General features: G+C 46.5%; 6 protein-coding genes, 3 long non-coding RNA genes and 7 other non-coding genes across 16 annotated transcripts; 7 read left to right on the plus strand and 9 right to left on the minus strand.

Moving 5' to 3' along the window:
* Window positions 1-8,634: 8,634 nt before the first annotated feature.
* Window positions 8,635-9,831, minus strand: LOC138990978 (uncharacterized). Its single transcript, XR_011466995.1, has 2 exons — window positions 8,931-9,831; window positions 8,635-8,896 (listed from the first exon to the last, which is right to left on the minus strand). It is a non-coding gene; the product is annotated as an uncharacterized lncRNA (long non-coding RNA).
* A 105-nt stretch (window positions 9,832-9,936) lies between these two features.
* Window positions 9,937-37,958, plus strand: OSBP (oxysterol binding protein). The gene is made up of 14 exons (XM_070383272.1): window positions 9,937-10,518; window positions 14,998-15,206; window positions 17,366-17,616; window positions 22,583-22,778; window positions 23,250-23,352; window positions 23,658-23,712; window positions 23,894-24,025; window positions 28,324-28,569; window positions 28,837-28,957; window positions 33,824-33,927; window positions 34,958-35,053; window positions 35,775-35,956; window positions 36,794-37,014; window positions 37,101-37,958. The coding sequence occupies exons 1-14, from the start codon at window positions 10,151-10,153 to the stop codon at window positions 37,241-37,243; spliced, it is 2,427 nt and encodes an 808-aa protein (XP_070239373.1). The 5' UTR covers window positions 9,937-10,150; the 3' UTR covers window positions 37,244-37,958.
* Window positions 37,959-45,122: 7,164 nt separating this feature from the next.
* TRNAF-GAA (transfer RNA phenylalanine (anticodon GAA)) lies at window positions 45,123-45,195 on the plus strand. The gene has a single exon. It is a non-coding gene; the product is annotated as a tRNA-Phe (tRNA).
* A 472-nt stretch (window positions 45,196-45,667) lies between these two features.
* LOC138990929 (uncharacterized) lies at window positions 45,668-53,952 on the plus strand. Its single transcript, XR_011466962.1, has 3 exons — window positions 45,668-45,936; window positions 49,506-52,682; window positions 53,515-53,952. It is a non-coding gene; the product is annotated as an uncharacterized lncRNA (long non-coding RNA).
* Window positions 49,709-49,781, plus strand: TRNAK-UUU (transfer RNA lysine (anticodon UUU)). Its single transcript has one exon. It is a non-coding gene; the product is annotated as a tRNA-Lys (tRNA).
* Window positions 50,525-50,597, plus strand: TRNAF-GAA (transfer RNA phenylalanine (anticodon GAA)). The gene has a single exon. It is a non-coding gene; the product is annotated as a tRNA-Phe (tRNA).
* On the minus strand, window positions 51,440-51,512 carry TRNAK-UUU (transfer RNA lysine (anticodon UUU)). The gene has a single exon. It is a non-coding gene; the product is annotated as a tRNA-Lys (tRNA).
* Window positions 53,953-57,037: 3,085 nt separating the features above from the next.
* On the plus strand, window positions 57,038-68,372 carry LOC138990930 (uncharacterized). Its single transcript, XR_011466963.1, has 4 exons — window positions 57,038-57,385; window positions 57,686-57,841; window positions 58,013-58,132; window positions 67,957-68,372. It is a non-coding gene; the product is annotated as an uncharacterized lncRNA (long non-coding RNA).
* TRNAL-UAA (transfer RNA leucine (anticodon UAA)) lies at window positions 57,750-57,832 on the minus strand. The gene has a single exon. It is a non-coding gene; the product is annotated as a tRNA-Leu (tRNA).
* On the minus strand, window positions 58,188-58,273 carry TRNAR-UCU (transfer RNA arginine (anticodon UCU)). Its single transcript is given in 2 exon segments — window positions 58,188-58,223; window positions 58,237-58,273. It is a non-coding gene; the product is annotated as a tRNA-Arg (tRNA).
* Window positions 58,552-58,624, plus strand: TRNAV-UAC (transfer RNA valine (anticodon UAC)). The gene has a single exon. It is a non-coding gene; the product is annotated as a tRNA-Val (tRNA).
* Window positions 64,792-65,727, minus strand: LOC102267340 (olfactory receptor 4D9-like). The gene has a single exon (XM_014481372.2). It carries the CDS (start codon window positions 65,725-65,727, stop codon window positions 64,792-64,794), a length of 936 nt encoding a protein of 311 aa, XP_014336858.2.
* Window positions 68,373-77,993: 9,621 nt separating the features above from the next.
* Window positions 77,994-78,929, minus strand: LOC102267068 (olfactory receptor 4D9). Its single transcript, XM_005905547.2, has one exon. It carries the CDS (start codon window positions 78,927-78,929, stop codon window positions 77,994-77,996), a length of 936 nt encoding a protein of 311 aa, XP_005905609.2.
* A 12,446-nt stretch (window positions 78,930-91,375) lies between these two features.
* Window positions 91,376-92,311, minus strand: LOC102269303 (olfactory receptor 4D11-like). The gene has a single exon (XM_070383129.1). It carries the CDS (start codon window positions 92,309-92,311, stop codon window positions 91,376-91,378), a length of 936 nt encoding a protein of 311 aa, XP_070239230.1.
* Window positions 92,312-104,797: 12,486 nt separating this feature from the next.
* LOC102269026 (olfactory receptor 4D11) lies at window positions 104,798-105,736 on the minus strand. The gene has a single exon (XM_005905552.2). It carries the CDS (start codon window positions 105,734-105,736, stop codon window positions 104,798-104,800), a length of 939 nt encoding a protein of 312 aa, XP_005905614.2.
* A 16,475-nt stretch (window positions 105,737-122,211) lies between these two features.
* On the minus strand, window positions 122,212-123,147 carry LOC102266788 (olfactory receptor 4D11). Its single transcript, XM_005905546.2, has one exon. It carries the CDS (start codon window positions 123,145-123,147, stop codon window positions 122,212-122,214), a length of 936 nt encoding a protein of 311 aa, XP_005905608.2.
* Between the last annotated feature and the right edge of the window lie 9,850 nt (window positions 123,148-132,997).

The following is a 132,997-nucleotide window of genomic DNA, read 5'->3' on the forward strand; positions in this document are numbered from 1 at the left end:
TAAACAAACTAGAATTTCTGCTTCATTTGGTTGGGGGACACAATGTTGTCCTTTGAAATCACGAATTACTTTTTTTCCAGTAAGAATTTTTTGTTTTGATTATAAAAAAGGTAAAACTGGGAAACCCAATACCTGGACTGATCACACTGATAAAATCTGCATATGAAACTATTATTTGGCAACAGTTGGGAGAGCAAGCCAGTGACAATGTGGAGAATGATGGAAAAAAAAAAGCATGAAAGTTACCCAAGTATGTTTAAAGCTAAATCCACACAAAAACATGCACAGTAATGTTTATAGGAGCTTTACTCACAATAGAAAAACTTGGAAACAACCAAGTTGTTCTTCAGTAGGTGAAAAGATCAACTGTGGCCCATCCAGGCAATGGACTATTAGTCAGTGCTGAAAAGAGATCATCTATCAAGCCATGATGGGCTTCCCTGGTGGCTCAGTTAGTAAAGAATCTGCCTGCAATGCAGGAGACCCAGGTTTGATCCCTGGGTCAGGAAGATTCCCTGGAGAAGGAAATGGCAACCCACTCCAGCATTCTAGCCTGGGAAATCCCATGGACAGAGGAACCTGGCAGGCTACAGTCCATGGGGTCACAAGAGGTCAACACAACTTAGGGACTAAACCACCATCAAGCCTTGAGTAAAACTCTGCAGGATCCATAAGACAGGAAAAGTTCTGTTTTCACTCCAATCCCAGATAAAGGCAATGCCAAAGAATGTTGCAACTACCATACAATTGTGCTCATTTCACGTGCTAGTAAGGTTATGTTTAAAATCCTTCATGCTAAGCTTCATCAGTACTTGAATCAAGAGCTTCCAGATATACAAGCTGGGTTTAGAAAAGGCAAAGGAAAATAGAGATCAAATTGCAACATTCATTGGATCATGGAAAAAGCAGGGGAATTCCTGAAAAACATCTGCTTCATTTACTATGCTAAAGCCTTTGACTGTGTGAACTGCAACAAACTGGAAAATTCTTAAAGAGATGGGACTACCAGACCACTTTACTTGTATCCTGAAAAGCCTGTACTCGGGTCAAGAAGAAACAAAACCAGACATGAAACAACTGACCGGCTCAAAACTTGGAAAGGATCATGGAAGGCTGTGTGTTGTCACCCTGCTTATTTAACTTCTATGCAAAGTATATCATGCAAAATGCCCGGCTGGATGAATCCCAAGGTGGAATCAAGACTGCTGGGAGAAATACCAATAACCAAAGATATGCAGATGATACCACTCTAATGGCAGAAAGTGAAGAGGAACTAAAGAGCCTCTTGATGAAGGTGAAAGAGAGTGGAAAAGCTGACTTAAAGCTCAACATTTAAAAAACTAAGGTCATGGCATCTGGTCCCATCACTTTACGGCACATAGAAGGGGGGAAAATGGAAGCAGTGGCAGATTTTTTTTTCTTGGCTCCAAAATCACTGTGGACGGTGACTGCAGCCATGAATATGAAGACGCTTGCTCCTTGGAAGGAAAGCTATGACAAACCCAGGCAGCATATTACAAAGCAGAGACATCACTTTGCTGACAGTCTGTCTAGTCAAAGCTATGGTTTTTCCAGTACTCATGTACGGATGTGAGAGGTGGTCCATAAAGAAGGCTGAAGAATTGATGCTTTCTAACTGTGGTGCTGAAGAACACTCTTGAGAGTCTAACTGTGGTGCTGAAGAACACTCTTGGGAGTCTCTTGGACTGCAAGAAGAAGGTTAGGACCAGTTAATCCTAAACCAGTCGAATCAGTCAAACCAGTTGATTTCCAAGGAAATCAACCTTGAATATTCACTGGAAGGACTAATGCTGAAGCAGAAGCTCTAATACTTTGGCCACCTGATGCAAAGAGCTGACTCATTGGAAAAGACCCTGATGACGGGAAAGACTGAGGGCAAAAGGAAAAGGGGGTGGCAGAGGATGAGATGGTTAGATAGCATCACCAACTCAACGGACATGAATTTGAGCAAACTCTTGGAGATAGTGGAGGACAGAGGAGTCTGGCTTGCTGCAGGCCATAGGGTTGCAGCAAAGAGTCGGACACGACTTAGCAACTAAGAAACAGCAACAAAGCATCAAGCCATGAAAAGACATGGAAGAACCGTAAATGGATGTAACTAAGTGAAAAAGGCCAATCTGAAAAGGCTGCATATTATGTGACTCCAACTATATGACGTTCTGAGAAAAGGCAAAACCGCGGAGACAGTAGGAAGATCACTGGTCACCAGGGCTCCAGCAGGAAGGAGGGAGGGATGAACACGCACAGAGGATTTTGAGAGCAGGGAAACTGTTCTGTATGAAGAGGCAGGTTTGTTTGACTCGGCCGCACCCCAGGGCACGTGGGCTCTTAGTTCCCCCGCCCAGGCTACAGCCTGTGCCCCTTGCCTTCAAAGCATGGAGTGTTACCCACTGGGTCGCCAACAAAGTCCCAAAACTATGGTGTATGAAACTATAATGGTGTATACATGTCGGTACATACTTGTAAGACTCACGGAATGTACAGTATCAAGAGTGAAGTCTAGGGATTTCCCGGGTGGTCCAGTGGTTAAGTCTCAGGGCTCTCACTCCCAGGGAGCCAAGATCCTACAAACAATGCAGTGAGGCAAAAAAAAAAATTTAAAAACGGGGTCACTGTCCTAACCCCGGGGCTTCCTAGGCAGTGCTAGTGGTAAAGAACCCGCCCGCCAAAGTAGGAGACAAGAGACACGGGTTCCATCCCTGGGTGGCGAAGATCTCCTAGAGGAGGGCGCGGCAACTCGCTCCAGTACTCTAGATTGGAGAATCCGGTGGACAGAGGGGCCTTGTGTGTCACAGTCCATCCGGTTGCAGAGCGTCGCACACGACTGAAGTGACACAGCACGCACGCTGCGCACCTTTAGTTGCTTCCCTTTGCTCCTGAAATGAAGCCCACGCTCCTCAGGAGGCCCTGCAGGCCTTTCGCACCTGCCTTCTCCACCTCTAACCCCTGTGCCTCAGGTACTGCCTCTCTTTTCTTTCTTCACAGAAGAAAGACTATCCCCATCCTTTCATTTCTAAGTCCTCTCCAGCCCCCAGGTGCTTCAAGAGAGTTTATCCCTGTTTGGGACAGGTTGCACCTGCTGTTCTTTCCCAGCGCCCTGGTGGTCCTCCAGGTTACTTCAGGTATATTGTTACCGTCCATATTTTCTCTGTGCAAGTGTGTGCTTGTGCACGCAGTCACGGCCGACTCTTTGCGACCCCATGGACTGTAGCCCGCCAGGCTGCTCTGTCTGGGCAATTTTCCAGGCCAGGAGTACTGGAGCGGCTTGCCATTTCCTCCTCTGGGGGTCTTCTTGACCCAGGATGTAGCCCGCATCTCTTGCATCTCCTGCATTGGCAGGCAGATTCTTGACCACGGCACGACTTGGGAAGCCCATGCAGATACTGCATATACTATATATATTCATTTGTATGCTTCTGGTTTAATACCAGAGCGTATCCATACATTCATTACTCTGCCCCCAACACTTGACGAAAGCCTGGGGATTATACGGGAGATGCCCAATTCATATTTGTGAAATGATGAACCTGCTGGGCTTGAGACGGAGCAGGACTCTATTGCCTCCCCTCCAGCATGCCTTTCGCCTGTGGAAAACCTTAGTCAAAGAATATGTTTAATCAGAGAAGTGAAAGATGTGAAAACAAAGGGAAACAGTCAAAGGAGACTAAAGAATAACAATGTCATTGAGCAAAGTCAAGGACTTTAGTTCTTTCTCAAGGGCTACAGATAATATTCAAAGCCATATCCTGTGAGCTGTCTTATCGATACTGAAACACCAGTTGGAAACTGAAACACCAAGTTAACTACACGATGATCAGATTGTACCCAGGACGTGAGCAGCCACAGCTCCGAAAACTGGCCTCAAAAAGTGTAGGAACAAACGGAACGGAACGGACGATTAACTGTACCTAAAACAACAAAGATGATGCTGCTCAGACCACCGATGAGCAATCTGAAGAGGACTGTTCGAGCTGACTGTGCTGTTTCTGCATGTAGCACGCCCGGCCCCCTGCTCTGTCTATAACAGCTCTCACTCCCTGCTTGTAGGGGCGGAGGCTGGAGAATCAGCCTCTGGACAGATGTCCACCGCCCTCCCTGCACCCCTGGTCACTGGCATCTGAAATAAAGCAAACTTCCCTTTCCACCAACCTGGCCTATTTATTGGCTTTTGTTCGGCAAGCAGCCAAACCGCTCACCCACTCGGTAACAGGCTCTGGGCTGTCATGAGGAAACCAGAGATGAAAGAGATGCAGGTCACACACTGGGGGAACTCACCCCGAGGAGGGGTGGCATGGTAGGAACACAGCTACAAAGCAAGACAGTGAGCATGACAAGGAATCCCGAGTCCCGAGGAAGCGGTGGTCTTCTGGGCAGACTCTGTGGAGGGAGGGAAAGGAGAGCGCAAAGGTGGTGCAGACACAGGGATCAGCTTGGAGCATGGAGTGCATCAAGGCAAGAGAGGTGGAGAGGCTAGAAAGGAAGGGACACCAGCTGGTCAAAGGCGTCTCTTGGCAGGCAAAGAAGTGTGGGTGGTGCTCTGGAAGCGTTGGTGGGCAACAACATTAACTCAACTCAGCCTTTTAAAACCTTTAAGGAAATGTTTTCAGATACACAACAGAAGTAGGAATAGTAGTACAATACACACCTGTGTACTTCTCACCAACATTCAACAATTAACTTTGTGTGCGTGTGCCAAGTTCCTGCAGTCGTGTCCAACTCTTTGCGACCCTGTGAACTGTAGCCCGCCAGGCTCCTCTGCGCCTGGGATTTCCCAGGCAAGCATACTGCAATGGGTTGCCGTGCTCTCCTCTGGGGGATTGAACCCACTTCTCCTGGGGCTCCTGCATTGCAGGTGGATTCTTTTCTGCTGATCCATTGGGGAAGCCCAACCTGTGTCTACTTGCCTTTATAAAGGAAACCAACCCTGAATATTCATTGGAAGGACTGATGCTGAAGCTGAAACTCCCAATACTTTGGCCACCTGATGCAAAGAAGAAAAGATCCTGGTGCTGGGAAAGATTGAAAGCCAAAGGAGAAGGAGGTGGCAGAGGATGAGATGGTTAGATAGCATTACTGACTCACTGGACGTGAATCTAGGCAAATTCTGGGAGATAGCGGAGGACTGAGGAGCCTGGTGTGCTGCAGTCCATGGGGTCTCAAAGAGTCGGGCACGACTTAATGACTGAACAATAACAACAGTCTGCTTTTATATATAGGTATATAGATGTGTTATGCTAAGTTGCTTCAGTCATGTCAGATATACAGGTACATATATGTAAATGTGTTTGTGTGTGTGCATATCAAAGTTTATTACTTTGGGAGGGGGGGCTTTCTTTCCTGTTCTTACCATTTCAGAAGAAATTTACAGATTCTTAACTTTTCTCCAAAATCTGTTTCTTTTCGTTCAGTTTTATTGAGATCTAATTAATACAGAGCACTGTGTAAGTTTAAGGTGTACAGCACAATGATTCAACTTACATACATCATGAAATGATGACTACAATAAGGTTAGTTAACATTTGTCATCTCATAGATACATAAGTAAAGAAATAGAACAATTCTTTTTTCCTGTGATGAGCACTCTTAGGAGTTACTCTCTTAACTTATATGTAAGGTAGAGCAGTATTAATTATATGTGTCACGTACATTACAGTTTCTAGGACTCATCTGTCTTCTAACTGAATGCTTGTAACCACTGGCTACCTTCACCCTAGTCCTCCCCCCGCCGCCACTGCCCCCTGCCACAACTGTGATCTGCTTTTCTATGAATTTGTTCTTCAAGTGTAATTGACCTCAACACTGCTAGTTCCTGTGCAACAAGATGGAGATTTGATACTTCTATAGATTTCAAAATGTTCGCCACAAAATGTCTAGTGACCATCTGTCACAATACAAAGATGTTACATAATTACTCTATTCCCCACACTCTGCACTTCATACCAATGACTAATTTATTTTGCAACTGGAAGCCTGAACCTCTTAACCTCGCGGCTCATTTCTTCCTTCCCCCTCCGGTCTCCCTCTGACAGCCACCTGTTTGTTTTTGTATCTGTCACTCTGTTTCTGTTATGTTTGCTCGTTTTTTTAGATTCCACAGGTAAGTGGTAACGTACTTTCTTTCATGTCTTTCTCCATTTACTTCAGTAAGCAGAATACCCTCTGGGTCCATCCGTGTTGCAAAACCCCATCCTTTTTATGGTTGAGTAATAGTCTATATTTTCTTTATCCATTCATCTCTCAGTGGGCCTCTAGGCTGTTGCCATGTCTTGGCTATCGTAAGCAATGCTGCAGTGAACATGAGGCTGCAGATTTGTTTTTTGAATTAGCGTTTTCGTTTTCTTCAGATAAATATCCAGAAGTGGGACTGCCGGCTCAAATGGGGCTGTTCCACTTTTACTTTTTTGAGGAACTTCCATACTGTTTTCCATGGTGGATGTACCAGTTCACATCCCCACCAACAGTGCACAAGGGTTCCCTTTTCTCCACACCTTTGCCAGCACTCGTTACTTGTTAAATATTTTTTTAATAATAGCCATTCTGACAGTGTGAGGTGATAAAACATGGTGGTTTTTATTTGCCTTTCCCTGATGATTAGGGATCATCAGGGGAAAAGATGATATTGAGCATCTTTTTACATGTCTGGTGGCCATCTGTAAGTCTTTTTGGGAAAATGTCTATTCAGAGCATCTGCTCATTTTTTAATTGGGTTGTTTGGGTTTCTGAAGTTGAGTTGTAGGAGTCCTCTGTATATTTTACATATTAATCTCTTACCAAATATAGTTTGCAAATATCTTCTCCCATTCAGTAAGCTGTCTTTTCATTTGGTTGCCAGTTTTCTTCGCTGTACAAAAGCTTTTAAGTTTGAGTAGGTCCCATTCGCTTATATTTTGTTTCCCTTGCCTGAGGAGACATACCCTCCAAAATATTGCTAAGACTTATGTTAGAGAGCATACTGCCTAAGCTTCCCTTTAGAAGTTTTATGGTTTCAGGCCCTACATTCAAGTCTTTGATCCGTTTTGAACTTCTTTTGTAACATGGTATGAGAGTTTGTAGTGGTAAGTCCAGTTTGATTCTTTAGCAGGTAGTTTAGACATGTTCCCCAAAACCATTTATTGAAGAGGGTGACATTTCTCCAGAGTCTAAACATGCTTTCATTCATAGCCATCATACAGTATTACATTGAACAAATGTAATAACTGCCTAACATCATCTAATACTAGTCCATTTTCAAATTTGCCCAGTTATCCTCCGATGTCTACAAGAACAGTTTTTTTGTTTTTGTTTTGTTTCAGAATCAAAATAAAGTCAAGCATTTGTTGGGGAAGTCTCTTTTAAAAACATTTTTTTTAAAATTTACAACAATCACCACATGACTGTTACCACATCATTTTTCCTTAATCTTTCTATCTTATCTTCTGTAAAACCAGTTGTCTTATAGACTGTCTCACATTCTTGATTTATTCAATTGTCTCCTTGGGGGGTGTTGTTTAACTGATTCCTCCAGCCTCTGTAAACTGAAGGATAGATCTAAAGGCTTGACTGGACTTGGGATCAAGAAAACTTTGGCAAGAAAACTTAATTAAGTGGAGCTGTATACCTCATGCTGCAGCACACAAGTTCAGTTCAATTTAGTTGCTCAGTCATGCCAACTCTTTGCGACCCCACGGACTGCAGCACACCAGGCCTCCCTGTCCATCACCAACTCCCAGAGTTTACTCAAACTCACGTCCATAGAGTCGGTGAAGCCATCCAACCATCTCATTCTCTGTCGTCCCCTTCTCCTTCTGCCTTCAATCTTTCCCAGCATTGGGGTCTTTTCCAGTGAGTCAGTTTTTCTCATCAGGTGGCCAAAGTATTGGAGTTTCAGCTTCAACATCAGTCCTTCCAATGAACACTCAGGACTGATCTCCTTTAGGATGGACTGGTTGGATCTCCTTGAAGTCCAAGGGACCCTCAAGAGTCTTCTACGACAACACAGTTCAAAAGCATCAATTCTTCGGTGCACAGCTTTCTTTATAGTCCAACTTTCACATCCATACGTGACTACTGGAAAAACCATAGCCTTGACTAGATGGACCTTTGTTGGCAAAGTAATGTCTCTGCTTTTTAATATGCTGTATAGGTTGGTCATAGCTTTTCTTCCAAGGAACAAGCGTCTTTTAAAGCAGCAGATAAGGGATCTCATAAAAAATGTTGGCTGTCCCAGGGTTAATGATAACCCAGTTGGTTAACTGGGTTAAAGTGGGGACAGCCAGATTTTCCTCAGTGTAAAAGTATGTGTTTCTCCTTTGTGGTTGGCAAATAAACAGAGGGATGTATTTAGCAATACAACTTACATTTTGTAGCTGTTTAGTTTATCAAATATGTTCATATATGCATTTAATCAGAACAATATCCCTATAATGTTTTATTCCTTTTTAACAGAAACGAAAACTGAGGCTGGGAATGCTTAAGTAACTTTCCTAGTCAGAGGGCCAGTAATTAGCAAAGGCATGACTCAAGCATAAAGGGGTTCACTTTAGTTGAGTTAAAACAATCCTCTAAGCTACATCTACTGCAGATTTTCAAAGTGCATTTTATCTCCAGAATTCAATAAATGTCTCTTCTCTTAAAAACGTTTTCTAAAAAAGGATATTTTTATTTTCCTGATACCATGAAGCACATTGCCAAGAAAAGGCGATTTGTTTTCCAGCCAGCAGCTATTTCTATTGTCCAGGAAAACTAGCAAAATGTAACAGACGCCAGGTTCCCGCAAAGCTCCATTTGCTAACAAGAGTTCTAAATGTTAAATGAGTTACTTAAGTTGTGACTTTCACAGATGTGTGAACAAAATAAGTGTATCTAAAATATTCTGTGCAAAGTTAAGCGTACACATCTAAAATATTCTGTGCAAAGTTAAGCGTACACACGTGCGCTTATGATGCTAAAACCAACAAGGGCCTTTAGGACTGTTAGAGACGTGTCCAAGTACAAATAAAGTCAGGTCCTGGCAAGTCTACTTACGCCTCACAGCTGGGTCAGCAACTAGTGGGACAAAATCAGGAGAAGCATATGACAGTCTAGAATCAAGAGACAAGGTGTGTGGTACTATGATGAGCAAACCAGGAAAGGGAGTTAGGATGGTGGATTCTGGAGGACACTGGGGAAGCCATTTCTGGGGTCCCCAGGAACTCGGGCCTCCAGCTCGCAGGGAAAAACTCAGGCAAAGGCCGACTACGCAGAAACACTCTAACAAACTGACGATCTTACTCAGAAAGAGCGACTCCAACACTGACACACAGCATCAAAACACGCGTTAGAGAAATCCACGGCCTTTGGCCACTCATAAATTTCCCCGAAGGCGGAAGCAGGTGGGGACGCCCCCAATTGCTCTTCCCGGGTTTTACTGGCTGCCCTGGCCTGCCCCGCCCAATCTCTCAATCGGCCTCTTTCATTGGTCAGAAGTGTCACGCTCCAGCGTTCACAGACAATTCCAGGAACCAATCGCCTCCAATCACCGCCCCGGCTCTTCGCCGCCTTGGGTGTGACATCCACTCCAACCAATAATAAATGAGAGTGAAGATGTGACGCGTAGACTCCGCCCCTTTTCCCTCAACGCGTTCAGTGAATGGTAGTAAAGGTTGAGTAGCTGATATCAACCACCAATCCGTAAGGGCGGAAGAGGGCCGCGGAGACGACTCATGGGAGGAGGTGACGTGGCGGTGACGACTGCACTATGTGAATGAGTGGCAGAAATATTGGCCAATCGACAGCTACACGGGCTGGGCGGTCTGCATTCTCGAGTCCTCCCCGAGCGCCGGAGACTTCGGGAAAGCGCCAATGAGCTTGACCTGAGTCTGATTGGCCTTCACCTGCACCAATCGGCGGCGGGCCTGGCGGAAGCGTCCCTCCTCGGACGCTCACTGGGCGCTGTGGCATGACAGGTCCCAGAGAAATGCCAATGGCCTAGGGGCCCTGCGCAAGTGACACTCGGAGGCACCAATCGACTTTCTTCCTCCCCGTGGCCGGCCTGGCGGGGCGGGGACGCTGCGCGGCGGCGGCTGAGGCGCTCGCCGAGTGGGGCCCTCCAGGCGGCGACGGCGGCTCTCGTAGGCGGTTCCGGTCGTGTATCAGCGGGCGGCGGCGGTTCATGGCGGCGACGGAGCTCAGAGGAGCGCTGGGCCCGGGCCCGGCCACCATGGCGGCCCCGGGCGGCGGCGGCGCCGGTCCCCCCGGGGTGGGAGGTGGAGGCGCCGGCGGCCGCGGAGACTCCGGGCCGGGCTCCGGGCTCGTGCCGGGCGCGGCGGCCTCGGTGGCGGCGAGCGGCCCGGGCCCTGGGGCCGGAGCCGTGGCGGCGGCGGGCCCGGCTCCCGCGCCGCCGGCGGGGGGCTCTGGCGGCTCGGGCGCCGGGGGCTCGGGCTCGGCTCGCGAGGGCTGGCTCTTCAAATGGACCAATTACATCAAAGGCTACCAGCGGCGGTGGTTCGTGCTGAGCAACGGGCTCCTCAGCTACTACAGGTAACTGCTTCCGGGGCGCGTCCCCCCGCCGGCCGCCACACAAGCCCACCCTCGCGAGAGTGGGCGCGCCGGGACGTACGGCGCCGCCCGCGTGCCCCGCCCTCGGTGCCCCCCGGCCCCCGGCCCCGCCAGTTGTCCCGGGAGCATCAATTCTCCTCTTGAGTTGTGTCCCCAGCCGCGCCTCGGTGCAGTGAGGAGTCCGCAGGGAGGGCGCCGGTGTCGGTGCTTAGGGGGCAGAACCCGGGCACCGCTCCCGGGGAGCTTGCTGTCAAGAGTCCCGAGGCTTGGTTTTCTGTGCCCCGGCTCCAGAATTCAGGGTTATCAGCGGCCCTTGACGTTCCCGCCGTTGCTCCCTCCACGTTCAGGCACAAGGACGCCACGCACAGGGTGGCCTCGGGGTCTGTTCCCGGGCCTTATCTCCTCCAGATTCGCCTCAGCTCTCGCCTTTGCACAGCCCACCACGGAGACGCGCCCTCCAGGGTTTCTGGTAGTTGCGTCCGCCCCCGCGCCCTCCCGAGGGGAGATCATTAAGTGTTCCAGCCGGGATTGCTGGGGGCCAGCCCGTTAGTTCGGTCCAAGTTTCCTCAAAAGAAGAGTCCACGTCTTTTGTTTGACTCCTGTTAGCAGCGCTTGTGTTGGGACGTTTAATACACGCTTGTGGTGACTCACAGTCTTGTCATAACATAGCATGCTTTTGGCTACGAGCATTACTATAGATAGATAGGTTGGGATACTGGATCTGGGGACAAGACAAACATTTCCTGAGTGCTAGACAGTTTGGACAGGTGTGTTATGTCCAGTATTTGACTCCCAACGGCAACCTGGAAGTTAGGAGATCTCCCACCTTACCAGTGAGGAAACGGAGACAGCGTGGGCAGCTTTCCCAAGGTCTTGAGTCAGGATTTGAAACTAGTTCTTTTCATACCAGCACAGCCTAAAACCCAGGTTAGTGTTACGTGAATCAGTCAGATAAAGAGAGAACTACTTGTCTACAGCAAGTTTATAGATAAGACACTCTGTGTGTGTTATACAAAATGTATAGAAGTCTTTAAGGAAGATTTTGTTTAATATAGTGGAAAATCTAAGTGAAATCTTTTTATAAAGACCATTCTATTTGAGACCCGAAAGATTGTTGTTAAGACTGTATTTCTTGCCCTCTGCCAGGAGTCGCTTTGCCACTGGGACAGTTTGGGTGAAGGAATCTCTTTTCCCTCAACTTCATTGTCTTGACTCTTAAAGAATCTTGAAAGGAATTGAAGACTGGAGTTGGAGGTTGTGGAAGTAGGAGCACATTCTTACCTGGTCTCTAACACGGTAGAAAACGCCTTAGTGCAGCCTCACTGCTTAAGTGACATTAATCGTGAACGTTTATGTGTATCATTTGAATTATTCAGAATTGATTTTCGTTTTTAATTTTCCGTTTTAATTATTCGTCCGGGACTATCAGTTTAAGGTTAAATCACAAATCTAAAGTTTTCGTTTGTTCCAGAGTTTTTCCCCTGCTCAAGTTCATATTTTCCTGTTACATTGACCATCATTGTAATGTTAACTGATTCATATCCTAGCCTGGCTTATAAGTCAGTATTAACACTGATTCCCCATTTTTTAATAGTTGTGTATCAGCTGAGAGCCTTAATGTGTGGTCATTTTTCCTCATGCAAGTTTTTAATCAGATCCACTTTCCAGCCCAGTTTTGTCTTTAATCAGTACCTGTCTTGGTCAATATTGATCTTGGTTGGACAGTAATAACGTATATGTTGTTATCTCTTAAGTACTTGTAACCACTTTTAATTTCTCTCCTACAAGAGCTAGTGGTACCTGTCTGACTACAGCTAGAACGCCTTCCCAAACATACCAAACCATGTATTGGGAAATATGCCACGGGCCTGTCCTTGCCAGCCAAGACCGTTCCACCCACAAACCAACCAAGGAACAGCATTCGGAATTATCAAGTCTACACGCTACCCTCAAAATCACATTGAAGTCCTTTCTATCAACCAGTTGGTATTCTTCCAAACTGGTTCTTTGGATCCCCATGTTCTTAGGGTTCATTTAGCCAAGTCATCTTGGCTCCTGCTTTTTATGCCTCCAAAACCGTCTCCTGTATATGCCTTTTACAAAATAACGGTTTTGTTTTTAACCAAGTGCTTCCTAAACCCATCTTCTGATGAACTGTCCTAATAGGTTTTGGCAAACCTTCTTTTTACCTATCCTGTTCTTCGTTATATACAAAGTTACACAGCTGTCCTGTTACTTAAAACCATATGTAGAATCCCAGCTCTCCCAGACACATAGTGACAAGCCCGTAGTATTAGTTTTCTTGGCTAGCTTCTAGAGATGGAGCTACTATTTTGGCTGGCCTTTTCCGGGAAGAACACCACCTAATACTGTGGTGCCTGAAGAACTCCTCTTGCACCCTGAAAAGCATGTCTTTTGAAATACTTATGCACTAATCGTTTATAAGCAGAGGGATATCTGCTCGAGCCCAAGAGCTCTAGAGTCAAGCCTGCCCAAACTTCCAGAGTCCTTTGGTATTTTTACAAGTACTGTAGACTGTATGATTCAGGAAACTTTTTTAGTTGATGGACATGACCTGAGCAGAGGAGATTCCTAGGAAGCGGCCTGTGGAAAAGCTCAGCGCATTGTGAGGGATGTGGCAGAAGGTCCGAGTTGCACCTTTGGAGTAGAAAGTGAGGGTGAGCATAATGTAACTGCAGCGCGGGGTGGGGGAGGGGACGAGGAGTCGAAAGAGCAGGGGTCACGTAACAGCATGGCAGGTGCGGGAGGTGGAAAATGGCCTGGTTTATTGAGACGCCGGCCCTCCCCACCGGCGATCCCAGGCTTCTAGTCTGTGCATCTGAGGAGGAAAAACCAGTTTCATGTGACAAACCGAACAATAGCCAAGCTGTCTTCCTAAGCACAGCAAACAGGCTTTCTCAAGCCTACCCCAGTCTTGGTTTCTAGAGATGGAGCGAGTGTCATCGTTTCCGGCATGCAGGAATTTGGGATGTGCCAGGTGTGTTTGGCCGCTTGGCACTCGTGAAAGAGAGACGGCCCTGTTTTGCACGCTGGCAGTTGGCAAAGGACTTTGACCTCTTTCTGTTCCAAGTTGGTCAGGGAAAACTGCAGTCTCAACATACAGGTCCCCTGGGCAGGTCGGCGGGTGGCTGGGAAATGAGTGCAGGTCGCCCTGTACACTCGGCTGCGCTGGCAGCTCTGTTTCATGCCAAGTCTCTTGTAGCTTGTTGTCACCAAGCAGGGCTGTAAGGTTCAAGAGTTAGCCTATTAATAGAGCTGTCAGTCAGTAGCAATGAAGAAAATTTTTACACCCAGTCCTCTGAGAAGAGATTTGCTGAATTTCTCCTAGCTATTAATAGGGTGGCTTAGGAGTTCCCACCAATAGAGATCAGTGGACCTTAGGAAAGAATATATTCCTGAAAGATTATACCACCCCGTGCTCTTTTAATGAATATTCTTTCTTCACTGCCACGGAGAGCTAGTGACTCCTCTTTCATATCATTTAAGCTGTAGTCAGTATTTAACGGCTTCCCTGGTGGCTCAGTGGTAAAGAATCTGCCTGCCAGTGTGGGAGATGCGGTTTGATCCCTGGGTTGGGATGATCCTCTGGAGAAGGGAATGGTAACCCACTCCAGTATTCTCACCTGGGGGATCATCCTGTGGACAGAAGAGCCTGGCGGCCTACAGCCCATGTGGTCGCAGAGAGTCAGATACCACTTAGCAGCTAAGCACACATGGAATATTTAATACTCTAAACATCTAAGTGTGCCTTACATGTCTGCAAGATGGTTTTAAGAGTGATATGACAGTTCTCACTGGGGCTGAGTTATAGTGGACTGGGGGAGTGGATTGTTCAATATTTGTAAAATGGAGTTATTCTTTAACTTTTTTTTTTTTGCCACACCACGTGGCATGTGGGATGTAACCCGTGCCCCCTGCCCTGGGAACACAGCGTCTTAACCGTTGGCCCGCCAGAGAACTCCTTCTTTCTCTTAGAGAATGAGATTATTATACAGAATTTGGTTGCATGAATTTATAAAGCACCCTTTGATAATTGTATCTTGCTAAATGAAAGGTAGCTCCTGACTGCAAAGGGGCCTGAGAGGACTCTTGGGGGTGATGGAAGTGTTCTCCATCTTGACTGTGGAGGTGGTTGCACAATTGCTTACATTTGTCCAAACTCACTAAATTGTACACTTAAAATTGCTGGGTTAATGCTGTCTGTAGTTCGCCTTCAGTGAAGCCTGTTTTCCCAAAGCTCAGGGTGAGGGGGAGAGCGGAGCAGTAAACTCCAACTCAGAACTCGCTCAGGCTCAGAAGGGGAGTCCCTGCTGATTGGCTTTCTAATTGGAGGGAGCCGTGCGAGGGGCGTATTGGAACTTGCTGCCTGCTGAGACTGCGGCATGTCTGAAAGGCTGGGACGCGGTTGCGTCCGCTCAGCTGTCTGGCTCGCTCTTGCAGGTCCAAGGCAGAGATGCGGCACACCTGCCGCGGCACCATCAACCTCGCCACGGCCAACATCACGGTGGAGGACTCCTGCAACTTCATCATCTCCAACGGGGGCGCGCAGACCTACCACCTGAAGGCGAGCTCGGAGGTGGAGCGGCAGCGCTGGGTCACGGCCCTGGAGCTGGCCAAGGCCAAGGCGGTGAAGATGCTGGCTGAGTCAGGTGGGGCGAGCCCCTGGGGACGCTCCGCTCCCCCGCACTCGCAGCTCTCCTTTGCCCCCACTGTCGTCTAATTACCAGCTGTCCGTTGGCTGCCCGGCAGGCAGAACCTCTCCTGGAGGGCTGGTTTTCAGCCGGGCAGTTCAGCCCCTCAGGGGACGTCTGGTGATGTCTGGAGACGGCTTGTTACCACTGAGGGGGGCAGTGTTCCTGACACGTGGGAGCAGAGGCCAGGGCTGCTGCTGAAGCTCCCACCAGTGTTCAGGAGAGCCCCCCGGCCACCCCTCCAGAGGCAGCTGGCCCCAAATGTCAGAGCGGTTGAGATTGGGAAACTCTTGTCTTAGAAGCATGGCAGTTAGCTTTTGCCTTTTAATGCTCACTGACTGCCTTAAAATCTTGAGAAAGGATGATTTATTGATAAATCAGTTTTTATTTATTGATTTTATTGATAAGCCAGATCAATTCATCAAAACCGATGAACTCACAGGTTGGCTCTGTCCTTACTGTTTCCTTTTCTCCTGACATCTTCTTACTTAACTGGTTGTTTACTTGAATTGAAACCAGCAATCTCCGTAGACTGCCAAAGCATGATGTGTGAACCCCCTGGCAGTGGGCAGAGACCCCTGATGGAGGGGTTGCTCTCACGGGTTGGGGCAGAGTAGCTCCAGCCGTCCCTCATCCCTGCCTGACACCTGGGTCGGGCGGCCGGAGCTGTTTCATGCCTGAGACACATGGGAAAAAATTACTTGTGATATTTTCTGTGAAAAATCTTTATTTTGGTACCATAGTGTCACTAAAAAGCACAGTCTGCTTATGTTTTGGTTTTTCTTAAAGGAAAGTGGTAGTTTAATCATACTGAGCTTGTTTGCTTAGAGCTGACCGTGCTGCTCACCTGCTGACTTCTGTTCATCTCTTGTTCTTATCTCTTGTGGTTCCCCATGCTGTTTAATGTCTCTTAAGCAATGAAAGCCAAGTTTCCTGCTTTATAAATCTCTGCGTCACAGGTTATTTTCTGACTCTGGCCCTGCCCCTCTGTCTAGCAGATATAGACAGGGCAGGTCTTTCCTCGTTTGTTTTGTTTTGATTTTAGTGCCGATTTTAGCTCCCCCAGAGGAAGTGACGTGGCTAGAAAAGAACTGTGCAGTTACGCAGCGTTAAGGACAAACCTGCCAGTGAGAGGCAGGCACAGCCTCTCTGTGACTTGTTATTCAGGAGGCGTTTAACAGAAGGCCTTGCACGGCTTTCCGTGCAGCGGTGGCTTCAGTGTCGGATGAATTCATCGTGAGGTTCCTGAGTCCTCCTGTAGGAAAGAGGAATTCATGTGCCCTTTGAGGATGTGAGTGTGGTTCACAGACGGCTGGGCTGCGACTCAGCCCAGGACATACAGGGGCCTGCCAGTCACCCAACAGATAATTGTGGGTTGGCATTCACAGTCAGATTGACTGTTTTGGGACCCTCACGCTATGGTTAAAGGCTCAATAATTCATTCCCAACCGTCAGAGCCATTTAGCTTCTCCACCCTGACCTCTCGTCACTAGTTCACAGACCTCAGTGTGCATCAGAATCACTCAGGCAGCTTTGCGAAGTACAGATTCCTGGACCTTGCCTCACACCAGCCGGATCAAAGCCTTTCTAGGTGTGGGGCCAGAGACTCCGCACCTTTAGGAAGAACCTCGGGTGGGCCCTGAGAGGGTTGGTGAGGGCGGTCCAAAGGTGCGGGCCTCCAGTTAGAAGGCAAGTAAGTACTAGGGATGGCGTGGACAGCACGTGACTGTGATGAGCTCTGCTGTGCCGTGTGTTTGAAAGTTGCCAAGAGAGCAGATCCTGAAAGTGTCATCGCAGGGAAAAGCCTTCCTTTTGTGTTTGTATGAGGTGACGGAGGTTAGTTACTTTAATCATTTCCCGATAGATGTATATGCTGTGCACCTCAAACTTAAAACAGCATCGTACGTCAGTTACACCTTGATAAAACTAGAAAAGCGGGAGCAGGAGAAACGCCGATTGTTACCTGCCTCCGTGTCCGCCCTAGCGGGGCCGAGGACCGGTGCTGGAGAGCCCCCTGGCGGCGGTGAGCCCGGCTGGTCACGCCGTGGGTGGACCGGGAGAGTTCCGGCTCTCGGCCCTGGGCCTGGAGTCCCATCGCTCCCCTTCTCGCCCCACAGATGAGTCAGGAGACGAAGAGTCCGTTTCCCAGACCGACAAGACGGAGCTGCAGAACACGCTGCGGACCCTGTCCAGCAAGGTGGAGGACCTGAGTACCTGCAACGACCTGATCGCCAAGCATGGCACGGCACTGCAGCGCTCGCTCAGCGAGCTGGAGGCCCTGCGGCTGCCGGCCGAGAGCAGCGAGAAGATCAAGCAGGTCAACGAGCGTGCCACACTCTTCAGGATCACGTCCAACGCCATGATCAACGTGAGCGCCCTGCGGGAAAGGCCACGCCCCCTCCCCACATGCTGGAAGGCTGTAATTGGCCAAGTGTAGACCACAGGTCCTGCCTCCTTGTTCAGGGGATTTGAGTTTCAGTGTCTGTTGCGTGAAACTGAATAGGGTGGATGGATAGAATGACCCTCCGCGCTGCCCTGCTCGAGCCATCAGGAGGGCTTCTACCCCAGCAGGGCCTCTGATGGAAACGCCGAGTCCTTCACCTCTCGGGGTTGCGACTCTTTCTTTGTCTCTCTTTTCCTTTCACTCTTTCTTTGTTTTTCTTTCTTCCTCCCTTCCTCCTTATCTCTTTTTCTTAACTCTATCGGTTGGAACTGAAAGATCTTCATGGGTCCTTTCCACCTTTCTGTTCTTTGAGATTTCCGTTGGAGTCTGACCCCTGCTTTGCTAGTGCATGCTGGCCTGCAGTGTGGTAAGTGGGGGGCTGGGTCAGGTATTACTGAGAACCTTGGAATCTGGGTGAGTCTCACCTTTAGTCTTTGAGAGGTGAGAGAGCTCTAGGTGATAGAGCTTTCCTGGTGGCTCAGCTGGTAAAGAGTCTGCCTGCAATGCAGGAGACACGGGTTTGATCCCTGGGTCCGGAAGATCCCTGGAGAAGGAAATAGCAACCAACTCCAGTATTCTTGCCTGGAGAATCCCATGGACAGGAGCCTGGTGGGCTACAGCCCATGGGATTGCAAATAGTCAGACACAAGTGAGCAACTAATACTTCAGCACACTTTCAGGTGATGAGATGACATAATCAACCTTGGGCACTTTTTTTCAAAAGAAGGGACCAGAGCTTCTGTCCCCTTGTGACTTGTAGCTCGGGTGACTGTCATGGGTCTGTGGGATGCTTCGGCTGCTTGGAGGCAGGGCTCCAGGTAAACCCAAAGCGCCACTGGCCCTGGTGATGTGGGGCAGATATGGGGGGATAGGTATGGAATGAGTACACAGTCTGTAAACAGTGCCTCGCTTCCTCTGCTGGAGACCGACCCTCACCTGGCAGGTTGTGTTAGTCAGCTTCCAGGTAGGAACACGAGAGCATAGTTCTCAAGGCACGTGAGAATCTGTGAGAAAGGACTTACACGGTGGTGCTTTTGTTTCCTGTCTACTTAAATGGGAGGAACTTAACACTTCCTGATAGCTCAGCTGGTAAAGGATCTGCCTGCAATGCAGGAGACCCCGGTTTGATTCCTGGGTCGGGAAGATCCCCTGGAGAAGGGAAAGGCTTCCCACTCCAGTATTCTTGGGCTTCCCGTATGGCTCAGCTGGTAAAGAATCTGCCTGCAATTCAGGAAACCTGGGTTGGGAAGATCCCCTGGAGGAGGGCATTGCAACCCACTCCAGTGTCCTGGCCTGGAGAGCTCCATGGACTCAGCCCACGGGGTGGGAAAGACCTGGACACAACTAAGCTACTTTCACACTGCCTTCAGTAGGGCCAGATTTCTTCCCTGTTGAATAAGTGATGATGAGGCTTCTGTTTAGAACTAGTTTAGTTCGTGCGGCTCTCAGAGATCGAAAGTCTTTTCCTCTGACCAAGGGAAGTTTTACTTTCCTGCATTTAAAACCCCATAATAGAAGCTATTTTTGTGCCCTGTTCTGAAACACTGAACACTCTTGCGTGCTCTGACTCACACAGAGGCGAAGAGGGAAGCTGTTCTGTCCATTTAGGGGTTGGGGGCAGGTCAGCGCCTCCCAGCAGCACCAGTCCGCGTTCCGCGCTCCAGCGCGGGCACCTTTGTCTCTGACGTCCGGTCCTGTGCTCTTTCCAGACTCTTCCACTCTCGGTGCCTGCTTTTCTGGTCCTCCTGTGATCAGGAAAACTCATGAATCATACAGGGCATTTAATCAATAGTACATAAATGTATGTATGAAATAGAACAGCTTAGGAAACAAATGTCTGTTGCCTTTTATCCAAGTCTGCAGAAGGCAATGGCACCCCACTCCAGTACTCTTGCCTGGAAAATCCCATGGACGGAGGAGCCTGGTGGACTGCAGTCCATGGGTTGCGAAGAGTCGGACACGACTGAGCAACTTCATTTTCACTTTTCACTTTGATGCATTGGAGAAGGAAATGGCAACCCACTCCAGTGTTCTTGCCTGGAGAATCCCAGGGATGGGGGAGCCTGGTGGGCTGCTGTCTATGGGGTCGGACAGAGTTGGACACGGCTGAAGTGACTTAGCAGCAGCAGCAGCTCCCATGACAATTTTTTCTCTACTATGATAAATATTTGCTACATAAAACACCTCTTGATTTAAAAATGTCTCATAAAACTGAAACTTTATCTTGAACTTTTTTCTTGAAAATATGCTTGTCTTTGTTCCTGGGGAGAATTCTTTTTCCCTGAGTTCTAGGTATCCAGAGCTTGTGTCCGCTCTCACTCTGTTCTCCAGAGTGCACTGTCTTTGCCCCTTCTGTAGCCGGTCACTGCTGGAAAGGCGTGTTTTCAATCCATGTGTTGTTCCCTAGGGGATAATGGCAAGGCCTGAGAAGTGCTGTGAGCACATCACGTCTCAAAACAGGCAGTGTCAATGCAAAGGAAGAGTGCGTGAGTTTCGCTCAGCTGCCTGCTTGCTTAGGATACAGCTTTTCTTGCTGCCAGAGCAAGTCTCTAAGCAGGCGAGTGAATTTGGCCCTGTGTTAGTGTATCCATTTTCTACTTCAGTGAACACGGTTGAGCACCTTCTGTGTTCTAGGCCCGGTGCTAGAGGATATGGCCATGGTCCCTGCCCTCGGGGAGATTACTCTCTGTTTAGGGGCCGAGAGTTGAGCAGATGATTATGGAGTGTGCTGAGCGCCCCGACAGATGTGGGCACAGGCTGCTGTACTATAATCCTTGGGGGTGTCAAGCTCAGACCGGGAGGATTTGAGAAGGTAACACTTCAACTAAATGCTGGAAGACCTGAGAGAGTCTTCCTGTGAAAAAAAGGCACCCCTGATTCGGGGCCGAGGAGCCCAGTGGCCCCAGTTAACCGTCTCTATAGCTGGGGGTGCCTCCTTCCTCTGTGACTCCAGTTCCTTTTCTGTAAGTGGCGATGGTCCTGCTCTTGGGGTGTGGAAAGGCTTTCATGAGCTCATGGGTGTCGAGAGGTGGGCACAGTGCCCGGCATGCCGTCTCCTCTTGCTGACCAAGTTGTCGCTGGTCTTGGGATGCGGGTGAGGGTGCGCATCCCTGGTGTGCATCGCTGCCCAGCTGCCCAGCGTCTTCGGGGAGCCTCTCCGGTGGAGGAGGGAGCTGAGAGAAGGCTGAAGAGGCGCTCAGGTGGGCGGGGACACTGTGTGTGCAGATCCCACATGGGCTTGGCAAGGGTGGGTTAGGAGGGGATGAGACCGACTTTGGTGCAGGCGTAACTGTAGTCACGATCGCCTTGTTGAGTGATGACTCTGAGCCGGGTCTTGCTGAGAGCTTTCCCTGTTCCTGTTGATCGACGCTGTGAGAGTGCTGCGGTGGTCATTCTTCTTTCACAGATGAGGACGGCGAGGCGCTTCTCGGTTCAGTCAGTTGCTAAAGAGTCCAGTTAGACAGCGGGATGGAGCTGTGACGACCCAGGGTATGTTCTCCGTGCCGCCTCGAGTACGGAGTTTGGAAAGAAGTGTGAAGATCCCAGCAGTATCAAAGAACAGTCCGTGGGCTCTGATCGTTGGACTTGGGGAGGGAGGAAGACTCAGAATCCAGGAAGCCCCTTGCTTCCCTGCCAACGAGAAGCTGCCTAGTCGGAAAGCGAGCCTGCTAATGTTGAGCTTACTTTGAGCTTTCTGGTAGGCAGTTGGGTAGTCTGATCCGCAGTTCCCTGAGCACAAAGCTGGAGTTCCTGACCCCATAGGCCTTAGTCCATAGGTCAGGGTTGAAACCACGGCAGCAGACACTCTATTGACCTTTTAGCTTCCCTTTAACATTGTCTAGACCGTTAAGCTTCCATTGCTTCCTCTCTCCATTCATTTATTAAGCGAGCTTTATGTGTACAAAGCAGCCGAGTTAGGAGCTGGGGATAAGCGTGTGAGTAAGCCATAAATGGTATCTTCAAGTCACTCGCGATCCATCTGGACAGAAAGTCACGATCGGATGCTGTGGATGCTGAGAAATAGAAATATGTGCCAAGTGCTGCAGTAGCAGAGGAGAGCCTGGCTCCTTTGGGCTTGGGGGGCAAGGGGTGTCACGGAGAAGTAACTTTGCCATAGGTCTCAAAGAATAAGGAGCGCTTAGCCAAGTAGAGGAAGGCGGCGGAGGGCATCCTAGGCCGCGCGAACAGCACAGGCCCCGTCCGGCGGAGATCTGGCGGAGATCTGCGTGTCTGAGAAGGGTGCGCGGCCGGGGGCTCCGTGGCGGGGCGGGGCCGCCGGGGCCCTGTGCGTCCGCAGCCAGCCGTCCGGCCTGGGTCTGGAACCCACGCGGAGCCTGGGGCGGGACTGAGCGCGGTCGGGTTTGTGTTCTGTCTCGAGGTCCCATAGGCGTTGGCTTTTTGAGGTCTGTGGTTCTCTTAGGGACCGAGATAGAAACCAAGGAAGTTCCTCGTGTTCCGGGTGATGCGGCTCAGGCTCAGGTGCCGTCGGCGTTGAGTTCCTCCGCGGGCGGCGGCTTGAGTGTGGTCGGGAATGGGTCGAAAGCCACACCCGGCGCCCCATGCCTTCTCTCCGCTCCGGGTCAGCCGGCCTCCTCTCGAGCAGCCCCCAGTCTGGGTTTGCTGCTCAGGAGGCACCCGTGTGGTCCCCGCGACCAGGAGAGTACTAAGCCACCGTGACAGCCACACTGGCGGTTTTCTGTGTCTTTCCTGCGTGGACCTTGGTTGTGTCACGGAGCTGGCTGTCCCCGACACTGCCGTGACAGGGAAGGCCGTTCACTGTGCTTCGCTGGCTCGGGCTCCCAGAGTGAGCTTACTCCGCGGGCGTCCAGAGGTAGGGGGGACTCTGACTGGTCGAGCTGAGGGGACCCACGAGCGCTTTGTCTCCATACAGGCCTGCAGAGATTTCCTCGTGCTGGCCCAGACCCACAGTAAGAAGTGGCAGAAGTCCCTGCAGTACGAGAGGGACCAGCGCATCCGCCTGGAGGAGACCCTGGAGCAGCTGGCAAAGCAGCACAACCACCTGGAGAGGGCCTTCCGGGGGGCCACGGTGCTGCCCGCAGGCGCGCCCGGCGCCGGCCCCGGCAAAGGTGGGGGGCCGGGGGGCTCGGGGGGCGTCCAACCGGCCAGCAGCGCTGGCTCCAGCAAAGGTGGGGGGCTCGGGAGGCTTGGGGTGGGGGGCGTCTGACCGGCCAGCGGCGCCGGCTCCGGCAAAGGTGGGGAGCTCCGGGCGGGGGGCGTCTGACCGGCAGCGGCGCCGGCTCCAGCAAAAGGTGGGGGGCTCGGGGGGGCTTGGGATGGGGGGCGTCTGACCGGCCAGCGGCGCCGGCTCTGGCAAAGGTGGGGGGCTGGGGGGTGGGGGGCGGGGGGGCGTCCGACCGGGCCAGGGGCCTCGCAAGGCGGACAGAGCAGCCCCGGGTCTCACGCGAGCTGGAATTCAGCCCTGTGTGTCTCCTGCTGCCCTTGTTCCCGTGTGTGTGGTTCGTGTTTAGAAGGTCTGCCTGCCAGGTTTCAATAAATGTAGCAAAGTGAACGAACGCGGCTTGTCCCCCTCCCGGCAGATCAGTCCTGCTCTGGCAAAGGAGACCTGAGTGATGAAGACGACGAGAACGAGTTTTTTGATGCCCCTGAGATCATCACTGTGCCCGAGAACTTGGGCCACAAGTGAGTCCGGCTTGACTGCCCTCCCCTGGCCCAGCCATGAAAGGCAGGACGTGTTTCAGTGGGGATATCGTGGTTGTTGCCCAAGGCCTGGACTCTTTGCCCTAAGTACCTGGGAGAGCGTCTGTCTTTACGTGAGCAGCTTCTCCAGAGACGCTTATTCCTACGCACGCTTTTCTACCTGTTGTCTCTTGGCCACTCGTGAATAAGTTTGTGCAGTGTCCTTAGCGTTCTGCTCTGTGAAGACGTGGCGAGGACCACCGTCTAGTTCTGATCTTTATTCTCATCCCCGTTTCCCACCCGTGTAGACGCACCGGCAGCAACATCAGCGGAGCCAGCAGTGACATCAGCCTCGATGAACAGGTACCTCACCTGGGGTGATGAGCAGGGGCGGAGTGAGTGTGTTCCCAGGGTGTGCTTGTAAAGCACGAAGAGGAACAGGAGACACTGACTTTTTGTTTTTTAGCATGGGGGAAGGGAGGTCTAGAAATCCTGGGTTTTCTGTTCTCTGCGGGTCCCTGAATGTCTTTGTGTTTACGCTTAGTACAAGCATCAGCTGGAGGAGACCAAGAAGGAGAAGCGGACGCGGATACCTTACAAGCCGAACTACAGCCTAAACCTGTGGAGCATCATGAAGAACTGCATCGGCAAAGAGCTCTCCAAGATCCCCATGCCGGTGAGGGTCTCACACGCCGGGGCCCCTCAGGCCCGGGGGTGCTGCCGGGACGGCCCTGCCCTCCCGCACGGCCGCCTGCGGCGTGACCCGTGTTATCCGTACCATCATAGACCATCGCCTAGGACCAGGGGCCTCGATTTCGGCTAGGTTCCTGGTATGCTTCCAGATCAGCGAGAATCAGATGCGTTGTTCAGAAGCAGTGATTTATGAGCAGATTCCTAGGCCAGATGTGCTGGGGCCGTGCAGAGATAAATTCAGCATCGTTTCCGTTTTCACGAACCGTGTAGTTCAAGAGACAGGCGCGAAGACAGGTAGAGGACATCGCTTTCTGTGACCGTCTGGTGGGCAGTGCTGCACGCACAGAGGCTTGGGGAGCGCAAAGCAGGGCAGTTGATTCCAGGCAGGAAGCCTGGGCCCATCTCCGGGGGAGGATGTCCCTGCCTCCCATCAGGCCCACTTCTGTCTGTCCAGAGTGCTTTAGAAGGGGATGGGTTTAGGATTGCAAACGTCCTGTCGCCGCTTCCCTGGGAATCCTTTGCTCGCTGCTCCCTGCTCTGAGTGGAGCCCAGCTCCCTCGGGCCTTGCCCTCCCCCCAGGGAAGTGCAGGCAGTGTGCCCACGGGGGGAGCCACCTCAGGTCTGCACCGGCTCCTCCGTTTGCCCCCCGCGGCATCTGCCCATGCTACTCTCTCTGCCTGCACTTCCCTCAGCTCCCACCGCCCTCGCCACTCTGCTGTTACCCTGGCTGGTGCCTGTTCTTCAGGAACTGACTGCAGAGCCCTGCGTCAGCCCCCTTCACTCAGGCGTCCCGTCAGGGCGAGCCGTCTCAGCCCTATGTTCCAGCAAGTGCCCCCGTTTATTTCTGGGCAGTGGGTTTCACTTCCTCTTTCATTCCCCGAGCATTTACTGGCAGCCAAGCTGCCCGGGGCTGATTCAGTTAGGTATAGGTTCAGTTTAACGAGTCCAAAATATGTTGGTTTAGACCACGGGTCAGCGGACGGTGGCCTTGGGGCAAATCTCGCTGCCCTCTGCACAGCTCACAAGCCAGGCATCGTTTTCATATTTGTAAATGGTTGGAAAATGTCAAAAAGAGGCTAATATTTTGTTATCTGAAAATTATATACAGTTTAGATGTCAGTGTCCTGGCGGTTTTATTGGAACACAGTAAACGCTCATTCACGTACCGATTGTCTGTGGCTGCTGTCCTCCTAGAACAGCAGTACTGAGTAGGTGTGACAGAGGCCATATGGCCCTCACAGCCCAAATATTTACAGTCTGGCCTCTCACAGAAAAAGCTGGCCTATAAATATGAGCTTCAGTCACCATCATGCTGGAGTCCAGAAGCAGGTGGTCGGGTTCTGGTCGATGCTCCTGCTGCTGTGACCAGGCTCACCCTGGCCCGTGGCCCTGCCCCGTGCTGCCCCGTGGCCTCAGTTCCTGGGTGCTGGGTGGCTGCTGCAGCCCTGGCCCTCAGGGGGAGAGGAGACGGCACGCCTGCCTTTTCGGGGTGCTTCCTGCAAACTACGCGAACCATCCCCTTCAGTCTCTTTATTTACTCTGAGCTCAGTTACATGGCCTCAGCTAGCTGGAGATCACGACTTCTGTTTTTGGTGGTGTGGCTGATATGAGAACTGGGGATTCCGCTGCCTGTGGACGAAGGGGAGAGTGGAGTGTGGGGGGCTGCAGGTTCTGCCCGCGCGCCGTCCGGAGACAGAGGCTCCTGGCCGCTCAGGGCCTATGGAGCAGTGAGTGGTTCCGCCTCCCGTGGACAGCGCTCTGCCCAGACCATCTTACCAGCCTTCATACCCCTGATGCATAGCAGGGCCTGGCACGTGTATATCATTCAGCAAATGTGAGTCTTGGAAAACAAATAGATTTGTCTGTAAGCGTGTAGGACTTTTGGTAGAAAAAGACTCCTCTGCAGACCAGAAGGGCCGTGAGTAGGCACGGTGCAGAGAAACATAAAAGAATTGGTTCACAGGGTGGGGCGGGGGTCTTGAAAAGAAGCCCCACTTTTTTAGCCCAGCGCCCTAAGGAAGTGGTAGGAAAGGGGGCTGGAAAGGCCAGTCATCGCCGTGGAAGTTCAGTTCCTGCTCAGAGGAGCATCCACGTCCAGGTGGCCCCCGTCCACCTCGGTTCCTGCTGGTGCTGCTGCAGCCTGGCCCTCACCCCTCACCTGCCTGTGCCGAGTCACAGGAGCTGAGCCCCTGGGCGGTTTCTTCCTCGTCTGTGGGCTGTGCCGGCCCCGGATGCCCCGGGCGAGGCCCTAGAAGGCGTCTGGAGTGGGCGGGAGGAGGGAGCCACCCCAGGGTGCTCCCCGCGGCTGCGTCCTCCTGGGCCACGCTCCCGCTGGACGGGCCCAGAGGCCTCAGGTCCTGCACGGGCCCCTGCCTCTGTGTGCAGTGACCCCGTGCGTCCCTTGGTCCCTGCAGCCTGCCGAGGGCTTCCTGCTGCTGTCTCTGGGCTGTCTCTTACGCTGCCCTGCCCTCCATCAACCGTGTCGCTAATGCCCGCTCCCTTCCACTTCAAAGTCTCAGATTTCTCTGTCCCCCGTGAGGCCTCTGAGTGGTAAAAAAGACCAGGAGGGAAAGCCTGCCTGCTCTCGGGGACGCTGTGGGTCCTGGCACAGCTCTCGGGGGCAGAGCCGTGCGTGTGATGAGTGGTGATGACCTGAGGATGTGCCGTCCCCGCCCCACTTTGCCCAAAACGTATGGAAGTGTGACTGCACGTCGGCTGCAGCTCAGCCCCTGAGAGGTTTTGTCTGCGTAGTTAATCAGTGCTCGCTTTTGAAAGACCTGGAGGCTTCACGCTCTGCCCGTCCGCTTTCCCTCCGTGTGCACTTTTCTCATCACACCACTCTCCTCTCCGTGGACAAGGTGGCGCTGGAGTGTGGTACTTGAAGACTTTTAGTTGAGGCATGGTAGATCGTCCTTCCCCATTGGGAAAGTTTCACAGAAAAATGCTTGGTTTATTTTTTGGGAAAAAACAGGCCCTTTTAAAAAACATATAAATGCATAGAAAAAATATGAAACTATTAAGGATAGTTATATTTGGGTGATGGTATTTCAAGTAGATTTTTTTTTCCTTTAAACTTTGTTTCTCTAAGTGTCATAGTGGAAATTACAAGATATTTCGTAATTGGCAGGACAGTAAATATTAGGGTAGTATGTGACTCACAGAGAGTGGCGGGCAGAAGGTTGGATAAAAGTGCAGAAAAAGACAGGAAAAGAGGTGGGAGTCTAGGAAGAAAAGTGTCATTGTTGCTTGTTTCAGTAACCAAAACGGTGCTTTCGGTCAGCTTCATCCAGTACAAAGGGCGTTTTTTTCTTCCTCCTTCTCTTCTCTGGACTCAGCACTTGAGCTGCTGGTTTTCAGGCTTGTTTAGCTGTGCTGCTGACTAAACAGCGTTATGGGCTAACCTGGGAACCTAACCTCTTTTGATAAGAAGTGTTTAAATAGAAAGTCATGATATGTTCCAAACAGTCAACCTAGAAGCTGACTCTTTGGGGTGGGGAGAACAAAGTCTCTTCTGCTCACTTCTCTGCCCCCAGTGGGTTGTGTAGGGCCTGGCACCCATGAATCTGTGGCGTGCGTGGACACCTTCTCCCGAGAGAGGCACACACAGACACATGCTCACTTCATCCTGTAGTCTAGTGTCCTCAAGTTGGCTCTTAAACTTGAAGACAGGAGCACGCAGAGCCCTTTCCCTGCCCCTGGTGTGAGCACTCCCGGTCCAGAAATGCAGCTGTGCAGCCTGAGAGAAGGCAGCACCTGGCCTGATGGGGCACTGAATTGAGTCCAGTGATGGCCAGGTGTGGAGCGGAAGCTGGCCCCTGTAGCGTGCTCCCCGTCAGGACTGCCTGCTCCTGGACTCCGCTAGCTTTCCTCTCCTCCTCAGAAGGGTTACATGCCCAGCCTCCTGTCTGGGTGTCCCTGTGCTCACGTCCTTCCCCTTTCATTGACTCATTTGATGCCTGTTTTATGAGTCTCCCGGGGCCAGGCGTCCGGGGCTCTTGGATATGCAGTGCTGAACAAAAGAGGCATGGTTCCCATCTCAGCTTTCAGCTAGCAAATCAGTGCAGGTGGAGATTGCCCAGTGCCAGACGCAAGCAGCTCACCATGGAGAACAGGCGTTCTTTGGCGTAGAGCGTCCCCATGGAGCAGAGGCTGCTCTCCCCAGGGATCTGCTTTATCGTCTTGACGTCTCAGTGTGTGTCTCCACCTGCGGAGAAAGAAAAGAAGAAATGGTGTGGTGTGGCTGTGCAGGCAAGGCGTTTACATCTGCTCTTTTCCTGACAGGTGAACTTTAACGAGCCCTTGTCCATGCTTCAGCGCCTCACTGAAGACCTGGAGTACCACGAGCTGTTGGACCGGGCCGCCACGTGCGAGAACTCTCTAGAACAGCTCTGTTATGTTGCAGCTTTCACCGTGTCCTCCTACTCCACCACTGTCTTCCGCACCAGCAAGCCGTTCAACCCACTCCTCGGGGAGACCTTTGAGCTGGACCGGTTAGAGGAGAATGGCTACCGATCCCTCTGTGAGCAGGTGAAGGAGCCTCAGGACTGTAGCACGCTTCCTGTTGCAGGAAGGGGGGGTTCGGGGGGTTGCTCCCCAACCTGGGTGTTAGTATTTGCAGAAATTCCAAGCCCCGTCACCCCAGACTGCCTTCCTTTCCTTCAGGACTTCAGCCCTGGAGGCCCCGGTGTTCACCTCCTGCTGTGGGCGTGCGAAGTCCAGCGGGAATCTGGGGCGTGACTAGGCAGCATCTCCTCTCCTGACTGCCTGTTCATTTGCGCTCCCGGTCTCTTCCAGGTGAGCCACCATCCCCCCGCGGCTGCACACCATGCCGAGTCCAGAAACGGCTGGACGCTGCGGCAGGAGATCAAGATTACCAGCAAGTTTCGCGGCAAATACCTCTCCATTATGCCCCTCGGTAAGGCCGGCGCCTGGGTCAGGATTGGTGCTCCGGAAAGGAAAGCCGTTTTGGTGGAACGGAGGAGGTCGCTGGTTCCGGGGTGAATGAGGGCTGAGAGACTCTGTAGGGACACTCAGTCACAGGTTCTCTGTCTTCTTAGCTTACGTCTAATGCGTCTTTATTTGGGGGCTTCCCTGGTGGCTCAGATGGTGAAGAAACCGCCGGCAGCGCAGGGGAAGCAGGTTTGATCCTTGGGCCGGAAGGTCTCCTGGAGAAGGAATGGCGGCCCACTCCAGTGTTCGTGCCGGAGGATCCCATGGGCTGAGAAGTCCATCGGGCCATAGGGAGTCGGACAGGACTGAGCGGCTAACGCTTGGACACTTCCTTTTACTTTTAAGTACTATTTTAGGATATACATTTCAGCTTGCATTTTAAAAATTGTCTTTAAACTGGTGGTGTTGCCTCTCATTCCCTAGCAGGCAGTTTCTCTCCATAGATCAGAACTCCTATGACTGCAAGGTTATATAGGTTTCCTGGTAGCCCCTCCCCCCCTCCACCAGAGGGGTTAGGTATCATTTATGTAACAGCTAAACTCCAGGTAAGGTGAAACTTTGTTTTAAAAGATCTTATTGGATTACAAGTTAATTCTGCACCAAGACCTAAAAGATCCGGCCTGGGAATAGTCCTAGTATGCAGCGTTAGCATGTCTGGACTTCAGTCGGACAGGACTGAGCGCTAACGCTTGACACTTCCTTTTACTTTTAAGTACTATTTTAGGATATACATTTCAGCTTGCATTTTAAAAATTGTCTTTAAACTGGTGGTGTTGCCTCTCATTCCCTAGCAGGCAGTTTCTCTCCATAGATCAGAACTCCTATGACTGCAAGGTTATATAGGTTTCCTGGTAGCCCCTCCCCCCCTCCACCAGAGGGGTTAGGTATCATTTATGTAACAGCTAAACTCCAGGTAAGGTGAAACTTTGTTTTAAAAGATCTTATTGGATTACAAGTTAATTCTGCACCAAGACCTAAAAGATCCGGCCTGGGAATAGGAATCCTAGTATGCCGCGTTAGCATGTCTGGACTTCAGGAGTCGGACAGGACTGAGCGGCTAACGCTTTGACACTTCCTTTTACTTTTAAGTACTATTTTAGGATATACATTTCAGCTTGCATTTTAAAAATTCTGTCTTTAAACTGGTGGTGTTGCCTCTCATTCCCTAGCAGGCAGTTTCTCTCCATAGATCAGAACTCCTATAACTGCAAGGTTATATAGGTTTCCTGGTAGCCCCTCCCCCCCTCCACCAGAGGGGTTAGGTATCATTTATGTAACAGCTAAACTCCAGGTAAGGTGAAACTTTGTTTTAAAAGATCTTATTGGATTACAAGTTAATTCTGCACCAAGACCTAAAAGATCCGGCCTGGGAATAGGAATCCTAGTATGCCGCGTTAGCATGTCTGGACTTCAGGTTATTCAGAAAGTGTAGCAGGCTCTTGAATAACCTGAAGTTCAGCGAGAGGAGCCACGTTTGACCCTGTACGTGTTGAAGAGCGAGTGCTGGTCTGCAGGAAAAGAAACCCAGAGCAGATGGAGAGACCAAGTAGCCTGGAGACGGCTGGCAGTAGGCGCCTGAGCTCGTCTTTCAGGAGGCAGAGCTGCAGGGCTGGGCTGTTGCAGGACAGCTTTCTGCTGGCTCCACCCGCTTTCCCTCAGAAAACACACAGTGTAGCAGGCACAGTGCAAACTGGATGTGAGGAAAAAACCCAAGGATGTTGGAAGTGAAACTGAAGTGTTAACTTTATTGCTTCATGGTTAATATGCAAGAAATTGAACGAAGAGTTGACATAGTGATAGGAACCTGAGTACAGAGTATAAAGAGGGGTTTCCGGACGTTAGCCCCGAGGATGGCTGCACTTAATATTTTTCATCCGTGACTTGGAAGGAGAACTGTGCAGTGTCATTTTCACATGTTCAGGGATGTTCACCTCTCAGAGGGTAAATTGTTAAGCGATAGACGTCACTGGTGAAAGAAGTACAGACAGGGTTATAAACGAGGCCAGACAGAAGTCTGAGTCTTCTTGTAAAGTAGACTGAAAAGGTTAGAGTTCTTGCAATCTGGAAAAAAGAGCGCTTCTAGGAAATGTAATTGATGTTTGCAAAATCATGAAGACTGTGGTAGAGGATAAATACGAGTCTACTCACCCACTCACTTTGGAATTGAGTGGCAGCTTGCAGTTTAAAGAGGTGCACTTAAATAAGACTCTTCCTTCACAGCTTGGAGTTCTCAAGTCTGAGGAGAATCACAGCCTGAGACTGAACGGAGCCAGTGCTCAGCTTGTTGGTCTCTGTGGCAGTGACTGCTGGGCTCCACGTACCTTGAATTTGCTCCAGTGGCACTTGGGTCAAAAAATCCTCCTTTTGTATTTTATCCATTTTTCCAGTTTCTTTTTGCTTAGAGCGATTAATCCATCTATATTTATTGATTAGGTAGGGTTTACATCTGCTGTTTTGGTATTTTGTTTCTGTAGATCTTACGTCTTTTTTGTTCCTCTGTTTGTCCATTACTTCCTTCTTTGTATTAAATAGGATTTTTCCAGTTTACCATTTTAATTCCCTGGTTATTTCTTTTACTGTGGTTTTTAAAGATATTTTTGCTGTGGTTACCCTGGTATTAAAACCTTCTAATAACCTAGTTCAGATTAATACAGCGGAGTTTCTACAGTATAGGAAAACTTTGCCCTTGTATGGCTCCGTTACCTTCTCCCTCCTTCGTGCTTTTATTGTCATACAAACCATTTCTGTACATTGTAATTCCATCAACATTGTTTTATAACTGTTGCTTTACATAATTGTCTTTTAATGGTGGCTCAGATGATGAAGAATTTGCCTGTAATGCAGGAGACCCAGGTTCGATCCCTGGGTTGGGAAGATCCTCTGGAGAAGGGAATAGCTACCCACTCCAGTATTCCTGCCTGGAGAATTCCATGGACAGAGGAGCCTGGCGGGTGACAGTCCATGGGGTTGCAAAGACTCATACACGACTGAGTGACTCAGCACTTACTGGTCTCTTAATTTCTTGAGGTAGATTTAAGTTTCTGTCTCGTGTCTTTTCATTTCAGCCTGAAGGACTTCCTTGAGTGTTTCTTGAAGATGAGATCTGCTAACGATGCATTCTTTTGGCTTTGTTTTCTGGGAATGTCTTGCATTCTCCTGTGTTTGTGAAGGATGGTTTTCTGGACAGGGCCTTCAGCCTCTCGGCTGTGTCCTGCTGCTGCCTCTGCCCCGTGGCTCTTCGGCCGCTCGCTCGCTCGCGCTGCGGCCACTCCTCTGTTCCTTGAGGGCATGGACGATTCTCTCTGACTCTTTCTCATTTGATTATGGTGGGTTTGTACCTGGTTCTCTTTGAGTTGGTCCTGCTTGGCATTCAGTGGACTTCTCGGATGTGTAGATGAGCGTTTTTGTCAAACCTGGGGAATCGGGCCATTATCTCTTCAAGCGCTCCAACTGTTATCGCCACTTCTGGCAGCCGTTGTGGTGAATAATTGCCTCTGATTGTTTTGATACTTGCCCCAGGAAAGAAGCTTTTTGAGGTGAGCTGGTGCTGAATCAGATCCAGTAAAGATCAGCCCTGTGAGTGGGACTTAACAGGGGACTACCAGACAGGTCAGATAATGACAGTACTTTGGAGCTGGGTTCTGGGGGGCTTCATGCCGCTCTACCCGCTCCGGTGTTTGCTGGCCTGCTAGCTGGTCTTCCTGGTTATCATGACGGTGAGGCTGCCGGTTTCCAAGGCTTCTGCTGAGCTGGGGAGAGGGTAGTAGGACAAGTTACAATGCCACACAGCTCATTTTGCTGCTGAGATTCAGCCCTTTTTCTTGAATAAATGCTTCTTGGATTACTGTAAGTCTTTGGTTAATTTCCAGAGTTACAAAGAAGTTGATTCAGATCACTTTTGCTGTCCAGGGGCCCAGCTGAGGCACCTCACTGGCAGACACCTCCAGGGCCCTCACGAGTAACAGAGACACTATCACTTGGGAAATTGCAAGGGTTTAAATGTTGGACAAAGACCAGACAAATTCTTTATTATACGACACAGGCTTACACAGCTAACGAGTGGTGGAGCCAGTGAACCAGTTCTGTCTGATTCTAGAGCCCTTGGTCTACCCACTACTCCTCTTTGTTTTTATTTTTTTACCTATTAAGGCTCAAAGGTAGGGACCCCCTAATGGTCCAGTGGCTGAAGCTCGGCTTTCCAGTGCAGTGGGTACGGCTTCAGTCCTGGTCTGGCAGCTGCGATCCCACGTGCCTCGAGGCCAAAAGACCAGCATGTAAAGCAGAAGCAGTTTTGTAAAAGATGCAGTAAAGACTTTTAAAAAAATGCTAAAGGCTTATTTTTTTTAAAGGCCCATATATGGACCGGTGACTTGCCTAAAGTCACACAGCTAGTGACTCACAATGGGGCTTGTCCTCAGTACTGATCACCAACGTGCTCTTTGCCACAAGGCAGTTTTTTTTTCATGTTGGGATAGATTTGACCTGTTCTTGTTAATTTTGCTGCGAGTATGGCAGGCCCAGTTAGTGAAGACTGGGGTTTGCTCCATTTTTACCTCTGTTGTTGCAGAATACCATTTGTCAGCTAAGTCGCACCAGTTGTCAGTGTTCATCATTGTTAATTATATTTTATTCATATTGAACAAGTTTAAAAATCTAGTGAAAGATTCAGTACTTTCAACATTTGTAAAGATTATAAGTCCTTTCTGATGTACTGTTTTCTTTTTAAAAGTAAGAAATATTGATAGAATAAAATCAACCCATCATTATTTCCAGCCAGCACGGTGCTGCTTTTCTAGCGTTGGGCTTAATGTGTGCCGCGCTCTGCTTCTAGGGAGCATCCACTGTATTTTCCATGCGACTGGGCACCACTACACTTGGAAGAAAGTGACCACAACGGTGCACAACATCATCGTGGGCAAACTGTGGATTGACCAGGTGAGCAAGGGGCCTCTGCGTGCTTCTGAAGCCCAGAAGCGCCCTCGTGTCCATCTCTGCAGGGTTTAGGGCGCGGGACCTGGACCCAGACTGCTGCTCCTGCTCTGTCTGTTACCGAAGGGCTTCTTCTCCGGCAGCAGCCACACTCCCAGCTGCTGACGTGCTGTACCACAAATGACCATCTGTAAATGACCAGGTCACCGCATTCATTCGGTGACTGCTCTCCTAGGACTGGGTTAGGCACCAGGAAGGCTCCAAGAAAGTAGTAAGCTCGGCTCCCAGCCTCCGTCATGTGATTACACATCAGACATTTATTGCCGGGCGGAGCGCAGGGTCTCTGGGGTACCAAGTCAGATGGGGCATTGTCCCTCAAGAGTTATTTTATCATTGGAGACTTTTGACAAATATGTGTAGGATGAAAAGTATTTGACAAAATGACCCACATAAGAGGTGTACTAAGATAATATCTAATTAATTATCAATTTGCTCTTAAGACAACGGTTGCAGTAAACTTAGGAAAAAAGAGGGAATATTGTCCGAGCAGTGGGAGAGGCTTCACAGTAGGTATGGGAATGAAGCTGAGTCTTCAAGAGTGGATTGGGGTTCACAAGATAGAAAGGAGGAGAGAATGAAATGAATAAAATACAGAAAGGCCCACCATGTGTAGTCTTGAGACTGTGAGTAGAATCCTTTGATTTAAGCACAGAGTTCATGAAGACTGAGTGGAGGACTGCTTTGGGAAGGTAGATTATTATGTGAATGTCAGTGTGTGTGCTGAAGGTTGGATTACGCCACCTAACTTGGCACACAGTTGTTTTTTTTTTAAAGTCATTTGGCCTTGATTCCAACCAGGAATACCAAGATGATAAAAGCATTTCACAGCATCTCAAGAATGACTGAGACTTGAATCTTAAGTGTACAAGCTCTAGAACGTAAGACTGAAAAGAACAAAATTATGAGGCGTGGGGCTTAGCATATATCCAAGTCATTCAGTCTTAATAAAACAATCCATGGTTCTTTCTTTTCATAGTCTGGTGAAATTGACATTGTGAATCACAAGACGGGAGACAAGTGCAATCTCAAATTTGTTCCTTATAGCTACTTCTCTCGGGATGTAGCGAGAAAGGTAAGAGAAGTTGGAATTAAAGTGTTTTTCACCGAGTGTATGTCCTGTAGAAAGTCTGTTCCTTTGGAGCTGGCACAGACGGGTGTGTGTGTGTTCAAAAAAAGGAGCGGTAAAGGAGAACCTCAGCAAAAGACAGTTAGAAAGTAAAAGTCAAGAGCAGTGAGAGATTAGAATTGGCCCAGTGGTGAGGGGGCTTTCACTGCCGTGGGCCCAGGTTTGATCCCTGGTCAGGGAACTAAGATCCTGCAAACTGAGCAAAGGTGGCAAACAAACAAACAAACAGACCCACGAGAGACTGAGAATGGGGGGCGCTGCGGCAGGACCAAGGGAAGGGCTGCAGGGAGCAGGCGCGGCAGCGAGGCCCCTGTGAAGTCAAGCCAGGCGTCCGTCACTGCCGCGGCGGAACTGTGCCGGGGATTGTGTTGGGAGAGTGAAGAGGTCCGTCTGTGGTCTCTGATTTCTGAGAAGAACACAACGTAATCCCCAGTATGGTCAGACCCTTCTGCATACATCGTAGGACAAAAACCGCTGTACCACCGAATGGTGACGAAGCTCCCATTCATGACGCTGTTCCTTTGAGCAGTTCAGGCACACGCTCCCGGAGTAAGTCAAGCGGTCCCCGGAGTCTGTGCAGCAGGGTGCGAGCAGCATATGCCCCAGGGCCAGGGCGTCCGGGGCGCGGCCTCTGTGCAGCCCTCCCGAGCCTGCTCTCCACCCCTAGGTGACGGGGGAGGTGACCGATGCATCGGGGAGAGTTCACTTCGCACTGCTGGGCACGTGGGATGAGAAAATGGACTGCTTCAAAGTGCAGCCGGTCCCCGGGGAGAACGGGGGTGACGCCCGGCAGCGCGGCCACGACGCGGAGGAGAGCAGGGTGCTGCTCTGGAAGCGGAACCCTTTACCGTGAGTATCTCGCCGGCCCCTCCCCTGCCCTCCGGCTTCAGTCTGCGCGGACCAGCGCCATGGTGGACGCCTGCAGAGGACCCCAAGGCGGCCCTGTGGGGTGGGGTTGTCGCCTGCTTTGTCCCAGGAGAGTTCAAACGACTCAGACCACACCTGCCAAAAAATAATTTGGTGTCTCCTAAAGGTCCTTTGGTGGACAAGGAAATGGCAACTCAGTCCAGTGTTTTCTTGCCTGGGAAATCCCGTGGACAGGGGAGCCTGGCAGGCTGCAGTCCATGGGGTCACAGAGTCAGACACGACTTGGCAACTGAGCATGCACACACCCAGAGGTCCTTTGGATTGTGATTCAGAAGAATATTTTTCTGTAATTTAGAGCAAAACTGTTCAGAAACGGCCAAGGGATAAAGATGCCTACCACCTGTGGCCTAAAGGCTTATGGCAATATGATGGTTCCTGAGATAATGTCCAGGACGTTGGAAATAATTAAGACGGAGACCGTTTGTCTGCTGTCATCATTTAATATGTTCAGTCCTTAGTGATAGCCAAGGTTATCCCAGAAAGTGGTGAAAAAAAAGCAAAAGGAAACAAGCTTGAGGTTTTATTTAGTAGAATGTTTCAGTCTTCCTAATTTCAACTGAGCATAACCCACACCCAGAAAACAATCCAGCTAGGGGGCCCTGGGAGGGGAGGGGATGGTCCCGCCCGGTCTCAGTTAGGCGCGCCGACAGGCTCTGTGGACACCTGGGGCTGTATCCCTGGGGCGAGCTCAGCTGTGCTCTAGCTCACGGGGCTCTGGGCTCTGGCGTTGCCCGTCCCTTCCTGACCCCTGCCCTGCAGGAAGAACGCGGAGAACATGTACTACTTCTCCGAGCTGGCTCTGACCCTCAACGCCTGGGAGGCCGGCACTGCGCCCACCGACAGCCGGCTGCGGCCCGACCAGAGGCTGATGGAGAACGGGCGCTGGGACGAGGCGAACGCGGAGAAGCAGCGCCTGGAGGAGAAGCAGCGGCTTGCGAGGAAGAGGCGCGAGGCCGAGGCCGTGAGGGCCACGGAGGACGGTAAGGGCGCCCCGCCGCGTGTCCGCGCCCCGGTTGAGGGAGGCGCCCGCGGCCCTGATCCCGCCTCCCCGCCTCCTGCCCGACAGGCGCGGCCCACGACCCCTACAAGGCGCTGTGGTTCGAGCGCAGGAAGGACCCGGTGACCCGGGAGCTGACGCACATCTACCGGGGCGGCTACTGGGAGTGCAAGGAGCGGCAGGACTGGGACTCGTGCCCCGACATCTTCTGAAGGAGCCGCCGGGGAGGAGGAGCCCGCGGACTGCTGCCGGGCCGCCGCCGAGCTCGTCTGTCTTAACCAATCACTTCTTGTTCCGAATCAGTCACCAGAAGCAGACCCCGTTGGTGGTGATTGGCTGGTTGCCTTAGCTGATTGACCCTGAAATCAACATTCTGACCCCCGCGTGCGTGTCGGGGAGGCGCCCCCCACGTCCCCGGAGTCGGGGGGGCCCACTCGCCCCCGCGAGATGCTGGCCCTCACCCCCCGGAGCAGCCACTCAGCCAGGCCCGGGGAGCACGCTGCTGCGGGGCGCCCGGCGCTGTGCAGTGGGAGCTGATCCTAGAGGTTCCCTCAAAAAAGAAACACGCTCAGACTTGGCGACGGACCGTGGTGAGCGCCCTGGTGGAGCCGAGGTGCGGCCCAGGAGACGCCCGGGGTCGCACGACCCGCAAGAGGTTCGTCTGCAGGACCCGCACGCGCAGAGGCCATGCTTGGAAGGAAGTGACTTCGCTCGTTGGCACAGCCCGCTGCTGTTCTCCGCCTTCCCTGACGGCCGGGCGCAGAAGGGTCGCCTTGTCCTCACGGGGAGCTTTACGGACTCGCTCAGGCAGAGAGCTTCGGAGAACCCGGAGCACGAGGCCGCGTGGACACGGCTGGCCGCCGCGCTCTCCCGCCCCCTCACCCCACCGTCCCCGCCGCCTTCTCCTCTGTTCTCCTGGCTGCTCACTCTCTCTTTCTGTCTTTCTGTCTGTCTCCGGGCACAGTACCCGCTTAGGTTTGTGCCCCGAGGGACAAAGCATTACCTGCCCCGTTCTGACAGACTTCAGAATCCGAAGGAAGGCGTTTATCCCGAGTGAGTTTTCACCATCTCTCAGAGCCCACGGACTGAAGCCACTGCTGGAATAATGTGTTAATATCTGTATATTATATATATGTAGAGAAAAGGCCGAATTTTCTGTTTGATTTCCCTCCCTCCCGTTAAGACTCTTGCTCTCGGATCTCACTTGTCTCCCCGGGACTCTCGGTCACCCGGCAGGGTCTGTGTCCGCGGGTCGCATCCTGGGCGCCCACTGCAGTCTCAGCTCCGCTCCCCTCCTCACCCCACTCTGCAGGACAAAGCCCTGCCCCCTTGCCCAGCGTTCTGTCCTCCTCCGGGGACAGAGTGGGTAGATGGGCAGGAGGGGCGTTTCCCGCTGCAGCGCCGCGTAGCTGGTCCTCCTTCCTGGGAACTGGGGCTGGGTAAGAGAACCGCGCCTGGTTGGCCCCGGTTTCCTTCTTTTTTTGTTCCGTGTTTCGTTTCAGTTGTCTTTGAAATCTGACCCCCGTGCCGCCCACCCTTGGTGAGGATCGCAAATCGAGGTGCCTTCCTTGTCTGCTCTTCCTGAGTGTTCTGTTTGTGTTCCCTAACTGCCGAGCCTCAGCCAGCATGGGTCCCTGGGGGGAATCATTCCAGGGGAAGCCGGCCCGCAGGGAAACTGGATTTCTGCCGGGGAACCAGGCCTGCTCCTACCCCGCCCGCCCCCTCCCTGGCGGCTGTCGGGAGCTGCCTCCGGGGACTCGCTTCCCAGCACGAGCGAGGGGTTACGGCAGGTCTGCCGCCTCCAGGGAGGCCCACGAAGCAGCGACCCGCTCCTGGGGTGGGTGCTTCGGCCGGTGGGACCCCCCGGAGACTGAACTCCCTGCTCTGTCGCCCCACCCCTGCCTCCTCCTCCATCTGCACTACGTTCCCAGCCTGATCCTCAGATTCCTGCTCAAGGAAGAAGCTTCGAGTCCTTCAGGTGAAATAGTCACACGGAAGCAAAACAAAACTATATATATTTTCTTTTTTTTTTTTTTTTGCCTTATTGGTTTTTTTTTCCAAGAAAACTACTAAATTAAATAATTTTTAAAAAGTCAGATTGTCTGTCTGATTCACTTCTACTTAGTAGGAGGCAGCGGAAAGAGGTGGAGAACTGGCCTCACGGTGATTTGTTTTTCGGGAGTCAGGGAACTTGATCTTCATGGGAAACTGGGTGAAAAACTCGGCATGGGTTTCCAGATGTTTGAATTTAATTTCACCCGCCCGTATAAATTCTCAGAGTCTTAGCTGATCCATGCAGGGATTCAAATTCTGTGTTTTGAAGAATAAGCAACTGAGAGGTGATTGGAAGACCTTGGAAAGACGTAAGGACGCTGAAAATGCTGGTTTAGGTTTTCTCTGAGAAGTTCAACGGGGGAGAAGCTGGGCACGGTGGGGGTGGGGGTGGGGGGGTGGAGACCTTGGAGGAGGGCACCGCCAATTCTGGCCTGGGGGAGCGGCCCCTGTCTTCAGCCTGTGTTTCTGTGTCCAGGGTCCTGAGACTGGAGCGCTCAACGTTGCCTGACTTCCACTTAAACAATTTTTAAGACGTTCATGTTAGTCGTCAAGCTGAATATGAAGAAAGACGCCCAGAAAATAAACTAATTTACTCAAGGTCACATAGTTGATTGGTTAGTCACACCACTGGAATTCCAAGCAGGGTTTGTTTAACCCTGGAGTTTGCGACCTTTGCAACCTTGTGTTCTGTGAGACACTGGGCTGGAAGGCAGTGGGTAGCTAAGTCATTTCCTCCTCCTGGGCTAAACATCGTGAAGACATGGGTATCTGTCTTTCCAGAAGCTTCTTAATGTGGATAATACTGTGTGGGGAGTCCTACCTGAAGGAAGGAGCGTTCTTGAAGTTCGTCCTCCTGACGCCTTCACTTCTCAAGGCTCTCATGCCCACAAAATCAGTTGCATTGTCAGGGTTAACTTTTTCGAGCCTGGTTCTTGGGAAGGCCACTGATCTGGCACAAGTCATTTGCCCGATTCCCATTATGGGCTGGGTGTGAAGTATCAGCAGTGGTTTTTCTGGCAGCTACAGCATGGTAGTAGACCCCTGACATTTGTGAGGTTGCATCTTGCAATCTTGAATAGCAGGTGGTGTGTAATGTCCTCCAATAAGGGCAGTCGAATGTACCCAAAACATTTCAACATCCTTCTTCATTTTTTTTAACTTACTATTTTGTGTTGGGGTAAAGCTGATGAACGATGTGGTGAAAGTTTCAGGTGAACAGCCGAGGGATTCAGCCATGCACATACGTGTATCCATTCTCCGCCCCGCCCCATCAAATCCCCTCCCATCCAGGCTGCCACATAGCATTCAACAGAGTTCCGTGCGCTGTACAATAGGTCCTGTTGGTTATCCATTTTAAATAAAACACAGCGTGTGTGCATATCCATCCCAAACTCCCTAACTGGCCCTCCCTGCACCGCTCCCCACACAACCCTAAGTTCATTTTCTAAGTCTCTTAGTCTCTGTTTTGTAAGTTCATTTGTATCCTTTCTTTTTAGGTTCCACTTGTAAGGGACGTCATATGATATTGCTTTTCTTTCTTTCTTCACTCAGTGTGAGGCTGTCTAGCTCCATCCTTTCAACATCCTTCCTTCAGTCCTTTAAGGGGCTGCTGTGACATGATGAACTGGGGCAGAGATCCCCCGGAGTCTACCTTCCTCATGATTCACAGTTATATATGACTCAGCAAAATGACACAGTATTGCATCTGTCAGGGAACTCTGCCCAGTCACTCAGTCGTGTCCAACTCTTTGTGACCCCACGGACTGCAGCCCGCCAGACTCCTCTATCCATGGGATTATCCCAGGCAAGCATACTGGAGTGGGTTGCCGTTTCCTTCTCCACAGGGACCTCTGAAGTCCCACAAAAACATTAAACCTCTACATTTCAAGGATCTGCTCTACTTGCAGCAAGACAAATGAAAATCAACTTATAGTCCTAAAAGGAAGTGTAGAAAAATCACTACAACGTATTCACTATAAGGTATATATCTTGTGAAGCTCTTAACATTGTTATAAAAACTTAAGAGTTTGCTTCTAAAGGTTTATAAAGCTTTTGCCCAGTAATATGCCCTGCCCTGTGGGAAGCATTCCCGAAGCCGTCCATGGTTTTCCGTTCCAAAGTTCATAAACGGTGGTTACATTCTCCTCAGGCTTTCCTCCCTACTGTCTTTTCAGGTAAAGTGCTCCTCTTGGGGTTCACCTTGATTCCCCAAGGGAAGCTAACAAGCTGATTAGATGCAGTTTCCTTAAAGGTGAAAACTGGAGATCTCAGATTCTTCTATAAATAGCCTTGTGGAAGTCACACCTGAGTTTGATCAGGTGATTTTAGAAGTTAGTAAAGAACCAGATGTTTGAGCTTCCCTGTTGGCTTAGACGGTACAGAATCTGCCTGCAATGCAGGAGACACCGGTTTAATCCCTGGGTCGGGAAATCGCCTGGAGAAGGGAATGGCAACCTACTCCAGCATTCTTGCCTGGAAAATTCTATGGACAGAGGAACCTGGCAGGCTACAGTCCATGGGGTCGCAGAGTCGGGCACAACTGAGTGACTAACACACACCAAAAAACCAGTTGGCCCTGAGATAGATATGGCTAAGTATGTTTTCATTCATTCATTAAACACTGACTTCCAAGTTGTTACATAATATACATTAGGGATAACGAGCTCAGATAAATGGACAATTACAATCTAGGTTGATAAATGGCACTGTAGAGAGGCAACACGCCTATAGGGAGTAGGGAGGGGGGATAAAGACGTTCACGGAAGCCTTCCGCAACTAGGAGAACGTATCTGAGTTGAGAGTTGCAAGTTAGAGGAAGAGCAAAGTATAAAGTGCTGCATGGACCAAAAATTAAGGACCCAAATCAAGGAAAGCATCCTGAGTTTGGACGGCTATACGAATGGCTGGAGTTTAGGGTCAGGGAGAGGACACTGATTGGGTGATGGACAGAGGTGAATCCCAAGTCATGGAAGTCTTTATATACTTTGGTGTTCAAAGAAGTCTTGGTTTTTGTTTTCAGTGAGGGAGCCAGAGAGAGATCTGGAAGCAGGATCGTGAGTCCCAGTGTGGAAAATGAGTGATACTCAATCAATTGAGAGGCTGGAGAAACTGTGAGAATGAGAGGTGCAGGAATTCCAGGAATATTGAACAGGGATGAGTAGCACTTGAGCATGACTACTGGTGGGGAGCAGAGGGAAGGAGGAAGGAATCTGTGTTTTTCTGGCTCTGGAAACTTGGCTGGAAGGTGGCAGCTAGCTAAACAAGTCTAGAGGAAAGACAGGTTCACTTGGGGCATTCCGAGTTGGAGGAGCCTGTGGAGAGCTTAAGGAAGCAATTTAAAACATGGGCCCAGATTCACTTTGCTGTCCACCTGAAGCAAACACAACATTGGAAATCAACTATATCCCAATAAAAATTAAAGTCATCCAACCAAATGTAATGGCTACATTTTTGTGAAGACTGAGGAATGAGATGCTGAGAGGCTGCACATTGAAATCACCTGGAAGTTAAAAATATATATAATTCTTAGCCCCATCTGCAGAGATTCTTATTCAGTTAGAGCTTGGGCTAGTGCAATTTTATATATATATAATATATGAATGCAAAAGGTCAAAAATTATGAAATGGGAGAAGGTGGGCTAAATCAGCATATTAGGGGATATTATTAAACTATAGATTGCTTCTCAGAGTTTGAGAGGTCTGAGTCAATTCCACTTGTTGACGATGTCTGTATGTTTCAAAATTTTTAAATGCCAAGATGAGATTACAACAATTGAGATTTTGTTGTTCAGTTGCTAAGTCATGTCTGACTCTTTCCGACCCGATGGACTGCAGCACACTAGGCCTCCCTGTCCATCACTATCTCCCAGGAGTTTGCTCAAACTCTGGCCACTGAGTCACTGATGTTATCCAACCATCTCATCTTCTGCACCCCCTTGTCCTTCTGCCCTCAATCTTTCCCAGCATCAGGGTCTTTTCCAAACAGTTGGTTCTTTGCATCAGGTGGCCAAAGTATTGGAGTTTCAGCTTCAGCATCAGTCCTTCCAGTGAAAATTCAGGGTTGATTTCCTTTAAGATAGACTGATTTGATCTCCTAGCAGTCCAAGGGACCCTCAAGAGTCTTCTCCAGCACCACAATTAGAAAGCATCAGTTGTTTGGTGCTCAGCTTTCTTTATGGTCCAACTCTCACATCCATACATGACTACTGGAAAAACCATAATTTGACTACAAGGACCTTTGTTGGCGAAGTGACGTCTCTGCTTTTTAGTACTCTGTCTAGGTTTGTCATAGCTTTTCTTCCAAGGAGCAAGAGACTTCTAATTTCATGGCTGCAATCACCATCTGCAGTGATTTGGGAGCCTAAAAAAATAAAGTCTGTCACTGTTTTCACTTTTACCCCATTTATTTGCTGTAAAGTGATGGGACCAGATGCCATGATCTTAGTTTTTTGAAGACTGAGTTTTAAGCCAGCTTTTTCACTCTCAGCAAGAGGCTCTTTAGTTCCTCTTCATTTTCTGGCATAAAGGTGGAATGATCTGTATATCTGAGGTGGTTATTTCTCCTGGCAATCTTGATTTCAGCTTGTGATTCATCCAGCCTCTCATTTCACACGATGTACTATTCATATAATTTTAAATAAGCAGGGTGACAATATACAGCCTCAACAAAATTGAGGTACACTTTAAATGTTTAGATTTAGCAAATCAATGCTTTTAACATACAGATACCATGATATTAAAAAGTAGAGACATTACTTTGCCAACAAAGGTCTGTCTAGTCACGGCTATGGTTTTTCCAGTGGTCATGTATGGATGTGAGAGTTGGACTGTGAAGAAGGCTGAGCGTCGAAGAATTGATGCTTTTGAACTGTGGTGTTGGAGAAGACTCTTGAGAGTCCCTTGGACTGCAAGGAGATCCAACCAGTCCATTCTGAAGGAGATCAGCCCTGGGATTTCTTTGGAAGGAATGATGCTAAAGCTGAAACTCCAGTACTTTGGCCACCTCATGGGAAGAGCTGACTCATTGGAAAAGACTCTGATGCTGGGAGGGATTGGGGGCAGGAGGAGAAGGGGATGACAGAGGATGAGATGGCTGGATGGCGTCACCGACTCGATGGACGAGAGTTTGAGTGAACTCTGGGAGTTGGTGATGGACAGGGAGGCCTGGCGTGCTGCAATTCATGGGGTCGCAAAGAGTCAGACACGACTGACCAACTGAACCATGACCCTATGTATAATACTTCATCGGGAGGTAATATTGAAAATTTACATTGGAAATCTTTACGAATGGCCTTCCTAACTGTTCTCTTCCATACATGTCTTGAAACCACTTTGACAATATCTGAAAAATTCCACATGTTCGTATCTTTTGGCTTTGTGAAATCTGCCTTCTCACAAGAAAAACAAATACAAAAGGATAGTCATTACAGTATTGTTTTTAATAATGAAAACTGAGGGACAAATTAAAATGTCCATCATTAGGAATTTGATTAAGTGTATGTGTTATATCCACACAACCAATACGGTGTAAGCATTAAAAAGAATGAAATATGTCTACATAGCTAACATGAAAAAAGTCCATGATTTATTTTTACATGAGAAAAACAAATAGCAAGGTAGTTAGAAAAAGAGAAAAGTAAAATTATTACTTTTAGCTTATAAACAGAGGCCTTGCCTGCTGCTAAGTCACTTCAGTCGTGTCCGACTCTGTGTGACCCCATAGACGGCAGCCCACCAGGCTCCCCCATCCCTGGGGTTCTCCAGGCAAGAACACTGGAGTGGGTTGCCATTTCCTTCTCAAATGCATGAGAGTGAAAAATGAAAGTGAAGTCACTCAGTCGTGTCCGACTCCTAGCGACCCCATGGACTGTAGCCCACCAGGCTCCTCCATCCTTGGGATTTTCCAGGCAAGAGTACTGGAGTGGGGTGCCATTGCCTTCTCCGCTACCTCCCGCTAAAAGTATATCCCAATCCTTCTTTTGCTACAATGGAGCAGATATTTAATTACAGATTCGAGGAAGCCACTTTCCGGAAGTTGCCGAAATAGCTCAGTTGGGAGAGCGTTAGACTGAAGATCTAAAGGTCCCTGGTTCAATCCCGGGTTTCGGCAGTGGTTTTAGGCGTCACCACCAACGATATTCCCTGAATACCCCCTATGGTTTGCATCCTCGTCTCCCCCTTCGGTGAGGGGAACCTCATTTGCCCTTGGATCGACAGGAAGCACTGGTCCCTACACCTTTGCTTTTAAGCTGGTCAATATCAAGTCAGTGTCCCTTTCCCTGCCCTTAAGTGTGTGAGGAACCAGCTCTCCCCATGCACCACGGGCCCTTCGCTTTTCTTTAAATTTATTTTTAGTTAGAGGATAATTGCGTTACAGTAGTGTGTTTCTTTCTGCAGTCAGCCGTAGGCAGACATGCCCCTCCCTCGTGAACCCCCCTCACTCCCACCCCACCCATCCCTGGAGGCGTCACAGCACGGATTTGAGCTCCCTGCCTCGGCCGGCCAGTTCCCAGCGGCTCTCTGTTTCATATGTGATAAAGTGTATTTTTCAACGTTACTCTTGGACTCTTCCCTCCCTCTCCTCCCCCGCCTGTTCCCTCTGTCTGCGTCTCCACGGCTGCCCTGCAAAGAGGTTCTTCAATACCATCTTTCTAGAGTCCACACACACGCCTTAACATACATTTGTTTTGTCTCTTCCTGACTTACTTCACTCTGTAAAATAAGCGCCAGGCTCTTCTACTTTATTCTCTTTCTAGTTCATCCTGCCTTCCTGGTTCGGACCACGCTCCGCGAGCTGCGGGAGTTCCAATCTTCCCCGCGCGTCCGGGGGCGGCGGCTCCCGGCTCTGCAGGTGGGTTTTGCGGGCAGGGAGCCGCCACGTGCGGGGTGGGGGGCTGTCCTCGGGGGTGGCCACAGCCTGCGCCCTCTCTCTGCCAAAGAGATCCTCAACTGCAGCTTGGTTTGACGACACAAGGACAGCTTTCGGTGATGGTGGCGGTGGCCGGGTGAGGTGGGGTGAGGGGTTGGAATTCCTTTCTGGTTTATGTCTGCACTAGGGTTACCAAATCAAATACACGGCGCCCAATTGAATTTAAATTTCAGAGAAACAATGACTATTTTTAGTATAAGCATGTCCCAAAGAGCGCATGGGACATAATAATTACATACTCGTTATTTTGCTGAAATTCAAATTTAACTGTAATTTTATTTGCTAATCGCAAATCGCTGTTGTCCATCCCATATCCACACCGCTCAGACTTGGATGCGCCCTCCCACCCCCACCCCGCCCCCACCCCTATCCCGAAGGCGCCTCGGCAAAGATAGTCAGAAACTCTCATCAGCAGGTACTGGATTTCAGAAGAGACTGGTAGTTTCTTGTTCTTAACAACTCGCAGGTTTCAAAAGGCATCAGTTGATTTGTTCTCATCACCACCAGACAAGACCTCGGGTGGGGACCACCAGGGAACACCCCAGGAATAGCCATCTTACCGGGTTCCAGGTTTCCAGTGCTGCCCACATTGGTCTGGGATGGGGGCATCAAGGAAAGGGAGATTTGAAAGCTCTGGACTGAATCTTGAAAACAAACAGAAAACATCGAAAAATTTGTTGAGATAATGAGCCACTTCATTCAAGGCAGTGCAATGGCACACACAAGTAAAAGTGTTAGTTGCTTCAGTCATGTGCAACTCTTTGCAACCCTATGGACTGTAGCCCATCAGGCTCCTCTGTTCATGGGATTCTTCAGGCAAGAACACTGGATTGCCATGCCCTCCTCCAGGGGATCTTCCTGACCCAGGGATCGATCAGGGGCCTCTTACTTCTCGGGCATTGGCTGCAGGTTCTCTGCCACTAGGCACCTGGGAAGCCCCATGGACCACCCTCTCTCAGGCAAGGCTCCATTTTTCGCCAGCTCCCAGGCTGGGACACAGGGAGAGAGGCAGGAGGCCTACACCTCACGTTCTGAAAACTCAAGATGTGATAAAGTCGGCATGGAGGACCTGTGATTTGCTCTCCCCTTTCTGTTAACCTGTGCCAAGAGAGCCACTGAGGAGGAGCTTCATCCCCCAAATCTTTGTGCTTTTGGGTGGAAGGATGCATTTTGATAAGGGACTCTGAAAAAGTCAATGATGATCAAAGAAAGGAAAAAACAACAACAACAACAACAACAGTGGATTAATGTCAGGCAGAACAAAGTTTGCATGATTTATGTCAATGTGTGTAATAGTGGATTTGATGTGTCAATATAGCAGCTCTGGTACATAAATGCCGGGTGAGATGGTGCTATGAAGGTATTCTTTAGATATTATTAACATTTAGATCAGTAGACTCTGAATAAAGCAGTGGAGTACCCTCCATAACGCAGGTGTGCCTCATCTAATTATCTGAAGGTTTAAGAACAAAGATTGGGATTTCCTAATGGAGAAGGAACTCTCCTCAAGACTAACATCGAAAACCTGCCTGAGCCTACAAATGGCTGCCCTGCTGAAGTTGGCCTAGAGACTGCAAAATCAACTCTTACCTGAATTTCCAGCGTGTTGGCCAACCCAGTAGATTTTAAACTTGCCAGCCCCCACAATCCCCTGAGCCAATGAAATCATGGTCTCTCAGTCCTGTGTGACTCTTTGTGACCCCGTGGACTGTAACCTGCCAGGCTCCTCTATCCATGGATTTTCCAAGCAAGAATACTGGAGTGGGTTGTCATTCCTTTCTCCAGGGGAAATTCTCAACCCAGGGATCGAATCTGGGTCTCCTGCATTGCAGGCAGATTCTTTACTGTCTGAGCCACCAGGGAAGCCCTGATAAAATAAGTCGTCTCGATCTATCCACCGGGCTGCTGCTGCTAAGTCGCTTCAGTCGTGTCCAACTCTGTGCGACCCCAGAGACGGCAGCCCACTAGGCGCCTCTGTCCCTGGGATTCTCCAGGCAAGGACACTGGAGTGGGTTGCCATTTCCTTCTCCAATGCATGAAAGTGAAAAGGGAAAGTGAAGTCGCTAGTCGTGCGGACTCTCAGCAACCCCATGGACTGCAGCCTACCAGGCTCCTCCGTCCATGGGATTTTCCAGGCAAGAATACTGGAGTGGGGTGCCATTGCCTTCTCCAGATCCACCGGGATGGCAGGCTTTAAAGTGTTACACACAGGTAAGATGGAAGGATGAGATAGTAGTTATTGCTCCTGAGGAAAAAGTGCTCTGAACAACGTCAACCACCTCGGGACCATGAGGGTGGGCATTATATTCCTAGGAAATGTTGGGCCTTTGCCTTAAAAAGGCAAATTCTTCCCAGTTTCTAGCCTGAAGAATCTCTTCCAGAGGTATTTAGATAGAAACAAGAGGCCCGGGGAAGACAGGTGTTACTTGCCTGCAAGTAACAAGCTTGAAAGCTTGGCACACTCCTACTCGCCTTTCAGGGCACAGTTCTAATTCTCCCCGCACCCCTGTTGGCAGGTCCTTCTCTCGCCTTCTAAGCATTCCTCTGTGTTATCTGAGCACTTCCATCTTCCTGGATTAAAGCATTAATTACACGGCTCCAAAGGTCCCTAGACAGCATATTAGAAAGTGGAGACATTACTTTGCCAACAAAGGTCCCTTCAATCAAAGCTGTGGTTTTTTCAGTAGTCATGTATGGACGGTGAGAGTTGGACTATAAGGAAAGCTAAGCACTGAAGAACTGATGCTTTTGAACTGTGGTGTTGGAGAAGACTCTTGAGAGTCCCTTCGACTGCAAGGAGATCCAACCAGTCCATCCTAAAGGAAATCAGCCCTGAATACTCATTGGAAGGACTGATGCTGAGGCTGAAACTCCAATACTTTGGCCACCTGATGCGAAGAACTGACTCACTGGAAAAGAGCCCGACGCTGGGAAAGATTGAAGGTGGGAGGAGAAGGGGATGACAGAGGATGAGATGGTTGGATGGCATCACCGACTCGATGGACATGATTTTGGGTGGACTCCGGGAGTTGGTGATGGACAGGGAGGCCTGGCGTGCTGCAGTCCATGGGGTCGCAGAGTCGGACACGACTGAGCGACTGAACTGAAATGAATTGAAAGGTCTGCTCCCAGCTCTATAGTGGACCCACAGCGCGGGGGAGGGAACACCAAGGATTGGGTGGTCGCGGCGTGACGAGCCCACAGGACCGAAAGGGCGCCGAAACACGGCGTGTACGAAGCCCAGAGCGTCGCCCTCCGCTAATCCGTCTCGTGGGCCCAGGACGGGGACAGGGAAGTGCCGCGTGGCGCTTCTTGGGCGAGGAAGCGGCCTCAACCCCGCCTCGCGCGCTGAACCGAGGCCTCCGACCCCGCGCGCTCCGGGGTGAGGGCGCCGCGCGGGGTGGGGCCCTGAGGGCTGGCTTCTCCGGCCTCAGGAAGCACGTGTGCCAGGGCTCTCTACAGGAAGGCGCACCTCTCCTGTTTCACTGCAGGAACCTGCCTTCGGCTGCCAGAGAGCCACCTAGTCCCCTCCCCTCCGCCCTCCCCACTTGGCCGCGCCCGGCCGCGGAACCTGCAGACTGGAACTGAGACGCTCGCTGGAGGAAGCCGGAAACGCCCGGAGCGCCTCGCCCACAATCCTCAGCGCCAGCCTTCGTACGGCTTTCACTCATCAGAGTGTGCTTCCGAGTCGTGAGCCCGGATAGCTCAGTCGGTAGAGCATCAGACTTTTAATCTGAGGGTCCAGGGTTCAAGTCCCTGTTCGGGCGCAATTTTGACTTTTTAACAAAAATACCGGGATTTTTGAAAGTGAGACCCAGGTATAGGAGCCTCCGTTTGTTAGCGTCTTTCCTTTGGAAAAGGGAGTGAGATGTGGCGCGTGTACGCTGCGCACCCAGTCGCTTTCGGGGGAACAGCCCCGCAGACCCCGCAAGCCCTGGTTGCGCAGGCCCCGCGAGACGCGCCGTGCGTCGCGGACGCTCTAAAGCCCGGGTTTCCGGGCAGCCGCCGGCGGGCGGCGCGGCCCCGCTGCTGAGGTGGACGGCGCGTCGGGCAGGCCGGGGCTCCCGCATGGCCGCCGCCCTCCGGTCTCACCCAGAGTTTGGAGCGGGGCAGCCCTGCTTGGTTGTGGGTGCTTTGAGGGCAGATTAGTGAGTTCAGTTAAAAGATAGCGTGTTCTGCCACCCTGACGGCGGGGCGGCGCCTGAAGGGACCCGCGTCGGTCGCGCGCTGGGCACTTGGTGGGCGGCTGTCGGTCCTCTCGTTGGCGTCCGGGGGAGAGGCCGGGAAGCGTCAGGGGGCGAGAAAAGGCGGCCTGGGACTCGGCGGGCCGTGACTGTTCTCGGACGACAGGAATGCGGTTTCTTCCTCACTGCTCTGGAAAGCTCCGAGCTAAAAGCGGCGCACTTTGGAAGGTGAGGTTGGCAACTGAAAAAGCAGAGACGAGAGAGGAGTCCTTTTACAATTTTTCTTTAGAATTTTCCTTAACAGGGTTGAAGACGCAGCCAGCGTCGCCGAAATAGCTCAGTTGGGAGAGCGTTAGACTGAAGATCTAAAGGTCCCTGGTTCAATCCCGGGTTTCGGCAGGGCTTTTGCTGAGTGGGTCTGGAGTCCTTTCCTTTCTTTCGTGCCTTTCCAAAGGCAGGCCACCACACACGGTGAAGATGCTAAGAGCTTAAGCCTTTAAAGAAACCTGGACCCGGTCGCACAGTCACTCCACTTACACACTGTTGGATGCTGGGTCGCAGCCGTGTGGCCTGACTCATTTATAATGTGGTCAGCTCAGGTCTACAGGTGGAAGGTCTTGGGTTTGATGCCAGATATAATCACGTTGGGCTTGCAAGTTTTTCTTATCGGAGGCAGACATGAAGACAGTGTTCAAAAACGTTTGTCTCTACAGCAGGACTGGCAAATCAGGGTCCCACCAGTGCATTAGAAGAATGGTCGGGATGGTTCCTGGCTGGAGAGGTAATTTATAAGCACGTGTCACGACCTAAAATATTTCTTGCAATCTCAGTTTTCTCACCTCTCTTCTCATAAACCGTGCGTGAACTGTTACTGCTCAGAGCGAATGTTTGCAAATTTCCTGTCAGGAGCATTACCATCGTTACTCTGACGACAGGGATGCAAATGTCTTGGTTATGTGTTTATTGATGTTTTGAAAATAAACTAATTCTACACACTAGTTTTAAGATAAAAATATCCAAAGACCAAGTATCTATCATACAAAGGCTGTAAAAGACTGAGGTTGGGAGAGAAAGTTACTGGGCACTTTCCTCCCCTTTCACTTTTTCTGCAAAACCCACCCCGGTCTGGCCTGCCTGCTGGGTTGTAAACTCCGGACTGAATCAAGTGTGTTTTGCACAACCTCACCTCAGAGAGTGGTGTGGACGCATTCCAATTTGTTTCACGATTTTAAAATAACCGCCGCCCGAACAGGGACTTGAACCCTGGACCCTCAGATTAAAAGTCTGATGCTCTACCGACTGAGCTATCCGGGCTCCCTAGAATACTTCCTCTCCTAGTCTATCCACAGAAAATAGACCGCGCTGCCGTTCCTATTGGATTAAAATTCTGAGTCTTTTTGTTGATTTAGTGAGTGGTGAAACTGCAAAATCAGGTTGGAGCAGGCTCTTGGTGGAAGTCTTTTCTGATCCCGTCACAGACAGACTATGAAGAAAATATTAGTAAGTGCCGGCCAACCCCTGCTCCGACCAAAGGAGGATGCTCTTCCCCCTCGCATCTCAAGGAAACATCTCAGGAGGAATTCTGATTTAGGACCCTTGGGGGGCCTCCTGGGGAGCTGGGCATTAACCCAGTCTTGGTCTGTGAAGAGCCCCAGAGCATCTTGTGGGTGGAACCTTATGAATAATTGATTAGGTTTCCTGTCTTTATTCATCAGAACCTATTCAGGACCAAGACTCGGTGGGCGTCCTCAGTGAGGCAGGAAGACACACGAGATAGATATCAAGCGCTTGGGTGGTGGGAAGCCGGTCAACACAGGAAGTTAAGGGTCCTAACTAGTCTTCCAGCGGATGATGATTGCCAGCTGAGCTGCCAATGGTGACTGGGGGCCTGAAGGCTCAGGAAGAGAATCCTGAGCAGAGGGAAGGGCAGAAGGGAAAAGACCTCCGCTAGTGAATCTGAACATTTTCCTTGAAGCTCTCATTGAAAAGTTTCAATCAGGCTGAATTTTATATTTTTAGGAAGTCCTATTACCCTGGAGGCAACCCATGTTGCCTACCGTTCTATCAAACACTGATAGATAGCCATCTATCAAGCCATCAGGCCATCAGGCACTGCAGCCATCAAGCCTTCAGGCACTGCAGCTTCCCTGTTGTGTACTCTAAGGGGAATTCAGAATGGATAAAAAACAGGATATTGGCCCTAGATAGTTAAGATGCATGTCAAAGGAATAATTTCAATAATTTCAATGACGATTGCATCATCCCATACTTAGGAAAGCACTAAAATAATTAACTTGAGATGTATGTTTTTCTATGTTTAGCAGTAATCTTTTAATGTTCAATTATATATTTTTTTCCCCTCCAGAAAAAATCCCTATATATCCTGGGTCCTGCCTTACTTTCTTTGAAACAGTTCCTCAGAGCTACCTGAGAGTCTGCTTCTCTGGCTGGTCTTCAGTCAGGTCCTTGAATAAAATGTGACTCGTAAGTTGTCGGTTGTGTGTGTGTGTTTCAATTGTCAATAGTAGGCACCCCCCCCCCCCCCGCCTTTTTTTTCTTACTTCTGCTCCTTCATTGCCATGTTATTCATCGAGGCGTTGGATAAGATCCCTTGAAAGAGAAAGGAAGGGAAGGGAATTCTATGGAGTAGAGCCTCATAAGGGTTTTAGCTGTCCCTGGAATTCAGACACCTCCTCTGTTGGGGAAGAATAATTGTAGTTCTTTTATGGAGAAATGTACCACGTAACTGAGCAGGATCCTAGGGGGCCTTCCTGGGACACACTCCTCCCCCCCACTACAAAGCTACCTGTCTCTTGTTTGTAGAAAAGGTTTCCTCTCCCAGGCCTCCCAAAGGCTAGCTCTAGAGGTAAGGATTGGAAACATGTAAACATCTAGTAACAAAAGCTAGCAGCTGGGCCAGGAGTTTTTATTCAGTCACTAAGTCCTGTCCAACTCTTTGCAACCCCATGGACTGCAGCACACCAGGCTTCCCTGTTGTTCACTGTCTTCCAGAGTTTGCTCAAATTCATGCCCACTGAGTGGTGGTGCTATATGATCATCTCATCCTCTGTCGCCCCCTGCCTGGGCCAAGAGAACTGGTAACAATGGAAATAGATCAGCCACATAAGTCACAGAATCTTTAGTTCCTCCCTGAAAGACACAGATAACAGTATCTGATGCACATTCCTGAGGTGGTTTGCAGATGCTAAAACCACCACCAGAGGGAAAAAGCCAGCTGCACAGAGAGCAGACTGTAGCCTTGACACAAATGACTCCATCTTGAGCGGTACCAAATCTGTGGCTTGCATACTTCCAGAAATTTGCCTCAAGAAAGTGGAACCAAACTGACCCTGGAGTTGAAGATTAACTGTGATTAAAACAAGACGAGTCCAGCCAGACCACAGCGTTACTCATTTTGAGACGACCGTCAGAGCTGGCTGTGCTGTTCTGCACACAAGACCCACTCGCTCACCCCAGACACTTCCTGGTTTTTCCCTATGAAATCTTTTTCTCTCCATCTGAAAACTTGGAGACGGTTAGGGGTACACCCGTCTTCTATCTTCCTAGGTTGCTGGCTTCCTGAATAAAAAGCTTCTTTCTTTTCCCACCAGTTCTTGTGTCTCTTGAACATTGACTTTTGAGTGAGAGCAGCTGCACCTGAGCTCATTTCCAGCTCCTGCCGCTAACCTCAGGAACTACGAACAGAGTTTGAAAAGTAATCCAGTATGGAAAGACACTCAGGTTACGTTGGACAAAAATGACAGAAGCTGCCAGACAGCACGTATGCCGTAATGTGCGCGCAAGAGCCGGGGGTGTGCACAGGGATAGAACACGTATGCCGTAATGTGTGCGGAAGAGCCGGGGGTGTGCACAGGGATAGATAGAACACGATGTGCGGAAGAGCCGGGGTGTAATGGATAGAACACGTGCCGCGCAAGAGCCGGGGGTGTGCACAGGGATAGAACACGTATGCCGTAATGTGTGCGGAAGAGCCGGGGGTGTGCACAGGGATAGAACACGTATGCCGTAATGTGTGGGAAGAGCCGGGGTGTGCACAGGGATAGAACACGTATGCCGTAATGTGTGCGCAAGAGCCGGGGGTGTGCACAGGGATAGAACACGTATGCCGTAATGTGTGCGGAAGAGCCGGGGGTGTGCACAGGGATAGAACACGTATGCCGTAATGTGTGCGGAAGAGCCGGGGGTGTGCACAGGGATAGAACACGTATGCCGTAATGTGTGCGGAAGAGCCGGGGGTGTGCACAGGGATAGAACACGATGAGCCGGGTCAGAATAGAACACGATGCGGAAGAGCCGGGGTGTGCACAGGGATAGAACACGATGCCGAATGTGCGCAAGAGCCGGGGTGTGTACAGGGATAGAACACGATGCCGTCGGAAGAGCCGAATAGAACACGTGCGGAAGAGCCGGGGGGTGTGCACAGGGATAGAACACGTATGCCGTAATGTGTGCGGAAGAGCCGGGGTGTGCACAGGGATAGAACACGATGTCAGAATGTGTGCGCAAGAGCCGGGGTGTGCACAGGGATAGAACACGATGCCGTGAATGTGTGCGGAAGAGCCGGGGGTGTGCACAGGGATAGAACACGTATGCCGTAATGTGTGCGGAAGAGCCGGGGATGTGCACAGGGATAGAACACGTATGCCGTAATGTGTGCGGAAGAGCCGGGGTGTGCAGGGATAGAACAGGGATAGAACACGATGAACACGTAATGTGTGCGGAAGAGCCGGGTGTGCAGAAGGATAGAACACGATGTGCGTGAATGTGTATGCCGAAGAGCCGGGGTGTGCACAGGGATAGAACACGATGCCAGAATGTGTGCGGAAGAGCCGGGGTGTGCACAGGGATAGAACACGATGCCGAATGTGTGCGGAAGAGCCGGGGTGTGCACAGGGATAGAACACGATGCCGAATGTGTGCGGAAGAGCCGGGTGTGTGCACAGGATAGAACACGATGTCACAGGGATGAAACACGATGTGTAATGAAGAGTCGGGGTGTGCACAGGGATAGAACACGTATGCCGTAATGTGTGCGGAAGAGTCGGGGATGTGCACAGGGATAGACATCCTTTACATGTGCGTGTCTGTGTATATACGTGTTAAACATGTGCAAACGTGTATAAACGCATACGTGTATTAAATATATATATTTACATATTTGTTTTTTGCATATACATGAGATGTTTAAGAATAGAAAACAATCTAATAAAAATGACCACCTTTAGAGGAACGGCTTTGAAGTGTTTCCTCTAAGTACATCTGTATTATTGGGTAAAAAAAAAACAAGCGCGTATTGTTTTAAATAATAAATGAAGAAAAAATGTATCAGATTATTCTATCCTTCAGAGATCACATAGGCAGTCCTTCAGATCAAAGCGTCCCTGATCCTGTGTTTTCTACAGACCCCAGCAGACAAAAGAGAAAAACAAATTTCCCTCCCAGTAGGAGCTGGGTCCAGAGAAGGCGATGGTACCCCACTCCAGTATTCCAGACACTCCAGACACGACTGAGCGACTTCACTTTCACTTTTCACTTTCATGCATTGGAGAAGGAAATGGCAACCCACTCCAGTGTTCTTGCCTGGAGAATTCCAGGGATGGGGGAGCCTGGTGGGCTGCTGTCTATGGGGTCACACAGAGTCGGACACAACTGAAGCGACTTAGCAGCAGCAGCAGCAGCAGCAGGGGCTGGGTCTCCCTCTGTGCCTCAGGGTTTTGGAGGGGAGTTACTGGTGTCCAGGAGGACTTTTCCCCTGTATCCTTCTTAGTTCTTCTGATGGTCTAAGAATTAAATTGATGAGACATACTAACAGGAGAAAATCAAAGAAAAGTTGAATAACATGTGTACATGGAAGGGACCCAGAAAAATCAGTAACTTGCCAAAATGTCTGAAACCCTCACCACAAATATCTTCAGCTAAAGCCAAAAGAGGATGCTCGGGGTAGTGATTTGGGACCTCAAAGGGGAAGAAGGCAACTGACATGGGGATGGAAAAGCAAATGTGTGCTAAACCAAGGTTTGCTGGGCCATGCAGAGGCCACGGGGGGGCGGGGTGGGGGTGGGGGTGGGGGTGGGGGGGGGGGGGGGGGGGGGGGGGGGGGGGGGGTGGGGGGGTGGGGGTGGGGGGGGGGGTTTAATGGTGAGCCCTGTGCTGGGTGTTTCCCTGTCTACACACCTGTTGGGGCTCCTGCTGTCTACAGCGATAGCTCCCTGCCTGGAACAGGTTCTCCATGGCCTTTCTTCAGGCGGTCAGGGAGAAGGTCAAAAGTCACACTTTATTCTCCAGCGTTTTAGACTTCAATTGTTTTCAGCTTGAGACAATCCGCATGCCAAAGACACATTTTGAGATGGTGAATTTGCTCCCCTCCACTGGTAGTGAAAAATCACCAGTGAAATTAGAAGCATCTTTCACAAATGAAGGTGTGGATCCCTACGAATTATATGACATGGCTTTAACCAAGAAAAATAAAAGCAGCTCCCCCACCCCTGCCTCAGGAGTTCCCTGTCTGATGAAGTCAATCCTCTGAGGAGCTGGTGAGCTTTTGGCATAACCTCGGCTTCTACCACAGCTCTGGGTTCAAAGCTGAGTTCGGCTTTGAATGCAACTGGGGGAGCATGAAGATCTATTTGCTGTTCTCCTAAGGCAGACTAGATGGACAGGCACTGAACACGGAGAACCGAAGTCTCAGAGGGCGAAACATCAAGTGTTGATGGTGTGGAACTGGGTTGCTTGGCACAGAGAGAGTTAACTGGAGCTGTGTGCAATCTCATTTAACAAACTGTGGTGTTTCCCTCCCCCCCCCCCTCCCCCATGTACTATCCCTCCATCTTTTCGTCCTCCATCCTGAAATGCCACCGTCTTCCCACTTTCCAAGTTCTTTGGTTTGGGAAGTTCCCTCCAGTCCTTAAAGTCAGGGATCTCGCCTGTCTTTGCCACAGAGATCCCGGCTTGATCCCTTCCAGAGGGCGTCCGGTCCTGAGGACTCTTAGACCGTCGGTATTGCTGCGCCCACCACAGGCAGGCCCACCTTTGTCCTGAAAAAGTTCTGTGGCACTCTATCGTGCCAGCCCACTTAATTGTGCATAGCGCTTACCACCATCTGGAATTCTATTTGCTGGTTTATAAACCATCTCTCCCCTCTCTTACTCTACTCTGCAAGCCTGCTGGTAAGGACCTTGTATATTTGTTGCTGTTCATGTTATTTTCTGCTTATTTATTTTTTTAATCTTCGCATGCCCACAACCTCGGCGTTCAGAACGGTATTTGGCACATAGCATGATCTTAAATGGCGACTGCTTATTTTATTTTTTAATTTAAATTTATTTTGGTGACTGTTTAAAAAAGCGAAAGTTTTTACTGCACACTGCCTCCTGCCCACTTCTCTACCAAGTGGCATAGCTTCACGTTGACGTGTACTTTCTAACTTTCCAAGCCGTAAATTCTGAAGTTATTGCTACATTTTCCAGGTCTGCTACAAACTTTCAGATTAAAAGGTCATCGCGCCTCAGGCTGGAAAAGCAGGACCCGTTGTACCAGAAGTGGGGTTCGAACCCACGAGGATATAAATCCATTGGATCTTAAGTCCAACGCCTTAACCACTCGGCCATTCTGGTATCTGCCAAGTAAGTCTTATTTTTACGCAAATTGAGTCATATTAAGCTACTGCTAAGTTGTAAAACAATAAAACATTTTATTCCTTTTAAATTTTATTCCTGTTGTACAAGAACAACAAGGGAATGGGAGTGGGGAGGGGCCGCTCAGCAGCTTTCACCACGGCCTGTTAATTTCCTCAGGTCGAGTTAGCAGAGGCTCTGGAGCCACATCAAAGCGATGGGGAAGACTGAAGAGGCAGGACTCATCACAGCGAAGTGGGATGGGACCCTTCCCAACGTGGGCGAAGGTCGCTGGACTTGGTAGGTGATGTGTTTATCTCCCTCCGAACTCTTTCCTCATTTATCAAAAGAGAAGCGACTCTGGTGGGACTCGAACCCACAACCTTTGAATGCCTCCGTCTATCTAGAAGTCCAATGCGCTATCCATTGCGCCACAGAGCCCGGTGCTCAGGCCCCCTCCGCGCAGCTGACATCAAGGCAGAGCGGCGGCGTCTGGGGGCCGCCACGGGCGCATCCAGACCGGCTGTGTCCCGGACAAGTGGGGGCGCTCGTGTCGCCGAGGACAAGTGCGGACGGGACTTGCGGGGAGAGGTCTGAGGGCCATCTGAACGCTTCCCTCCGCGGCCGTCACCGGCCTCCACCCTCCGCCTCACTGTGCGGAGGAAAAAGTCTCTGCGCGCGGTTTCTGTATCCTATCCTGGCAGAGATCTGCAGCGCGCGGTTCCATAGTGTAGCGGTTATCACGTCTGCTTTACACGCAGAAGGTCCTGGGTTCGAGCCCCAGTGGAACCACGAGGCGGGGGTCGCTCTCTTTTAGAAGCATTTTAAGTTGAGACTTCTTGGGGCCAGCCGCTGCTTGAGTTTTAACTCGGGAAGTGGCGACTGCGACTCCCAACGGGGCTTTGCCCCGAGCCCCAAGCGCAGACTCGCGCCGAGGTGCCCGTGCAGACGGGCCGCCGAGGCTGCCCCTTCGCGGCGTTTCTAGGAGCGTGCGGGCGGCCCCGCCCGGCTCAGGGCGTCGCACGCCATTGCGCCTGCGCGCTCGCGCCTGCCGGTGGGTCGGCCTCCGGGTCCCTGAGGGGGCCGCGGGCGTCGCGCGCCATTGCGCCTGCGCGTTCGCGCCCGCCAGTGGATCTGCTTCCGGGTCCCTGAGGAGGTCCGCGGGCCCTGCTCTGTCCACGCCTGCTTGGCCGCGAGGGACATCCCTACGGTCCCCTCCCTTGTTTGTTCATTACTTCGCGTCCGCTGACCTGTTGCTTCATTTAAGTTTACAGTACTTTTTGAAACATTGTGTGCTGATGGTCGTGGACTTGGGCAAACCCTGGGAGACAGTGAGGGACAGGGAGGCCCAGCGTGCTGCCGCCCCTGGGGTCGCAAAGAGTCGGAGACGACTGAGCGCTGAGCAGTAACACGCGGATGCTGGAGAAACCAAACCAGCCCCTCTGTTTTTACAGTGTTGTTTCCCCCGGTTAAGAATTTCTCTTTGACCAAATTGTAGCCGGCCCCTCTGAGCCCTTGTCTCAAATAGCCGGCTTATAAGGCTTGAAGAGACAGTAACACTAGTATTGCTTTTAATGAACTGTGGTGTTGGAGAAGACTCTTGAGAGTCCTTTGGACAGCAAGGAGATCCAAGCAGTCCATCCTAAAGGAAATCAGTCCTGAATATTCATTGGAAGGACTGATGCTGAAGCGGAAACTCTAATACTTTGGCCACCTGATGCGAAGAGCCGACTCATTGGAAAAGAGCCCGATGCTGGGAAAGATTGAAGGTGGGAGGAGAAGGGGACCACAGAGGATGAGATGGTTGGATGGCATCACCGACGTGATGGACATGGATTTGAGTAAACTCCGGGAGTTGGTGATGGACAGGAAGGCCTGGCGTGCTGCAGTCTATAGGGTCGCAAAGAGTCAGACACGACTGAACTGACTGAATTCAAGGCTGCAGCCCCTAAAATGGCCCGACTTTCAATTACAGAGTCTGCCTGAGAAAGCTGAAGGCTGCCGCCCCGTTCCGCCTTTACTGTTTGTACCAGACAGGAGCTGAATTTGCCCTCATTGCCTGTGTCTCCTGCATTAGGCGGGTTCTTTACCACTAGCACCACCCAGAGCCCCTCTTCGTAAAAGACTTATGATTATTGTACAAAAGGTAGCATGCCATAAGGACCTCTCCCCCGCCCCAGCAATATCCTAGAAGTCTTTCTATTTCCTTCTTAAGCCTTCACTCATCCTTTCACTTCATGGTTTGGGTATAGCCCAGTTCTTTAATCTGTGCCTTTTAATGAGCGATTACATTGTATTCAGTCTTACAGACCATGCTCTAGTGGGTTTCCTTATGTGTAGGTTTTGGAGTGGATCAGTCTGTAGAGTACTAATAGCAGAAATCTTGAATGGTCACTATTATCTGACCTATTTTACAGATGAGGAAGAGAAAGAACAGGGAAGTTAATTGATAGCCCAAGTCTCATAGTGCCCTAGACAGTCATGGTACACATCAGAGCAATGATTCCATTGAGCCCAACTCTTGCATCTTCCCGTGCATAAAAAAGGTGCGAAATTCATTAACTTGAGATGTCTCTTTAATTAGCAGTAATCTTTTGATATTTGACTTTTTGTTTTTCTTTTCAAAAAACTCTTACATCCTGGTCCTCTCCTCTTCGGAACAACCCTTCAGAGCTACCTGAGAGGCTGGACCCCAGCTTTAAGTCCTCAGTAAGTCCACCGAATAAAACATAATTCTTGATTCTTAGGTTGTGTGTCCTTGCACACCACCCCCCCCCCCATTCAACATGGGTTTTCAGGCCTCATCTCTGGAAATAAAAATCTGAGTTAAACTCTTACAGGTTTGCCAAAGGGAGGATTATGGAAAATGAATGTTTCCCTCTAGTGGTGAGAAAACATTATGAAACATTTTGCTCTGTAGACTCTGCTCCTATTGAAGAGGTTCTTTAGAAATATAGCACACCCCCACCCCCCACCCCGCTTCAAAAAAAAGAAGGAAAGAAATACAGCTTCCCAGGGTGGGAGATGTTGAACAGTTTAGTCAAAATACAAATACCCTGTGTTAGAACTCATATGTTAAACAATTGTTGTCAAGCAACATGTTCTTATCACACTGAAGGAAGAGAAACACATTTTTGTGAAAAATATTTTTTTTTTTTTAAAGCACAAACTTATTTAAAAGAACTTGGCTACACAGAAAGCTGGGGATCTTAGTTCCCTGGCCAGGGACCGAACCTGCACCCCTGACAGTGAAAGCTCAGAATCTTAACTGCTTAACTGCCAGGGAATTCCTTGGGAAAACAGATTTTAATGTATACTATGTCTCCAAAGTACCATAGTCTTTTAGGAACCCAGTAATTGATTAATTGGGTTTCTCTGGTGGCTCAGATGGTGAAGAATCTGCTTGCAATGCAGGAGACCTGGGCCCAATCCCTGGGTAGGGAAGATCCCCGGGAGAAGGGAATGGCTATCCACTCCAGTGTTCTTGCCTGGAGAAACCCATGGACAGGAACCTGGTGGGCTACAGCCCATAGGATCGCAAAGAGTTGGAAAGGACTGAGAGGCTAATACTTTCACTTTCTTTAAAATCAATTGTTTCTTAAAAGTAAATGTGTGGGTGTTTGTGTGTTTATGATTTTGTGTGTGTGTGTATTTGGAATCCTCAATTCACTGTCTCTAGAAAGTAAATATTAAATGCTGAGAAAAGGTATGAGGAAGGGAATTTTTTTTTTTTTTTTGTATAAAAATTGATTTACAAGGAACCAAATAGCTATTGGTGATAAAGCAACATACTGATTATGGGAGACTATGATTCTGTATTCTTTGGTTTGAGAGGAAGTTTGAATTGTTCTTGACTTTCTGTTGTTGTTCTTGATGTTTTTTCATGTGGGTTGCTGCTGCTGCTGCTAAGTCGCTTCAGTCGTGTCCGACTCTGTGCGACCCCAGAGACGGCAGCCCACTAGGCTCCCCTGTCCCTGGGATTCTCCAGGCAAGAGTACTGGAGTGGGGTGCCATCGCCTTCTCCATTCATGTGGATAGCTAGGTACAAAATTCAAAGCTATAGTCAGGAATCTGGTGAATGATTTTAATTATAGTCAGAAAGTAACAGTCACCCCAAAGAAGCAAATGTAGATTTTTTTAATGTAGAGTTTTAAAAGTCCAGGATCAGATATGAGTGTATGTGAATTTTGTCCATAGCTTCTGTCTTGTGTTGCCCATCACCTGGCTGAAGTATTTCACTTGTCTGTACCTGGGTCTCTCAGGTTACCTCTGACACCTGGGCTTGGACGTATCTCCCTCATGTGCACCCTCTGCAGTTGTCCTGTCCTGTATCTCTTCCCCCGTGAGATGACACCTGGAGCCATTGAGTGGGCCAGTAGACCACCTGAAGTTAATCACTAGTGAGACACTACTGAGAATGGGCCTGCAGATGCCCTTTCTACACCGTAACCACCAGAAGATGGCCATGGCCTTCCAGAAATGTATCTAACTTTTGTAGTGATGGTGAAACAGGAGGGAACTGGTTCCAAATCGGGAAAGGAGTACGTCAAGGCTGTATATTGTCACCCTGATTATTTAACTTGTATGCAGACTACATCATGCGAAATGCTGGGCTGGATGAAGCACAAGCTGGAATCAAGATTGCCAGGAGAAATAGCAATAACCTCAGATATGCAGATGACACCACCCTTATGGCAGAAAGCAAAGAAGAACTAAAGAGCCTCTTGATGAAAGTGAAAGAGGAGAGTGAAAAAGTTGGCTTAACGCTCAACATTCAGAAAACTAGATCATGGCATCTGGTCCCATCACTTCATGGCAAATAGGTGGGGAAACAGTGGCTGACTTTATTTTTTTGGGCTCCAAAATCACTGGAGATTGTGACTGCAGCCATGAAATTAAAAGACACTTGCTCCTTGGAAGAAAAACTATGACCAACCTAGACAGCATATTAAAAAGTAGAGACATTACTTTGTGGACAAAGGTCCATCTAGTCAATGCATGCATGCTAAGTCGCTTCAGTTGTGTCCAACTCTGTGCGACCCCATAGACAGCAGCCCACCAGGCTCCTCTGTCCCTGGGATTCTCCAGGCAAGAATACTGGAGTGGGTTGCCATTTCCTTCTCCACCATCTAGTCAAAGCTATGGTTTTTCCTGTAGTCATGTATGGATTGTAATACACTAGTATCTAAATGACATACCCACAGGCACCATGACAATTCTCCTAGAGGAGGAAATGGCAACCCACTCCAGTATTCTTGCCGGGATAATCCCAAGGACAGGGGAGCCTGGTGGGCTACAGTCTGACTGGTTGCAAACAGTCAGACACAACTGAGCACCATGTATCAGCATCATTGGTCTTTGATGGTTGGCCTCGGAATTGTCATGGTGACTGTGGGTATGTCATTTAGATGCTAGTGTATTACAATGAGTGCATAATGAGGCTCAAGGTCCACTGGAAGTCACATCTTCTGCCATCTTGGACCTAGTCGGTTCTAGCCAGTTTGTCATATCCTCAAGGCCTTGTCATTCATTTAAAGGCTGTGGCCTGCCCGCTTCCCTCCTCCAGGGGATCTTCCTGACCCAGGGGTCGAGCCTGCATGTCCTGCAGCTTCAACCTTGGCAGGCGGATTCTTTACCATTGTGCCACCTGGGAAGCTCAACACTCCAATAGAGGATAAATAGACGAGCTTGTTTCAGATGCCATCAAATCTTGCCTGAGGCAACAGGAGTAGTCAGACACGCATTTACCTGAGGTCAGATATCTCAGATCTAGCCTTGTCTCAGCTATTTATCAATGACAACAACTTTGATAAAATATGAACCACCTCAGCTTCTGTAAGGAAGACCCAGAGGTTTCCTTAGAAAAACGGAACTGACATCCTCAAAGTGGGCAATGGGGATTCTCCACAAAGGGCAGAGTGCTGGAGTTTATAGGACGGACTCTGGTCCCTAAGGGTCATTTTACTAATTGTTGCTTGGGCTGCAGAAGGTACAGCCACACTCAAGAACTGAGAGGTAGTTTTCTTTCAGAGTTCATTTCCTCACCTGTAAAATGAGGTGCTTGAGTGATATAAACTTTGGAGTTCCTTTAAGATTACAGCATCAAGTCCCATTGCTTCATGGCAAAAAGAAGGGGAAAAAGTGGAAGTAGTGACAGATTTTATTTATTTGGGCTCCAAAATCACTGCAGACAGTGACTGCAGCCATGATATTAAAAAATGCTTGCTTCTTGGAAAGAAAGCTATGACAAACCTAAACAGCATATTAAAAAGCAGAGATATCGCTTTGTTGACAAAGGTCCATATGGTCAAAGCTATGGTTTTCCCAGTGGTCATGTAAGGATGTGAGAGCACCAAAGAATTGATGCTTTTGAACTGTGGTGTTGGAGAAGACTCTTGAGAGTCCCTTGGACTGCAAGGAGATCCAAACAGTCCATCCTAAAGGAAATCAACCCTGAATATTCATTGGAAGGACTGATGCTGAAACTGAAGCTCCAATACTTTGGCCACCTGATGGGAAGAGCCGACTCATTGGAAAAGACCCTGATGCTGGGAAAGATGGAAAGCAAAAGGAGAAGGGGGTGACAGAGGATGAGATGGTCTGATAACATCACTGACTCAATGGACATGAATTTGAGTAAACACTGGGAGATAGCGAAGCACAAGGAAGCCTGGTGTGCTGTAGTCATGGGGTCACAAAGAGTTGGACACAACTTAGCAACTGAACAACAACAACATCATGAGCTAATGGCTTTTGGATCTGAGACTTAAGTAGCAGAAAATCTCACCATGACAAATCCTTACTGAAACAATTATTTCAGACCATCTTCGTTAGAAGATTCTGCCATAGGGTAAAGATGGCCTCATCTGGCCTCACGATGGTCTATTGATAAGGGTCTTCTACTGTGTGTGAGAAAATACTTTTCAGTTCTGACTCTTCCATTCCAGACTGCATGGTATCTATTCCTTTTCAGAAGGTCCAAGTCTCTTCTTCAGTCTCTTCATGGCTGCCTTCATCTCCTGGTTCCTCAGGGTGTAGATCAGGGGGTTCAGGACAGGAATGATGACAGTGAAGGTGATGGAGACAGCTCTGTCCATGGGGAGGGCGGAGAAGGGCCGGGCGTAGACGTAGATGCAGGGCACGAAGTGCAGGGTGACCACCGTGATGTGGGCGGTGCAGGTGGAGATGGCTTTCCTCCTGCCCTCCCCAGAGTGAGACCTCAGCATCATCAGGATGACTGTGTAGGACACAAGCAGGAAGACGAACCACAGGGTAGAGATCAAGCCATTGTTGGAAATCATCAGGAGCTCAAGGACAAAGGTGTCAGTGCAGGCGAGTGTGAGCACCTGGGGGACATCGCAGTAGAAACCGTCCACAATGTTGGGTCCGCAGAAAGGGAGGGGGAGCAACAGGGAGATCTGCACGATGGAGTGGACGAAGCCCCCCGCCCAGGAGGCCACTATCAACCCAATGCACCGCCCCCGACTCATGATGGTCACGTAGTGCAGGGGCTTGGAGATGGCCACGTAGCGGTCAAAGGCCATCACTGAGAGAGAGAAGATGTCTGCGCCACCGAGGAGGTGGAAGAAAAACATCTGCGTGAGGCAGCCACGGAAGGAGATGGTCTTTCTCTCTGAAAGAAGGTCCACCAGGACCTTGGGGGCGGTGATGGAGGAGAAGCAGATGTCCAAGACGGAGAGGTTGCGGAGCAGGAAGTACATGGGGGTCTGGAGGCGAGACTCGAAGCTCACAGTGACCATGATGAGGAGGTTGCCCAACACGGTAGTTGTGTACACCAATGATAACAAAAGAAATAAGACCCGGCTCAGTTCTCGGGACTGGGTCAGTCCTTGAAAAATAAATTCTTTCACCCTGCTGTGATTTCCCTGCTCCATTGGGTCATGTTTTTTCTTCTTTCTCAACTTCCTGGAGAGAAGACAGAAAATGGAATACAGAAAACATATCATTAAAAACCAAAGGAGTGTGAATTATATGACTGGACTGCCTTGGGTGTTACTTTTGCAGTTATTTTCCTTTTGGGGAAAGACGCCAACTGCCGTAGATGGTGTTTTTGAGTTATCTCAGAGCAAAACAAAGAGTGGGTTTTCAAAGGAGTATTTAGTTAAAACCTTTTCATACCATTCATGGGGTTCTTGAGGCAAAAATCCTGAAGTGGTTTGCCATTCCAGGGGTCTTCCAGTCATGGCACATAGCAGGGGGAAAGTGGAAGCAGTGACAAATTTTATTTTCTTGGCTCCAAAATCACTGCAGACAGGGACTGCAGCCATGAGATTAGAAGACGCTTGCTCCTTGGAAGGAAAGCTATGACAAACCTAGACAGCATATTAAAAAGCAGAGACATCACTTTGCTGACAAAGGTCTGTATAGTCAAAGCTATGGTTTTTCCAGTAGTCATGTACAGATGTGAGAGTTGGACCATTAAGAAAGCTGAGCAGGAGGAACTGATGCTTTCAAACTGTGGTGTTGGAGAAGACTCTTGAGAGTCGCTTGAACTGCAAGACAATCAAACCAAAGGAAATCAACACTGAATATTCACTGGAAGGACTGATGCTGAAGCTGAAGCTCAATAGTTTGGCCACCTGATTCGAAGAACCAACTCATTGGAAAAGACCCTGATGCTGAGAAAGACTGAAGGCGGGAGAAGAGGGCATCAGAGGATGAAATAGTTTGTTAGCATCACTGACTCAATCGACATGAATCTGAGTGAACTCCAGGAGACAGTGAAGGACAGGGGAGCCTGGCGTGCTGCAGTCCATGGGGTTGTGAAGAGTAGGACATGACTTAATGAGTGAACACCAACAAATTAATTAAAACACCTTAATTAGTATGTTATTCTTATTAAAAATTGTATGTCTCATCATTTTATTCTTGAAAAACCACTGAATGCTCTGAGAAGTGAAGAGACTAGCTTTGTTTTTGTTTTCAATGAACACTCACGCATCCAGTTGTTAGGAAGTGGGAAACACGCGGAGGGGACGGTATAACGCACAGTCTGTGGCTCTAACGCAAGCTCGTAGCCTCTCCTTCATTTTCTCCCACCGGAGACAATCTACTTGGCATAGTCTTGCTGGATCTTCATGATACCAGTGATCAGCACTAAATCAAGGCCAGAAAGACAGTTTCCATTTTACTTTCTACTTAGGACAAACAGCTTTGCAGCAGCTAAGACAATTTAATTGGGTGCATCTCTCTTTCTTTTTTTTCTTCTTTCCTTCCTTCCTTCTCCTCTTCCTTCTTCTTTTCCTTTTCAATCTCCCTTCTCTTTGGTGTCTTGCTTTCCTCTGATTTCTGTGGCCCAAGATCAGGACTTGGCAACTACAGTCTCTGCTTTTCATAATGCTGTTGCCAAAGACCTCACCATCCTGGCCCCTGGACCAGTGCTCTTCCTTCCTCAGTCTCCCTCCCTTTTGTCACCTACATTTGTGCGTCACTTCGGTATTTGTAGAGGCTTTAGTTTTGCACAAAGAGCAAAATGTTAGTATCACACCCTGCTATATTTAAAATGGGTAACCAAAAAGGACCCAGTGTACGGCGCAGGGAACTCTGCTCAGTGTGCTGTGGCAGCCTGGATGGGAGGGGCTTTGGGGGAGAATGGATTTTGCTGCGTGTGTGCGTGTGGCTGAGCCCCTTTGCTGTTCACCTGAAACTATCACAGCATTTTTAATTAGCTGTACCCCAATACAAAATAAAAAGTTCAAAAGAAAAAAAAAGATGTTAGTATCAGCAGACCTGAATTTGTGTGTGTGTGTGCAAATTTACTCTACTGAATGTGGCTGATCTACAGTGCATGTACATTTCTGCCGTGCAGCAAAGTGACTCAGTTACACACATATTCAGTCATTTGCATTATGGTTTATCACAGACTATTGAATATAGTTCCGTGTGCTGTACAGTAGGACCTGGTTGCTTCTCCATTCTGTGTATAATACGTTTGCATCCGATATTCCCAAACTCCTGATTCATCCCTCCCCACCCGCATCCTTGGCAAGCACAAGTCTGTTCTGTATGCAGCAGACCTGAATTTGAATGTAGATGCTGCCACTTAATTGGCAGATAACTCTTCATCATCAGTAAAACTGAGTATCATCGTGTTTGTTTTACAGGACTGTGGACCTTGAGGAGACTTGCTGAATACAGTCAACCTGAGGTGACACAGACCACATCTCCCCCATGTATAATACACTTAACATTTTGCAGGGTCAGTCGTTTATACATTTTTTTTTGAAAACACTGACAAAAATGCACTTTTATACTTCTGTTATAAAATATGGTTCTTTGAAATAATTGCAACTATTATCTAATCTAGCATCTCAAAAGCAGATATGTTCTGTACAATGAGATATTATTCAGTGATCACAGGAAATGAGGTACCAAGCCAGCAAAAGATGGGGATGAAACGTTATTCATAGTACTAAATGAAAGAAGCTGATCTGAAAAGGTGTTTACTGTATGATCTCACTATATGACAGTCTGGAAATGACAATATAATAAATCATAATTGAAAGATTATAACACAATTATAATAAAATATTAATGGCTGCTGGGGGCTGGGTGTGGAGGCTGGGAGGGATAAATAGGTGAGACACAGGGAATTTGAGGGGCATCCCTTGTGGCTCAGAGGGTAAAGAATCTGCCGGCCAATGCAGGAGACCTGAGTCAGTCCCTGGGTCAGGAAGATCCCCTGGAGAAGAGAATGCCAACCCACTCCAGTCTTCTTGCCTGGAGAATTCCATGGTCAGAGGAGCCTGGCAGGGTATAGTCCATGGGGTCGCAAAGAGTCAGACATGACTGAGCGAGTCACACACACACACGGGATTTTTAGGGCACTGAGCAACTCACACACACACACACACACACACACACACACACGGGATTTTTAGGGCACTGAAGCTAATCTGTATGCCGCTCAGATTGCGGGTACACAGCACCGTGTAAACCCATAGAATGTACAACATCGAGTGGCGTTTAAGATCAGGGTCTCAAGCTTTCAGCGGGTCATGATCAGACTTTTCATGTGTGTGGAACACCTTCATCTTGCACAAGCACACATAACATTCTTGCTTTCCAGTATGTGGAAGGATTTGGGTCACACACTTGAATCAGTTACTGCCAGGGGAAATTCTACACTGAAGCCAAATTTGCACTCATGATTCAGGTTAGCTTAAAATATTATAAGTTGTTATTCTAAAGAGCTTTAAGAACACTCTAATTGTCATGCTATCATTGTTAGTGATACTTAAAGAATTTTCAGCAAATGCTTAAAAATCATTTAAATCATGCTTTTAGGAAATACGGCAGTTATTCAATACTAGGTCATTGAAGGGTAGATCTACTTTTTAAAAAACATTACTAAAATCATGCAAGTACTATACTCATCTTATGACATATGTTTTATTATTCTGTTATTATTGGCAGGAAAATGGAAATACTCAGCACTAAGTGAGTTAATGGATAAAAGTGAATATCCATTATCTTTTATGGATAAAACCCATAATCTGTTTTTATGATTAAGCTGTTAGCACTATTTGAACTATTGTTTTTTTATCAGAAAGAATAAGAATGTGGTAAGTGTCTATTTTCCTCCCTTTTTAAAAGTAATGCTAAAGTATCAGTATTGTAAACACATCTAGAATATGGAAAACTGATTGCAACCAATTTTCCTTTCCTCATACTAAATGATCATGTATGGCATGGAAAGGAAACTTAAAATTTCCTTTTTTCTTAACAAAAAGAGTTGGCCCTCATGCAAACAATGGATTTCAGTTAAGAATAATGTATCCATCCTGGTCTGTCAGTTTTTACCCAATGGAGCCCACTGTGGACAGTGGGAGTAATAGGGGCAACTGGGCTGGTAGTGGGCAATGGTAGTTGATGGGAGCTCTCTGTACATTTTGTCCAATTTTTCTGTAAATTTAAAATTGTTCTAAGAAATAAAATCTATTCCTCTGAACCTCCCCGCCCCAACACATATACCAAAGGATAAAACAATTTAGAACATTTCTACTTTGCAAAGGAACACAATTTTTAAAACGCTTATCACCGAGCTTCATTTGCTGATCCTAATTTGTTGCTGTTGTCCTGTTTCCAACCCTGTTTTAAAGAGAGTATTTAGAATGAATTCTAGTTTGGGTGTTAACAGGCATCAGTCTATTGTGATTTTACCAACAAAAAAAAATATCCTTTGCACCTTTTTTCTTTTTTTAAAATCAGCTTTGTTGAGGTGTAACTTACTTGCAATGAACTACTACACACATTTAAAGGTTTGATGAGCTTTGACATATACATACACCCATGAAACTATCACTAAATTAGGATAAGGAACATCTCCCTCAGCCTGAAGTTCGCTTGTGCCCCTGAGAACTGCGGAATTTTGGCACCTAAGGACTCTGTCCAAACCTGCAAAAGAGATGACCAGACCACCACATGGCCTCTGGAGACACAGGACAGTGTCCTTAGGATGACCCCAGGCCCTCATTTAAAATGCCTGCCTGGGAAAGCACAAAGCTGCCAGGAGAATTTACTGTTTGTTCCAGCCAACATCAGAGGTGGCCCCCGATCTCCCTTGCTTAGAGCATTTACGGACCAGTCCTGGCAAATGTCGGAGAAGACAATGGCAACCCACTCCAGTACTCTTGCCTGGAAAATCCCATGGACGGAGGAGCCTGGTAGGCTGTAGTCCATGGGGTCACGAAGAGTCTGACACTTACTGAACGACTTCACTTTCACTTTTCACTTTTGTGCATTGGAGAAGGAAATGGCAACCCACTCCAGTGTTCTTGCCTGGAGAATCCCAGGGACAGCGGAGCCTGGTGGGCTGCCGTCTATGGGGTCGCACAGAGTCGGACGCGACTGAAGCGACTTAGCAGCAGCAGCAGCCTGGCAACTGTGATGTGTATCTCTTGCAACTTACAAGCGTCTCTTTCAAGGACCAAGAGCCATTTCCTTGAATGTGATCATGATGAAGGAAGGAGCCTCTGTCTCCCAGTCTGTGTAGGGGGTGACTTACATAAATGCCGCTGGCAGACAAGCCTGACTGCACTGGCACCGACCACCGCTGCCACTTTCTGCTTTTTCGACTCTGCCGAGCCCTAGCTTGTCCCCCTCCTTTGCGCCCTCTTTGATCACTCTGGGCAAATGGGCGCGGAGCTCAGTCCTTTCACTGCTGCTCTCACGGACGTCGGGCTGTGTTCACCTCTGACACTTCTTTTTACTTCTTTCTGTGTCCTTCCCACTTTGAAGCCATCCTTTTGTTCTGCTGTTGCTGTTGCTCAGTCGCTCAGTTGTGTCTGACTCTTTGTGACCCCATGGACTGCAGCATGCCAGGCCTCCCTGTCCTTCACTGTCTCCCAGAGTTTACTCAAACTTATGTCCATGGAGTCAGTGATGCCATCCAGCCATCTCATCCTCTGTCGTCCCCTTCTCCTCTAGCCTTCAACCTTTCCCAGCATCAGGGTCTTTCCCAGTGAGTCAGCTCTTCACATCAGGCGGCCAAAGTATTGGAGCTTCAGCTTCAGTTAACGACTCAGATCTTTGGATCCCACTGTACTTTATGTCTTTGGATCCCACTGTACTTTATGTCTTTGGATCCCACTGTACTTTATGTGTCATTTTCTCATCAGAACAGAACTTCACGTTGTGAACTTTCCTCCTATTCTCTTTCCTTTGAAGGCCAAGCCAAGCAAAGCTAATTTTCTTGGCTTACTCCCAGTGACCTACGAATCCATCAATAACTCCCCAAAGATTTCATCCCCTTCAAATGCTTTCTGTTTTTAAAAGGGCCACTTATTTTTTTTTCCAGAGTAAATATTTTAAAAGATTTTTGAAATAAAGTGATCAGAACATAGGCAGCTTTTTAGTTTTTTAGATAACGCACAGAGGATTTATTTTTTTAAATTTTAAACTACAGTGGGAAGTATTGTGGCTCAGAAAGAAGATACCAGCTTGGGAGATTTGAACTCTGAGGACTTCATGAAGCCACAGTGGAAGTTTTAAAGGCGTCTAAACTCCAGGATGTGTAGTCTTTTCATGCGTGAAACGGGAGAACACGCTGCCTCGAGTCCCTTTGTAAGCGGGCAAGGTCTGCCCGGCATTACACAATATTAAATGGATCCATCGGGCCAGGTGATTTCCAGACCTTTGCAGCTTTTAAAAAAAAAAAATTCTTTTCATTTTTTTAAAAAATTAGAAATATTTTTGACTGCACCGTGCAACATGTGGGGGCTTAGTTCCTGACCAAGGACAAGCCTGTGCCCCTTGCATGGAAGTGTAGTCTTAACCAGTGGACTTCAGGTAAGTCCTTTGGAACTTTTTAAAATAAATATATATTAAATTATTTTTTGTTTAAGTATAGTTGACTTATCATGTTAGTTTCAAGAGTATAGCAAAGTGCTTCAGTTTTATATATACATGTATGTAAATATCTATATTCTTTAAAAATATTTGTTTCCATTATAGCATTATAGTTTATTACAAGATATCAAATATAGTTTCCTGTGCTATATAGTAAATTCTTGTTTATCTATTTTAATATATGACAGGGTGCATTTGTTAAACCCAATTTATTCCCACCCCCTACCCCTGCTCTAGACCTTTGGAGCTTTAATTCTCGATTGTTTTAAATAGTGTTGCCCTCAATTATCTTGTGATGAGTCTAAGATTGTATTCTGTCTATTGCTTACCAGCATTTGAATCTCAGTTAACCTATAAATCTCAAGTGTGTCTTGGAAGTTAACTGATGGCTGATTGGTAGCAAGAAATGCCAGGGGCAGTTCGTCCTAGTCGTGAGAAGAATGGGCTTTGAAACCCAAAGGCACAAGATTCTGTGCAGGAGGGAGTGGTCAAAGTGATCATTGATCCAACTGAAAAATGCTGAAAATGCTGCTCCTCCCTCCACAGGGCATTTGCCCAGCTAAGAGTAAAGGCGGAAAGGGGAAGACAGATGAGAGCCTCTGTGTATGTGTGTCTGTTTGCAACAGGAGAGAAGGAAAGAAAGCAGAACATTACTGTTTATGTTTGCTTTATTTTTTGCTTTTGGCAAGAACGAGTTCAAGACCCCAAGAATTTCTTTAGAAGTAGGTCCAGGGACCAGTCGAGAGGGCAGCATTGACATACACACCACTATGCGTAAAATAGACAGCTAGCGGGGCTGCTGTGCAGCGCGAGGGCTCAGCGCGGCGCTCCGTGCGGACCTGGAGCGTGGGGTGGGAGGGGATGTATGCCCACACGCGGAGGGTTCACTTTGCTGTACTGTGGACACTAACGCAACATTGTAATTATGTTTCAATTAAAAAAACGAATGTACTGCTCACAAAAGAAACCCTCATAAAAGCAAAGTGATAACTTCTAAAGGGAATATTTTAATCTACATAATAAAGTTTAAAAAGAATAATAATAGTAATAAAGGGCCAGAGAAACCCATTCTGATAAAACAGGCTAGGGAATTCCCCGGCCGTCCTGTGATTAGGACTCGGTGGTTTCACTGATGGGGCCTGGGTCCGAACCCTGGTCAGGAACCTAAAGATCCTGCGAGCTGAATGGCTCAGCTGAAATGCAAAACAACAGTAGCAACCAAACAGCAACATCCCCCCAACCAAAACAGGCTTAAGGAACGTCATGGAACCCCCAACTTGAGGGACTCCTCACCCCCTCAATTGTCCACCAAGCGTGTGCCCCTTGGGGCCCTCTTGACAAGCTGACCTCTCTCTGCTCCTCAAGGACCCTTCCGAATACTGAAGGGCTAATTGCGCTGCGTCTCTGAAGTTTTGAGCTTTAACGTCCAGCATCCTCTACCTTTCAGGAGCATTATTAACATTCAAAGTATTTCTGAAATCCACAATAAGATTTTCCAAGCTGGTAGTGCATGTGCACACAGGCACAGACGTACACTCAGACACACAGGCCCGCACCCCAAAGCCCCCAAATAGAGCCACTTAGAGCCCCTGACCTCTAACTCCTACCTGAGAAGTAGTGCTGGCCGTCCGGCGGCATACGCTGATCTTAGGAGTCATGGATGCTCATCAACAGTCCCCTTTAAGGCGGACGTGCAGCTGGGGGTTGGCCGCACTGTATCTTCTCTCCTGCTACCGAAGGCACATGGCGGGCTCCAAGAATCGCCTCCGCGTCGTCCTGCCACCCAGCCGCAGGTGTGGCTGCCCCGAGTGCCAGTCCCTCGGCTCCGGGTGTGCTTCCAGATGTGATTGTTGAACTTGAGTGGCCAGACTTTCCTAATGGGATGCCGTTCCCTTGAGTCTTATTAAGAAATTGAACACGCGCCAGAAAAGGTATGCGAACGCGCACATCTTGGTTTTGAAATTCTCCTAGTGCGGGGGAGGAGTGACTTCTCTTCGATTTCTGATTAGAACCCGAGGATCTTTGCCTGAAGGGCTCACGGGGACAGACAGGATTCTGTCTCCTTAAGAGATGGAACTCAGGGAAAATGAACAGAACTCCCAGGAGAGTGTGTGCAGCCTGTTTCATTTCTTTCTTTTTTTTTAAGGCAGGTAGTTTGCTTGTTGTCCTGATAGTATACATGATCAGATGCATCATAGAGACTTGGAGATGCGTTTTTTCTTGTTTTCCCCCAAACTTCTCATACAAAGAAGGCAAGTAAACAGACAAAGGATGGGTTGGTACCATTCATCTCTAAATATTTACTGTCTCCCTTGTTCCAGGCCCTATGAGCCCCAAAACTCCATTTCCCCCCTCCTCTTATTTTCAATATCATTTTTGAAACCTTGTCTCTCACCATATACCCATGGCTTGTCTCACTTGGATATAGGGCACACCTACAACTCAAAACGTCTAAAATAGATCTGATCATTGCTCTCAAGAACTAAGTACTTCCGGCACTTCCCTGGTGGCCCAGTGGCTAAGACTCTGTGCTCCCAAAGCAGGGGGCCCAGGTTCAATCCTTGGTCAGGGGATTGGATTCCACATGCAGCAACTAATTCTTTGCACGCCACAACCAAAGATCCTGCATGTTGCAATGAAGACCTAGGACAGCCAAATAAATAACAAATATTTTTAAAGAACTAGGACTTCCTTGGTGGTCCAGCGGTTAAGAATCTGCCTGCTAATGCAGGGGATCTGGGTTCCATCCCGGATTTGGGAAGATTCCACAGGCTGTGGGGAGCTAAGCCCGTGGGCCAAAGTACTGAAGCCCCGGAGTCCGTGCTCTGCAACAGGAGAAGACACAGCAGTGAGCAGTCTGTGCGCCACAGCTGGAGAGTAGTCTCGACCTTCCGCAGTAGAGAAAGGCCGAGCACAGCAGTGAAGACCCCGTGTAGCCAAAAAAAAAAAAAAAACACCTCAATCCTTCTTTCGGTATACCTGGCACTGTTATTCTCCTTGTCACAAGGACTCAGTATCTCTGAAATACCTCTGATACTTCCTTTTACCCTTTTTTTTTTTTTTGGCAGGGAGGTCTTTTGTAACTCTTCCTGAATCAATTGCTTTTAGGTTTCTTTCATCATTTGCAATCATTTTTTCCTAGTTTATTTGGAGAGCTTGTCAGTTCCTGCTCTAATATTCATGCTCTTGTGCCATCCCCTTGCCTTGTGTGTGGACTGGACTTAATTAACTTGCTTCTAAAGATGAGACGTTGACAAAAATGATAGCCTGCCCCTTTCCAGATCAGGCTATAAGAGCCCGTGACTTCTGTCTTGCTGACCCCCACTTTTCCTCCTTGTTTGTGCACTCTGGTGAAGTAAGGTGCCCTGTGAGAGAGGCCCTGGAGGGTTAGAACCTGGGGATAACCTCCAGCCACAGCCAGGAAGGAACTGCAGCCCCCAGGCCAATGGCTCACGATATGAGTGAGCTTGGAAGCCGACCCTTCCCTAGTCGAAACTTGAGATGAGACTGCAGCTCTCAGCTCATGCCTTGACTGCGGCCTTGTGAGAGGTTCTATGCAGAAGATGTAGCTAAGCTGTGCCCGGATATCCCCAACTCACACAAACTGTGACTTAAGAAATGTGTGTGGGACTTCCCTGGGTACAGGGGGTGGGAATACCTACCATTGCAGGGGACACGGGTTCTGTCCCTGGTCGGGGAAGATGCTATGTGCCACAGAGCAAGTAAGCCTGTGGGCCACAGCTGCTGAACCCACACTCTGGAGCCCTCAGGCCTCAGCGACTGTGCCTGCTTGCTGCCACTGCTGAAGCCCGTGAGCCCACAACAAGAGCAGCTGCCACAAAGGTGGGAAGGCCGCCCGCTGCAGCTAGAGAAAGCCCATGTGCAGAAACGAAGACCCAGCACAGCCATAAATAGATAAATAAAAAGAAACGGGTGCTGTTTTAAGCCACTAAGTTTTGGGTAATGGGTTGTACAGCAATAGCTCACTAACATCGTACTGAGCTGACAGTCTGTTATCGAGTAAGAGCCATGTGGACAACACTCTCTTCCAGACTCGAAAGACAAGTTACGCAACAGTATCGACAGCAGAACTCTGCAGATCCGTCCAGGGTAGAGTTTTGTGGCCGGAATCTCACGGTTGCTTCAGTATAGTCTCTGTGGTGCTGACCCCATTAGCATCTTGGAAACTAAGCTGAAGCAACCTGACTCTTCTTTGAATTTTTCAAAGACATCCAGAATGACAGGATCACCCCTGAATTAACCCATCCGTGTATATAGATACATTTATTTGCTTATGAAAAATATCATGGGAGTTTAAAAAATCAATGTTTCTGGGGTAGGAAAAAACATCACAAATGATAGGGCCAAATATATGGAATGTATGTAGAATAAACTAGAATCAGCTCAATATCTAATTGTTCCTTAAGAAAATGTCTCTACTTGGAGAAAAAATATGTATATATATTGATCCAAGTAAGTATTTGATGTCATGGTGACAGACAAGTAAATTTAACGGTCTTCTGAGTTCAGCTGCTTTTCCTCACTGTTTTATGAGGTTGTTTTGCATGTTGCAAATGGTCCAAGTCAGCTTCGTGAACAACTTTTGTAGGTTACAGTCTTTCGTGGGGTCCTACACTTGGGAACAGGCTTCCCTGGTAGCTCAGCTGGTAAGGAATCTGCTTGCAATGCAGGAGACCCCAGTTCGATACCTGGGTTAGGAAGATCCCCTGGAGGAGGGCATGGCAACTCAGTCTAGTATTCTTGCCTGGAGAACCCCCATGGATAGAGGAGCCTGGGGGGCTGCAGTCCATGGGGTTGAAAAGAGTTGGACAGGGCTGAGCGACGCACGCACACTTGGGAACACAGACTCTGATGGTATAGATCTTTGATTATTTAAAGTTTTGCCCAGTCATAACAGTTTTGCTCAAGGTAAAGTCAACAGAGAAGTAGGGGGGAAAAAAAGACACCTTTGTGAAAAGTATAGAGGAGCTGGAGAACAATGGTACCAGAGTAAAGATGGAACCAGGCAGTAAAGGAGGGTTTACTCTACAGATGGATCCAACTGAAGACAAGTTATGTCTTTACTGGGACTTTGATGCTTGGAGGAAGAATGTCTAATATTGGAAAATAATTCAGAGCATATTTGAGTGGTGGAAGAGAACAGAGCGCTGGAAAGGACGGTAAGAAGACGACGCCCATCTCTATAGCAGCCTCTGTATCAATAAATGTCGGCTTACAACAGGCATTCCCGGGGGCGCTGCTGGTCGGGAATCTGCCGGCCAATGCAGGAGACGCTGCTTCAGTCCCTGGGTCAGGAAAGTTAGATTTCTTCATCTCCTGTCTCTTTCACTTCAGCGTGGTTCTCTGTGCGTTCCAAGTGTGCAGTACTCCTTCCAGCAAACATTTCTATGTATAAAGAGACTCCTTAACACAATGTTCTAGTCCCTGTACTCTGATCCGATCGTGATTTCTTAGCCGTGAGTCATAAATGCCAAAGAGATTTCTATCGCTCACTGTTTTTCATGATCTCACCTCTTCTTTCTGGGTGCAGAGCTGGATTACATTCCCAACTCCCTTACAATTAGTTGGGGCTGTAGGACTAAAGGCTGGAATACAGTCCACTTTCAGGACTGGCTCAAATGGACCCCTCTCCTGTGTATGTATATATATTTGGTCACATCAAGCAGCTTTCAGGATCTTAGCTCCCCGACCAGGGATTGAATGACAAGACTGCCAGAGAAGTCCCTAATATTTATCTTTGAATTCTGGTATTATCTTGTCCTCATAGACGCTAAACCCTTTCTGAATGCCCTAGCTGTTTCTTCAGTCTCTGCATGGCTGCCTTCATCTCCTGGTTCCTCAGGGTGTAGATCAGGGGGTTCAGCAGAGGGGAGATGACAGTGAAGGTCACAGAGACGGCCTTATCGGTGGGGAGGGCGGTGAAGGGCCGGGCGTAGACGTAGATGCAGGACACGAAGTGCAGGGTGACCACCGTGATGTGGGCGGTGCAGGTGGAGATGGCTTTCCTCCTGCCCTCCCCGGAGTGGGACCTCAGCATCGTCAGAATGACTGTGTAGGAGACGAGGAGAAAGAAGAATATGAACCAACTGACTAATCCATTGCTGGAAATCGTCAGGAGCTCCAGAGAGGAGGTGTCCGTGCAGGCGAGTGTGAGGACCTGGGGGACGTCGCAGTAGAAAGTGTCCAGGACGTTGGGTCCGCAGAAGGGGAGGGGGAGCAGCAGGGAGATCTGCACGATGGAGTGGACGAAGCCCCCCGCCCAGGAGGCCACGATGAGGGCAGTGCACCGCCCCCGACTCATGACCGTCAGATAGTGGAGGGGTCTTGAGATGGCCACGTAGCGGTCAAAGGCCATCACCGAGAGGGAAAACACATCCGCTCCCCCGAGCAGGTGAAAGAAGAACATCTGAGAGACACAGCCACTGAAGGAGATGGTCTTCCTCTCTGAGAGCAGGTCAGCCAGGACCTTAGGAGCTGTGATGGAGGAAAAGCAGATGTCAAGAACTGACAGGTTACGGAGCAGGAAGTACATGGGGGTGTGGAGACGCGATTCCCAGGTCACCGTAACCATGATGAGGAGGTTTCCCAGAAGAGTCGTCATGTAAACCAGAAACAAAAAGACGAACAAGACCCAGCTGAGCTCTCGAGACTGGGTAATGCCCAGGAAAATAAATTCTTTCACCCTGGTATAGTTTCCCTGATCCATGGCGTCACAGACTATTTTCCAAGTACATCTCTGGAAGAAATAACAGCACAGTTAAAGGATGTATTAAGAGGTCTACCCTTGGCTTTTCTGTCGCTTGCGTTTTGCTGTTGGCCTGGGAGGTTCTTTATTTTCTGGGCAGGCTCTGTGCCTGCAATTCTGTACGCCATCGTGAGGGAGAAGGTGACCCAGGTTTCTGACGGGAGTCGTTCAAGCAGGTCGGTTCTATCACTGTGGCCACTGAGACACAGGTGACCGCTGTGGGGACCTCTTCAGTTCTCCATGTACTGTAGCAAGTGACACTTGCCGCGATGAAGAGCAAGCATGCGCTGTAGGACGCGCAAAGAAAAGACGTCACTATGAGAATTAAAAGAACTCTGAAATGGAAGAAGACACAAGACTTAGAGCTGAGAAAAGACCGACCTCCGGAGTATGTAAACAACTTCTGCAAGTCAGGAGAAGAAGGCAGATGAGCAAAGCAGAAAATGGCCAAAGACAGGAACCAAAACTTCACCAAAGGGCTTTTCCTGGTGGCTCCGTGGTGAGGAATCTGCCTGCTAGTGCAGGAGACATGGGTTTGATCTCTGGTCGGGGAAGATCCCGCTCGCCGTAAAGCAACTAAGCCAGTGAGCCCCACGTATCGAGCCTGTGCTCCAGAGCCGGGGAGCCGCAATTACGGAGCCCGAGCACCCTAGAGCCCAGTGCTCCGCGGCCGGAGAAGCCGCCGCCAGGAGGAGCCCGCACACCACAGCTAGAGAGGAGTTCCTGCTCTCTGCAGCTAGAAAGAGTCTGCACAGCAGGGAAGACCCAGCATGGCTGAAATAATAGATGCACATTTAGGAGAAAAAAATTCACAACAGAGTATCGAAAAGCGGATTCAGCTTCATTAATTACCAGGGAAATGCGAATTAAAATCACAGCAAGAAACTGCAAAGTATCAAGTGATGGTGAAGCTATGAGACAGTTGGAACCCTGCTGGTGGGGTGTCAAATAACCATTTTGCTGTTTGATTATATCTGCTAATACTGATACCTATATCTTTGCTGCTAAGTCACTTCAGTCGTGTCCGACTCTGTGCGACCCCAGAGATGGCAGCCCCCCAGGCTCCCCCATCCCTGGGATTCTCCAGGCAAGAACACTAGAGTGGGTTGCCATTTCCTTCTACGATGCATGAAAGGGAAAAGTGAAAGTGAAGTCACTCAGTCGTGTCCGACTCTTAGCGACCCCATGGACTGCAGCCTACCAGGCTCCTCCATCCATGGGATTTCCAGGCAAGAGTACTGGAGTGGGGTGCCATTGCCTTCTCCGATATCTTTATTAGCTATTATTTTAAGATGGAGATCTATATGTATCTCTCTGTCATCCATCTACCTATCTCCATCTTAAGAACAATCTGTTGTTCTATGTGTCCACTGGAAGACACAGCCTAGAATGTTCATAGCACTGTTTGTAATTGCCTCAAACTGCAGAATGGCACAAATACCCGCTAACAGTAGAAAAGATAAACTGTTAAATCCACACACTGCTACGTAGCAATGGGGAAGATCTCACTACATGTAACAACATCCACGAATCTCACGAATACGTGGAGCAAAATGATCCAGGCACAAAAGATACACACACTCCCGTGTTGTTCACATAAAGAACCGAGGTGTGCAAAACTAAAGGGAGCGTGAGGGAGGCTTTTGAGGTGCTGAGAATGTTATGTTTCTTTGATCTGGGTACTTGTTGCAAAGATGTATTCAGCTTGTGTGGAAGTTCATCAGACTCTAGGCTTATGTACATTTTTCTATATGTATGTACATCGTACTTCAGTAAAGTGTTAAAAAATATAAACGTGGTAATGACTTTATAATATTTTAGCCTCATGTGTAAAGGCTGCATTTCATTTCAAGGAAAATTTAATTGACTACTCGGGATGATTCCCTGGAGAAGGAAATGGCAACCTGCTCTGGTATTTTTGCCTGGGAAACGCCAAGGACAGAGGAGCCTGGTGGGCTACACACAGTCCAGGGGTCACGAAAGAGTAGGACCTGCCTTAGTGACTGAACAACAACATTTTCATAATTATTATTTTATAACAAATAAAGCCTTTATCAAGTAGAACATGAAAATTGTCTTGTCTTTGCCTTGTTTATTTACTTTAGGTCCTCCCAGAGTCTTGCCTCGTGCAGTGGCCCTGCTGTGGCTCTTTCTCTGATTCCGGTTTTAATTCCTCACACCCCCATCCCCACTCCTTTTGCTTTTCCAATCTCAGAAAGTCTTATAAGGTAGTCAAGCCCGTGGACTGCAGCCTGCCAGCCTCCTCTGTCCATGGAAATCTCTAGGCAAGAATACTGAAGTGGGTTGCCATTTCTGTCTCCAAATCTTAGGAAAAGATCCTTTAAAGAGCACAGTTCCCCAGGCAGCATTCTCCTTTTATTCACACAGAAAAATAAGAGAAGAGCCCCCTTTTCATTTCATTGCTGTTAGTGCTTGTTGTTTATGTCAACAACATGGAGTGATGAGAATAATGTTATTGTGGTAAGAATAAATGTTCAGAATCATGAATACAGAAAATTTTGGCTCTCAGGAATCCTAATATTCCCCACACTAACTACTTACCATAACCAATGGAGAAATCATCCTCAAAGTCTTTGGTTAATCCGGAACGTAGAAGTATTTTAATTGACGACAGCATCTTATTCTAGAATCTTTCTTTCGGATACTGGAGTGATAAGTGAATGGTTTTCAAATCTGCTCAGGAAACCACTGTGACAAGATTAAAAGCTTCTGCGTCAACTGTTCTCCCTTCCTTCTTGCTCCTGTTTTTCTTCTCTATTTCTGTTTTCTTTCCTTTCTTTATATACCATTTCTAGGGTTCTCTAGAAACCTAATACAGAACCAATAAGATCTGTATTTATATCTGTATCCATCACATATATGGAGCTTCCGTGGTAGCCAGCCAGTAAAGAATCCAGCTGCAATGTAGGAGGCCCCAGTTCAATTCTTGGGTTGGGAAGACCCCTTGGAGAAGGGATAGGCTACCCACTCCAGTATTCTTGGGCTTCCCTGGTGGCTTAGCTGGTAAATAATCCACCTGCAATGTGGGAGACCTGGGTTTTCTTTTTTTCTTTCCTTCCTCTACGTACCATTTCCATGGCCGTGTTAGGGTTCTCCAGAAGCAGAACCAGTAAGATCAGTATTTATATTTGTATCCATCATACGGATATAAGCATATATGTACATATATATACACACACATATGCACATTTAGTGAAAGAATTATTACGCAAAATTGACTCATGCTGCTATGGAGGCTGAGAAGTCCCTCAGTCTGCCTTCTGTGAGCTGGAGACCCAGGAAAGCTGATAGTGGAATTCAGTCCTAACTCAACGACCTGAGGACTAGAGGAGCCAATGGTATAAAATGATGAGATGGCCGAACTTGAGCTGTGAGGCCAAAATAAGGGTCCAAGGACTTCCCTGTCGGTCCAATGACCAAGACGCCACACTTCCCCTGCCAGGGGCGTGGGTTTGATCCCTGGTCAGGGAACTAAGATCCCACATGCTGCACTGTGTGGCCAAAAATAAATAATAAAATGGAAACCAGAACTTTTTTTCTTTTCTCTTTTTATCTTTCTTTCTTAAAAAAAAAAGAATGGGGGTTCCATTTCTCCTTCCTCCACCTCTTTTGCTCTATTGGGGTCCTCAACAGGTGGGAGGATATCCACCTACTGGGGGACAGGTGACTAATCTGATTTACTGAGTCCCCAAATCCAAACGCAAATCTCATCTGAAACAGCCTCTCAGACACACCCAGCAACCAGTTTTAATCTGAATCCCTGTGGCCAGTCCAGTTGACACATAAAAGTCATCATCCTAATGACATCGAGGAAATGGTTACTCTAACACAGATCCTCTCCTGAAGGCATTTACAGTTAAGACAAGAAGCATGTTGCAGCTTGTGGAATCGGCAGAAAGAAAAGTGAGGCGGTACAAAATCAGGGGGAGATATATGAAAAACCACCCCACTGGACATGGAATATCTGCAAACCTCGTCCAGGAGGCCTGCTGGGGCAGCAGCACATCCTACACTCGCTTTTTGGATACACCTTTGTGGATCATCTGGAGCATGTATGCCGTTTGGGATTGACCACTTCCTAGCTGCTTTGACTTTGGGCAGGTTACTCGATAATAGTACCAAACTCATGAGAAATACATGTGAGGGTCACAGGATGTGAATTAGAGTCAGTTCTCAGGCTGCACCACTAGAGCTGATTTACAATATGGTGACAGTTGGGCATGAACTCAGGCAAACTCTGGGAGATGGTGAGGGACAGGGAAACCTGGCGTGCTACAGTCCATGGGGTCTCGAAGAGTTGGACACGACTTGGCGACAGTTACTCAGAACTACCTCATAAGCAGGGCTCTTCTAAGGGGCAGGCAAGACAGTATGTCTGTTTTGCAAACTAGAAGCCGTTGAGGAACCTGAGTTGCCAGTCGCTACCCTGTCTCACCAGCTTCAGGCACACGCTGCTTCCTCACACAAGTCAGATCCCTTTTAGGGACTTGACTGAGAGTGGGTCATCTTGCCACTGACTCTGTGGTTCAAAGCCCTCTTCCTAGCACTTTGGAATAAGTGCAAAATGCCATTTATCCTCTAGGGATGTTTTTCTTTTTTTACACAGCGATTTAAACTAAGGCATATGTTAAAAAAATCAAGGTATTATATCACACACCTGCTTATAACCATAGGTAAGTTTATCTCTGTATGCAGTCATAAATATAGGTATTTATATTTAAAAATCTTTACAGAAAGAAAATAAACTATAACCCTCACTTTGAAACCATCATCTGGATATTTGGCTTTGGGGTGGGGTGGAGTGGGGTGGGTTGGGAGTCCAGGCAACTTGCAAGGTTTCAGCATTATAGAAATCTGAGCAGAATAATGGAGCTCTGCTTTGCTAATTTTTTCTTCCTTTTCATGAATATTTATGTTCATTTTACTGCTTCTAAAACTCATCATATCCATGTGAAATAAATATGATTATCCTGATTTTATAGAGGAGGGGACCGAGACACAGAAAGATTAAGTAACTTGGTCAAGATCTGACTACTGGTAGATCCACGTCTCAAACCAAGATTTGTCTTAATCCAAAGACTGATGCTATTAACTACCGCAACTATACTTCTTCCCAGTGTCGATTAGCCCTTCTCAGAAAACCCTGCAGAGAAAAAACATCTTTTGCAAAGCAAGTGAGAGTAGAACGTGGGTGTGTGATGGTGAGGGCAGAAGCCGGCACACGGTGGGTGGAAGGCTTGACTGGGAGTAACTTACACGAGAGTGTGTCAGAGTGATGGGATAAGATAATTCGAATCTCAGCATCTCACCAAGTAAACGTGCTTCATGTCCTTGGAGCCACCTGACCTTCTTCTATTTTGCAAGCCCCAATTCCCTTTTGATAAGTGATTTTGATAAGTAGACTACATTTTTCAGAGGTACCTTCACCAAGAACCTCCATCAACCACATAGTGTTCCAACGCAAGGTGCAGAAATGAGTTCTCAGTAGCATTACCTCAAACACAAACTCCTCCTGAAAATCATGAGTCTTGTGGGTCTCTAAGGATGCTGTCTTTGTTCGGAGTGAGGATGCTTTGAAACTGTAAGATTATGCACATTGCATTGAGACACAGCACAGGATGGGTGGGGGTGGGTAGTGGGTAAAGAAATACAATTGAGGGGAGGGGTAAATTCAGAGTTTGGGATTAACACACATTGAAAGTGAAAGTGAAAGTGAGGTCACTCAGTTGTGTCCGACTCTTTGTGACCCCATGGACTGTAGCCCACCAGGCTCCTCCGTCCATGGGATTTTCCAGGCAAGAGTACTGGAGTGGGGTGCCATTTCCTTCTCCAGGAGATCTTCCCAACCTAGGGATCGAACCTGGGTCTCCTGCATTGTAGGCCAATGCTTTACCATCTGCGCCTACTTCCCTGTTTCCCTGGTGGCTCAGATGGTAAAGCGTCTGCCTACAATGTGGGAGACCTGGGTTCAATCCCTGGGCTGGGAAAAGATCTCCCGGAGAAGGGAATGGCAACCCACTCCAGTATTCTTGTCCCCTCCCCCAAAAAAGGGACTCAAAGAAATACACATTACTATATATAAATTAGATAACCAACAAGGAGCTACTGGATAGCACTGGGAACTAAGTATTTTGTATAATCTATAAGGGAAAATAATCTGAAAAAGAACATATATATACATATATGCATAACTGAATCACTTTGCTATATACCTGAAACTAACACAACATTGTAAATCAACTATACTTCAATCAAAAAAAAAAAAAAAAAGAAATGGAATTTTGTGTGTTTTTACAAGGTGAAAAGGATCATGACGTTTTCTTAGAAATCACTCCCTTTGGGGACCACCCTTTGGAAAGAAGCTTATCGGACACCGCAGAGCCGGCAAACTCAGGCTCCCTTCCAGCCCAGCTTCCCACCGAGCATGCTGCCCCAGGCCCTGCATGGAGTGGAATCTCAGAGGGGCCCCCGTCACAACTGTCTCTTTTCCTGGATTGAAAAGTGCCTACTCTTGATTGAATCCCTCCAAATTTTAGGAACGTTGTTCATATTCAGTAGCACACCAGAGTACAGATTAGCTAGCTGTTAAAACACCTTACTCAAAGCTTTCCAAATGCCATTCCCAGCCAAGAAGCAAAGCTGGCCAGAGTGCATATTTGGAATCAGGAACTGCTGTCTTGGAGAGCAGTTTTTCCAAGGCTGTCGCCTCCGGGGAGCTGGGGTATCAGCACCCTCTCTACCTTGAAAACAATTCGAATCTCAACATCTCACCAAGTAAACATGCTTCATGCCCTTGGAGCCACCTGACCTTCTTCTATTTTGCAAGCCCCAATTCCCTTTTTCCTAATAGTGAAAAGCTACCACTTTTCTTGACTTCATTAAAAGTTTGCTTTCAAGAAGAATATTCTGCATATTTATGCCATTTCTGAAAAATCTGCAGTCTTCCAGTTTCGGAAGTTCACATCCGCCAGCGTTAAACGACTCAGTCTCCAAGGGAAAAGTTGATCCTCTTATGACGCTCCCACCGCATCTTAGCAGTTGGTTCTGGGGAAATTCTGTTTCCTGGGTTGCCTACCTCAAGGCGAGTGATTTTGCTATGTTTTTCCTTCAGGTGGGAAATGGCAACCTCGGGAAGTCACATCATCTCGTCTCTTCTGTGTTGCCTTGCAGTGCCTCGGCCACCTCTATTAGTCACCCAGCCACAGCCTAATCAAGGAATTCACAGTGGGAGTGTTGTTGGGTATGAATGCAGAAGCCAAGTGGCCAACTCAGTGGTGTTCTTGTGGGAGTCATTAAGGGTCACCAAGCCCTCCTCCTTCTCTGTCTCCATCTCCCTCATCCCTACTCCGACTCGTCTCACAGGGACCTGCAGAGACACTAGTGGACACCCAGGTCACACCCTTTTCTCTAGAGGAAGCACGTGAGACGTGTGTTACCCTCCTTGGCTTAGGAAGAAAACGTTCTGTGAAAACACACCGTGGATCACGCAACTTTCTTCCTCACCAAAATTGGTTTGCTTGCCGCCAGCTGGGAAATGAAACTTAAGTAAAAAGGCAACAATAGAAAAATCAAAGCTCTGTGGCCACAGTCAGGGTAGCTCTCAGAGACCGTATGGCGTGGATTATAGATGCAGTTTCTTTTCTTAAAAATGAATTTATTTGGCTGCACCGGATCTTAGCCGCAGCACTCAGCACCTTTGATCTTCACTGTGGCCCGCGGGATCTTTTTTAGTCGTGGCGTTTGGGATTTTTTTTTAGTTATAGCATGTGGGATCTTTAGTTGCAGCATGCAGAATATTTAGCTAGAAGAATGTAAAATCTTAGTTGAGGCAAGTGGGATCTAGCTCCCTGACCAGGGATGGAAGCTGGGTCCCCTGCAATGGGAGCACAGTCTTAGCTGCTGGATCACCAGGGAATTCTCTGCAATTTCTGTTTAATGTGACATGCACGTTGCCCCATGTGATTGTCTTAACCTACATCTCTGAGATCCACAGCTCACTTGGATCCTCGGGAGGTAGCATGGTGATAGTTCTTGATATTCATCTGTTTAGTTACTTCAGAATTATTTTATGGCATCGGGTTCATGCCCAGAGATGTTTATCATTACAATGTCTGATTAAAGGGTGTGAGGTAGGAAAGGGTAGTTTGAAAGCTATGTATATGACCTATGGTCGTGAAAGTCGCTCAGTCGTGTCTGACTCTTTGTGAACCCATGGACTATACAGTCCATGGAATTCTACAGGCCAGAATACTGGAGTGGGTAGCCTGTCCCTTCTCCAGGGGATCTTCCCAACCCAGGGCATGAACCCAGATCTCCCGCATTGCAGCCGGATTCTTTACCAGCTGAGCCACGAGGGAAGCCCATGTATATGATCAGAGTCTGTTAAATTTTCTATGGCTCTTAACAATAGACCTTAAGCAATAATAACAACTCATTTAAATGGGAAAAATGCAGCCCAGCTTGTGACTTTTATGTCATCCAGAGAAACAATAAATCTTGGTATGATGAGATGCAGCTGCTTTCCCCTTCTCCGGGGTCATTGAATCAGGCTATGCCGTGTTTTAGACACAGTTGGAGGGAGTGTCGGGTGTCCCCGATGCTGTGGCTGGGGTTCTGAGTTCCTGTTCCCTGGGGACTATGCTTCTGCGATACAGTGATGCACACTCCACAGGTCCAGTGCTGACGCAGTGATAAAGCTCTGGTGTGAGCGAGTCACAGGAAGGAAAGGGAAGGATGCATTTGCACGAAATGGGCTATAAGGTGCTTTGTGGTGTGCAGTTTTCATAGGCGGTTTCATAAAGAAAACCTTCAGGAGTCTAGAGACCAGAGCTACCTGATCAGTGTTAGCAGGACCACAGGAGTGGCGACAAGTGTGGCTTCTTCTTAGCATTTGCAGGCTGGGTTAGTCCTGTGAAAAGTTAGAGCTGATTGATCAGGGGGCAGGAAATGACCAAGTGAGCTGGTTAGTTCATGGGTCCTTACGGGGTCAGCCCAGATCCAGTGAGGGGTGTGAAGGAAGTCTGTCTTTAAGACTCACAGTGTGTGCTCAACCGGGCAGCCCCACAGACGCAGCCCCTTAGGCTCCTCTGTCCATGGAATGTTCCAAGTAAGAATAGTGCAGCAGCTTGCCATGTTCTGCTCCACGATTCTCCCCACCCAGCGACTGAACCCGAGTCTCCTAGTTGGCAGGCGGATTCTTTACCGCTGAGCCCCCTGGGAAGCCCCCTCAGTCTGCACCATCCTTTGGCTAACTAACTCCCTTGGGGCTCTCTTTCATCAGCTTGGGTCTGCCTTCTCGGTCTGATCCCTTATCTCTGCTCTCAAGGCCATGGTTTCTCTTTGAGCCATGGTTTTCTTTTGCTACGAAGCTTTCTTGTGCTGTACTGCAGCTGCTTCAGGGTGGTGGTCCAAGCTATGTGGATAGGAAGTCCTGTTGTCATGCTTAAGTGACAGAAAGCTAGAATTAAGAATTATTAATTTATTTGGCTACCCCAGGCCTTAGTTGCAGAGGCAGGATCTTTGCTCTTCATTGTGGCGTGCAAGACTATTTTTAGTTGCAGGCATGCAAACTCTTAGTGGAATGTGGTTCCTTGACCAGGACCGGGACCCCAGGCCCCCTGCATTGCAAGCATGCAGACTTAACTACTGGGGAGGCTTAACTTCCAGGGAAGTCTCAGAAAGCCAGAAATTTTAAGATGATCAGTCAGTTCAGTTCAGTTGCTCAGTCGTGTCTGACTCTTTGCGACCCCATGAATCGCAGCACGCCAGGCCTCCCTGTCCATCACCAACTCCCGGAGTTCACTCAGACTCACATCCATCGAGTCAGTGATGCCATCCAGCTATCTCATCCTCTGTCATCCCCTTCTCCTCCTGCCCCCAATCCCTCCCAGTATCAGAGTCTTTTCCAATGAGACAACTCTTCGCATGAGGTGGCCAAAGTACTGGAGTTTCAGCTTTAGCATCAGTCCTTCCAAAGAAATCCCAGGGCTGATCTCCTTCAAAATGGACTGGTTGGATCTCCTTGTAGTCCAGGGGACTCTCAAGAGTCTTCTCCAACACCACAGTTCAAAAGCATCAGTTCTTAGGCGCTCAGCCTTCTTCACAGTCCAACTCTCGCATCCATACATGGCCACTGGAAAAACCATAGCCGTGACTAGACGGACCTTTGTTGGCAAAGAAATGTCTCTGCTTTTCAATATGCTATCTAGGTTGGTCATAACTTTCCTTCCAAGGAGTAAGTGTCTTTTAATTTCATGGCTGCAGTAACCACCTGCAGTGACTTTGGAGCCCCTCAAAATAAAGTTTGACACTGTTTCCACTGTTTCCCCATCTATTTCCCATGAAGTGATGGGACCAGATGCCATGATCTTTGTTTTCTGAATGTTGAGCTTTAAGCCAACTTTTTCACTCTCCACTTTCACCTTCATCAAGAAGCTTTTGAGTTCCTCTTCACTTTCTGCCATAAGCGTGGTGTCATCTGCCTATCTGAGGTTATTGATATTTCTCCTGGCAATCTTGATTCCAGCTTGTGCTTCTTCCAGCCCAGCGTTTAAGATGATAGCCGCTTTGAATTCAATGTACACTCCCACCTTTTCCACACTATTTTTTTTTTCTAATAATAATGAATATGGGCCATATATAGGAGAAGAGTATAACAGCCTGATGGGGGACAGAATGTGTGTTAGGAAGAGCAAAAAGGGTCATATTAGAATGGACTCATTTGTGGTTTTTACCGCAGATGAGCAAAGCAGTTAGCTGTAGATTTTTAACTATCTGCTTTATGCTTTCTAAGCTTTCTGCATTTTAGGTAAGAAATACATTATAAGTGTAATTTTAAAATACAGTTATTTTCATTTTGGAAAAGAGAGAAGCATGAACACTAATATAAAATAAATAAATAAAATGGACCTGTTTGCCTGTAACTGAGCATGTACTATCTGCCAGGGACTGTGTTCCACATACACCATTGCCTGCTAACCCTCGCAGCAACTCCAGGAGATCGTATAAGTACATTTGGATGGGCGAACGGTGGCCTGTGAAGCGTTAAAGTAACTCAAGGGACTTCCCTGATGGCCCAGTGGTTAAGACTCTGCCTGTCAAAACAGAGGACATGCGGCTTGATCGCTGATCTGGGAAGACCCTACATTCTGAGGAGCGACTAACCAAGCCTGTGAGCCACGACGAAGCCCACTACCCTGGGGCTCCATGAAAGGAGAAGCCCCTGCAAAGAGAAGCCCACACTCCGCGTCTCCGGAGGGGAGCCCCTTCTCACCGCAGCTCGAGAAAGCCCACTCACAGCAGTGAGGACCAGCGCAGCCAAAATAAATACCTAAAAAAAGGAAAAATTAGACCGACTCAAGGGTGGCAGAGGTAGGATTTAGAGCCGGGTTTGTATAACTCTGAAGTTAGAGCTCTCAGCTGCCACGCTTTCCTTTTTACGTTGACTGTATTTGTAGACAAAAACGCTAGCCTATGCTGCCTGTTCACAAACACTAACAGATGAGAAGCGGACAGTCTGGTTAGACTTTTATCTGTCTTTCTCTCTCTTTCCAGTGGGAAGAATGTAAATCCTACCTGAGTTCGGGCCTAGAAAGGTTTGCAACTGAAAACTAGCTCTTGAATAAGGAGAATGGGTTACTCTTTGTGTAGGATCCTTGAGGTTCTCCCTGCCTTTGTCTAACCTTATAAGAATTTGAATCTGTCTTTAGTTCTGCATAAGGTAAATGCCTTGAGGCCATCATGGGAAATCTTCCCAAGCTTCTTCATTCTGATAGGAATCCAGGGGTACAACCATTAGGCACCTTTGAGGTGCTCACTAGGTTGGGAGCCCGTATGGAGCTACGCTCAGCAGAACAAATTCCTTAATCTGTGATAGGCCACATGTATTCATATACGCGTACTTCAGGGGCACGATCACGTGAACTGTCTCGTAGAGCGTTGCAGTTTGGCAGGGACAGGCCCAGTAATGAAGTGAATTGCGTTCGTATGGTGACGGCAATGACTGAGTATCTGAAGGCTTCTCTCTGGAATTGACTCTAGACAAGAGCTTGAGCAAATCACTCTATCTTTATTCTTCTATTTACTTGCCTTTGGAAAGAAAAGAGACTGACTAGATTCAGTCAGTCTCTTCATCTGCCGTATAGCTTTCGTGATCCACACATTGTTACTTTGGTCTTTGAGTAAAAATACATCATCCTGTAACCCTGATACTCTGTGCTCACCAGAGGCTTGGCTTACCAATAATCTCTTAATTTAAATTGCAAAATAAAGTGTTACCTAGTACATGCAGTTGGTTTACTGACAATGTATTTGACTATATAAATATGACTCTATGGGAAAAATAATGAAAGGGGTCCTTGCTGATGAATAAGTTGGAAAGTCTTACTCTATTTCATTACAGAAGGCCTGAGTCTTCCCCTCAGTCTCCGCATGGCTGCCTTCATCTCCTGGTTCCTCAGGGTGTAGATCAGGGGGTTCAGCAGAGGGGAGATGACAGTGAAGGTCACAGAGACGGCCTTATCAGTGGGGGGGGCGGAGAAGGGCCGGGCGTAGACGTAGATGCAGGGCACGAAGTGCAGGGTGACCACCGTGATGTGGGCGGTGCAGGTGGAGATGGCTTTCCTCCTGCCCTCCCCAGAGTGGGACCTTATTAGTAATAATATGACCATGTAGGATACAAGGAGGAAGACGAACCACAGTGTGGTGACCAGGCCATTGTTAGAAATCATCAGGAGCTCAAGGACAGCAGTGTCCATGCAGGCAAGTGTGAGGACCTGGGGGACGTCGCAGTAGAAAGTGTCCAGGACGTTGGGTCCACAGAAGGGGAGGGGTAGTAACAGGGAGATCTGCACGATGGAGTGGACGAAGCCCCCCGCCCAGGAGACCACGATGAGGGCAGTGCACCGCCCCTGACTCATGACGGTCACGTAGTGCATGGGCTTAGTGATGGCCACGTAGCGGTCAAAGGCCATGACCGAGAGAGAGAAGATGTCTGCACCCCCGAGGAGGTGGAAGAAAAACATCTGCGTGAGGCAGCCATGGAAGGAGATGGTCTTTCTCTCTGAAAGAAGGTCCACCAGGACCTTGGGGGCAGTGATGGAGGAGAAGCAGATGTCCAAGACGGAGAGGTTGCGGAGCAGGAAGTACATGGGGGTCTGGAGGCGAGACTCGCAGCTCACAGTGACCATGATGAGGAGGTTGCCCAGCAGAGTGGTCATGTACACAAAGCACAAAAAGAGAAATAAGACCAAGCTCAGGTCTTGGGACTGAGTAAGCCCCAGAAACACAAATTCATTTACTCTGCTACCATTTCCCAACTCCATTGAATCATGTGTCCTCTTCCTGTGTTCCTGGGGAAAAATGAAAAGTGTTATTTCAGAGAGTGTCCATCCTACCTTAACAGAGTCAGGTTTAGAGAGTCAGGTATTAGGTCTAAAAACTAGTGAGATGTTTTGCCCAGTGGATATCTGTTCTGGGGTTATGGCTAACATGAGCAAAGTGATACCTCACGACACAAGCATGCATTTAGTTATTATTTCCTATGTGGATTATACATGTTTTAGAAAATGAATACAGTGATGCTCTGCATATATAAGTTCTAAGTATTCAAGATAAAGTGACCATTGTAGCATGAGGAATATGAAGTTGGAGTCGGCTTGGTGAGTGGTAGTGTCTGATACCGCTGAGTTTCCATGAGTGCCTGTTTGATATGACTTAGTTCTCAAGAGTTCCATTTTTTCCCTCAGATGATGCCTTATGTAAATGGCTTAAAAACTGCTATCTTTAGAATGGTTCTCTTTGGACTGATTTCTATAGAAGCACTCCTCTCTTTTTCAAACCACACTTCCCCCCACCCAATTATTTGATTAATTATTTTAAAGTAAATCCCACATTGTACATAAATTTACCCATTACTACTTAACATGCTAACGTATAATGATCTATCTGCCATGCCATTAGCACACCTAGCAAACAAAAATGCCTCACGTTTCCTGATGCAAATGAGACCCAAATATTGTGACTTCTTAAAAAGTGTTTGTTAAAGACGTTTCTGGTGGCGCCGTGGATAAGACTCTGCCTGCCAGAGGTCGCAGGTTCCATCCCTGGGCCGGGAAGACTGCACGTGCTGAGGAGCAACTGAGCCCGTGTGCCACCGCCGCCAAGCCGAGCTCTGCAGCCTGAGGTCTGCAGCCTAGAGCCGTGCCCACAGCAAGAGAAAACTCGGGAGCAGCAATGGAGACCGAGTGTAGCCAAAAATAAAGAGATGAATAAGACATTTTGGCAGTTTCTTAAATTGCTAAACATACACTTACTGTTTAGTCTTATGGCTTTTGAGTTACTACTTTTTTGGTGTGTGTATGTGTGTGTGTGAATCTTTGAGATGGCCCTTAACTTATTTCTTTGCAGTTTGCCTCCCTTTTCTTGCTAGCATCAGAAACAAAGGTGAGCTACATCCCCCTCCTACTTTCTGGGTATATCTTTCAGTTCCAACGAAGATCTTTCTTTCCACCCTGCTCACTTTCCCTTCAAGCTGTCTTTCCTCTGGGTGCAGTTTTGTCCACAGTCTATTTAGTATGGAAAACTAAAAAAGCTACGAGAGGTCTCACGGCATACAGCAGAGACCTGGGGAACTCTGGCGTCACAAAACCTGTTCAAGTCCCAGATAGACCCTAACTGGTTATGCAAAAACGGGCAAGTTGCTTCATCCCTTTGGCCTCCGGCTCTGCACTGGTGTTTAGAAACAGTAGCAACTCTTCTATATAATTTTTATAAGGATTACATGAACTCACTTATGTAAAACATCAGTACTTCAGCAGATGTACAAGCTGGATTTAGAAAAGGTAGAAGCCCCAGAGATCAAATTGCCAACATCCATTGGATCTTAGAAAAAGAGAGAATTCCAGAAAAACATCTACTTTCTGCTTCATTAGCTACACTAAAGCTTTTGTCTGCATCTATCACAACAAACTGGAGGATTCTTAAAGAGATGAGAATATCAGCCCACTTTACCTGTCTCCTGAAACGTCTGAATGCAGGTCAAGAAGAAACAATCAGAGCCAGACACAGAACAATGGACTGGCTCAGAATTGGGAAAGGAGTACGTCAAGGGTGTATATTGTCACCCTGCTTATTTAACTTATATGCAGAGTACACTGTGTGAAATGCCAGGGTGGATGAAGCACAAGCTGGAATCAAGATTGCCGGGAGAAATATCAACAACCTCAGGTATGCAGATAATACCATTCTAATGGCAGAAAGTGAAAAAGACCTAAAGAGGCTCTTGATGAAGGTGAAAGAGGAGAGTGAAAAAGCTGGCTTAACACAACTTTCATAAAATGAAGATCATAGCATCCAGTTCCGTTACTTCATGAAACATAGATGGGGAAAAAATGGAAACAGTGACAGATTTTATTTTCTTGGGCTCCAAAATCACTGTGGACAGTGACTGCAGCCATGAATTTAAAAGATGCTTGCTCCTTGAAGGAAAAGCTATGACCAACCTAGACAGCATATTAAAAAGCAGAGACATCACTTTGCCAACAAAGGTCCACATAGCCAAGCTACGTTTTTTCCGGTGGTCACGTGTGGGTGTGAGAGCTGGGCCATAAAGAGCGCCGAGGAACTGATGCTTTCAGTCAATCTTTAGGGAAATCAGTGCTTAATGTTCATCGGAAGGACTGATGCTGAGGCTGAAACTCCAATACTTTGGCCACCTGATACGAAGAACTGACTCACTGGAAAAGACCCTGATGCTGGGAAAGACTAAAGGCAGGAGGCGAAGGGGATGACAGAGCATGAGATGGTTGGATGGCATCACTGACTTGATGGACATGAGTTTGAGGAAACTCCGGGTGTTGGTGAAGGACAGGGGGGCCTGGCGTGCTGCAGTCCATGGGGTTGCAAAGAGTCGGACACGGCTGAGCTACTGAACAGCAGCAAAGCAGCAGCAGTGGGAGCCCTGCCTGATCCGTGATAAGTGTGATTACATGTGTGTCACCTCAAAGGAAAGCTTTAGGTTATCGTTCTCACAGTCATACAACTTTTTTTTTTCTGGAAGCTTCCCTTTTTAAATTCCTTTTGAAGACATGAAAGTCACATTTGAGAGCTTTATAATAATTATTATTTTAACATTTGCAACTCATGAAATCTTCTATGAAATAAGAATAACAATTGGCTCAGAGACAAGGCATAGTTTTGTTCTTTAACCTCTGAGTCCTTTATTTGCTTTTGTGGGATGCTGTGGGCCCAAATACCTTCCTCTTCTTTACTTAAAAAAATTTTTTATTTTATATTGTAGCACAGTTGACTGAGTGACTTCACTTTCCCTTTTCACTTTCATGCACTGGAGAAGGAAATGGCAACCCACTCCAGTGTTCTTGCCTGGAGAATCCCAGGGACGGGGGAGCCTGGTGGGCTGCCATCTCTGGGGTCGCACAGAGTCGGACATGACTGCCGAAACTCAGCAGCAGCAGCATAGTTGATTAACAATGTAATATTAGTTTCAGGCGTATAGCAAAGTGATTCAGTTATACATATACATGTATCTGCTTCCAAAGTGACTCAGTGGGAAAGAACCCGCCTGCCAATGCAAGAGACGCGGGTTTGATCCCTGGGTCAGAAAGATCCCCTGAAGAAGGATGCGGCACCCCCTCCAGTATTCTTGCCCGGGAGATCCATGGTCAGAGGATCCTGGCGGGGTGCGGACCGTGGGGTTGCAGGGTGGGACGCGACTGAGTATGCACACGCACACATACGTGTATCTGTTCTTTTTCAGATTCTTTCTCCGTTAAGGTCATTACAGAGTACTGAGCAGAGTTCCTTGTGCTGTACAGTGGGTCTTGTCGGTTATCTGTTTTAAGCATAATAGGGACACACAGCTTCTTTAAATATACTGACCATCTCTCGGAGGAGCTAAATATTTCTGAGAATGTGTGTTTTACAGCTTCATCAGAACATCCTGCTTTGAGGAAAATAGAAGGCTGTTTTTCTTTCCGTTGCAAGCAGAGTAACCCAGAAGGTGGCGGCAGCGTATGGCCTAAGAAGAGGGCTTGCTTGTTTGGGCTTCTTGTCGGACCAGAGAAGGCTGGGGCAGGATGTCTGCATGGAAAGTCACAGGTTCTCAAGTTCTGGTTTTGCCCCTGTGTAATTCATGTGAATAAGAGACCTACTGAGTCTCCACTACATGTATGGAATGGGGGTTGTAATACCCGCCTCCCAGGGAGGTTAGGAGGATTCAGGGAATTAACTTCTGCAGCGGTCTCAGCACACAGGCTTGTTGTGGTTCAGTCTCTAAGTCGTGTCCTACTCTTTGCAACCCCATCAATGGCAGCACCCCAGGCTTGCCCGCCCCTCACCATCTCCCAGAGCTTGCTCAGACTCACGTCCATTGTGTTGATAATGCCATCCAGCCATCTCATCCTCTGTCATCCCCTTCTCCTCCTGCCTTCAATCTTTCCCAGCATCAGGGTCTTTTCCAATGAGTCAGCTCTTCACATCAGGTGGCCAAAGTATTGGAGCTTCAGCTTCAGCATCAGCCCTTCCAATGAATATTCAGGGTTGATTTCCTTCAGGATGGACAGGTTCAATCTCCTTGCAGTCCAAGGGACTCTCAAGAGTCTTCTCCAACACCGCAACCTGAAACATCAGTTCCTTGGCGCTCAGCCTTCTTTATGGTCCAACCCTCACATTCGTACATGACTACTGGCAAAGCCATAGCTTTGACTATACGATGGTTAGTACTCTGTTGAGTAACCTTAATACAAGAGGCTTATCAGTAAAAGAGTGTACTGAACTAAGTGGTAGCTGAGCTATCAATCCTGACCAGTTTAAAAAGAGAGGAAACGGTTACCAGCAAAAACCAACTCCATATATTTGCTAGAGAGATTGAGAGAATCCATCCTACTTACAGAAGCCTTCCACAGGGTCCCCCAAGTAAATAACAGACTATGGTCTGCACAGGAGGGCAGAAGGAACCTCAGGCCCCAAGGTGAGCCCATGTATCAGAAAGGAGCAGGTCCCATGTTCACCAACTACCTTTGATGATTCAGATAGCATATTCCGGCTGCTGCTCCATCTTTTTGCTATTTTGAATCCATCTGATTATTTAGCAAGTATTAAAGGAAAATTGGCAGAGTTCTATGCTATTTGTGAGAAAACAGTGTAACCCTAAACCACTGGAAAAACAATTGAAATCTAACAGTAGGTAGGCCATGATGGGGATCATCTAAAGACAGATGAAGAGCTGTGTGTGGGGAAAGGGTGATTTCTCCTTGAGAGGCTCAGGGAATCCTGCATGCAGGAGGTGGCATTTACGTTTGGGGCACGTAGGAATGGAGAGAGAGGGAGCTCTGACTCTCGGGGACCATTTGGATGATGAAAGCTGCTTGCGAGTCGGAAGTCTGGTGGGAATGAAGAAATGTAAAGAGGTAGGCCTGGAAAGACACAGGAAAGAAAATCATGGCTATACCTTTTCTTTCTTTGTAAATGGAAGAAAAGATATGTAGATGTGCATCATTGTACAATTCTTTCCATGTCTTTGAGGGTTGTAACTATTTTATTTTTCTCTGTCGTTTTAAATTTAGCATAAGAAAAATCTCTCCTTTTTGCAGCTCAAAAGGTGCCAGAAAGCAAAAGGTGCTTTTTCCCAATTCCAAACTGAACTTGTTTTCATGTCTCTCATCTTGCAATGTCTTCTTTGTTAACATTTCTTGTCTGTGCTGTTCTGCCTCTGGGATCTTGTGTACTTATTATTTGTAGTTATAATATATTTATAAATATTAACAATTAAATCTAGATTTCAGTTTTTCTCCCTCTTACGCCCAAACACCCAGACATCACAGATGTACATACCCGGGTAGAGTTGTGTGTGAGTGCTAAGTTGCTTCAGTCGTGTCGACTCTGCGAACCTCTGGACTGTAGCCTGCCAGGCTCCTCTGTCTGTGAGATTCTCCAGGCAAGAATACTGGAGTGGGTTGTCACACTCTCCTCCAGGGGATCTTCCTGACTCAGGAATCAAACCCGCATGCATTATGTCTCCTGCATTGGCAAGCGGGCTCCTTACCACTAGCGTCTACTGGGAAACCCAGATAGAGTTATACATCTTACCTAAAATCTCCAGTCTCCTTTCCAGGTCTCCGACATCCTAAATAACATTTACACGAATCACTAAGCTTCAGAAAACTCTGTTAAATACCTCTCTGAAAGCCAGTGACTTCAGTGGCCTCCATTTTTATGAGGAAAAGGGCAGACACAGGGAGCCACATTTTCTTGACTTTTCCATGCTGAGACTCTGCCACACCACATTTACCAATGCCTTAATTCCCAAGCCAGTGTGAGAATTATCACAGGGAAAGCAGATGGATGTGGCTCTGGAAATATTCTGCTGATGGAGAGGTGGTTTCAGTGGGAGTAATTAAAAGGCTACTCAGGCACATACACTTTGTTATTAAACTGTGTATTTTGTGTTGGAGTATAGCCGATTGACACTGTGGTGGTAGTTTCGGGGGGACAGCAAAGGGACTCAGATGTACGTACACATGCATCCATTCTCCCCCGCATGCCCCGCCCATCCAGGCTGCCACATAACACTGAGCAGAGTTCATGTGCAGCGGGTCTTTGTTCGTTATTCATTTTAAAGGTAGCAGTGCGTACATGTCCATCCCAAACTCCCGAACTCTCCTCCCACCCTTCTCCCTCTGGCAACCAGAAGGTGGTCTCTAAGTCTATGAGTCTATTTCTGTTTTGTAATTAAGTTTATTTGTATCAAGCCTTTTTAGATTCTGCATATAAGGGATTTCATGATGTTTCTGCTTCTCTGTCTGACTTGACTCAGTATGACAATCTCTGGGTTCATCCATGTTGCTGCAGATGGCATTATTGCATTCTTTCTGATGACTGAATATGTATGTATGTACCAAATCTTCTGAGGATAATGTCCATCTGTCAATGGACGTTTAGGTTGCTTCCGTGTCTTGGCGATTGTAAACAGTGCTGCAGTGAGCACTGGGGTGCCTGCATCCTTTTGGACCGTGTTTTCCTCCAGATGCACGCCTCCTGGTGGGATTGTCGGGTCACACGGTGGCTCTAGCTTTACTTTTCTAAGGAACCTCCGTATTGTTCCCCGCAGTGGCTGTACCAATTCACATTCCCACCAGTAGTGTAGGAGGGTCCCTTCTCTCCAGCATTTCCTATTTGCGGATTTTTTGATGATAGCAATTTTGACTGGTGTGAGGTGATATCTCATTGTAGCTTTAATTTGCATTTCTCTAATAATTACAATGCTGAACATCTTTTCATGCAGGCACATACACTTTGAAACACATATTTGTTTGGGGTCTAACATTTTCAGCAGTGGTAAAGGTTCTCTCCTTGACTGAATGCTGCAAGCCTCCCCTGAATGTTTCAACAAACGCTCCACATTTGGACCACCATGTTTGTCTCTGCATTGTCCAATTTTAACAAAAATCCTGCTAAGTTACTTTAGCCATAATTCCCCACCCTCCTGATCTGATCACCTTCCTTGTCTAATCAGCTTTCTCATCCTCCACTACCTCCTATGTGATGTCTGATCAGCCTGGCTGCCTTCAGCAAGAATCCCGTTAGGGCAGGTTAGCCAGGATGCCTCCTTACACTAATGGTTTCCTTTGTAATTTTCTTGTTGGGAAATAAATGTTTGTCTTCAAGGATTGTGAATTTCCTCAGGCAGTTTCACAGTTGCGGGGAGATTCCTGAAGACACAGGTGTTGGCAGGAGCCCTTGGATCGGAAGGGTCATGTAGGTGAGAGTGAAGGAGGGCTCGGCAGGGTGATGACTAAGGCAGATGATGAAGTTCTCGTAAGGTCTACACTGGCTCCATCAGAAAATCCTACTTGCTTGACCTTCAGAGTTTTCAACAGTCTTGCTACCTCCACCATGACTACCCGAAGTCATGTCTTCATTATTTCTGCTGTAGTCACTTCTTAACTGGGCTCCATGTTTTTGTCCTCAACCCTCTTTAGTCTGTTCGGAAACAGTAGCACCTACAATTCCATTAAAACTTGCATAATTAGTCCATTTTTCAAAGTCCTCCAAGTGCAGCTCATCTTACATATTGTAACAGCCAAAATCCCTACAATGGTTTAAAAAGTCCTAGTGAGCTGATCTTATGACCTGGTTTTCTCTCTGACCCCTCACCTTGCTTCCTCTCATCGAATTACAAAGTCTTTCTCGCTGTTTCTTGGATACTCTGGGCACATCTCCCACCCCAAACTTAGGGCTTTTGCACGTCTGATTTGTGGGCTGATAGTTATATCACAACATGAACATTTTTCTAATTTCAAAAATTTTAAGACCTATAATTTATCTTCAGAAAAGGAGAGAAACAAAAACCCTCCCATCATCTGTAAGCAGTAAACAAATGAAATATGGATATATGGAAAAATAAGTGGAAATATGTTTTCCACTTCATCCCAACTCTTTTAAGTATTTGTGCATCTTCTGAAGCAGCTTCAAAGGTTTCTGTTTTAGGAAGTCAGGTTGTCAGGACATAAAAAATGAGTCAGTTGTTTTCTTAACCTATTATCCAACGATCTGAGCAGCAAAAAAATGACTGTGAGGCAGTATTCATTTATTGACTTTTTAGTTTTAAAATTTAATTTGTTTATTTTTGGCTGCCCTGGGTCTTCCTGCTTTACTTGGGCTTTCTCTAGGTGCGTAGTGGGAGGGCTACCCTTTGCTGCGGTGTGCGGGCTTCTTATCATGGCAGCTTCTCTTGTCGTGGCTTCCAGGCTCTAGAGTCCAAAGGGACTCTCTAGAGTCTTCTCCAGCACCACAGTTCAAAAGCATCAATTTTTCGGCACTCAGCTTTCTTTATAGTCCAACTCTCACATCTATACATGACCACTGGAAAAATCATAGCCTTGATTAGACGGATCTCTGCTGACAAAGTAATGTCTCTGTTTTTTTAATATGCTGTCTAGTTTGGTCATGACTTTCCTTAAAAGGAGTAAGCATCTTTTAATTTCATGGCTGCAATCACCATCTGCAGAGATTTTGGAGCCCAGAAAAATAGTCAGCCACTGTTTCCCCATCTATTTGCCATGAAGTGATGGGACTGGATGCCATGATCTTCGTTTTCTGAATGTTGAACTTTAAGCCAACTTTTTCACTCTCCTCTTTCACCTTCATCAAGAGGCTGTTTAGTTCTTCTTCACTTTCTGCCTTAAGGGAGGTGTCATATGCATATCTGAGGTTATTGATACTTCTCCCGGCAATCTCGATTCCAGCCTGTGCTTCCTCCAGCCCAGCATTTCATGATGTACTCTACATATAAGTTAAATAAGCAGGGTGCCAATATACAGCCTTGACGTACTCCTTTTCCTATTTGGAACCAGTCTGTTGTTCCATGTCCAGTTCTAACGTTGCTTCCTGACTTGCATATAGGTTTCTCAAGGGGCAGGTCAGGTGGTCTGGTATTCCCATCTCTTTCAGAATTTTCCACAGTTTATTGTGATCCACATAGTCAAAAGCTTTGGCATAGTCAATAAATCAGAAGTAGATGTTTTTCTGGAACTCTCTTGCTTTTTCGATGATCCAGTGGATATTGGCAATTTGATCTCTGGTTCCTCTGCCTTTTCTAAAACCAGCTTGAACATCTGGAAGTTCACGGTTCACGTATTGCTGAAGCCTGGCTTGGAGAATTTCGAGCATTACTTTACTAGCGTGTGAGATGAGTGCAATTGTGTGGTAGTTTGAGCATTCTTTGGCACTGCCTTTCTTTGGGATTGGAATGAAAACTGACCTTTTCCAGTCCTGTGGCCACTGCCGAGTTTTCCAAATTTGCTGACATACTGAGTGCAGCACTTTCACAGCATCATCTTTCAGGATTTGAAATAGCTCAACTGGAATTCCATCACTTCCACTAGCTTTGTTCATAGTGATGCTTCCTAAGGACCATTTGACTTCACATTCCAGGATGTCTGGCTCTAGGTAAGTGATCACACTATCATGATTATCTGGGTCGTGAAGATCTTTTTTGTACAGTTCTTCTATTCTTAATACCTTCTGCTTCTGTTAGGTCCCTACCATTTCTGTCCTTTATTGAGCCCATCTTTGCATGAAATGTTCCCTTGGTATCTCTAATTTTCTTGAAGAGATCTCTAGTCTTTCCCATTCTGTTGTTTTCCTCTATTTCTTTGCATTGATCGCTGAAGAAGGCTTTCTTATCTCTCCTTGCTATTCTTTGGAACTCTGCATTCAAATGGGTATATCTTTCCTTGCCTCCTTTGCTTTTCGCTTCCCTTCTTTTCACAGCTATTTGTAAGGCCTCCTTAGACAGCCATTTTGCTTCTTTGCATTTCTTTTTCTTGGGGATGGTCTTGATTCCTGTCTCCTGTATAATGTCACAAACTTCCGTCCATAGTTCATCAGGCACTCTGTCTATCAGATCTAGTCCCTTAAGTCTATTTCTCACTCCCACTGTATAATAAGAGATTTGATTTAGGTCATACCTGAATGGTCTAGTGGTTTTCTCCACTTTATTCAATTTCAGTCTAAATTTGTCAATAAGGAGTTCATGGTCTGAGCCACAGTCAGCTCCTGGTCTTGTTTTTGCTGACTGTATAGAGCTTCTCCATCTTTGACTGCAAAGAATATAATCAATCTGATTTCAGTATCGACAATCTGGTGATGTCCATGTGTAGAGTCTTCTCTTGTGTTGTTGAAAGAGGATATTTTCTATGACCAGTGCATTCTCTTGGCAGAACTCTATTAGCCTTTGCCCTGCTTCATTCGGTACTCCAAGGCCAAATTTGCCTGTTACTCCAGGTGTTTCTTGACTTCCTACTTTTACATTCCATTCCCTATAATGAAAAAGACATCTTTTGGGGGTGTTAGTTCTAAAAGGTCTTGTAGGTCTTCATAGAACCGTTCAACTTCAGCTTCTTTAGCTTTACTGGTTGGGGCACAGGCTTGGATTACCGTGATATTGAATGGTTTGCCTTGGAAACGAACAGATATCATTCTGTCGTTTTTGAGATTGCATCCAAGTACTGCATTTTGGACACTTTTGTTGACTATGATGGCTACTCCATTTCTTCTGAGGGATTCCTGCCCACAGTAGTAGATATAATGGTCATCTGAGTTAAATTCACCCATTCCAGTCCATTTTAGTTCCCTGATTCCTAGAATGTCGACGTTCACTCTTGCCATCTCCTGTTTGACCACTTCCAATTTGCCTTGATTCATGGACCTGACATTCCAAGTTCCTATGCAATATTGCTCTTTACAGCATCGGACCTTGCTTCTATCACCAGTCACATCCACAACTGGGTGTTGTTTTTGCTTTGGCTCCATCCCTTCATTCTTTCTGGAGTTATTTCTCCACTGATCTCCAGTAGCATATTGGGCACCTACTGACCTGGGGAGTTCTTCTTTCAGTATCCTATCATTTTGCCTTTTCATACTGTTCATGGGGTTCTCAAGGCAAGAATACCAAAGTGGTTTGCCATTCCCTTCTCCAGTGGACCACATTCTGTCGGACTCCCCACCATGACCTGTCCGTCTTGGGTGGCCCCACAGGCATGGCTTAGTTTCATTGAGTTAGACAAGGATGTGGTCCATGTAATCAGATTGGCTAGTTGTCTGTGATTGTAGTGTCCGTCTGTCTGCCCTCTGATGCCCCCTCTCAGCACCTACTGTCTTACTTGGGTTTCTCTTACCTTGGACGTGGGGTATCTCTTCATGGCTGCTCCAGCAAAGTGCAGCCGCTGCTCCTTACCTCGGACGTGGGGTAGCTCCTCTCGGCCATGCTTCCTTTGTGGCTCAGACAGAACTCCTCGGTGACATCCATATTCAAGGTTTGCTAACTTCAGGGCACCTTCTTTCAACCACTAAAGTGTGGGCTTTGGAAAGGAAGACCTTCAGCAAATAGTTACTTAACTTATTCATAGTCTAAAGTCAGAGGAGGAACTTCTTTTGGATATATTTACTTCCTCAAGATGTGAAAACCTGATAGAATGCAAATGCACAAACTGCGTTATTTTCTAATGTATCTCATCTCCCTTCCTGTGAACAGTGTAGGAATGCAGAGAGAATGTCTGTGTATATATTTTGCTTTTTTTTTAATCGAAAAATTTGTTTAGATAAGTGTAGATTCCCATGTAGTTGTAAGAGATAGCAAGAGAGACCCCACTGTAACTCATTTTGCTGCAGTGACCATTTCACAATATTCATGTATATCCACACATCAAGTTGTACATCTTAAATATATGCCATTTGCATTTGTCAATTGCAACTCAATAGAGCTGAAAAAACCCCATAGCTATCCAGTGTGATAAAATTATCTGAGTGAATTGGATTCCATTTTCTTTATTTCTTCCAAGGCTGTAGGTGACATTCATTTCTCTAGCTATCTACTCAATGTCTCTACTTCTTTTGTAATATAAAATCCATTTTAAAATTATTATTGCATGCTGTTCAGAACATTTGTAAGTCATATGTTTCTTAGTGGGGCTTTCCTGGTGGCTCAGAGGTAAAGAATCTGCCTGCCAATGAAGGAGATGCAGGTTCGATCCTTGGGTTGAGAAGATTATCTGAAGACAGAAATGGAAACCCACTCCAGTATTCTTGCCTGGAGAATCCCATGAATGGAGGAGCCTGGCGGCCTATAGTCCATGGGGTCCTAAAGTGTAGGACATGACTTAGTGACTAAACAACAATAACAGCAAGAACAATGTATCTTAGTAAACTTTAAAAATTAATCAGAAATCCTTTAATAAATATAGATTATTGGTTCACAAAGACTTTCAAAGGTGCTGAAATGGAGTGAGCTGTCAGTCTATGCAGTCAGAAGGCCCGAGTCTTCCCCTCAGTCTCCGCATGGCTGCCTTCATCTCCTGGTTCCTCAGGGTGTAGATCAGGGGGTTCAGTAGAGGGGAGATGACAGTGAAGGTCACAGAGATGGCCTTATCGGTGGGGAGGACAGTGAAGGGCCGGGCGTAGACGTAGATGCAGGGCACGAAGTGCAGGGTGACCACCGTGATGTGGGCGGTACAGGTGGAGATGGCTTTCCCCCTGCCCTCCCCAGCCTGAGACCTTATTAGTAATAATATGACCATATACGATACAAGGAGGAAGACGAACCACAGGGTGGTGAGCAGTCCGCTGTTGGAAATCATCAGGAGCTCAAGGACAGCAGTGTCCGTGCAGGCGAGTGTGAGGACCTGGGGGCCATCGCAGTAGAAAGTGTCCAGGACATTGGGTCCACAGAAGGGGAGGGGTAGTAACAGGGAGATCTGCACGATGGAGTGGACAAAGCCCCCTGCCCAGGAGGCCACGATGAGGGCAGTGCACCGCCCCCGACTCATGATGGTCACGTAGTGCAAGGGCTTAGTGATGGCCACGTAGCGGTCAAAGGCCATCAGCGACAAAGAAAATACATCCACCCCTCCAATAAGATGGAAGAAAAACATCTGGGTGAAGCAGCCGTTGAAGGAGATGGCTTTTCTCTGGACCAGAAGGTCCGCCAGGACCTTGGGGGCTGTGATGGAAGAAAAGCAGATGTCGGCAACAGACAAATTCCGGAGCAAAAAGTACATGGGGGTGTGAAGGCGAGAGTCCCAGGTCACCGTGACCATGATGAGGAGGTTTCCCAGCAGAGTGGTGATGTACACCAAAAGGAGGAAGAGAAATAAGACCAAGCTCAGTTCTTGATTCTGGGTCAGGCCGAGGAAAATAAATTCTTTCACCCTGGTGCCGTTTCCCAGCTCCATGGACTCATCCTCTTTCTGTCTGTTTTGTTTGAAGCTACTTCATATGAAAGTGCTCAGCTATTTATCGTGTTTTCTTAAACACTGTGAATGCAATTCAGAACTTTCCCCATGTGGCCGTAGTGTTTACAATTGGTTGAGTTGTCCAAATTTTTAAGATTGCACTCAGTTTAGTGATCCATTCAAATCATCATATGTGAAGCCATTCAACAATTCATTTCCTGTAAACCTGTTTTTGGAAGGAATAAACATTTGTGTTAAGTAGTGACCTTTACTTCATGGGAAGTAGATGGGGAAACAGTGGAAACAGCATCAGACTTTATTTTTTGGGGGCTCCAAAATCACTGCAGATGGTGACTGCAGCCATGAAATTAAAAGACGCTTACTCCTTGGAAGGAAAGTTATGACAAACCTAGATAGAATATTAAAAAGCAGAGACATTACTTTGCCAACAAAGGCCTGTCTAGTCAAGGCTATGGTTTTTCCAGTAGTCATGTATGGATGTGAGAGTTGGACTGTGAAGAAGGCTGAGCGCTAAAGAATTGATGCTTTTGAACTGTGTTGTTGGAGAAGACTCTTGAGAGTCCCTTGGACTGCAAGGAGATCCAACCAGTCCATTCTAAAGGAGATCAGTCCTGGGTATTCTTTGGAAGGAATGATGCTAAAGCTGAAACTTCAGTACTTTGGCCACCTCATGCGAAGAGTTGACTCATTGGAAAAGACTCTGATGCTGGGAGGGATTGGGGGCAGGAGGAGAAGGGGACGACAGAGGATGAGATGGCTGGATGGCATCATTGACTCGATGGACATGAGTTTGAGTGAACTCCAGGAGTTGGTGATGGACGGGGAGGCCTGGCGTGCTGCAGTTCATGGGGTCGCAAAGAGTCGGACACGACTGAGCGACTGAATGAACTGAGTGACCTTTACACAATCTATTTAATTTAATTAATTAATTTTATTTTTAAAATATTATTTTTAATTCCACACACATTTATTGATATCAGAAGCTGTCTAAAGTATTTTCCTGTATTCAAACCATATCCTTGTATTCAAATATAAGTAAGACATGGCTCCAGCCATTGGGGACTTAAGAATCTACAAGTTTAATATTCATAGTAGCAAAATATTCTGCTGACTTCTTGTTTAAAAAAGATGTCATCTGTTTCTCATTCGGCTTCCCTGGTAGCTCAGCTGGTAAAGAGTCTGCCTGCAATGCAGGAGATAGCAGTTCCATTCCTCGGTCAGGAAGATCCGCTGGAGAAGGGATAGGCTACCCACTCCAGTATTCTTGGGCTTCCCTGGTGGCTCAGATGGTAAAGAATCCTCCTGCAATGAGGGAGACCTGGGTTTGATTCCTGGGTTGGGAAGATCCCTTGGAGAAGGGAAAGGCTACCCACTCCAGTATTCTGGCCTGGAGAATTCCATGGATGTTTAGCCCATGGGGTCACAAAGAGTCGGACATGACTGAGCCACCTTCACTTTATATTAGCAAGTTTCAATTTCATATTAGGAAATATTCTGCTGACTTCTTGCTTAAAAAAAGCTGTCATCTGGTTCCCATTACAATGGTGCTGTCCATGAGTCAGTTTCCTTGCTCTTGGCTTTTACTGAGGGACTTCTTAAATCTGCCGCTGCTATTTTGTGTAGATAACTTGTCATTGCAATTATTTTATACTAATGAGATAACTTACTTCATAATTCTTTAAAACATTTAAAATTTGCTATTGGAAACAGCTTGAAACTGTGCAAATCCAAATCTCAAATGGTATCATAATTTTTTTATTTTGGTAAAAACGGAAATGTAAGAGCTCCCTTCTTAACAAGAGTTTCAAGTGCACGGCGCAGTACTGCCGGCCGTGGCCGCGGTTGTGCACAGCAAACTCTAGAACATATTCATCTTGTGTAACTGACGTGTTCTTGCTCTAATCTGGGGGAGATGGTAGAGACACTGGCCTAGTTCTGAGCGGTGGTCCAGACTGTATCAGGCACGCTCTCCTCTGCCTCTTTTCTTCTGTGGATGAAAGATAAAAGGGTGGAGTGTTCGTATAGCAGGCAGGGATACTCGTATCATCAGCATTTTTACATAAGCTGTTACTGATAATCTTTAGGAAATTTTATAATTATCATTTGTTCCTCGTTAGCTAGTGACCATTTGTTGCAATCTTCAAATGCATACAGATAAAACTAACACCACCTTGTAAAGCAAGTATATTCCAGCTTAAAAATTACAGGTATACAAAAACCCCAATGTATATAGATACATTGCACCACATTGTCAAAGTGTCTACAGGTTAACAAAATTGATGGTACGTGTAAATTGATGAACATATATAAATTCAGCATGATACAAAGTGAAATGTGTTATGAGGAGAGAAGTAGTAGATTTAGGGGGGATAAGAGATATGATAGGAGATGTCATGATTTTCGGTACTAACAAAACTACTATTTTTAAGATCTTACTATATGTGAAGAGTTACCAAAAGTTTATTTATCATCATCTTTTAGTAAGTATTAATATTATTCTTGGTTCTTACATGGAATATGTTATGAATCTATGTCTGGTTAAAAGGAATAAAGAGATGGAAATAGGATGGAAAGAAATACTATCCATTTTTTTTTACCTTGAACTTGGGCAAACTCCAGGAGATGGTGAAGGACAGGGAGGCCTGGTGTGCTGCAGTCCATGGGGTTGCAAAGACTGGGCGACTGAACAACAATAAGAAAATATGTGTGTGTGTGTGTGTATACATATAAGATGAATATATAACAATAATTTTGTATAACAAGAATGTGTGATAAAGTATGTCTGAAGATAAGCCACTTGGCGGAAAGGGCTCTGAAAATCACGCTGAATGGACCATATCTCTGCATTCCTCTTAACACAACATCTCTCTTCCCACTGGTTACCACCCACCTTTGTCTCTAGCACTGAGGAGACCATCTTGGCTCTGAAATATTTAATTTAACTGAGAAATATGAAAGTCAAAGTATTTATACAAAATCAAGACGGACACCTCAATTTCATTCTCGTGACCTTAACTTTAGCTAGAAGTTGAATGTCTTTACCTAATTCCTTTGATCCTGAAACTCCAAGTGTGAATTGTATGCCATTAGGTAAGTGCAGAATAAGATACTGGTGACATTAATTCTTGAAAAATTTGTTTCTGATGGTGAAGCTCTTTGGAGGACTAAATATCTTAGTGTCTTTTCTCTCTTTTCAGGAGAGAAAGGGCAGATTCAAAGAATCACATCTTCAAGGCTCTTTCATTGTGTCTAATGAACAAACCCATCAGCTCTGATCTCATATAAGAGCTGGAAAGGGAATATTATTGGACTAGCAAGGGAAAGTCAAATGCGTGATTGTGTTGTTGGTGATGAATTTTCAATGGGAGTTATTAAAATGTCACCAGGACATGCACATGCACACACACACATGCACACACACACACACGAATTTTAATTAGTGTCCAAATTATCTAGAGGCAGTAGATGAAACTTATGCCTTAATACACCACTCAATCAGACCTTTGTTAAAACATGCCAAGTTCTGTGCCCAAGAGACTGCAAGCGTTCTGTTTCTAGGACTTACAAAGCTCAGAGGACCATACACAAGTGAGTTTTAATTAGATGGCCAAAGAGCTGGAAGAAGACAACTGGACAAATCTCGTTTTTACAATTCCAGTTTCTAATTACACACAGGATGATTATAACCCTGTATTGTTTCAGTTTACACTTGTACAGAAAGAATAGTTGAGTGAGGCATGGAGAATGCCACTGATTATGTGATGATGTCAAAAGGTGACGAGGGTTTATGCTGAAAACGGAAGATTCTTAACAGAGAACTGACAAGATGGGTCTTTGGGGATATCTCTTGCAGCAGTAGAAATATCACTGAAGAGGAGCAATAGAAAGCTATGTATTCATTATCAGGGGCGTGTGGATATTAATATAGAAGCTATGTATTCATTATCAGGAGCATGTAGATGTTAATACTTGGACACATTAATTTCAGTCCAATTAAAAGAATCAAGCCCATAGAGTTGTAACATAGGGGAATTTTCATATTTGAATTTTTCCTGTTTTTGAGATTCATCCATGTTATTGCACGTACCGATTGTTCCTGTTTGTTGCTGAGTGGTATTAGATTATATGTGTATATATACACCACAGTTTGATTATCTAATTATGTTAAATGATGTTTGAGTTGTATCCAATTTTTGGCTCTTACGGGTAAATGTTGGCTATCAATATTTGTGCAAGTGTTTTTGTGTACCTAGTTTTTCATTTCTCTTGGGTAAGTACCTGGAGGTGTAAGGGCAGTTATACGCTAAGTACACGTTTACTCTTACTGGAAAGCGTGTTTATTGTATGTTCATTTGACCTTGCCGATAGCAGCGCTCCAGTGGGCCCAGGTTCTCCTCAACAATGTTTTTTTCTCTTTTTTTAATTTTTTGGTGTATAGTTGCTTTAAAACGTTGTGTTAGTTTTTGCTGTAGAGTGAATGGATGTGCCATACAGGTACACATATCCCCTGCCTTTTGGACTTCCTCACATGCATCCAGTAGACTTCCCTGTGCTACACAGGTCGTTCTCATTCATCTTCTGTTTTATGCAGAGTGTCAGTAGTGTATACGGCCAGTCTCAATATCCCAACTCCTCCTCCCCTTCCCTCCCTGATTGCCATACATTTGTGCTCAGAGCCTGTGTCTCTGTTTCTGCTTTGCAAGACAATGTTACTTTAACTATTTGGAGGTGTGTGTGTGTGGTGGTATCTCGTTACGGTGTTGATTTGCATTTCTGATGACTAGTGATGCTGAACATCTTTTCAAGTAATTACTGAGGATTCATATAATTCATTTTGTGGAGTGGTTTCATATTTACTGCTATTTAAATTGTTTTACTCTTTTATTATTTCTTTAGTACCTATTTTGAGTTTAGCGATTCTCTGCATTGAGAAAGATTCTGTCTTTGAGCAAACCCTATTCAGTCTGAGTTCTTTTCCAGTGATGCTTTGGCTTTTGAATTTTCATCTCTGCATTTTCTTAATATTAGCCAGGACTCTGCTAAGTCAGTTTAGCCAGACCCTTCCATCTTTCACATCTGATCACCTTTGCTATCTGAATGGGTTTCTCACTCTCTACCATCCACCCCCAAGTGACATCAAATCACCCAGGACTGCCTTCAGAGACAATTCTCTTAGGTCAAGTTAGCCAGTGTTGTTCCTGATGTTGCTTTTTAGTAATCTTCCATCTCCTGCCATTCCGCAGCTCCAACCCTGCTTCCTGGCTGTAATTTCCTGCTCTTCCACGCTGTGTTCAGAGTTGAGCCCAATTTCTCTCCCCTATTGTAAAATTTCATCACTATGGTCCTTACAGACTATCATGACACCCTCTTGTTTAATAAAGGTTTTCTTAGTGTTCTATAACAAGTGCCATGAATAATTTTCTCTTTAACAATAAAGTTTGGATACAAGTCCGTTTTTAGAAATGTCTATTGGAAATAGTTTTGCCTACAACTCTCTTTTAATTTTCTTAATGATGTACTTGGAAAATTATAAATTTAAAATTTTGAAGTCAATATTTGTTAAGATCTTTATGTCTTTTCTAAAAAATCCTTGCCTACCCCAAGATTGTAAACATTCTTGTCCAGTATTTTCTTTCGGAAGTTTAATAGTTTGAGCTTTTATGTTTGTCTTTAATAGATTTCAAGTTCACTTTTTGTATAGTTGTGAGGTAAGGATGAAGGTTAATTTCTTCCCTATGTGGACGTCTGGTTTTTTCCACCACAGTTTGCTGAAAAATTTATTATTTACTCTCTTCCAGATTGATTTATCTTGGCACCTTTATTTAAATTCATTTGACTGTGTATATATCTACATATATACACATACATACATATGTGTATGTATGTTTGTGTGCCCATTTATGGGCTCTCTATGTTTTTCCAATGATTTGTTTCTATCTTCATGCCCATTTTTTAAACGATATTGATGATTGAACTGTATAATAGTTCTTGAATTCAGGTAGAAGAAGTTCTCCAAATTTGTTTACTTTACAAAACTGTTTTGGGTATTCAGATTCTTTGCATTTGCTTAAAACTATTATAATCAACTTAACAAAAAAGAAGTCCTGCTGGAATTTGGCAATTTGCAAGGCAATGCAGTTTGCCTCAAATTGCATTGAACCTATTGATTAATTTGGGAGAGAATTGAAATCTTCACAATATTGAGTTTTCCAATCTGTGAATATAATATACATCTCCATTTTTAAAGACTTCTTTATTTTCTGTAGCAATTTTTTGGTTTAGTTTTCAGTGTACATGTGTGTTACTGAGGGATTTTGATCTAGTCTTTGAGATTCTTATAGTCTTTGGTTTTGCTATCAGAGTTAGGTTGTTCTTAGAAACTGAGTTGAGAAGTGGTCCCTCCTATTTTTTGAAGCAGTTCTGTAGTAATGTTACTATTTCTTCCTTAAATTTTTGTTAGAATTTACATATGAAGCTAACTAGGCTTAGAGTTTTCTTCATAGGAAGGTTTTAAAATTTAAAGTTTCAATTTATTTGCAAACCAAAACCACAAGGAGATATCACCTCATTTGTTTATCTAAATAGTCAACATTTGGCATGTGGTCATTATATTCCCTTAATATCCTCCTAACGTTTGTGCGATCTGTAGTGAGCTGCCTTATTTCATTACTGATACTGATAATTTCTCCCCTTTTTTCTTGACTGGTTATCTACACCTTTATCACTTTTGTTGATCTTCTCAAAGCATCCTATTTTAGTGTCATCTGATACTTGTCAGGATGGCTGTCATGAAAAAGTCTACAAATATCAAATGCTGGTGAGGATGTGGTGGAAAGGAACCCTCCTAACCTTTTGATGTCATTGATTTTCTCTATTGTGTAGTCATTTCCTATTTTGTCGACTTTTAAAAATATTTATTTATTTTTAATTGATGATTGCTTTACAATATTGGTTTTATTTCTGTCATACATCAGCATGAATTAACCATAGGTGTACATATGTCCCCTCCCTCTTGTATCTCCCTCCCTCCTTCTGCCCATTCCCACCCCTCTAGATTATTACAGAGCCCCAATTTAAGTTCCTTGAGTCATACAACAAATTCCCATTGGCTATCTATTTACATTTGCTACTGCATATGCATCCATGCTACACTCTCCATTCACCTCACCCTCTCCCTCTTCTCCCCCACCCTTGTCCATAAGTCTGTTCTCTATGTCTGTGTGTCCATCGCTGCTCTGCAAACAGACTCACCAGTACCATTCTAGATTCCATATATATGCGTTAATACGTGATATTTGTTTCTTTCTGACTTCACTCTGTGAAGTAGGCTCTAGGTTCATCCACCTCATTAGAACTGACTCAAATGTGTTCCTTTTTATGGCCGAGTAGTATTGCATTGCACACACGTACCGCAGCTTCTTCACCCATTCATCTGTTGGTGGACGTCTAGGTTGCTTCCATGTCTTGGCTATTGTAAACAGTGCTGCAATGAACTTTGGGGTACATGTGTCTTTTTCAGTTTTGGTTTCTTCAGGGTATATGCCTAAAAGTGATATTGCTGGGTCCTATGGTGGTTTTATTTCTAGTTTTTTAAGGAATCTCCATACGGTCTTCCATAATCACTGTATCGATTTCCATTCCCACCAGCATTGTGGGAGGGTTCCCTTTTCCAGCTCTTGTTGTTTGTGGAGTTTTTGATTTTTTGTCTTTACATTATTGTTTTAGTTCTTTAACTTGCTTTGATTTTTAATTCTATCATTTCCTTAAAAAAATTGAAATGTTGGAAGCTAGATTACTGATTTTAGAGTATCTTTCTTTTCTAGTGTAAGCAGCGAAATTATAAATGATTTCTTAGCTTTGTTCATTCCACAAATTGGGATATGGTGATTTCATTATGATTTAGTTCAGAATACTATCTTGTGACTTTTTTCTTTGACATCTGCATTATTTAGAAGTGTCTGGATGAATTTAGTCTTAAACATCATGCTGACCTTTTTACAGATGGGAATTAAGGAGTTGGTAAGCCATGGCATATAAAGGCATTAAAACTAACTGTCACATATTATTGATTGCAGTAATTTTCCTAGTAAAACAAGTGCCTTGTATCACTAGGTGGTGACCATAGTTGACTGAATCAATATTATAGCGACTGTAGAGGAAGAGGTAATTTACACTAAGGAAATGAAAAGCTTAGTTTTATGTTCCCAGCTCAAGGTGAAGTACAAGTTCTAGAGACCTTCTTAGAAGCGTTGAACTTCTTATTTCTTGCTGACATAGGACTGATCTCACTGAGATCAGACCCATAATTTAATTATGTTAAGTGCATTCGTCACTCAGTCATCTCTGACTGCAGCCCCGTGGGCTGTAGCTTACCAGGCTCCTCTGTCCATGGAATGCTTCAGGCAAGAATACTGGAGCGGGTAGCCATTCCCTTCTCTCGGGGATTTTTTTGTCCAGGGATTGAACCTGGGTCTCCTGCATTTCAGGCAGATTCTTTACTGCCTTAGCCACTAGGGAAGCACACTTTAATAACACAGGTCGCTAAATTACGTATGTAGTTGAATTCAGAGTCTCTCTGTGTCTCTCATGGGAAAAAATAGGGAATTTATTGGAATGGATATAGGAGGCAGCACTTAATAAATCGCTTCTGTTTACCATTACATGTTTTTTACATTAACTTTTTATTTATTAAAAAAATCTTTCTTTTCCTCATATATTTATGAGTTTGGTCATGAATTGGTATAGAATATTGTCAAATGCTTCTACATTTAGTGAGATAACTTTTTTTTCTTTAATCTGAATGTGGAGAAATACATTCACAGAGTATCCTGGTGCTTTGTTAGCATGATAGAGACATTAGACAATTGTATTTCATTTATGGCTTCTGCTGTAAGTGGATTATAAAAACACTCATGTTATATAACTATGCATCTCTTTTTACCCTTATTTTTTACTTATTTTCCTGAAACTCAGAAAACACTATGGTGTGGTGGGGAACTTTCATTAATCTTCAAACATCAAAGTTGAATGGTAGCTTGAAATAGAAATTAAATTGTTACACAAAAATTAAAGAATGCTATGTTTTTTTTTGTATGCCTAAATTATAGGATGATATTGGTATCAGATTCAGAAAATAATCTCAGTTTCAACAGGAAGAACTCTTGGTAGCTGTGAAAAAATATTAAGTAAACAAATAAAAATACGACTGCAGAATTACATAAAATAACAGTTTCAGTTTATTCGAAGTTTTAGCATAAATATGCACAAGGTAGCTTCACATGTTTTTGTCTTTTATACAGTCTCACTGACTATTGTGTAAGAGACAATGTTCAGGTGGTCCTAAGATGGCAGAGGAATAGGATGGGGAGACCACTTTCTTCCCCACAAATTCATTGAAAGATTATTTGAACGCTGAGCAAATTCCACAAAACAACTTCTGAACACTGGCAGAGGACACCAGGTACCCAGAAAGACAGCCCAATCTCTTTGAAAGGAGGTAGGACAAAATATCGGAGAAGGCAATGGCATCCCACTCCAGTACTCTTGCCTGGAAAATCCCATGGATGCAGGAGCCTGGAAGGCTGCACTCCATGGGGTTGCTGAGAGTCGGACATGACTGAGTGACTTCCCTTTCACTTTTCACTTTCATGCATTGGAGAAAGAAATAGCAACCCACTCCAGTGTTCTTGCCTGGAGAATCCTGGGGACGGGGGAGCCTGGTGGGCTGCCATCTATGGGGTCGCACAGAGTCGGACATGACTGAAGTGACTTAGCAGCAGCAGCAGGACAAAATTTAAAAGATAAAAAGAGAGACGAAAGAGTTAGTGATGGAGACCTGTCCCAGGGAGGGAGTTGTGAAGGAGGAGAAGTTTCCAAACACCAGGAAACCCTCTCACTTGAGGATCTGTTGGGGAGTTTTGGAATTTTGGAGGGCAACATAACCGGGAGGGGGGTAAAAAAAAAAAAAAACAACCCACAGATTACGCGCCTAGCCGCAACTCCCAGTGGAGACCGCCAGCAGCGAGTGGGGTTGAACAGGGAGGCACGGGCTGCGTACTTAGGGTGGGCGCTGGGCCTGAATGCCCTGAGGACAATCTGAGGGAGCAAACATGAGATAGCCAGAGAGAGAGAGAGAGAGAGAGAGGGAAAAAAAGAGTCAGAGAGAGAACTTTTCCGCAAGAGCCTGGCCTGCTCACAGGATAAGGACTGAGCAAACACCAGAGGAGAGCTAGCTAGCTGTGGACCAGCCCCTCCCCCCAATCCCCCTGCCAGAGGCAGAGAGGCAGGCGGGCGGCAGCCAGAGCTGGAAGGCGAGGGGCAATCTCTGACCCAGAGATGGCATCCTCCACCAAACTGTGAGCAGGCTTTCAGTTACTAACCAAGTCTTCCTGGGATCTTGGACAGTTAACATCCGCCAGGAGAGTCACAGTCAGAAATCAGCCTCCCAGAGGAGACACACAGCACACTTGAGATGATGCTCTTGCTGGCACACCCAGGAAACAGGGAGGCTGGGATGGGGGAGGTGATAAGACCCACCGCCAAACTGGGAGAGTGCACTCGCCAAGCACCTGGTTGCCTGAGCTGCTCAAACCTGGGAGGGGCACAAAACACAGGCACAACAGAGTCTGTGCCTTTGTGGAGTACCTGAGAACCTGAGCCTGAGCGGCTTAGACCCGGGAAGTGCGCACAGCCCAGGGCCCATTTTAGATAGTACCCCTGCAGAGCAACCTGGAGCCTGAGCAGTGTAGACCAGGAAAGCACACACGCCGTGAGCAGGGGCAAACCCGGTGTGGCCCAGACGCTGTGAGCACTCCCCACACATGCCAGTGATCTTTGTTTGCAGTGTTCCTCCCTCCCCACAGCACAAATGAACAAGTTAGCCTAAATAAGTGACCACCTTCACCCCCTTGTGTCAGGGCGGAAATTAGACACTGAAGAGACTTGCAAACAGAGGAAGCCAAAATAAACAAAGAAGAGGGGACTGACCTGGAAGTGACAGGTGCAACAGATTAAAACCCTGCAGTTAGCACTGACTACATTGGAAGGGGCCTATAGACCTTGAGAAGAAGTATAAGCTGGAACAAGGAACTATCTGAAACGGAACTGACCCCACACTCCCCTCAACAACTCCAGAGAAATTCTTGGATATATTTTACTATTATCATTTTTTAATTAAAAAATTTAAGTTATTACTCCTTTAATTTTAATTTTTATAACTTACTATTACCTTGCAAAAAAAGACCCTATTTTTAAAGCAAATTTCATACATGTATTTTAAAATAATTTTTGTGATTTTGTTTTGTTTTTTAATATTGTATTTTGGGGAGTTAGAGTTGGACACGACTGAGCAACTGAACTGAAGTGAACCTCTACTCTAGATTTTTAATCTTTGCTTTTGGTTTTTGTTATCAGTTTTGTACCTTTAAGAATCCAATCTTCAGTACCCATTTTTAGGAGTGTGATTACTGGCTTGATTGCTCTCTCCCCTTTTTGACTCTCTTTTTTCTCCCCCAGGTCACCTCTATCTCCTCCTTCCTCTTCTCTTCTCTTTTTTTTTTTTTTTTTTTTAATTTTATTTTAAAAAAAAATCAATCTCCCCATCCTGAACCTTTTTGGGTGTTTGGGCTGAACCTGGACTGGCATCTCGTTTCATACATGACATTTCACATGTTTCAATGAATTCTGAAATTACTCTCCCACAGAGTCCATAAGACTGTTCTATACTCAGTGTCTCTTTTGCTGTCTCCCTTTCGTTACCCTTTCTAAATTCTTCTCCTCCTTCTCACCTCTAATCTCCTTTCCTCCTCTTCTCTTCAAATGTATTCTTTTTAATGGCTGAACTCTTGTGAACGTCTTATCCATTCATCTGCTGATGGACATGTTCCAGACCATGGAGATGAACATTGGGGTACATGTCTCTTTCCCTTCTGGTTTCCTCAGTGCCTCTTCTCTTCTCTACCCAACTCGAATCTTTTTGGGTGTTTCGGGCTTGATTACTGATTACTGGCAGATCTGTCTGTCTCCTTTGACTCCCCTCTTCTCCTCCTGGTCACCTCTCCCTTCCTCCCTTCTCTTCTCTGTGTAACTGGAACGTCTGTGAGTGTTCCAGACATCTAGAGAATTGATTACCCTCCTCTCTTGATTCTCTTCTCCTCCTGGTTACATCTCTTCTCCATGTAACTCTGTGAACCTCTCTGGGTGTCCCTCACTGTGGAGAATCTTTTCACCATTAACCTAGATGTTTTATCATTGATGCTGTATGGATGGAGAAGTCTTGAGACTACTGTAAGAATAAGACTGAAAGCCAGAGGCAGGAGGCTTAAATCCAAAACTTGAGAACTCCAGAAATCTCCTGACTCCAGTGAACATCAATTGATAAGAGCTCATCCAAAAGCCTCCATACCTACACTGAAACCAAGCTTCACCCAAGAGCCAACAAGTTTCAGAGCAAGACATACCAAGGTAATTCTCCAACAGTACAAGAATACAACACTAAGCATTAAAATACAGGTGGCCAAAAGTCACTCCAAATCCATAGACACCTCAAAACTCACTATTGGACACTTCATTGCATTCCAGAGAGAAGAAATCCAGTTCCACCCACCAAAACACCGACACAAGCTTCCCTAACCAGGAAACCTTGACAAGCCACTCTTCCAACCCCACCCACAAGGGGGAACTTCCACAATAAAGAACTACAAACTACCAGCATACAGAAAGGCCATCCGAAACACAAAAATATAAACAAGATGAAAAAGCAGAGAAACAGTCATCAGGTAAAGGCCCACCAAACCAAACCAAAGAGGAGAAGATAGGGAGTCTACCTGAAAAAGAACTCAGAATAAACCAAACCAAAGAGGAGAAGATAGGGAGTCTACCTGAAAACGAACTCAGAATAAACCAAACCAAAGAGGAGAAGATAGAGTCTACCTGAGAAAGTCTAAACCAAACCAAAGAGAAAGAACTCAGAATAAACCAAACCAAAGAGGAGAAGATAGGGAGTCTACCTGAGAAAGAACTCAGAATAAACCAAACCAAAGAGGAGAAGATAGAGTCTACCTGAGTCTAAACCAAACCAAAGAGGAAAGAACTCTAGAAAAGAATAAACCAAACCAAAGAGGAGAAGATAGGGAGTCTACCTGAAAACGAACTCAGAATAAACCAAACCAAAGAGGAGAAGATAGGGAGTCTACCTGAGAAAGAACTCAGAATAAACCAAACCAAAGAGGAGAAGATAGGGAGTCTACCTGAGAAAGAACTCAGAATAAACCAAACCAAAGAGGAGAAGATAGGGAGTCTACCTGAGAAAGAACTCAGAATAAACCAAACCAAAGAGGAGAAGATAGGGAGTCTACCTGAAAACGAACTCAGAATAAACCAAACCAAAGAGGAGAAGATAGGGAGTCTACCTGAGAAAGAACTCAGAATAAACCAAACCAAAGAGGAGAAGATAGGGAGTCTACCTGAGAAAGAACTCAGAATAAACCAAACCAAAGAGGAGAAGATAGGGAGTCTACCTGAAAACGAACTCAGAATAAACCAAACCAAAGAGGAGAAGATAGCGAGTCTACCTGAAAAAGAACTCAGAATAAACCAAACCAAAGAGGAGAAGATAGGGAGTCTACCTGAGAAAGAACTCAGAATAATGGTACTTCCTTTTGTCTGACTAACACGCCCTTTAACAGCACTGAATATCCTTGGAATAAGGTTAAGGCGCATTTGCAGGATCTCACAAGTAACTCAAGTTTAGACATCAATTTGTTGAAACAACAAGTTGCTAATTTTCAAGTTAGTGCACCTAGGGAATTGTATAGCACTCAATTCTATGATACTTTAACCAAAACCCTATCGTCTCTAGACCCTAGAGCTTGGCTTTCAGGAAGCAATATTTTCATATATGTATTAACCACCCTGCTTTTTTTGTCCTTGATTATAGGATACAGAAGTCTCTACTCAAGACTTTGTGCCTCCCACAGTGGAGTCCAACTAGCCTCCGCCGTGCTTAATTTAAAAACAAAAGGAGGGTATGTTGGGAAGCGTAGTGCAAAATAGCCGTAAAAGGAGAAAGTCCTTGGGAAAATGGCGAAGGGCCAGAAGTACTCGGCTTTGCACTACAGACAGAAAGACATCTCCTGCCTTTGGTTATGCTCAGGGCCAAGAGTTAATAATAAATAGAGATGTTACTTGTGAGAGCGGGTTGTGGGAGAAGCCCATGAGTCATTTAGAGCACGCTGTCCTTGAAATGGTTCTACTGATTATGTGTGAACTCCGTATGCGCTCTGCTGGCCACATACTTTAAGCTCTTTGTTCCTGCTTCTATAAAAAAGCTTGACTGCAGAAATAAACTTGTCAGTCCTTGCAAGAGACTGTCCAAGTGTCCTTCTTTCAGGTTCGTTGCTTCCAAATCCCGGGGAGAAAAACCCCAACAGTCTACAAACAATAAATGCTGGAGAGGGTGCAGAGAAAAGGGAACCCTTTTATACTGTTGGTGGGAATGCAAACTAGTACAGCCACTATGGAGAATGGTGTGGAGATTCCTTAAAAAACTGGAAATAGAACTGCCATATGACCCAGCAATCCCACTGCTGGGCATACACACCAAGGAAACCAGAACTGAAAGAGACTTGTGTACCCCAATGTTCATCGCAGCACTGTTCACAATAGCCAGGACATGGAAGCAACCCAAATGTCTGGCAGCAGATGAATGGATAAGAAAGCTGTGGTACATATACACAATGGAGTATTACTCGGCTATTAAGAAGAATGCATTTGAGTCAGTTCTAATGAGGTGGATGAAGCTGGAGCCTATTATACAGAGTGAAGTAAGTCGGAAAGAAAAACACCAATACAGTATACTAATGCACATATGTGGAATTTAGAAAGATAATAATGATGATCTATATGTGAGACAGCAAAAGAGACACAGATGTAAAGAACAGACTTTTGGACTCAGTGTGAGAAGGCGAGGGTGGGATAATTTGAGAAAATAGCGTTGAATCATGTATATTATCACATGTGAAATAGATCACCAGTCCAGGTTGATGCATGAGACAGGGTGCTCAGGGCTGGTGCACTGGGATGACCCTGAGGGATGGGATGGGGAGGGAGGTGAGGGAACACATGTACACCTGTGGCGGACTCATGTCAATGTATGAATTGTCAATTGTATGAAACCACTACAATATTGTAATTAGCCTCCAATTAAAATAAATAAATTTAAAAAAGACAATGTTCGATCAGAATTCTCACATTAATTCAATAAGTTTTTGTTGAAGTGGTAGTATGTTTTTGTTGCTGTGAAAGGAAGTAAAGCATAACCTCTCTCCATGAGAAGTTCACAGCAGAGAGAGAGAGAATGAGAGAGTGAGAGCTTACTTTCCTTTTCTGTAAAATGAGCAGAAATGTAAAAATAGTGTCTGAACAGACCTTGATTAATCGTCTTTAAAAGTTGCGCTGCAAATCCATGTACATTTGCTAGCAGTCTTCCTTTTGTTTCTTCTTTGACGCATGAAATCTGTTTACATTATTATTATTTATATCAACTAATGCTGATAGGAAGTTTGATACACACACACACATATAAATCTAATGTGGCATATCTAACGATGCTGGGAAAGAATGAGGGTGGGATGAGAAGGGGATGACAGAGGATAAGATGGTTGGATGGCATCACTGACTCGATGGACAGGAGTTTGAGTAAACTCTGGAAGTTGGTGATGGACAGGAAGGCCTGGCGTGCTGCAGCCCATGGGGTCACAAAGAGTTGGACATGACTGAGTGACTGAACTGAACTGAATGTTGCATATATTGTTCAAGAAAATGAAACATATTTAGCAGTCATTTAGTAAGTATATTTAATTTAAAAATTTTTTTAGCTTAAAAAAATCTGATTTAATTAACTGATTGATTCTTGGCTGCACTGAGTACAGGCTTTCTCTAGTTGCTTCTAGTGGAGGTGACTCCAGCTGCGGTGAACAGGCTTCTCCTTCTGGTGGCATCTCTTTTTGGGGAGCGTAGGCTCTAAGCACGCAGGCTTCAGTAGTTGTGGTCCAAGGGCTTAGCTGCTCTGAGGCGTGTGGAAATCTTCCTGAACCAGAGGTGGAACCCATGTCGGCTGCTTTGGCAGATAGACTCTTAACCACTGGACCACATGGGAAGTCGAATATTTAATTTTATAAGCAACATTTTCAAAATTTGAAGCCATGGGTATAAATATTACAAAATGAAATGTAGGTAGTGTATAGAAGAGCATCAGTGATCTAGCCCATCAAGATGTCTGAGTACTTTTCTGACCAGAAGCTTGAGCTATCAGTAACCTATTGACTTAAATAGGAAAAGAAAGGATTACTTAGTAAAGGCACTGGGTTCTTGGACAATGTATTTGAGTATATGAATAAGAATCTATGAGGAAAATAACAGAAGGACTCTTTGGTACTGAGGAGTTGGGAGATTTTCTATTCCTTGTCAGAAGGCCCTAGTCTTCCCCTCAGTCTCCGCATGGCTGCCTTCATCTCCTGGTTCCTCAGGGTGTAGATCAAGGGGTTCAGCAGAGGGGAGATGACAGTGAAGGTCACAGAGACGGCCTTATCAGTGGGGAGGGTGGAGAAGGGGCGGGCGTAGATGTAGATGCAGGGCACGAAGTGCAGGGTGACCACCGTGATGTGGGCAGTGCAGGTGGAGATGGCTTTCCCCCTGCCCTCCCCAGCCTGAGACCTTATTAATAATAATATGACCATATACGATACAAGGAGGAAGACGAACCACAGGGTGGTGAGCAGTCCGCTGTTGGAAATCATCAGGAGCTCAAGGATAAAGATGTCAGTGCAGGCGAGTGTGAGGACCTGGGGGACGTCGCAGTAGAAAGTGTCCAGGACGTTGGGTCCACAGAAGGGGAGTGGGAGCAACAGGGAGATCTGCACGATGGAGTGGACAAAGCCCCCTGCCCAGGAGGCCACGATGAGGGCAGTGCACCGCCCCCGACTCATGATGGTCACGTAGTGCAGGGGCTTAGTGATGGCCACGTAGCGGTCAAAGGCCATCACTGACAAAGAAGCTACATCCACCCCTCCAATAAGATGGAAGAAAAACATCTGGGTGAAGCAGCCGTTGAAGGAGATGGCCTTTCTCTGGACCAGAAGGTCCGCTAGGACCTTGGGGGCTGTGATGGAAGAAAAGCAGATGTCGGCAACAGACAAATTCCGGAGCAAAAAGTACATGGGGGTGTGAAGGCGAGAGTCCCGGGTCACCGTGACCATGATGAGGAGGTTTCCCAGCAGAGTGGTGATGTACACCAAAAGGAGGAAGAGAAATAAGACCAAGCTCAGTTCTTGATTCTGGGTCAGGCCGAGGAAAATAAATTCTTTCACCCTGGTGCCGTTTCCCAGCTCCATGGACTCATCCTCTTTTCCTCTGTTCTCTTAGACGCTATTTCCCATGAAAGTGCTCAGCTACTAATTTTGTTTTCCTCTTACACACTATCAATATAATTTAGGTGTTCTTCATCTGGCTGCAGTGTTTGAAATGTGTTGAATTATTGAATTGTCCAGGTTTTTAATATTATCATCAGTATGGCGGTGCAACGAAATCATCACCTGAAAAATCATTCAATAATTCTTTTCCTATAAAACTATTTTTGGAAAGAATAAAAGTTTGTGTTGAGTTAGTGACATTTATATATACAGCCTATTTTATTTGTTTTTAGAATATTATTATTTGTAATTTCTCACAAATTTTGATGTCAGGAGTTGTCTGAAGCATTTCTTATATTCAAACCATACCTATGTATCTGAAGATAAGTAAGACATAGCTCCAGCCTTTGTAGACTTGTAGTCTACAAGTTTAATATTTTTATTAGCAATATTCTGTTGATTTGCTAAAAATAGATATCTGTTTCTGATTACAGTGTTGCTGTGCATGAGCCAGTTTCCTTTGCCTTGGCTGTTTTATGCTGAATTTCTTAAAATTGCACCCCATAATTTTGTGGTGGTAACTTGTCATTGTGATTACTTTATACTATGGGATAATTTGTTTAATAATTCTGTAAAAATATTTAAAATTTGGTATCAGAAAACATTGAAATAGTGTGTAAATCCAAATCTGAAATGATACCATAATTTTTAAAATTTTCATAAAAATTCAAGCATAAGAACTACCCTCTTAACAAAAATTTCAAGTGCACAATACAGTGTTATTAACTGTGACCATGGTCTTATACAGCAAAGCTCTAGAACATATTCATCTCGTATAACTAATGTGAGCTTTGTTTGAGTCTGGGGGAGATAATAAAAATAGTGGCCCACTTGTGAGAGGTGGTCCAGACTATATCAGGCATGCTATCCTCTGCCTCTTTCCTTCTGTGGATCAAAGATTAAGAGTGGAAGGATCACAGCAGGGAGAGACACCAGTATCATCAGATTAATGCCCAGTTTTTTTTACTAAAGACTGTTGCTCCTAGGAAGGAAAACTATGACAAACTAAGACAATTTGTGTAACAGCAGAGACATCAAAGTCCATATAGTCAAATCTATGGTTATTCCAGTAGTCATGTATGATGTGAAAGTTGACTGCAAAGAAGGCTGAGTGTCGAAGAATTGATGCTTTCAAATTGTGGCGCTGGAGAAGACTCTTGAGAGTCCCTTGGACTGCAAGGAGATCAAATCAGTCAATCCTAAAGGAAATCAACTGTGAATATTCATTTGAAGGACTGATGCTGAAGCTGAAGCTGTAATACTTTGGCCACCTGATGCAAAGAGCCGACTCACTGGAAAAGACCCTGATGGTGGGAAAGATTGAAGGCAAAGGAGAAGGTGGCAGCAGAGGATGAGATGGTTAGAGAACATGGTTGACTTAACAGACAGGAATTAGAGCAAACTCCGGGAGATAGTGGAGAACATAGGCGCCTGATGTGCTGCAGTCCATGGGGTTGCAAAGTGTCAGTCACGACTGAGCCACTGAATAACAACATCAACCATTCTTAAGAGATCTTGTCATTATCATTTGTTCCTTCTTATACTCAGCAAGTGACCATTTATTGCAGTCTTCAAATGCATATAGATAAATTGAACCATTTCATCAGGCTTACAGCCTAATGAAATAAATGAGTTGTATAAATTGATGAATGTAACACATGATGAAATGTGACATGTGTTATGAAAAGAGAAGAAGCAAAATTGGGTGGAATAGGACATATGATAAGTGATGTCTTAATTTCCAGCAGTAATAAAAGCTACTTTTTTTAAGGCCAAAATAGTTTTTAATGGTTTTTAAAATTTCTTTTAAAAGAACCTTTACAGTTTTAATCAGTGAGTGCAACTCATGGAGAGGGAAGACCTCCTGGTTCTTCAATTAAGGTAAAATTTATATAGAACATAATGCTCAGATTTTAATGAGTTTTGACAAGAATATAGGTCCAGATAATCATTACAGTCAAAATAGTAAATATTTTCATTGCACAAGAGTGTTTCCTGGTGCACTGTTTCTGCCACCCCCTGATTTTACCCAAGAGGTAATCCCTGCTCTCATTTCTATTGCCATAAAAAACTACTATTTTTTGAGCTTACTATAAGTGAAGAAATATTAAAAGTATTTAATTTTACACGGATCACTTAGTAAGTATTAATGTTATTCTTAGTTCTCATATGGAGTATATTATGAGTTTATATCTGGTTGAAGGGAAGGTAGAGATGGAAATAGGATGGGAAGAAACAAACAAAAAATATCTTTTTAAAAACCCTTTAATCATACCTAGTCTAATTTTGTATAACAGAAGTGTTTGATAAAATCTGTCTGAAGATAAACTGTAGGTAGAAAGGAGTTCTGAAGATCACAAAGAATGGACCCCATTTCCCCACTCCACTTAGCACAACATCCCTCTTCCCAACGGTTAAGACCCACCTTTGTCGTCTCTGTCACTGAGAAGACGGTCTTGGCACTGAAATATTTAATATAACTGAGAAACATTAAAGTCAAACTGTTTTTACAAAACCAATAGCAACATCTCAGTTTCACTATGCATGACCTTAATCATAGCTAGAAGTTGAATGACTTTACCTAATTCCTTTGATCCTGAAACTCCAAGTGTGAATTGTATGCCATTGGGTCAAATGCAGATCAAAACATGGTGATATTAGTTCTTGAAAATTTTGTTTCTGAAGGCAAAGCTCTTTGGAAACTAAACATATTTCTCCACTTTCAGGAGAGAAAGGGCAGTTTCAAAGAATCACATCTGAAAAAAAAAAGAATCACATCTTCAAGGTCCTTTCACTGTATCTTACCCATAAATGCCTCAGCCTATATCCTCATGTAAGAATGGAAAAGGGAATATTACTGGACAAGAAAGGGGAAGTCAGTGCCTGATTGTGGTGTTGGTGATGAATTTTCAATGGGATTTATTAAAAAGTCACCAAGAAACACATAATACAGTAGATGAAACCCAGGCCTTTATCCATAATACATGCCAGCTGCTGTTCCCAAGAGACTTAAAGGTGCAATTTTGCTGGGGTGCAAGGCTCAGAGGACACCATAGACAAGCGAGTTTTAATTATATTGCCAAAAAACTAGGAAAAGTGAACTGGATTGCAAATCCTTGGCTAGTAGTCCAGTTTCTGAGTCTACTCAGAATGGTTATAGTCTCATGAGTCTCCTCAGGGAGACAAACATGACTTAGATAGTGTTTGGGGACACACAATTTTCTTTTTTTCCAAAATTACTCACGTGGAATCTCTCATTTCCATACAGCAAGATAAGTACCTTAGTAAAGCTGTCCATCACAACTATAGTAATTTAGGATTAATTCAATGTATTAAATGGTTTCATCTCATATAGAACATACTTTGTTTACAGAATGCTGATGGGTTTGGATTTACCTGCTTTTTTATTTTGTTTTAGTATATTAACTACATATGATATATGTACATTTAGTATATTAATCTACAAAGATAAAAACTGCCGGATACAAGTTGTGTGTTTGAGATGGGTATTTTTCCCCATGTTTTCTGAGACATAAAGAATTGATATCTTCAAACTGTGGTGCTGGAGAAGACTCTTGAGAGTCCCTTGGACAGCAAGGAGGTCAAACCGGTTAATCCTAGAGGAAATGAACCGTGAATATTCATCGGAAGGACTGAGGCTGAAGCTGAAGCTGTAATACTTTGGCCACCTGATGCAAAGAGCCGACTCACTGGAAAAGACCCTGATGGTGGGAAAGATTGAAGGCAAAGGAGAAGATGCTAGCAGAGGATACTGTGGACACCTTATGCGAAAAGCTGACTCATTGGAAAAGACACTGATGCTGGGAAGGGTTGAAAGCAGGAGGAGAATGGAACAACAGAGGATGAGATAGTTGGATAGCATCACAGACTCAATGGACATGAGCTTGAGGAAACTCCAGGAGATTGTGAAGGACAGGGAAGCATGGTATGCTGCAGTCCATGGGTTGCAAAGAGTCGGACACGACTGAGCAACTGAACAAAACAACAACGAACAGACACATGAGTTGTGTGTGTTTAAGGCACATACAAGGTGTTGATCGACACATTTATACACTGCAAAATGGTTCAGTTCAGTTCACTTGCTCAGTCATGTCCGACTCTTCCCGACCCCATGAATCGCAGCATGCCGGGCCTCCCTGTCCATCACCAACTCCCGGAGTTCACTCAGACTCACATCCATCGAGTCAGTGATGCCATCCAGCCATCTCATCCTCTGTTGTCCCCTTCTCCTTCTGCCCCCCAATCCCTCTTTTCCAATGAATCAACTCTTCGCATGAGGTGGCCAAAGTATTGGAGCTTCAGCTTTAGCATCAGTCCTTCCAACGAACACCCAGGACTGATCTCCTCTAGGATGGACTGGTTGGATCTCCTTGCAGTCCCAGGGACTCTCAAGAGTCTTCTCCAACACCACAGTTCAAAAGCATCAATTCTTTGGCGCTCAGCCTTCTACACAGTCCAACTCTCATATCCATACATGACCACAGGAAAAACCATAGCCTTGACTAGATGGACCTTTGTTGGCAAAGTAATGTCTCTGCTTTTGAATATGCTATCTAGGTTGGTCATAACTTTGCTTCCAAGGAGTAAGCGTCTTTTAATTTCATGGCTGCAGTCACCATCTGCAGTGATTTTGGAGCCCCCCAAAATAAAGTCTGTCACTATTTCCACTGTTTCCCCATCTATTTCCCATGAAGTGATGGGACCAGATGCCATGATCTGCATTTTCTGAATGTTGAGCTTTAAGCCAACTTTTTCACTCTCCACTTTCACTTTAATCAAGAGGCTTTTGAGTTCCTCTTCCCTTTCTGCCATAAGGGTGGTGTCATCTGCATATCTGAGGTTATTGATATTTCTCCCGGCAATCTTGATTCCAGCTTGTGCTTCTTCCAGTGCAGGGTTTCTCATGATGTACTCTGCATAGAAGTTAAATAAGCAGGGGGATAATATACAGCCTTGATGTACTCCTTTTCCTATTTGGAACCAGTCTGTTGTTCCATGTCCAGTTCTAACTGTTGCTTCCTGACCTGCACACAGATTTCTCAAGAGGCAGGTCAAGTAGTCTGATATTCCCATCTCTTTCAGAATTTTCCACAGTTTATTGTGATCCACACAGTCAAAGGCTTTGGCATAGTCAATAAAGCAGAAATAGATGTTTTTCTGGAACTCTCTTGCTTTTTCCATGATCCAGAAGATGTTAGCAATTTGATCTCTGATTCCTCTGCCTTTTCTAAATCCAGGTTGAACATCCAGAAGTTCACGGTTCACATATTGCTAAAGCCTGGCTTGGAGAATTTTGAGCATTACTTTACTAGCATGTGAGATGAGTGCAATTGTGCAGTAGTTTGAGCATTCTTTGGCATTGCCTTTCTTTGGGATTGGAATGAAAACTGACCTTTTCCAGTCCTGTGGCCACTGTTGAGTTTTCCAAATTTGTTGGCATATTGAGTGCAGCACTTTCACAGCATCATCTTTCAGGGTTTGAAATAACTCAACTGGAATTCCATCACTTCCACTAGCTTTGTTTGTAGTGATGCTTTCTAAGGTCCACTTGACTTCACATTCCAGGATGTCTGGCTCTAGATGAGTGATCACACCATCGTGATTATCTGGGTCGTGAAGATCTTTTTTGTACAGTTCTTCTGTGTATTCTTGCCACCTCTTCTTAATATCTTCTACTTCTGTTAGGTCCATACCATTTCTGTCCTTTATCAAGCCCATCTTTGCATGAAATGTCCCCTTGGAATCTCTAATTTTCTTGAAGAGATCTCTAGTCTTTCCCATTCTGTTGTTTTCCTCTATTTCTTTGCACTGATCGCTGAGGAAGGCTTTCTTATCTCTTCTTGCTATTCTTTGGAACTCTGCATTCAGATGCTTATATCTTTCCTTTTCTCCTTTGCTTTTCACTTCTCTTCTTTTCACAGCTATTTGTAAGGCCTCCCCAGACAGTCATTTTGCTTTTTTGCATTTCTTTTCCATGGGGATGGTCTTGATCCCTGTCTCCTGTACAATGTCACGAACCTCATTCCATAGTTCATCAGGCACTCTATCTATCAGATCTAGGTCCTTAAATCTATTTCTCACTTCCACTGTATAATCATAAGGGATTTGATTTAGGTCATACCTGAATGGTCTAGTGGTTTTCCCTACTTTCTTCAATTTAAGTCTGAATTTGGCAATAAGGAGTTCATGGTCTGAGCCACAGTCAGCTCCTGGACTTGTTTTTGTTGACTGTATAGAGCTTCTCCATTTTTGGCTGCAAAGAATATAATCAATCTGATTTTGGTGTTGACCATCTGGTGATGTCCATGTGTAGAGTCTTCTCTTGTGTTGTTGGAAGAGGGGTGTTTGCTATGACCAGTGCATTTTCTTGGCAAAACTCTATTAGTTTTTGCCCTGCTTCATTCCATATTCCAAGGCCAAATTTGCCTGTTACTCCAGGTGTTTCTTGACTTCCTACTTTTGCATTCCAGTCTCCCATAATGAAAAGGACATCTTTTTGGGTGTTCTAAAAGGTCTTGTAGGTCTTCATAGAACCGTTCAACTTCAGCTTCTTCAGCGTTACTGGTTGGGGCATAGACTTGGATTACTGTGATATTGAATGGTTTGCCTTGGAAATGAACAGAAATTATTCTGTCGTTTTTGAGATTGCATCCAAGTACTGCATTTCGGACTCTTTTGACCATGATGGTTACTCCATTTCTTCTGAGGGATTCCTGCCTGCAGTAGTAAATATAATGGTCATCTAAGTTAAATTCACCCATTCCAGTCCATTTTAGTTTGCTGATTTCTAGAATGTCTACATTCACTCTTGCCATCTCTTGTTTGACCACTTCCAATTTGCCTTGATTCATGGACCTGACATTCCAGGTTCCTATGGAATATTGCAAAATGGTTATCTTAGTAGTATTAACTAAAAACTCCATCATCTCACATATATACCAATTCTTTATTGAGGTGAGATCATTTAAGCTGTGGGCTTTCTTGGTGGCTGGGTGGTAAAGAATCTGTCTGCCAGTGCAAGAGTTGCAGGTTCAATATCTGGGTCTGGAAGATCCCCTGGAGAAGGAAATGGCAACCCACTCCAGTACTCCTGCCTAGAGAAACACATGGACGGAGGAGTCTGACAGGCTACAGTCCATGGGGTCACAAAAGAGTCAGACATGACTTAGTGACTCAACAACAACAACAACAGTTATGATGTACTCCTTTAGAAACTTTGAAGCAAATAATACAATATTGTGAATAGAATCACCTCACTGGGTATTAGATCTCTCAAACTTTATTATATTTTAATAGGAAGCTTATGCCCATTGGGGCTTGCCTGGTGGCTCAGATGGTAAAGAATCTGTCTGCAATGCAGGAGACCTGGGTTCAATCCCCAATTTGGGAAGATCCCCTGGAGAAGGGAATGGTTATCCACTCCAGTATTCTTGTCTGGAGAATTCCATGGATGGTGGCGCCTGGCAGGCTACAGTCCATGGGTCCCAAAGAGTCAGACACGACTGAGGGACTAACACTATGCTTTATGCATATTGGTCAACATCTCCTCATTTCTTTCACCCTCCCCACACCTGGAAACCAGCTCTGTTTAAATTTAGGTTTTTAGATTCCGCATATAAATGAGATCACACAGTCTTTGTCTTTCTCTGGCTGATGTATTTCATTAGGACTTATTTTACAAGGTCCATCCATATTATTGTAAATGGCAGGATTTCCTTTTTTTTTTTTTTAAATGGCTGATTATATATGTATTTACCCACACTTTTATCTGTTCATCTGTTGATGAACACTTAGATTATTTCCATATCGTGGATGTTATGAAGAATGCTACCATGACCATGGGATTTCTGATACCTCTTCTAGATCCTGATTTCTTTTCCTTTGGACGTATAGCCAGAGGTAGAATTGCTAGGTTATTTGTAGTTCTACCTTTCAATTTCCTGAAGAATGTTTGTACCACTTTCCATAGTGGCTGAGTCAGTTTGTATTTCCACCAACAGGGCACAAAGATCTCTTCTTCAGCAGTTTCAGGTAGTTATTCAGTTTTATAGCCTTCATGTCTGAGAGTTCTGTTTCATTCTTTTTACAAATCTACTTTTTTCTTTTGTTATCTTTTTAGTGTCTTATTTACATTCAGTTCAGTTCAGTTCAGTTCAGTCCCTCAGTCGTGTCCGACTCTTTGCGACCCGATGAATCATAGCACGCCAGGCCTCCCTGTCCATCACCAACTCCCGGAGTTCACTCAAACTCATTGAGTGAGTGATGCCATCCAGCCATCTCATCCTCTGTCATCCCCTTCTCCTCCTGCCCCCAATCCCTCCCAGCATCAGAGTCTTTTCCAATGAGTCAACTCTTCACATGAGGTGGCCAAAGTACTGGAGTTTCAGCTTTAGCATCATTCCTTCCAAAGAAATCCCAGGGCCACATTCTTTAAAAAATTATCGCTTATTTTTTGACTGTATTGGGTCTCCATTCTGGTGCACAGCTCCAGTGTGCAAGCTCTCTAGTTGTGCACCAGCCTAAATGCACGTGGTTAGGTCCCATTAGCTTATTTTTGTTTTTCTTTTCATTACTTTTAGAGGTAGGATCAAAAAGATCTTGCTATGATTTATGTCAGAGTGTTCTGCTTGTGTTTCCTATTGGAGTTTTATAGCAGCTAGTCTTGCATTTAGGTCTTTAACTCATTTTGAAATTATTTCTGTGTATAATGTGAGAGAATATTCTCATTTCAAGGTACATGAAAACATGCTTGACATCATTATTATTAGGGAAATGCAAATCAAAAGTACAATGTGGTACCACCTCACACTGGTTAGACTGGCCATCATCAAAAAGCCCTAGAAAGAGTAAATGCTGGAGAGGGTGTAGAGAAAAGGGATATGGAGAACAGTATGGAGATCCTTAAAAAACTAAAAATAGAGCTACCATATGGTTCAGTAATCCCACTCCTGGCATATATTCAGAGAAAATCATAGCTGGAAAGGATAGGTGCACCCCAGTGATCATTGCAGCACTCTTTACAATAGTGGGGTGTGGAAACAACCTGAGTGTTCATCGGCAGAAGAACGGATGAAGAAGACGTGCATGTATGCAGCAGGGTGTTCCTCGGCCATAGAACAGAATGAAATAACGCCATGTGCAGGGACACAGATGGACCTGGAGATTGTGACACTGAGAAAGTCAGAGAAAGACAAATATTGCTTATGAGTTCAGTTCACTTCACTTAGTCATGTCTGACTCTTTGTGACCCCATGGATTGCAACACGCCAGGCCTCCCTGTCCATCACCAACTCCCGGAGTTCACTCAGACTCACGTCCATTGAGTAGGTGATGCCATCCAACCATCTCATCCTGTGTTGTCCCTTTCTCCTCCCGCCTTCAATCTTTTCCACCATCAGGGTCTTTTCCAATGAGTCAGTTCTCATCAGGTGGCCAAAGTGTTGGAGTTTCAGCTTCAGCATCAGTCCTTCCAATGAATATTCAGGACTGATTTCCTTTAGGATGGACTGGTTGGATCTCCTTGCACTCCAAGGGACTCTCAAGTGTCTTCTCCAACACCACAGTTCAAAAGCATCAGTTCTTCTGCACTCAGCTTTCTTTATAGTCCAACTCTCACACCCATACATGACTACTGGAAAAACCATAGCCTTGACTAGATGGACCTTTGTTAGCAAACTAATGTCTCTGCTTTTTAATATGCTGTCTAGGTTGGTCATAGCTTTCCTTCCAAGGAGCAAGCAACTTTTAATTT

The sequence above is a fragment of the Bos mutus genome, chromosome 15 (assembly GCF_027580195.1).
Source record: "Bos mutus isolate GX-2022 chromosome 15, NWIPB_WYAK_1.1, whole genome shotgun sequence".
NCBI lineage: Eukaryota > Metazoa > Chordata > Mammalia > Artiodactyla > Bovidae > Bos > Bos mutus.

Excerpts from the sequence above, each read along its gene's own strand:
- LOC102266788 (XM_005905546.2), bottom strand. The coding sequence starts at position 123,147 with ATGGAGCTGGGAAACGGCACCAGGGTGAAAGAATTTATTTTCCTCGGC.
- OSBP (XM_070383272.1), top strand. The coding sequence starts at position 10,151 with ATGGCGGCGACGGAGCTCAGAGGAGCGCTGGGCCCGGGCCCGGCCACC. Across the intron at positions 10,519-14,997 it reads GGGCTCCTCAGCTACTACAG|GTCCAAGGCAGAGATGCGGC; the intron begins GTAACTGCTTCC and ends TCGCTCTTGCAG. Across the intron at positions 23,353-23,657 it reads CCCGAGAACTTGGGCCACAA|ACGCACCGGCAGCAACATCA; the intron begins GTGAGTCCGGCT and ends CCACCCGTGTAG.
- LOC102269303 (XM_070383129.1), bottom strand. The coding sequence starts at position 92,311 with ATGGAGTTGGGAAATGGTAGCAGAGTAAATGAATTTGTGTTTCTGGGG.
- LOC102267340 (XM_014481372.2), bottom strand. The coding sequence starts at position 65,727 with ATGGAGCAGGGAAATCACAGCAGGGTGAAAGAATTTATTTTTCAAGGA.
- LOC102269026 (XM_005905552.2), bottom strand. The coding sequence starts at position 105,736 with ATGGAGCTGGGAAACGGCACCAGGGTGAAAGAATTTATTTTCCTCGGC.
- LOC102267068 (XM_005905547.2), bottom strand. The coding sequence starts at position 78,929 with ATGGATCAGGGAAACTATACCAGGGTGAAAGAATTTATTTTCCTGGGC.